Consider the following 122585-nt stretch of genomic DNA (forward strand, 5'->3'; position numbering starts at 1 on the left):
ATCTCTGTACTTTTCTCCATTCATCTTTCCCTCAATCCTGACAAGTCTCCCAGTCCTTGCCACTGAAAAACATCCCCATAGCATGATGCTGCCAATAGCATGCTTCACCTTAGGGAGGGTGCCAGGTTTCCTCCAGATGTGACGCTTGGCATTCAGGCCAAAGAGTTCAATCTTGGTTTCATCAGACCAGAGAATCTTGTTTCTCATAGTCTGAAAGTCTTTAGTTGTCTTTTGGCAAACTCCAAGCGGGATGTCATGTGCATTTTACTGAGGAGTGGCTTCCGTCTGGCCACTCTACCATAAAGGCCTGATTGGTGGAGGCCCTTCTTCCCCGATTGCTGAGTTTGGCCGGGCGGCCAGCTCTAGGAGGAATCTTGGTGGTTCCAAACTTCTTCCATTTAAGAATGATGGAGGCCACTATGTTCTTGGGGACCTTCAATGCTGCAGGTCTTTTGGTACCCTTCCCCAGATCTGTGCCTTGACACAATCCTGTCTCGGAAGTCTGCAGACAATTAATTTGACCTCATGGCTTAGTTTTTGCTCTGACATGCACTGTCAACTGTGGGACATTATATAGACAGGTGTGTGCCTTTCCAAATCATGTCCAATCAATTGAATTTACTACAGATGGACTCCAATCAAGTTGTAGAAACATCTCAAGGATGATCAATGGAAACAGGATGCACCTGAGTCTCATAGCAAAGGTTCTTAATACTTATGTAAATAAAGTATTACTCTTTTCTATATTTAATACATTTCCTAACATTTCTAGAAACCTGTTTTCACTTTGTCATTGTGGGATATTGTGTGTAGATTGAAGAGGATTTTGATTTATTTAATCCATTTTAGAATAAGGCTGTAACGTAACAAAATGTGGGGGGAAAAAGTCAAGGGGTCTGAATACTTTCCGAATGTACTGTATATATTCTACAAGACAAGCACTTTATGACACTGTGGCAGACTTGGCCGAATAACAAACACTAGACTGAGCTACATATATTATCATACATGATATAACAGAGCGAGAGAGGCCTTCGCATGGCTCTTATCAGGCTGAACCCTGACCCTGTTGTTTTAGTTGTCATGTTTGAACAGTGTGCAGCTGGTTACCTACATAGAGGAATAAGCTGAGGGCTATTGGGTTAGCTTTTCAGTACTGTGTCAAGGACATTCATGTGTAGCTCAAGGCTTGAAGTACCCGAAGGGCCGGTTTACCTGTGAATCTCCATTGAAAGTGTTTTTTAATCCGGAACTAGACTCAATCTGTTTTAAACCCTATTCCCCCACTGACTGTTGTCCAGCGTTTATCTGGCCATTTTGATGGTGATGCTATCATCATGAGGTTTCTACTGTACCTCACCAGACGTCAGCCACACTGACCACTATGACATTTAAAGGTCATTTACAATTAAGCCAACATCTGCAGCGTTGACTGAATGAAGTCTCGGAGACCGCAGTAAGATTGCCTTTAAATGTTTCATAGCCGAAAAAGGGGCTATCGGATTGAATAGTTAAGTAAGTAATGAGTCAAGCCCTAACAGATTTGCTCTAGCAGTAAGAGATTTGCTACCTAAGCTGTGATGACTCCATGGGTGTCCAATCTTGCTGCTTCATCCAGACTGTACCCCATTCCTGGGCAGAGCAGGTCTATGATCAGTTTACTTCTCCTAAATCCTTACCTTAATCATTAAGGGAGATAATATATACATTGAGTGTACAAAACCTTAAGAACACCTTCCTAATATTGAGTTGCACCCCCCCTCTTTTGTTCTAGTCAAGCACTATAACACACCTGATTCAACTAACAAGGGCTCAGTGATTATTTGAATCAGGTGAGTTAGTGCTGGGTTTAACAAAATTGTGCACCCCTCTAAAGGTCCAGGAATGTATTGAGAAATGCTGAGCTGTATGGTATATTGTGCATACACCGCTTACCCCTTCAAAGTAGGAGGATACATATTCAAATAAAAGATGACTGGTCATTGGTCAGAATAATTAGATCAGATTGTCATGTCATGATCTGGGCAAAAAAACTCCATCCCACCTGAACAGGCAGAAATTCCAGGCATTTTTTGAAACAGCTGTTACACAAAAATGGCATTATCATAATTTTCACTTTCAGATTGCTATTTCGACCTCGTGGAAATATCTTTAAAAAACTGGGAAATCACATTTTGAACCACTGCCCCTTTAACACTGACAGCTTCTACTGAGATAGCGTTCCTCTTTAACACATCTGATTCATTGGTGATTAGTTCAGTCAGATGTGTTAGTGCTGGGCTAGAACAAGATTTTGCACCCCATAACAGAGAACTAGAGGAGCCTCAGTCTCTTCACTCACTTCTCCTGTTTGATGGATTTGATCCTCTCGATGAGGGTCATTTCTGACTCCATGTCTATATCCGACCGGTTAAGATCATCCATTTGAGGTACGTCCAGCTCTGATGAATGTTTCTCTAAGATCTGCAGATATATAGTATGAGTCAATATACCAGGCAGCAGACAAGACAACTATTTTTGGGAACGTTGGAACCGTATTCCCAAAGTGAAATTCCCAGTGGGAATTGGTATTTGGATCACCAGGTTTACATATTCTCAGATGTATTACACACAAGACTATACCAAACATTAGGATCACCTGCCTAATATTAAGTTGCACCCATCCCCCTTTTGCCATCAGCACAGCCTCAATTCTTCGGGGAATGGACTCTACAAGGTGTCGAAAGTGTTCCACTGGGATGCTGGGCCATGTTGACTCCAATGCTTCCCACAGATGTGTCAAGTTGGCTGGATGTCCATTGGGTGGTGGACCATTCTTGATACACACGTGAAACTGTGATGAAAAACCCTGCAATGTTGCAGTTCTTGACACAACCGGTGCGCCTGACACCTACTATCATACCCTGTTCAAAGGCACTTAAATCTTTTGTATTGCCCATTAACTGTCTGAATGGCACACATACACAATCCATGTCTCAATTGTCTCAAGGCTTAAAAATCCTTCTTTAACCTGTCTCCTCCCCTTCATCAACACTGAATGATGTGGATTTAACAAGTGATATCAATAATGGATCATAGCTTTCACCTGGTCAGTCTATGTCTTGGAAAGAGCAGGTGTTCTTGATGTTTTGTACACTCAGTGTATATACTGAAAACTGACCTTAGATCAGTGTGTAGGAGCAGCTACATAATCATCTCTGAGCTGGCCACTGCTGTGCAATGTGTAATGGGATTTCAGAGAAACCCCTGAGAGAGAAGAGGGAGGTAGAGGGCGAGAGAGAGAGAGAGAGAGAGAGAGGAAGATAGAGAGAGGGGCGAAAGAGAGGGTCCTAGCTTTTACCTGCCTCCCCCAGGCCCCTGGAACCGGATGAGGGCTAGCAGGATTAGGAGTCAGTCAGTCACTCAATCAACAACCGCCTTCTGACTCTATGTCTACATACCAAATACTGCGGCACCCTATTCCCTATATAGTGGACTACTTTTGAGAGCCACAGAGCCATGGGGCTCTGGTCAAAAGTAGTGCATTTCATACACTAGTAGAAAAAAAGGTGCTATCTACACTGTAAAGGGGTTACCGTGAATCTGACAGTAGATACAGGCAGCTCGGTGGTAAACAAAATGCTATAGTTTATATTACAGTACACCTGCTGTAATACAGTATCAAAGCTAGTGCTGTGTAATGACAGTACAATACCGTAAATTGACTGTTTTATGTTGTAAAAAAACAAAATGCTAGTGTAATCTGAATGAATGGATGAATAAATTACCTACCATGGAACCAAAAAGGGTTCTCCTATGGGAACAGCTGAAGAACCCCTTTGGAAAACTTTTGTTAGAGAATAGAGTGCCATTTGGGACACAGACCATGGCTCCATGGCTACTGGTTACATACTGTCAACAATAGCATCATGTGTTTACCGGTCATCTGCTATCCTTCAGTTGTCGTCAATAAGTAAGCCTTGTCCGAGCCAGAGTGGCCCATAGGGGAAGGAGCTTATCTGCTGTTTCATGTACCGTGAGTTGGCTTGATGTACAAGTACACCCCCTGGACAGGAAGCTAGACTGTCAATACTACATCAATACTGCTGAGCTTAGCTCTATGCATGGCCCCGGTCTTAAATTGTTGTTCAAAAGAACCTCAGTAGACCTCACAACATGTATTTGTGTTATAATGTCGCCATTAACTAGACCAGGCATCTATTTGTGTGCTCGTTCTCGCTCTTATTTCCATCAGAAATGATGGGAAAGTATCATGCTTCAATTTCCTTCTTGAACTACACTGTCAAGCAGGCAAAACAAGCCTTACTGTAAACACCCACAATCAGCCACTGCATACTGCTAAATAAATGATATTTTCCTCAATGGAAATTTGGTAACACTTTATTTGAAGTGTACCTACGTGACTTGTATTGCTTATGAATGTGTAATGTAATCGTTATGAATGTATTGTGAAGTGTTATACCCTTAAAATAAACTGTTACTGGAAATGTTGTGAACAAAAGACTGGAACAAAATACCTGAACAGGGTGATTGAAACTAAAACTGCCTAGTGCCATAATGTTATTATAACTCCACATACCTACAGACAGACTATGAGATTATAATTTGTGTCAAGAAGTGCATCACAATCCGTTTGGCTTCCTTACACCTTCTTATAATAAAAGATGTTCCCAGATTAGTGACGTGCTGAAATCGGCTCAATGGCTCAAAGCTGCTGGTCACCTCTCTCTCACCCTTACCCTCACCCCCCTCTCCCTCTTAACCTATCTCCCTCTCTCCCATAGCCTGGGACTTTACTTCATAGTCATTTAGCAGACATTCTTACCCAGACCAATTTACAATAAGTGCATTAACTGAAATAGCTAAGGTAACCACATTCAATACCAATCAACACAAGTCAACACTTTTTTGAAAAGAACTGCTATCAGAAAGCCCAGTGCGAGGCCCCATCCAGTGCCTGTGAGAGACTCACCTCCCACTCCACAGCCTGCGGATGGCACGTTGAACTACATCGTCCATAGTAAGATGGCTATAACATTCACCTCTCTGACCCTCTCATCTCATCACATTTCATGATGTTGAATCAATGTACTATGTGATGGCCTTGCTGACATGGTTTGCATCCCAAATGGCACCCTGTTTCCTAAGGGCCCTGCTCAAAAGTAGTGCACTACGTAGGGAATAGGGTGCCATTTTGGCTGCAAACCACCATGATCTCTCTCTAAGCCGTTGTAGTGTACTGATCCTTGAGGTGATGGTGCCAGTGACTGTTGTTCCTGGTATTCAACTGCAGCGCACTCATTACACATGTTTATTATTCTAGTTACTCTCTCCTCTGCATGATTTGGTATCCGTCCTAGCTGGCACCCTGTTCCCTAGTACACTATTTTTGACCAGAGACTAGTACTTTTGCACTATAGAACCCTATGGGCCCTAGTCAAAAGGGGTGCACTACAGGGGATAGGGTGCCATTTGGGACTCAAACCTGATCTCTGCTCTGTCCTCTGTGATCGGAGGAAGCAGTTGTCTGGAGGTTTACCAGCCATCACGACTGCATCCCAAATGGCACCCCTTTTCCTACATAGTGCACTACTTTTGACATGGGTAATAGGGTGCCATTTGGGACGCATCCCACATCTCCTAGAAAGGAGGGGAATATGGCTGTCTAATACAACAACAAACACTGCAATAATACTAGTGTACAATATTGCCGCAACGGTATGTGAAAGCCAAGAGCTGCATTTCCACAGCTATTGATTAACTATAGCAGATTTATGTCAATTCAACACAATAACAGATTCAGAGCTATAATTGCTCTCGGTGGGGGGGGTGCACATGTGCGTGTGGACCACCCAAAGATATATACTGAAACCCTGGATTGCTGATGCTATGTATTGGCCAATTAGATGCTTTGAAGCCACCGGCCGCCATATTGACACTCAGAAGGAGCAGTCCTCCATAGGAATTAATGCAATTCTACAGTAGTATTTATTTGTTGTATTGAGGACAGTAACATTAGTATGGAAGCCCAAACTAACTTGACATTTTTTGATAGTAGAACATACATACAAGAAATATGTATTTATTTGTAGCAATGTGGCAAATGATTTCAATGTATCCATGTTGCAGAGATCAGCACAGCCCTGCCACTGGCAAATGTGTGGCGAGCTGGCAGTTTTTATTCAGTTGAATAAAAAATATTGACACAAAAGCGTTGAAAAGAGGGTCAAAGTACTGTTGTTTAGACTGATTTGTCTCATGATTGGTCATCTCGTGTACAATTTGTGTTTCAGTCTTATCAGCTGTAGCCTAATAACAATCACAGCTGCAGGTAGTCTAGAGAAGCCTATGAGCTCTGATCCCATCTGGCCAGGGGAAACGAAGCAGTAATAGCCCAAGCTATGTTCCTGTATTTATAGCCGAAAAGAGGCCTATTTATTTGCGTTAAGAGAAAATGTGAATGTCATCAAATTTGTTTTATATTACAACTTCAGGTGGCTAGGCTACTTAGACATTATCAACCCAAAGGATTGACTGGAATGAATCAATTAACACAATAGTGACGACGTACTGTGTGAGTAACTATTTAATTACAGATGCAAAGGCGTACACAATGCAACCCTGCATAAAGCAAGCTGTTAGTTGTATTGTCCAATTGCAGTTGTTGTGTAGTTTTTACAATACGACCAGATTCTAAAAAGTCTTGTCCCATCATAGCCCATAAAATACAGTTTTACAGCTGACCTATTACTATGTCATACTATGCCAAGAGTGTGCAAAGCTGTCGTCGAGGCAAAGGGTGGCTACTTTGAAGAATCTCAAATATGAAATATATTTAGATTGGTTTAACACTTTTTTGGTTACTACATGATTCCTTATGTGTTATTTAATGGTTTTGATGTTTTCACTATTATTCTACAATGTATAAGATAGTGAAAATAAAGAAAAACCCAGGAATGAGTAGGTGTGTCCAAACTTTTGACTGGTACTGTAAGTATTCAGACCCTTTACTCAGTACTTTGTTGATGGACCTTTGGCAGCGATTACAGCCTTGAGTCTTCTTGGGTATGATGCTGCAAGCTTGGCACAACAGTGTTTGGGGAGTTTCTTACATTCTTCTCTGCAGGTCCTCTCAAGCTCTGTCAGTTTGGATGGGGAGCGTCGCTGCACAGGTACCCTTCCCCAGATCTGTGCCTTGACACAATCCTGTCTCGGAGCTCTACGGACAATTCCTTTGCCCTCATGGCTTTGGTTTTTGCTCTGACATGCACTGTCAACTGTGGGACATTATATAGACAGGTGTGTGCCTTTCCAAATCATGTCCAATCAATTGAATTTACTACAGGTGGACTCTAATCAAGTTGTAGAAACATCTCAAGGATGATCAATGGAAACAGGATGCACCTGAGCTCAATTTCAAGTCTCATAGCAAGTTTTAATACTTATGTAAATAAAGTATTTCTGTTTTCTATTTTTAATACATTTGCTAACGTTTCTAAAAAACGTTTTTGTTTGTCATTATGGGGTATTGTTTGTAGATTGATGAGGGGGAAAAAACACTGAATCCATTTTAAAATAAGGCTGTAACGTAACAAAATGTGGGAAAAGTCAAGGGGTCTTATTACTTTTGCGAATGCCCAATTCATTTTTATATGTTGATGTTATCTCAACATTTAGTATCTACAAATGTTGAGATACTACCTCAAGATATTGAGATCCTAACTCAACATTTTGAGATACTAACTTGAAATGTTACCTGGTTAAGTTAGCCCAGTGATTCTCAAGCTTCTCCACGGGGAGCTCCAAACGTTTCACAATTTTGTTTTAGCCCTGAACTAGTTCACTTGATTCACCTAATAATTTAAAAGCATGCATTAAGGTGTCAAAATGCATGCTTAATGAATGTAGTTCCAAAATGGCTGCACAGTGGCTTCAATACAGCATCCCCTGTCAGTCATCTAGGGTTTATAGACATCATTGGTGTGCATGTGTTTGAATTCCTGTAAGATTGAGGGCTATTTTCTCATAATTGATGACAGCAGAGGTTCCTTTTTTTATCCGAAATGTACTGATCCTGCTGGGAAGGCAGGATGCTAACAGGTAGTGAGTTAACACTGGTGGTATTGTCCAGCCAATCCCCTGGCTGCCAGTACAGGAAAACTAATCTAAGTCATCATTCCGCTTGTTGTTATCAGTTATAAGCATCACCCATCAACTTTTCAACACAGGTAGGCTTGTGGTTAGTTATGATTACAGTAAATGAACAATAAGCATCTCCACCCTATCAAAATATGCGTCCCAAATGGGAGCCTATTCCCTATGTAGTGAACTACTTTTGACCAGGGCCCATAGGGCTCTCATCGAAAGTAGTGCACTATATAGGTAATAGGGTGCCATTTTAGATGCAATATAGTCAAATCTATTTTTCTATTATTATCTATTATCTATCTAGAACCCTTATTTTACCAGTTAAGTTGGTTGAGAAGAACACATTGTCCTCTCCACGCCAGCAACGAAGTGTGGGAAAGAGTTGCAGCCAGGGACGAGGAGAGCCAGTATTTGTGGGTCGTTCCACCAGTTTGCTGCCTTTTGAGAAGTGTAACTTGGTCCCAAAAAACATTTTTCATAAAGAGCACGTTTAACTTCATAAAAAACACGTTGTCTCAACTCAAGAGGGATAGGCCTTTGAAAAAGCCTTTTTGTTTCCAGGGAGAAGCATTTTGTGTTCCACATAGAACCATTTTGGGTTCCATGTAGAACCCTCTGTGGAATGGGTTCTACCTGGAACCAAAAATGTTTTTTCAAGGGGTTATCCTATGGAGACAGCAGAAGAACTCTTTAACATTGCCATAGGGAGGATATGGTCTATCTGAGCATAGGGGTTTCAGTGCAGCTGTTTTTCCCATAAAGGCTGCCAAGGACTAACACAGAGAGAAGAGATAACAATGCTGGACAATGTGATGTTTAAACAGGTAGTCTAGTGGTTAGAGCGTTAGGCCAGCAACCTTCGAATCCCCGAGCTGACAAGGTAAAAATTGTTCTGCCGCTGAGCAAGGCAGTTAACCCACTGTTCCCCGGGCATCAACGACGTGGATGTCGATTAAGGCAGAGGGGTTGGGTTAAATGCAGAAGACACATTTCAGTTGAAAGCATTCAGTTGTACAACTGAATAGGTATCCCCCTTTCCAAAGAGAATATTGCAGGTACTGCTTAGGTGTCCTTGAATTGTTGGTCTAGCCTACGAGTTTGTGTCTCAAATGGCACCCTATTCAAGTAGTGCCCTATAAAGGGAATAGGGTGCCGTTTGTAATGCAGACCATGATTAACAGACACACAACCTCTTGTAGCATACTGCCCCCGCCCCTTTCCCACCATGTCTTAAAACTGGATGGGCAGGTTGGTTGGTGTCCGCTGAACATTAAACTAAATAAGAGGGGGAAGAAATTAAAATGTAATCAACAAGTGTTCTAACAAATCATTTTTCCTCCTGACCTAGCTGACTAAACTCTTTATGGTCAAGGAAGTTTCTGATGAACTCCTAGGGAATTCAGCTCCAACTACATCAATTCGCCCCAAGGGCAATACTTTCAATTATTAAACGCTTACTGTGCACTTATATTTGCCCTCTGTAGTTGCATGCCTTTGTTTGTTTGAAATCCATACTTTTTCAATAAATGTTAATCAAATACAACCACCAACTGACAAAGAAAGTCACTCAACTACAGACGACAAACATAGGTACAAGGTAGGCGTTTCATAATTTACATTTGTTTAAGTATTGACCACAAAGCCTGGTCTCTGCTCCACTCCATTGGTGGAGTTCAACAGAAACTTCCTTGACCATGGAGTGGAGTTCAATCAACCTACTCATGACCCTAATTGAAAGTGGACCTTTATTCCAACACATAATTCATTAAGAGTCTATTGACGTCGCGGTGCGTCAATCTAAGTAATTAATAATAATAAAAATCCCCATGAAAATCAGTACATTTAAACTAGAGATATCAGTTTTTTTTTCTTCCATGGGCTGCATCTCAATCTCACTCACCCACCTATTTCGGCCTTCCGCATCTGCGGTGAAAGGTGACCGAAAATCGGTCTTCTTCTAAATATAGGACAGACACTTAAAAATCTTATTCCTTCTGATTATTTTTTTTACTTGATTTTTTGCCATTTATGAATGTGTTATTTAATGCGTTTCTATGGGTTATAGTAGTAAAAATTACCCATGGTATGACCCCCGCTCGTTTGTAGCCTATTCACAGATGCAATGTAGGTTTTTACAGTATCTTTAGTCTAACTGCCTAATCCAATATATTCCAGTCCGTGTTTCCCTTTAGCCCCAGCTGGCTCACTTGCAGGTTTTGTTTACTGGCGGAGGAGAGGCAGAGAAGAGGATTTAACAATCTACCTCTCATGTGGGAGACTAAAATATAAGTTTTCGACTTTATTTTTTGCTGTTGTCGTTGTGCAATAACCATGTGGTCATTTTGAAGGGAGATATCCCTCATGTAAAATCACCGAAACGCGCTTTATTGTGACGAAATAGTGCGAACAACTTGACCAACGGCGAAGTCTGACAGTCAATGTTGTCTTGCGTGGAAGTCTCGTTAATGTCAGTATTGACCGAATCGAGTTTGCGGTTTAATTATTTATTCTCTCCATACAAGGTTCAGATGAGTTTAAGTAAACTACCTAGTAATCGCAATACTTTTGCGTTTATTATTTGGGTATTTTTGTGAACGACACCAGCGGATGAGCGTGAAACCCAGTGACCCGTGGATTTGGTTGAGTACGCCACGCGTGCCATGAACCTGAAGTTGTCATAAGGGAAGCTACAGAATGCGGGACTGCGACACGAGAGAAATTGCTGCACATCACTAGCTGTGTTTTTTTGTTCTTTCAATGCAAGGGAATAAGCAATTTCCGAAGTAGACACGGCGCCATAGCGAGTGTTACCGAAAGCGTAATTCAATTGCGAGTTGGTATCAAATCGCACTACCTTGCGTTGTGGCCTGCTGCACAGCCAGCTAACATTAGCTAGCAGTTAGCTAGCTACTCCCCTTGGCCTGTTCAGACTTTCGAGACTGCGGATTGAATCAAGAACAATTGAAAAGACTCAATGCCATGCAAGTTATTGGCAAGTGAGACTTTAGCTTCGTTTGTCCACAATGAATCACACTGTTGCATTTGTTTGTGGCGATTTTGAATATCCACCAGATCTGTACAGATAACTAGCAGTGGCTAACCAGGTAGCCAGTGAACGAACACGTTGGACTCCAACTTCCCTCCGCCCATTTTTCCGGAATGCATGTTTTTATTTTTGTTTACCTCTGGGTTCTCGTGGCTTAGCGAACAAACCAATTGACAGCTACCACCTGCCAGCTAGTTTTAACCGAGTTGACACGGATTCTAACCCAGTTGCTCTCGACTGTGTCGTCGGTCGGATATTGATTTAAGGAAATATGTGTCCGCGGACTTTCCTTGTGGTTTTTGTGACTGCTGTCTACGTATGGAATTGTCAGCAAACGAATGGAGAAAATACAGAAAGTAAGTAGCTAGTTATAATCTTCTCACCCTACTCATCTGTGTCAGATGTGTTCACTTGTATAATTGTACCTAATTTAAGAGTGTCACTTAACTTGCTTTTGGAAGGCTCTGCTTTGACATCAATATCCGCTATGATGACAGCAAGGCCAGCCTTTTCGTTAGATACGCTAGATTTAAACGGACAAAGGTCTATTTGATTGACTTTTTGGTTAGTAAAACAATTACTTAACCACCTAAACTGATCAAAATGCCTTTGCAACCTGCAATTGTTCATGTCTATCCCATAAATGTGCTTGGTTATCAAATGGGTGCAATGCAAAACGTACAATGTACATCACATTGATTAGGGGTAGGGTGTTAGGGCTCAAAATGAGACACTGGTTCTGGTGTTATACTTTGTATTCCAAATAGTACAGCTTTTCAGGACACAACACTTTATTTCATGAGGGTGTAGAGACTTACCATCGCTGAGATCTTATTTTCACGTGATCAGAAAAGGTACAAAAAAAATAGTGGACAGGACAATGATAATCCCTTGTCAAAAAGGCACCAAATCACCTGCATGGATTCTTAATTTCAACAAGTTTTGTCCAATATCTTAAGATGGAGTGGTCATATTGTTCTGACTTAATATTATGACAATTAGGCACTTAATATGCACATTAGGCAGTACAGAATGCATAATTACAGTGCTTTGAGGCCAATGGTCATATTATTAACAAATATACATGCTTTATGCATAACTGAGAGTTTGTAACAAATTGAAACCATTTTTGAAATTAGAATTTAAAAAATACGGCTTAATGCAAATTAGATGCATAATAATATGCTAAGTAGTCTGTACAGAATAAAACAAATACAGTATGTTAAACCCATTAACTTAAAGTCAGGTGGTCCTATTGTTAACATATATATTGAGATTTTATGCACTCCTGGGAGTCTACACTGAAGAGTAATGTGGCGCCCACACGCTTGAGTGCGCGCACACAAACAAACACACACCGGGGGTGGTAACAGAGTAATTGGGATGACATGATCATGAACAAAAAGTAGGGTAACTATTTACTAGTTAGTAAGTTAGGTTGTCTCACAGTTGTAATCAGTAGCCCCTCTGAATAGGACTAGAGTGCACACACACAAACACTTCTCAGCATCCCTACACTCTCATCCAACACACACACACACACACACACACAGCCTAACGCAGACATACACTTCTCAGCACTTACACATACCAACACACATACGCCACACATTCACTCACTACTAGTCATTATTACAAGACTTGTACATGTATTAGCCATCTACACATCTGAATCTGTGTGATTCACTAGATTGACTGTTGTGTTGCAAATAGCAGTAAATTAGTTAACAAAATTACAGATTAAAAGAGGGTACTTAATGTCAAACCAGACACTTTCTGAAATCACAGCAGGTTTATCAAAGCACTGGATCAAATTGGATGAAACAAATTAGCTTATTTCAAATGAATGGTGAAGGAACCGGATGCACATGTACAACAGTAAGTGAGTAAACAAAGATGGAGATTAAAATAGTTAGTTTGGTCTTAAAGTATTATGTCAAACCAACCACTTTCATTGTAGGTTTTTTACACTGACACTGATTTGAATGAGATTGGATAAACCAAATTAGTTCAAATGAATGGTAAGGATAAAGGATGGACATGGTACAAACAACCTAGCTTCTGTTGTCCTCCCAACAAAGACGGAGATTAAAAGAGGGCAATTTGCACTCACCGGCCAGTTAATTAGTTACACCCATCTAGTACTGGGTCGGGACCCCCTTTGCCTCCAGAACAGCCTGATTTCTTTGGGGCATGTATTTTACAAGTTGGAAACATTCCACAGGGATGTTGGTTCATGCTGACGCGATGGCATCACGCAGTTGCTGCAGATTGGACGGCAGTACACCACCGCCACCATTCTGTACCTTTGACACCAGTCTGGATGGGTCCATGTACTCATGCTGCTTGCAGCAAATCCTGACTCTGCCATCAGCATGACTCAACAGGAACCGGGATTCCTCGGACAAGGCAATGTTTTTCCACTCCTTAATTGTCTAGTGTTGGTAATCGCGTGCCAACTGGAGCCGCTTCTCCTTGTTTTTAGCTGATAGGAGTGGAACCCAGAGTGGTCGTCTGCTGCAATAGCCTGTCTGTGACAAGGATTGACGAGATGCCATTCTGCACACCACTGTTGTGCTGTTATTTGTCTTATTTGTGGCCCCAGTGGGTGAGCCTATGCCCACTCATGGCTGCACCGCTGCCCAGTCATGTGAAATCCATAGATTAGTGCCTAATTTTTTTTATTTCAAATGACTGATTTCCTTATGAACTCTAACTCAGTAAAATCTTTGAAATTGTTGCATGTTGCGTTTTTATATATTTTTTCAGTAAGTTGTTACGTCTTACATGTCCAAGCAGGAATGCACGATTCAAAATATTTTGATATGCAACCTAATCCAGTGATTGTCATGCATTTTAGCTTGACAATTAGGCTATTAAAAAAAAATATTTTACTGTCAAATAGAGCTCCAGAATGTTTTGTTAAATAGAGATTAATTTGCCTTCATCTTTATGTACATTAACATTATATATTTGCTTAATTCAGTTGGTGCTAATTCACCACCCGAGGAAGTAGAAACGCAACACATTAGCTAGATCGCTAACTCTCTAAATATAACACCTACTGCCAGTAGCCATGTAAGTGCAATGAGGCTAGTTCACTTGCGATGGCCGATGCGCAATTCCACACCCTCTGTATTTCAAAGACGTATCAGGTATCTTGATTGTAGAACAGTGCTTTGAGCACAGTAATGATAGTTGAAAAATAGCAATTATACCTACAGTAGAAGGCCGAGACACTCCTCTCTTTTTAATATGGACAACTAGTTGCTTCCAAAGTTGTGTTTTTCCTCCCCTGCAATTGCATTTTGAAATGTTCTACAATCACGAGTGGGGAGAGTGAGTGAGAGGCTCGTTCATTACAGCAGCCTGCCCCAGTGAAACAGGCAGGCACACTGCCAGGGTAGACACTTATTACAGGAATCATGAGGATAATGCACTTTACTGTAGAACAAATTCATGAATTTATCTGCACAAAAATAGGACTTTTTGATTGAGGTGGAATGGGCAGCTCGCACCAGTGCAAGCAATTAAAAATGAAACTCGCACAGCCAAGTTAAAAGGTCGCAAAATCCGACTAAATTGTCACACTCTATAGTCCTGCGTATGGTTTCTATTCACCCCGTCTGCACCTGGTGACCCACTCGTGATCTTTTAACTATTTGAAAAGCTGGTAAGAGTCAGTGTAGTAGAATTCTTGAGACTTTGTGATGAAATAGGCCTATACCTACTCTTGCACCATTAATGTATTTAGGCGTGGGAGTTAACCCTCTTAAACAGCCTTTGTCTAGCAGCATTGCAACAAATCAAACGCTCGACTGACACCTCTGTACTTGTTATGGATGTTAAACGCTGTCGAGTTTGTTTTCAGCCTATGTGACGAGAGAGCGAGTTGGACTGAGAGTTGAGAAAAAAAAACTCATAGTAATGTGAAGCTACCCTTTTCATTAAACTGAAAAGGCGGTGGGTTGAGATTGGGTCATGTCATCAGACCAGTTTGTGAGATTCTGTTGCGCAACTGTGACAATTCATAAACAATTTGTGTATTGCTCGGCTACTGGCTCTGACTGGCCCCCTTCTCGCACCTCTCCGACTTGACAGTGAACCAGTGAGTGAGTGAGAGAAACTTGGGCCTCACTGAAAGTGTTTCATAACATTGACTGACAGTAACTGACCAATGCATTGGCTGAACCAAGCCAGTGTCTGTATGTAACCTATGTTGTGAAGGAATTGTTAATGTTTATTGACCCGATACTTAAGTCAAAATGGACAATTCTGGCTTGGACAAGGCTTACTTAATTAGCTTGTCAAAATGGCTAAATGAAACTAAAATCCTTGGTGGATTTGTTTTGGTTTTATATTTACATTTTTACATTTCCATCACCCCATTTTACATACTGAAGGATTGAGTATAGGCATAGATTAAGAATTGTCCTATCTGTATCCTGTATCCTTTCTATTCTGTTGTCAGATCTGTATGCACATGGTAGAATGTCTCGCGTTCTATTTCTGCCTGCAATGTTTGGTCATCATTACACTCTATTGTGCTACCATCCATCGTACGTTAGGTCACCTCGGGTACCAAGATACAGTAGTTAACCTCAGGTCTCCAATGTAAAGTAGTAGTTCACCTCAGGTACCACCGTCCAGTAGTTCACCTCAGGTCTCCAACGTAGAGTAGTTTACCTCAGGTTGCCAATTAAATAATTTGAAGTGGTCAGGTTGTCAAACCAGACAATATCAATCTATTTTAGAAGTGTGCCTGAGGCTGGTCTAGCGGGTAATGCTGCCGCCTGCAGCACGTACACGTCACCCTTCAGCGTAGTTTGGACACACCTACTCATTCCAGGGTTTTTCTTTATTTTTACTATTTTCTACATTGTAGAATAATAGTGAAGACATCAAAATGATGAAATAACACATGGAAATCATGTAGTAACCAAAAAAGTGTTAAACAAATTAAAATATATTTGAGATTCTTTAAAGTAGCTACCCTTTGCCTTGATGACAGCTTTGCACACTCTTGGCATTTTCTCAACCAGCTTCATGAGGAATGCTTTTCCAACAGTCTTGAAGGAGTTCCCACATATGCTGAGCCTTGTTGGCTGCTTTTCCTTCACTCTGCAGTCTAACTCATTCCAATCCATCTCAAAACAAATGAAAGTCCCACTAAGCACAAACCAGATGGGGTGGCATATCATTGCAGAATGCTGTGGTAGCCATGCTGGTTAAAAGTCTGCCTTGAATTCTAAATAAATCACAGATGGTGTCACTAGCAAAGCACTATCACACCACCAACTACACATGCGGAGATCATCCATTCACCTACTCTGCGTCTCACAAAGACACGGCGGTTGGAACCAATAAATCTCACATTTTGACTCCTCAGTGCAAAATCTGTTCTTTGGTCTAGTCTAATGTCCATTGCTCGTGTTTCTTGACGCAAGCAAGTCTATTATTATTGGTGATCTTTAGTAGTGGTTTCTTTGCAGCAATTTGACCATGAAGGCCTGATTCACGCTGTCTCATCTGAACAGTTGACGTTGAGATGTCTAACTTTAACTCTGAAGAATTTAGGCTGCAATCTGAGGTGCAGTTAACTCTAAAGAACTTATCCTCTGCAGCAGAGGTAATTCTGGGTCTTCCTTTCCTGTAGCGGTCCTCCTGAGAGCCAGTTTCATTACAGCGCCTGATGGTTTTTGCGACTGCAAAAACCCGATTGACTGGCCTTCATGTCTTAAAGTAACGGACTGTCATTTCTCTTTGCAGATTTGAGCTGTTCTTGCCATAATATGGACTTTGTCTTTTACGAAATAGGGCTGTCTTCTGGTTACTATATGATTCCACATGTATTATTTCTTAGTTTTGCTGTCTTCACTATTATTGTACAATGTAGAAAATAATACAAATTAAGCAAAACCCTTGAATGAGTAGGTGTCCTAACTTTTCACTGGTACTGTATGTAAATTAAATGTAATATTTCAGTTATTCATTTTTTATACATTTGCATACATTTCTAAACCTGTTTTTTGCTTTGTTTTTAATGTCTATTGTGTGCAGATTTAGGGAATGCTCTATCCACTAGGCAGGTAGCCACTAACCACCAGGCAGGTAGCATAGTGGTTAGAGCGTTGGGCCAGTAACCGAAAGGTTGCGAGATCGAATACCCAAGCTGACAAGGTAAAAATATGTTGTTCTGTCCCTGTTCCTAGGCTGTCATTGTAAATAAGAATTTGTTCTTAACTGACTTGCCTAGTTAAACAAAGATACAATTAATCCATTTTAGAATAAGGATGTAATGTGGCAAAAAGTCAGGGGGTCTGAATTCTTGCCGAATGCACTGTACATGTATCTATCCTTTGAAGTGCTTAGGAGAGGGACTAGTCTAACCAGAAACCGTATCAATCCATCTCACTCATGAAGCTCAATTTCCGCGCCTCATGTTAAAGACGGACATCCTTCTGTCATAAGTGTCACCCAGTGTGTAACTCTACTAAAGAACTAACTCTTGTTAAATCTCACTGTCGTCAAATGAGATCCGGTTGGTCTGTAATTGTGTAACATAACTAGCTATTGTCTGCATCCCAAATGGTACCCCATTCCCTATGTACACTGAACACAAATATAAATGCAACATGTAAAGAAAGAGTTGGTCCCATGTTTCATGAGATAAAATAAAAGATCCCAGAAATATTGCATACACACTAAAAGCATTTTCTTTTTCAAATTTTGTGCATAAATTTGTTTACATCCCTGTGAGCATCTCTCTTAGGCAATGATAATCCATCTACCTGACAGGTGTGGCATATCAAGAAGCTGATTAAACAGCATGATCATTACACAGGTGTACCTTGTTCTGGGGACAAAAAAAGGCCACTCTAAAATGTGCAGTTTTGTCACACAACACAATGCCACAGATGACTCAAGTTGAGGGAGCGCGCAATTGGCATGCTGACCGCAGGAATGTCCACCAGAGCTGTTGCCAGAGAATTTAATGTTAATTTCTTTACCATAAGATTCCTCTTTGTAAAAGTATTTATTTTCAACTCGCAATCTGTGGATTCGATTAGATAGATTGAAATTGTACGTTAAACATCACAGCATAGTTGAAAGATATATGTTGCGTAGAAATCCGAAGAGGGTGGCCAGCAGAGATGGGTGGGACGGGCTGATGGTTGGGATGTGGAATTGGAGACAAGTGGGAGAGAGAATGATGGTCAAAGATAAAAGTAAAAAATAAAGTCAAGTTAAAACAGAATAAAAAGTATGTTTGAATGACACTGAGGAGCAGTGTTTTTACAGCTGATGCCGGTTTGCCTGGGGCTGATGCCGTGCAGGTGTTTGTACACATGCATGTACACACACTCATTCAAATAAACACATACAAGAACACACACATTCATGTAATAGTGCCAGACATGCACACAAACATATAGTTTGCTTTGCTGTTATGATTTTAGTTGTCCTTGATATTTATTTATTTATACTTTACATTTTTATGCATTGTTTGTTGTTTTCTTCTGTCTTTTTCTCTTTAGTTCATTCTCTTGGTTGTTGGTGCATTCCCCCAATGAACCCCCCGTTCAGGGACCATCAAAAATAGTGTACTATATTAGGAATAGGGTGCCATTTGAGACACCATGAGTGTGTGTGTGTGTGTGTGTGTGTGGTTGACACACAGGAATTGTTTGTCTTTTATTGTTCTCTTTAATCCTGGGTGACATGTTCCAACGTTGTCAAGCTGTGAAACACCTCATTTTCAAGCAACTGAGTAAGAATGCTGATCTTGGATCAGGTCACCTGTCTATAATCTTACTCATTATGATCTAAAAGGCAAACTTGAACCTACATCAACACTCCTACTCTGAGATCCTTGATACATATGGCCCTTGATCTGACAATGCTTTCTTTCTGAGGTGCGTACTCAGTCCGACATGGAGGCCTAACTGACCTTGATCAAGGAAACGTCCTTCTTATTCTGCAGGTAATAATTACCTCAGTGTCAACAATGGCCCTCAACAATGCCCATTCATATTACATGATACCATAAAACAGTTAGGGATCCATTGTAGTGTTGCATGGTAAACCGGTACCAAAACGTTGCCACCATTTTAGAATACCGTTTAATTTGATACTACTGAATTTTTCGACCCTAAAATTCAAAAGAACCCGCTGGCGCCTGTTTATAAAGTCAGTTTTGTTAATAAATTCAGTCAACAACAAAAAAGCAACAGCAACTCTCCTGTATGCGCCCATTCACTAATGTCTATTTCACTTTCATGTGTATATCACATGTAGCAGCTGTAATCAGCCAGCCACATACCCTACCAGCAATCACTCACAGGTTCTCTCCGTCCTCTCTTCCTGCGCATCTATGACATTTGGTTTTAAAATATAATTTAGCCTTGATGTCAAGCAGGGATGCAGACCCCGATGTTCTTCTGCTAAATGTACATTTGATAGATTGGAGCAGTGTGCAGAGCGAGCAAAGTTGAAATGTTGCATAATTTCCTCACCTGGTATAACCAAGAGCACAGGCCTTTCTGAGTAGGCTTTGCAAGTTCGCTGTCACACAGCCTCTGAGTGTCAGAGAGAGAAAATAGAGCACAGTACTTTTACAGCAATGAAAACGTCTCGTCTCTAGGGCACACCATTAACAAAAGATGATGACCCGTATTACCAGAGCGACCTTTTACAAATTCACACGCATTTTATATACTTTTACAAACAGCTGTTTTAAACTGTTCCCGGGTGGCTAATTATTGATTTGATAACAAACAACCTTGTTCAGTCATGTTACCTAACTAGCTAACAACCTGTTAAAGGAAAGATTCACCCATTTTTAAGAATGTTCTATCGTTTTTCTATCTCTGAGCGATGTTCTATCGATTCCCGGGGTCATTTCATGTATATTTGAGCTATTGCCTGTCAAGCAGGCAGAAATACAGCCGGTATGACGAGTTTTGCATCGATACACATGAAAACATGAAATGACTCCAGGAGTCGATAGAATATCGCTCAGATGCAAAAAAAACTATATATAACATTCAAAATGGGTGTTTTACGTTGCGTAATGTGAAAAGGATATGTGAAAGTTAGTGCAGCTGGTGAGTTTGAGGAATGACGGAAGTACAGTGCATTCGGAAAGTATTCAGACCGCTTGACTTCCACATTTTGTTACATTACAGCATTATTCTGGGGTGGCAGGTAGCCTAGTGGTTCGAGCGTTGGGCCATTGAGCATTAACCAAAAGGTTGCTAGATCAAATCCCTGAGCTGACAAGGCAGTTAACCCACTGTTCCTAGGCCTTCAATGTAAATAAGTGTTCTTAACTGACTTGCCTAGTTAAATAAAGGTTAAAACATTTTTTATTTAAATTGTTTTCCACGTGTCAAATACAATTTGATTTAATTTGAGGGGAACAAAGCAAAAATGCAATGGAACTGGCTTCGAGGTCCAGAGTTGAGTTTGAAGGTCCTAGAGGCACAGTTCCCGAAAAGCAATTATTCATCAATCGCCATCTAGTACCTTTAATACATTATAGAGAATTTTTTAGAACATCATAGGCATAGTTGATCTCAGACTATGGTTAATAATGCTAATCCTTGTTAAGAGCCCGCTAGTAATTATTCAAAGTGCCTTTTACTGTTCTGTTGTCTGAAACCTGAAATCTGTCTATTATTGGTAGCGTACTGGTTAGAGCGTTGGGCCAGTAACCGAAAGGTTGCTAGATCGAAACCCCAAGCTGACAAGGTAGAAATCTGTTGTTCTGCCCCCAGAGCAAGGCAGTTAAGCCACTGTTGCCCAGGCGCCAAAGACATGGATGTCGATTTCAGGCAGCTGCACCTCTCTGATTCAGAGGGGTTGGGTTAAATGCGGAAGACACATTTCAGTTGACGGCATTCTTGGTATGGATTACATCACGCGCCGCTGCAGCCAATTGTCTGGTCCGCTGGTGCCTCCCTGATCTTAGCTCCGGCGGCATATGTTGGAAAACAATAAACCAACGAGCCACCTAGTAAAACCTTGAAAAGGGAAGTGTTGCAATAGCTGCTGGGTGTTTGTGTTCTTCCTGAGGCCACACTCGTGTAGGAGTGAGAGGCGTGTGAGGCCCAGGGAGAGGTTTGTGTCCCAAATGGCACACTATTCGTATGTAGTGGATGACTTTGACCTGTAGTGTAGGAGGGAGAGTAGAGGGAGACACGCACTCACACACATCTGGACAGTGCCCTTGCACCCTCCGCCTGTTGTCTACTCTTTCCAGACAAGGGCATCAAATTAACTGTGTGGTCAACCTACCGTTTCATTTTCACTTAACCTTTATTTATACAGGTTAGTCTAATTGAGATTTAAGTATATATTTTTTTACAGTGAGACCTGTACAGTGTTTATGGAACCAGGCATGCAGCCAGTGTGGCCAGTGGATGAAAACCAAATTCACCAGCCACTCAGACTATGTACTGTATGTAACTTCATACCAGCCACATTTTCAGTGCAGGTTTATTTAACTCATACTATCTAAATGCATTCATAGTAGATGTAGGCAAGTATCTACATGCACTACATAAGAGTGCTGATGTAGGAGTTTTCTTTGTGATTAGGTGAGTTGATTAGGTGAGTGTCAGAAGTGAATCAGAAGCTCCATAGCCGCCCTTATGTAGTTGGCTTGTGTGTTTTTTTTGGTCTCTTTTTCCAGGAGGATCATGTCAGGACCACTGTGCAGCTGCAGCTCCCCAGCATATTTTAGGGTTTTCATGTTCCGAAGTGTCATTATATTCTGTAATATTATTTCTATTCTGCAAAACCTTATCAGACAGTTTCGTAATGTCTCTCGACTTCACCTTTAGAAATAGCTTGTTCAATGACAGAGCTTTTTGTCCTCTTTCTAATCACAGACAATTGGAACCTACATTCTCAATTGACTTTAATGATTCTAGAATTGTAGTCCAGGTTCTAGAATGACCTGTATCTCCAGACAGCAGATTGTAATGGACAATGTGGTTTTTTTTCTATTAGTTTTGCTGAAGTTTTATGTGCTATTTCAACAGATCAGTTTGCTCCAGCACCTACAGAGTTAACCTCTCACAGTCTACAGTAGATGACTGTTTAGGAATATACCATTATGTGTTAGTTTCTAATTCACAAAGGTATTATTTCATTACTTGTTATTGCTGTGTTATATGATCCATTGTTGGCAATTCAGTGGTTTGCTCCAGCACCTACAGAGTTAACCTCCCAGCAAGACTGTCCTATGACTCAATCCTGACCTTTGATGTTAACTCTCTGGCTGTTGTTGATCACCCCTGTTATTTCTTCATACACAGGAGAGGTGGTACAAACAACAATTAAAGCCAATTATGTTTTAATTCCTTTTCCTTTGCATGGGGATTCTGCTGTTTTGAGGAATAGAACTACATCATAGTTAGTCCCTTTCTCCAACTCTCCTAATGGCCGTTAGACTCTGTCAGTGGTGGTGTGAGATATTATTGATCAGTGGAAATCTTCAGTCGTGATCCTTTTGTAGATTATACAGTACCTCCGAGGCACAGACTTATCTCCATGTGTCTCTGTGAGTTAGTCCAGCAGCCCCTGTGTCTGTCTGCCTGCCTGTCCGTGTGTGGCTGGTTTCCATGGTAACTCCATCGGTTTGCGTGATGTTCCCAAAACATCTCCTCTTTGTTTTTTCCCCCCAAGTTGATAGGAAGGACTCTTAATAGCTAGGTTGCTCCCCAAATGGCACCCTATTACCTATGGGCCCTGGTCAAAAGTAGTGCACTATATAGGGAATAAGGTGCCATTTGAGCTGAGGCAGCCCTAGACTAGACTACCTGTGGTGTTATGGATGGAATAGGATACCCCTCGACTGTTCATGAACTCTCTTACATCTGTGACGGTTGTCCCTGTTCTCCCTGTTTGTGTTCTACACCGTTGTGACATCGGAGGTATTATTTGTTTGTATCAATGTTCAGTCATAGCAAAAACTCAGTCAGTCATCATAGATTCTGGTACAGGTGAATCATGATTTGTCTCTGGAGAGTAACCAGATTTCTACAGATGGGCATATATGATATATGATGAAAGCCTAACCACCACACTCAGCCACTGCTGTGTGGTAGGGTTGAACATTTTCCTGGTATTCTACAAATGTTCCATCCCGAGAATAAATCACTTTGCGATCTACCTAAACCAACCATGTTTTTAGTGCCGTTAAATTGGATAATTAGTAATGAGGCAAATAGCAGTACTTTGGCTGTTTTTTTAGTTTTAATCTGTTTTCTTTTGTGAAACGCACCAAACAAGCTGTCGACCTAACCCTCAATGGATACAGTGATCCCCGATATCATACACAAGCGATGTCCTGCTTAATCTCTGGCCCTTTGCTGCAAGTCTACACTGCAATGGAATACCACCATCATTACAATCAACCTGTTCCCAAGGATTCTAAACCAAGGAAGGGTGGGAGTAGAGGAGGAATTTGGAATCGGATTAAAAAAACAGCCCTTCAGAACACCTCATCCATCTATTATGCATGGCAATGTAGAAAGCATAAGGAATAAGACTGTTACGGGCTTGTACCCAATACATCTGAGTCCTGACGATCCTGCTTGATCTGTCTGAGACCTGGTCTACGGAACAGGATCCCGACACTGTTGTGGAGCTGCATGGCTTCACAATTGTTAGAATGGTCTGAAACATCAACTCTGGTAATAGAAATGGTGGTGGAGTTTGTGCATTTTTCAATGAGAAGTACTGCAATCCTGCCCGTCTTACAACTAAGCACAAGGTCTGTACGAAAGATATCGAACTCCTTGCTCTTAACCTACGGCCATACAACCTGCCACAGGAAATAAATCGGGTCCGGTTTATTTATTGTTTCCATCGACTTCTCCTCTGACACGCTCATAGCTGCCGACTTGATTCATGACCTTGTATCCCAGGCTGAGACCGAGTCACCTGAAGCAGTAAAGCAAATCATGGGAGACTTTAACGTGTGCAATCTATCTCAACATCATATCAGCAATATGTTACCTACCCGAACTGAAGCCTGTCTGGACCTCTGTTATGGTAACATCCAAGGTGCGTATTTTTCCAAGGCACTACCCAGTCTTGGGGGTTGGGATCATAACGTGGTTCTGCTCATCCCAGTCTACAAAGTGCGTCTGCATCGAGAGAAGGCTAAAAAGGTAGAGATTAAAAGCTGGACTCCTGAAGTGATTGAAGGTTGCTTACTTTTTCTGTGGCTTAACCAACAAGGCTTGTAATTTAGCAATTTTACAGATGGCATACACGTTTCTTATTAAGGCACATGAAAGTTCACATGTTCGAGAAGGCATTTCTGCCACAAAAACACATTTTGATAAACATTTTTTTTTTTACGTTCAAACGGCTCGGCTGTCCTGTGAAGTCGTGACTTGCGACATACGCCTAGTTTCCTGAATCGGGGCACATATTTTCAAGCAGAGTGGTGGCTGCATTATTTTGTGGGTATGCTTGTAATCATTAAACTGGGTAGTTTTCAGAATAAAACATTTATGGAATGGAGCTAAGCACCGGCAAAAAAATTGCTTTCGACCAGACACTGGGAGATGAATTCACCTTTCAGCTGGAGCTCTAACCTAAAACACAAGGTCAAATCTAAACTGGAGTTGCTTACCAAGAAGATGGTGAATGTTCCTAAGTGACCGAGTTAAAGTTTTGTCTTAAATCTGGTTGTCTAGCAATGGTTTTCTGGAAATGATCAACAATTTGAGAGAGCTTGAAGAGTTTTGAATAAGAATAATGGGCAAATGTTGCACAATCAGGGTGTAGAAAGCTCTTTAGCCATGTTCACATTGGCAGTTTGAAGTGACTCAAATCCTATTAATTTGCATATCCTATTCGAATCTGTTCTTTTTCCTGCGGTCTGAACATCCAAAAACCACATGGAATCGGATATTTCGAGCCACATTTCAAACCACCTTCGTAGGTGGTTTGAAGTCGGATACAACTCTGATTCCTGGCCATGAACGGTCAAATCGGATTTATTTGAAAGTCTTCTTACCATTTTATTTTGAACATTCAAAGCAACTGGGAAACATCCATGGCAGGCATTGTCACCTTAGCTTGCTACGTAACTTCTGAGTGATAGGAAGCACGAGCACCACCACCAATCAGCCTACACCACTGCACACAGACCTGGCGTTACTGTGACAACTACTTTAGCCTTGTTTGCAAATGACTGCTACCTGAACAAACACACACATCCTATTTGGTCACATGCAACTTGCTATTTGGACAGTCCGTAGTCCAAAACAGATTTGAAAAACAAAACTCATTTGAGCATTAAGGCCTGCAGTGCCAAGCAGCATTGTAAGGCTGCGTTGTGACACTGACTTGACCCAAGCCCAGCTCAGTTGACCCAAGCCCAGCTCAGTTAATCCCTACCATTGTGACGCTGAGTTGTCATAATGCTTCAGCAAATGTACATTACACCAGGGGCGCTGGTAGACACAATGTAAGTAACCTAATGTATGTCCCTCTAACTGCCCTGAATGCCTCTGCTGATCCTACAGCTATCGCATGCAGCAATCATGTGCCTATGAACCAGATTTATACTGTTAGCACTGAGGCGGTGTGCCCTAGTAGGAAGTCCACTGTGAGCAGCTCACCCTGCACTAACATAAATAACATGAGCATATCTACTTCTGCTATGCTTCCCAGTAAAGCAATGAAAACAAGTAAGCATCCCAGAAGAAAAGTGCTCAAATTAGCCCACGTTAACATATGTAGCTGAAGAAACAAGGTTAATGAAATCAATAATTTGCTAGTACCAGATGACATTCATATTCTGACAATCTCTGAAACTCACTTAGATAATACCTTTGATACAGTGGTAAGCAATACAAGGTTAACACTTTTACAGCAAATATAGAAATGCCAATGGTAGAGGTGTTGCTGTTTATATTCCGAACCACATTCCTGTAAATCTCAGAGGAGGATTACTGTTGAAGTAATATGCTACAGGTTCATGTGCCTCACCTAAAGCCTATTCTTGTGGGAAACTGCAATAGACCACCAAGTGCTAACAGTCCGTATCTGGATAACGTGTGAAATGCTTGATAATGTATGTGATAGCAACAGAGGTATATTTTCTGGGTGATTTTTAAATATTGACTGGCTTTCATCAAGCTGCCCACTCAGGAAAATGCTTCAAACTAACCAGTGCCTGCAACCTGGTTCAGGTTATCAATCAACCTACCAGGGTAGTTCCAAACAGCACAGGAATGAGATCATCAACATGTATTGATCTCATCTTTACCAGTGCTGCAGACATTTGCTTGAAAGTAGTCACCAGATCCATCTGATGTAGTGATCACAATATAGTAGCCATATCTAGAAAAAACAGAGATCCAAAGGCTGGGCCTAATATGGTGAATAAGAGGTCATACAATACGTTTTGTAGTGATTCCTATGTTGTTGATGTAAAGAATATGTGTTAGTCCGTGGTGTGTAATGAGGAGCAAACAGACCGATGCACTTGGCACATTTATGAAATGTCTTATTCCAGTTACTAATAAGCACGCACCCATTAAGAAAATGGCTGTGAAAACGGTTAAATCTCCGCGGATTGACGAGTGTCACGTTCCTGACCTTATATCCTTTGTTTAGTCTTTGTTTAGTTGGTCAGGACGTGAGCTGGGTGGGTGTAGTCTATGTTTTGTGTTTCTATGTTGGGTTTGTTGTTTGGCCTAATATGGTTCTCAATCAGAGGCAAGTGTTTTGCATTGTCTCTGATTGGGAACCATATTAAGGTAGCCTGTTTTCACTGTTTGTTTGTGGGTGATTGTTTTCTGTCTTTGTGTTCTGCACCAGATAGGACTGTTTTCGGTTTTCACATTTATTGTTTTGTAGCTTGTAGTGTTCTCGTTCTTATTCTTTATTAAACATGTTGAACACTAGCCGCGCTGCGTTTTGGTCCTCTCTTTCATCCCAGGAAGGAAGCCGTTACGAGGAATTAAAAAATTGTATGTTTGAGAGGGATGAGGCAAAAGGAATGGCAAATAAGTCTGTCTGCACAACCGATTGGCAAACCTATTGCAAATTGAGAAATCATATGACTTAACTGAATAAAAAGAAGCTACACTGAAACAAAGATGCATGATAATAAGAATGATAGTAAAAAGCTTTGGACCACCTTAAATTACATTTTGGGACAAAAGGCAAACTCCGCTCCATCGTTCACCGACTGATATTGCCAACTACTTTAATTATTTTTTTCATTGGTCAGATTAGCAAATTTAGTCATGACATGCCAGCAACAAACACTGACACTACACATCCAAGTATATCTGACCAAGTTATGAAAGACGAGCATTGTCATTTTGAAATCCGTAAAGTGAGTGTGGAAGAAGTGAAGAATTATTATTTTTTTGTCCATCAACAATGACAAGCCACCGCAGTCTGACAATTTGGATGGAAAATGACTGAGGATAATGGCGGACGATATTGACAATCCTATTTCCCATATTTTCAATTTAAGCATACAAGAAAGTGTGTGCCCTCAGGCTTGGAGGGAAGTAAAAGGCATTCCGCTACCTAAGAATAGTAAAGCCCCTTTTACTGGCTCAAATAGCCGACCAATCAACCTGTTAGCAACCGTTAGTAAACGCTTGGAAAAAATTGTGTTTTGACCAGATACAAGGCTATTTTACAGTAAACAAATTGACAACAGACTTTCAGCATGCTTATAGGGACGGACATCCAACAAGCACAGCACTTACACAAATGACTGATGTTTGGCTGAGAGAAATTGATGATAAAAAGATTGGGGGCTGTTTTGTTATGTTTCAGTGTGGCTTTTGACATTATCGATCATAGTCTGCTGCTCAAATCCATTTTAATCCCACTTTGTAACACAACAAAATGTGGAAAAAGTCAAGGGGTGTGAATACTTTCTGAAGGCACTGTATATAGTGCACAACTTTTGACCGGGGCCCAGGCTGTACTGTTCCAGTTATCAACACTTGTCACTATCACCACAGTGGACTGTATTAGATTCTCAATTAGTAATGCCTGGCTCTGGCTCAATGAGATGTCCATCCCAAATGGCATCCTATCCCCTATGTAGTGTACTATGTTGGGAATAGGGTGCCACTTAGGACACGACCAGCCTGGTCAAACGCATTCAACTATATAGGGTGCATGGGCCCTGGTCAAAGGTAGTGCACTGTAAAGGGAATAGGCTGCCATTTAGGACGCAAACAGTGTGTCCACACTCCACAGCACACTGCTGGGAGCTGTTTGTACTCTGGTTCCCTCGCTGCTCCTTGGGGTCATTTACTGTTCCTCCCTGTGTGTATCTCTGTCGGTTTGGGTCATCTTACTGCCACCCTGTCATCTTACCGCTTCAGTCCATCTGCCTCGCTCTTTCTCTCTCTCTCTCCCTGTCTCTCGCTCTTTTTCTCTCTTGCTCTCATACTCTCTGAGAGGGGCTCTCATGATGGGTGATGATTTGGGGTGTTTGTGTTGGATATCTTAATTGGACACCACGGCCCACTATAGTTGTTAGTAAGACTTGTTCTTATACCTCTACTTTATATCTGTGTAGTAACAATGCAATTACTGTAGTAATAACATTTTAATAACATGTTATTAGTCTTTAGTCATTGCTTAATGGAAGGATTGTTCCTTATTCCAGTTGTGCAATAACAAAACTCCCATTACAATGCATTTACTGAATGAGGCTACTCTGTAACAATGGCATAGTAAAGTTGTTCTTACTGTAGCTAGTAATTACAGTGTTACTACTCGGGTGTAGTCAGAGCAGCAACAGTGATCATGACAGATCAACACGATCCGGAAACGTCTCGTTTGGAAATAGGTGTTGCAATGAATGTTTCAGAGTACGTACAGTATGTTTCAATGTTTTCCCCCACAGACTGTCTCTTTCTCTCGCAATTCAATTAGGCCGTCATTGTAAATAGGAATCTGTTCTTAACTGACTTACCTAGTTAAATAAAGGTCACATTTAAATAAATATCAAGAGCTCTTTCCATGACATAGACTGACCAGGTGAAAAGATACGATCCCTTATTGATGTCACTTGTTACATCCACTTCAATCAGTGTAGATGAAGGGGAGGAGACGGGTTAAGGAAGGATTTTGAAGCCTTGAGACAATTGAGATGTGGATTGTTTCAATTGGGGGGTGCTGCAACTCAATATTAGGAAGGTGTTTTTAATGTTAGTTTTGACTACTTTAATAGTGTATTAGGTCTACTCTATACAAAATTAGCATATCCCCCGAGTCTCTTCCCTGTTTCAAACCTGGTAGTTTAGCTGATGGGACTACCAGCTCTCTGTAACCTAGAGAGCAAAATTTACACTGATGAAAAAATATAAATTCAATTTCAAAGATTTTACTGAGTTAGTTCATATAAGGAAATCAGTCAGTTGAAATACATAAATCAGGCCTTAAACGGGACCTTAAAATAAAAACGTAGGGGCGTGGATCACAACCTGTCAGTGTCTGGTGTGACCACCATTTGCCTCACGCAGCGCAACATATCTCCTTTGCATAGAGTTGATTTAGGCTTTTAATTGTGGGCCATGGAATGTTGTACCACTACTCTTCAATTACACTGCGAAGTTGTTGGAGATTGGCGGGAACTGGAACACGCTGTCGTACACATCGATCCAGAGCATCCCAAACATGCTCAATGGGTGAAATATCTGGTGAGTATGCAGGCCAGAGAAGAACTGGGACATTTTCAGCTTCCAGGAATTGTGTACAGATCCTTGCGACATGGGACCGTGCATTATCATGCTAAAACATGAGGTGATGGCGGTGGATGAATGGCACGACAATGGTCCTCAGGATCTCATCACGGTATCTCTGTGTTCAAATTGGCATCGATTAAAATGCAATTGTGTTCATTGTCCGTAGCTCATGCCTGCCCATGACATAACCCCACCGCCACCATGGGGCACTCTGTTCACAACGTTGAAATCAACAAACAACTCGCCCACACGTCACCATACACGCTGTCTGCCATCTGCCCGGTACAGTTGAAACTGGGATTCATTCGTGAAGAGCACAGTTCTCCAGCGTGCCAGTAGTCATCGAAAGTGAAATTAGCTTCCCAGAGATGGTTTCTGACAGTTTGTGCAGAAATTTTTGGGTTGTGCAAACATCGTTTCATCAGCTGTCCGGGTGGCTGGTCTCCAATGATCCCACAAGTGAAGAACCCAGAGGGCTTGGGCTGGCGCGGTTACACGTGGTCTACAGTTGTTAGGCCGGTTGTACCTACTGCCAAATTCTCTAAAACGGCGTTGTAGGCGGCTTATGGTAGAGAAATTAACATTGAATACTCTGGAAACAGTTCTGTTGGACATTTCTGCAGTCAGCATGCCAACTGCACGCTTCCTGAACTTGAGACATCTATGGCATTGTGTTGTGTGACACAACTGCACATTTTAGTGGCCTTTTACTGTCCCGAGCACAAGTTGCACCTGTGTAATGAACATGCTGTTTAATCAGCTTATTGATATGCCACACCTGTCCGGTGGATGGATTATCTTGGCAAAGGAGTGATGCTCACGAAGATAAAACATTTGCTTGAAAGTAAGCTTTTTGTGCATATGGAACATTTCTGGGATATTTTATTTGAGCGCATGCAACATGGGACCAACACTTTTTACATGTAGCGTTTTATATTTCTGTTCAGTGTAGTTACTTAAATTACAGCCTCCAGCCCCATGCCAAATAAGAGTAGAGTTGTCAGTTGTGATAACAGAGCTTACTTCTAAGCTTACTTACTATTGGAATAAAATGTGGGAAGCAACCAATGACAGCGGCCCCTAGTAGAATAGTGCTTACAGCCAATGACAGTGCTCAATACTAGAATATGGGTAATAACAGCCAATGATGGCGCTCTATATTATAATGTGGGTAACACCCAGATATGTGGTTGCTGAACCAACTGTCTGCAGAGAGGCATGGGTTTCATCAAACCAAGATATTGTAGATGCATAACCACATATTTTGATGTGAAATTGTTTCTTCTCAATCCAGACTATTTTAGTCTATTTTTATTCTAGGCCTTGGTCTCTTTGCCCTAAAACTGGTTTTGCAATGAAGGTTATATTAAATATTACACAATTCACTTACTCTGAACTATGCATAGCGTACTGTACAACCATTTCTTGAAGTAGCTGTTTGATAGATCAAATCTATTGTATTTAACCCTTAATCAATGTTGGTCAGTTAAGAATATTTTCCCATTTGCAGAAATAATGAGCTGGCAAAGATATCATCAAAATTCTTATTAATTAGGCTACATATAGCATCTTAATCAGACTTATGTGGCTATTGCTTGGGTTCACTGTCTACACTCATTTTAATTCACATTCGATACTACACAATAATTGCCCCTGAGGGGGTAAGTACAAAAGTTGTATTGAATTGAAATGAAGATATGCATAAGTGAGTTAGGGCCTATGAAGGTGTTCTTAATTGAACTTAATAGGCTGTAGTAAGCAAAATTAACAATAGCCTACTGCGGTTTATTTCTTGAAATGGTTGAATGTAATTTATAAAAAGCTCAACTCTTGGGGATATGATACAATACAAAGCCGAACTGATCATTACATTTATGTGCTTGAAATAAATAAATAAATCTTCCCAGGAGGTAAAAAATAACATTGCATGAATAGTGTGCATGAGTAATGTGCTCACTCAGATTATTCCTCATAAGTGGTTGGTTGTTGACTCTTCTTTAATGAAGTCCATAGAATTTAGATGGACCACACACCAAAAAATATGCAGACCAATAAATGTCTTGACGGAATATTTTTGATGTGCAATACTATCGTTGCCAGAATCCCATCTCTAATCAGTTTGTCTCCTCTCTTCCATTCCCCTCTCCTTCACCACTGAAGTCTCCCCTGGAATCTGCTCCAGTAAGGACATCCGGAACAACGTGACCAACCTGCGCTCCCTGGAGAACTGCACAGTGATCGAGGGCCACCTGAAAATCATCCTCATGTTCAAGACCAAGCCCGAGGACTTCAGGGGCCTAAGTTACCCCAAACTGACCGTGGTCACAGACTTCCTCCTCCTGTTCAGGGTCTACGGCATGGAGAGCCTCAAAGACCTCTTCCCTAATCTCACTGTGATCCGAGGTAACAACCTGTTCTTCAACTATGCTCTGGTCTTCTTTGAAATGCTGCAGCTCCGGGATATCGGCCTCCATAGCCTGATGAATATCACTAGAGGAGCGGTGAGAATCGAGAAGAACCCAGACCTCTGCTACCTCTCCACCCTGGACTGGTCCAAGATCCTGGACACGGTGGAGGACAACTACATCGTAGCCAATAAGAATGACCGGGAGTGCGGGGACGTGTGTCCTGGGGCGGCCAAGGGGAAGACCACCTGTCAGCAGACCACCATCAACGGCCTCTTCAACGAACGCTGCTGGACGCACAAGCACTGCCAGAGAAGTAAGTCACTGGGTTCTTATTTAGTTCCCCCTTTATTTAATCAGGGCGTACCAATGAGGTCAGAAGACCTCTTTTACAAGGGAGACCTGACTGTCTTTGGTTCTGAGTCATTTCTTTGTACGATGGAAGGAGTGTTTGTATTTAAATGCATGTACAAATTGCACACTAGGATAGATGTTTCCTTGTCTGCGGTTATTCCATGTTTTGGATACTCGCTCTGTTTTTTTCCTGCCATAGCCTCAATTTGGGAGAAGACCCACTGCCGTGCACAGGGCTTGTACTTGTTTTAATGTGTCCGATTATTTATGTTTTAGTGTTTTGCTATTTATAAGTGAAAGTAGATCAGGGATCTTATCTGATTGAGGTGAATCTGGAAGGGGAAAAAGAGGGGGAGCAATCAAGAGTGGGGGAAGTGTGAAAGAGAAATCGAGAGTGGGGAAAGTGTGTGTGAGAGAGAAGGAGCTCTCAGGTTGCAGTGATGTCACTTAACATTCAAAGACCTGGTCTCCAGGGGAGTCAGATTAAGGAGAGGAGTTGTTAGAAAGCGAGAGTGGAGTGTGTGTGTGCGTCAGACGGAGTGTTGTAGTCTTGCCAAGACACTTACTCACTCACTCTTGTCCTTTAGCGTAGAAAGTCCAGCTGCAGAGCCAATAAGTCATATGCTAACTATTAGGGATATAACGGTACCGTTCGGTATGGGGGGCCTCGGTTCGGTCCGCACTGTGAAGCCGAATGAATACATAAAAAAACACGAAGCCTATTGGCTATACCTACGCTGTGTTGTAGGCCTATGCATCTTGAGTAAATATGAGCAGAAAAAACATTTTGAGGCTATTCCGTTAAAACAACTAGAGCCTGTGCGCCCGTTGTACTTCAAATCTTAATTGGCGCATTTCAAACTGTCCTTTTGTGAGGCACAGCCAGGAACTAGTTCTGTGCGATGGTGAGTGGTGGGGTCGATAAACCAGAATTGGAGGATCCTCCATCATCGTTTAAATCTACAGTTTGGAGACATTTTGGCTTCCCAGTAGATTACAACTGCGATGGACAGAGAGTAGTGAATAAAACATTAACAGTATGTCGCTCAATGGCCTTTGCAGCTGCCAACACCTCAAATATGTTGACACATTTAAGCCGACATCACGCCAGTATACCGGAACAAGACAGAAACGCAAAGAAACAACACAACACCGTCCCCCCTCTGCATTTAAGCAGCACTTGGCAGCTGATTCTTACATGACCAAAGAAATTAAAGGAGCGATAGGTAGGGCTGTTTATATTTTTACAGTCTTTGGCTTATAGCCGAGGATATGCGCACGTTTTCGGTGGTCGAGAATAGGCGGTTTCAGCACCTCGTGAAAGTGCTTGGGCCACGTTACAAACTTCCCCTCTTGCACCCGTTTCAGCAAACGGGTAGTACCCGCTCTATATAAGCAGGCCAAAGCCGACGTTTTCAATGAATTGGCCAATGCACTCTGTGTTGAGCTTACTTAACAGTAACAGCCCGTCACATTACCCCAGAGTGGGAGATGTACTGTGCTACAGACACACAACCTTTATGAGAGTCACAAGTGCACATCTGGCACTGAAGGAGTCAGGGTCATGGTGCGATTGTAACTAATGTAGAAGTGGGAATTTACCACATATGGCTGGGAAATATCTACTTGAACAGTTCTCCAAATGGTAATTACTAATGAGAAACTCCACCGGAGCACCCACTTCTCCCACATGGTGACCTACTAAGGAAATGGCCTCTAAAAACAGCATTTTCAGCAGTTAAATGCAACAACAAAACCATTTTTATAAAAAGCAATCTATTTGTGTTTTTTATTTTTTTTTACTATAACTTATTTACAATCATGATGATTGTACTTAATTTATGATTGACGCAGCTTATTAGCCAATCAGCTTTTGCTCAACAAGTACAAATCACATGAATGCATCCAACTGGTATTTACGACTTCACATCTGGTAAATTCCCACCTCACATGGTTACAAATGCAGCATCAGAGTGTAAACTTGAGAGGCCCAACCTAACAATCCTGTCGCAACAGACAATGCTAGGAACACTGTGAATGCTGAACATTGTGAATAGCATTTCATTTGACTGCTGTACTGAAACCGAACCATGACCCCAAAACCGCAATACGTACCGAACCGTGTGTTTGGTGAACCGTTAATAACTATGGCTGAGTAAAGTAGGCTGAGTTCAGGTTGTATGTCAAAACTTTAACTATGCTCCTGAGCCCTGGGTTTGATGCAATGCAGTCTGTGTGATTGTTCTGCTAGACCTGAGAGTGTTGTCTCAGCCCCGTCACACATGACATGTAGAGAGACGCGGGCGCCTCACACACACACACACACACACACACACACTGGCTTGAATCCAAGATGGCGTAGCAGTCGGACGTGTCTTTGTCTTGTCTTGTCCCGTGTAAATAGTCTTCGTATTTTTCGTATACATTTCGTATATATTTTAATTTCACTTTCCATCTAGGAACTGAATATACATTCCTACATTCCGCCTCACCCAATGTGGTACGGACCTGCTATTTTTTATACTTTAGAACCGTAACCCCAATCAGAAGCTAGCCAGATAACTAACTACTAGCTAGTAGTCAGTTAGCCACTGCTGCGGTCTTCACCCTCAACTCGGACACAGCCAGCTTCAATACCGGGCCAATACCTGCCATCTGCAAGCGCGATATCAACCCGCAATATAGGACTGCTTTTTCTCTACCACATCACCGGACCTGACGCAAGCTCTGGACAATACACCGTATCAACAGCTAGCTAGCTGCAACCGAGTGGCTACTACTGGCTAACACCTCTGTCCCGAAGCAAGCACCAGTTAGCCTTGACTAGCCTCGAGCTAGCCCATTGCCGGCTAGCCGAAGAGGTCTACCAGCGAATTCTTGGGCTACAATACCTCTTTGCCAATTGGACTGGACCCTTTTTTTTTTTTTTTTTTTGCCGACACAGAGCCCTGCCAATCCATCACAACTGGTCTAAATCAGCTACAAGCTAATTTAGCCATTTTTTGCCGCTGCTAGTAGCTTTTACCTTCTGCACAGACACCAGCCCTGTTATTAGCCTGGATATTACTCACCAATTTACCAGCATCGGACTGTCTCTCGACAACAACGCCGGATTCCTGCCGTAATCCCTGAGCCACTACTTCTGATCCTCCACAGCTAGCTTGCAGCTAGCGCAGCTAGCCCACGCCACGAAGCTAGCACCGTTAGCAAACACAAATCTACAATCACAACCTCTCTTTCGCCATCCGCTTGGATTCTCTGTCGACACAACCACGTCTGAGCAGACCCCTCCGTCTGAGCAAACCACCCCCCGGCGACTAACTTTAAACGCCGCGTGCTAGCTTAGTGGAGGCCTCCCTGCTCCATCTACGGCTGCCCCCTGGACACTATGATCACTTGGCTACATAGCTGATGCATGCTTGAATGTCCATTAATTCACGGTACTCCATTCTGTTTATTTGTGTTTTATCTGTCGGCTCTGTGCTTTAACTCAGGATCTGTGTGTAGTAATCCACCCTCTCTGCCTAGTCGTCGCCATTTTTACCTGTTGTTGCTGTGTTAGACTACACCCTGTTATTGCTGCTGTTATCTTACCTGTTTTTTAGCTAGCTCTCCCAATCAAGACCTGCAATCACTTTATGCCTTATTTATGTCTCTCTCAATATTCAATATGCCTTGCATACTGTTTTCAGGCTAGTTATCATTATCATTGTTTTGGTTTGCAATGGACCCTGTAGTTCCACTCTCCGTACCTCTGTTACCTCCTTTGTCCCACCCCCCACACATGCGGTGACCTCACCCATTGAGACCAGCATGTCCAGAGATACAACCTCTCTTATCATCACCAGTGCCTGGGCTTGCCCTCGCTGTACCCGCGCCCCACCATACCCCTGTCTGCACATTATGCCCAGAATCTATTCTACCACGCCCATAAATCTGCTCCTTTTATTCTTTGTCCCCAACGCTCTAGAGCGACCAGTTTTGATAGCCTTTAGCCGCACCCTCATCCTACTACTCCTCTGTTCCTCGGGTGATGTGGAGGTAAACCCAGGCCCTGCATGTCCCCAGTCACCCTCATTTGTTGACTTCTGTGATCGAAAAAGCCTTGGCCTCATGCATGTCAACATCAGAAGCCTCCTCCCTAAGTTTGCCTTACTCACCGCTTTAGCACACTCTGCCAACCCTGATGTCCTTGCCGTGTCCGAATCCTGGCTTAGGAAGCCACCAAAAATTCTAGATTTCCATACCCAACTAAAACACTTCCGCCAAAGATAGAACTGCCAAAGGGGGAGGAGTTGCAATCTACTGCAGAGATAGCCTGCAAAGTCTTGTCATACTTTCCAGGTCTATGCCCAAACAGTTCGAACTTCTAATTTAAAAAATGAATCTCTCCAGAAATAAGTCTCTCACTGTTGCCGCCTGCTACCGACCCCCCTCAGCTCCCAGCTGTGCCCTGGACACCATCTGTAATTGATCGCTCCCCATCTAGCTTCAGAGTTTGTTCGTTAGGTGACCTAAACTGGGATATGCTTAACACCCCGCAGTCCTACAATCCAAGCTTGATGCCCTCAATCTCACACAAATCATCGAGGAACCCACCAGGTACAACCCTAAATCCGTAAACATGGGCACCCTAATAGACATTATCCTGACCAACCTGCCCTCCAAATACACCTCTGCTGTCTTCAATCAAGATCTCAGCGATCACTGCCTCATTGCCTGTATCCGCCACGGGTCCGCGGTCAAACGACCACCCCTCATCACTGTCAAACGCTCCCTAAAACACTTCTGCGAGCAGCCTTTCTAATCGACCTGGCCCGGGTACCCTGGAAGGATATTGACCTCATCCCGTCAGTTGAGGATGCCTGGTCATTCTTTAAAAGTTACTTCCTCACCATATTAGACAAGCATGCTCCGTTCAAAAAATGCAGAACCAAGAACAATATAGCCCTTGGTTCACTCCAGACCTGACTGCCCTCGACCAGCACAAAAAACATCCTGTGGCGAACTGCAATAGCATCGAAGAGCCCCGCGATATGCAACTGTTCAGGAAGTCAGGAACCAATACACGCAGTCAGTCAGGAAAGCAAAGGCCAGCTTTTTCAAGCAGAAATTTGCATCCTGTAGCTCTAACTCCAAAAAGTTCTGGATACTGTAAAGTCCATGGAGAACAAGAGCACCTCCCAGCTGCCCACTGCACTGAGGCTAGGTAACACGGTCACCACCGATAAATCCGTGATAATCGAAGACTTCAACAAGCATTTCTCAATGGTGGCCAGCCATGCCTTCCTCCTGGCGACTCCAACCTTGGCCAACAGCCCGCCCCCCCCGCTGCTACTCGCCAAAGCCCCCAGCTTCTCCTTTACCCAAATCCAGATAGCAGATTTCTGAAAGAGCTGGGAAACCTGGACCCATACAAATCAGCTGGGCTTGACAATCTGGACCCCCTATTTCTGAAACTGTCCGCCGCCATTGTCGCACCCCCTATCACCAGCCTGTTCAACCTCTCCTTCGTATCATCTGAGATCCCCAAGGATTGGAAAGCTGCCGCGGTCATCCCCCTCTTCAAAGGGGAGACACCCTGACCCAAACTGTTACAGACCTATATCCATCCTTCCCTGCCTATCTAAGTCTTCGAAAGCCAAGTCAACAAAACAGATCACTGACCATCTCGAATCCCACCGTACCTTCTCCGCTGTGCAATCCGGTTCCGAGCCGGTCACGGGTGCACCTCAGCCACGCTCAAGGTACTAAACGATATCATAACCGCCATCGATAAAAGACATTACTGTGCAGCCGTGTCTCATCGACCTGCCAAGGCTTTCGACTCTGTCAATCACCATATTCTTATCGCAGACTCAGTAGCCTCGGTTTCTTAATGACTGCCTTGCCTGGTTCACCAACTACTTTGCAGACAGAGTTCAGTGTGTCAAATCGGAGGCATGTTGTCCGGTCCTCTGGCAGTCTCTATGGGGTACCACAGGTTCAATTCTCGGGCCGACTCTTTTCTCTGTATACATCATGATGTCTCCTTGCTGCGGCGATTCCCTGATCCACCTCTACGCAGACGACACCATTCTATATACTTCCGGCCCTTCCTTGGACACTTGTCTATCTAACCTCCAAACGAGCTTCAATGCCATACAACACTCCTTCCGTGGCCTCCAACTGCTCTTAAACGCTAGTAAAACCAAATGCATGCTTTTCAACCGTTCGCTGCCTGCACCCGCACGGCCGATAGCATCACCACCCTGGACGGTTCCGACCTAGAATATGTGGACATCTATAAGTACCTAGGTGTCTGGCTAGACTGCAAACTCTCCTTCCAGACTCATATCAAACATCTCCAATCCAAAATCAAATCAAGAATCGGCTTTCTATTCCGCAACAAAACCTCCTTCACTCACGCCGCCAAACTTACCCTAGTAAAACTGACTATCCTACCGATCCTCGACTTCGGCGATGTCATCTACAAAATAGCTTCCAATACTCTACTCAGCAAACTGGATGCAGTTTATCACAGTGCCATTCGTTTTGTTACTAAAGCACCTTATACGACCCACCACTGCGACCTGTATGCCCTAGTCGGCTGGCCCTCGCTACAGTTCGTCGTCAGACCCACTGGCTCCAGGTCATCACAAGGCTATGCTAGGTAAAGTGCCGCCTTATCTCAGTTCACTGGTCACGATGGCTACACCCACCCGCAACACGCGCTCCAGCAGGTGATATCACTGATCATCCCTAAAGCCAAAACCTCATTTGGACGCCTTTCCTTCCAGTTCTCTGCTGCCTGCGACTGGAACGAATTGCAAAATCTCTGAAGTTGGAGACTTTTATCTCCCTCAACAACTTTAAAAATCTGCTATCCGAGCAGCTAACCGATCGCTGCAGCTGTACATAGTCCATCTGTAAACTACCCACCCAATTTACCTACCTCACCCCCCATACTGCTTTTATTTATTTACTTTTCTGCTCTTTTGCACACCAGTATCTCTTCTTGCACATGATCATCTGATGATTTATCACTCCATGTTAATCTGCTAAATTGTAATTATTCGATTTATTGCCTAACTCATGCCTTTGCACACATTGTATATAGATTCTCTTTTTTTTCTACCATGTTATTGACTTGTTTATTGTTACTCCATGTGTAACTCTGTGTTGTCTGTTCACACTGCTATGCTTTATCTTGGCCAGGTCGCAGTTGCAAATGAGAACTTTGTCTCAACTAGCCTACCTGGTTAAATAGATTAAATAAAAAATAAATAAAAAACACACACACACACACACACACACACACACACACACACACAGAGGTGGTATGTTTTACCAACTACTTCTCAGATAGAGTTCAGTGTGTCAAATCGGAGAGCCTGTTGTCCGGACCTCTGGGGTGCCACAGTCAATCCTCAGGCCGACTCTCTTCTCTGTATACATCAATGATGTTGCTCTTGCTGCTGGTGATTCTCTGATACACCTCTACGCAGACGACACCATTCTGTATACTTCTGGCCCCTCTGGACACTGTGTTAACTAACCTCCAGACGAGCTTCAATGCCATCCAACTCTCCTTCCTTGGCCTCCAACTACTCTTAAACGCAAGTAAAACTAAATGCATGCTCTTCAACCGATCGCTGCCCGCACCTGCCCGCCCGTCCAGCATCACTACTCTGGACGGTTCTGACTTAGAATACGTGGACAACTACAAATATCTAGGTGTCTGGTTAGACTGTAAACTCTCCTTTCCAGACTCACACTAAGCCTCTCCAATCCAAAATTAAATCTAGAATTGGCTTCCTATATCGCAACAAAGCATCCTTCACTCATGCTGCCAAACATACCCTCGTAAAACTGACCATCCTACCGATCCTCAACTTTGGTGATGTCATCTACAAAATAGCCTCCAACACTCTACTCAACAAACTGGATGCAGTCATTCACAGTGCCATCCGTTTTGTCACCAAAGCCCCATACACTACCCACCATTGCGACCTGTACGCTCTCGTTGGCTGGCCCTCGCTTCATACTCGTCACCAAACCCACTGGCTACAGGTCATCTACAAGACCCTGCTAGGTAAAGCCCCGCCTTATTTCAGCTCACTGGTCACCATAGCAGCACCCACTCGTAGCACGCGCTCCAGCAGGAATATCTCACTGGTCACTCCCAAAGCCAATTCCTCCTTTGGTCGTCTTTCCTTCCAGTTCTCTGCTGCCAATGACTGGAACGAACTGCAAAAATCTCTGAAGCTGGAAACGCTTATCTCCCTCACTAGCTTTAAGCACCAGCTGTCAGAGCAGTTCACAGATTACTGCACCTGTACATAGTCCATCTATAATTTAGCCCAGACAACTACGTCTTCCCCTACTGTATTTATTTATTTATTTTGCTCCTTTGCACCCCATTATTTCTACTTTGCACATTCTTCCACTGCAAATCTACCATTCCAGTGTTTTACTTGCTATATTGTATTTACTTCGCCACCGGGGCTTTTTTTTGTTGCCTTCACCTCCCTTATCTCACCTCATTTGCTCACATTGTATATAGACTTATTTTTCTATTGTATTATTGACTGTATGTTTTGTTTATTCCATGTGTAACTCTGTGTTGTGTGTCAAATTGCTATGCTTTATCTTGGCCAGGTCGCAGTTGCAAATGAGAACTTGTTCTCAACTAGCCTACCTGGTTAAATAAGGGTGGAATAAAATAAAAATGTCACTACTTCTCTAGCCCTATTCCCTCTACATTTCATTGGGTCCCCTATAAGGGCTCTGGTCAAAAGTAGTATACTATATAGGGAATAGAATGCCATTAGAGGCACACGCTGCCTGCTGCTGAGGCCCGTTCTCCTTCTGAAGTGGGTTTGTGGTGAAACCAGGAGCCCACCCATTCCACATTCACACTGTTCAATCAGCTTTCAGTCTGAGCTCGGAGAAGAATGTAACATATGGGTATTACTGAACCCCCCTCTCTCTGCTCTGCCTGCCTGGACTGCAGCATTACGTAACACACTGTAGAACAAACACACACACATATACAGTAGCAGACAAAAGTTTGGACACACCTACTCCTTCAAGTGTTTTTCATTATTTCTACTGTTTTCTATATTGTAGAATTTATTGAAGACATCAAAATGATTAAATAATACATATAGAATCATGTAGTAACTAAGTGTTAAATGAATCAAAATATATTTTAGATTTGAGATTCTTCAAAGGAGCCACCCTTTGCCTTGATGAGAGCTTTGCACACTCTTGGCATTCTCTCAACCAGCTTCACCTGGAATGCTTTTCCAACAGTCTTGAAGGAGTTCCCACATATGCTGAGCACTTGTTGGATGCTTATCCTTCACTCTGCGGTCCAACTCATCCCAAACCATCTCAATTTGATTTGAGGTCGGGTGATTGTGGAGGCCAGGTCATCTGATGCAGCACTACATCATTCTAATTCTTGGTAAAATAGCCCTTACACCGCCTGGAGGTGTATTGGGTCATTGTCCTGTTGAAAAACAAATGATAGTCCCACTAAGCCCAAACCAGATGGGATGTGTGCCTTGAATTCTAAATAAATCACAGATGGTGTCACCAGCAAAGCACTCCCAAACCATAACACCTCCTCCTCCATGCTTTATGGTGGGAAATACACATGCGGAGATGATCCGTTCACCCAACCGCATCTCACAAAGACACGGCGGTTGGAACCAAAAATCTCCAATTTGGACTCCAGACCAAAGGACAGATTTCTACCAGTCTAATGTCCATTGCTCGTGTTTCTTGGCCCAAGCAAGTCTCTTCTTATTATTGGTGTCCTTTAGTAGGGGTTTCTTTGCAGCAATTTGACCATGAAGGCCTGATTCACTCAGTCTCCTCTGAACAGTTGATGTTGAGATGTGTCTGTTACTTGAACTCTGTGAAGCATTTATTTGGGCTGCAATTTCTGAGGCTGGTAACTCTCATGAAATTATCCTCTGCAGCAGAGGTAACTCTGGGTCTTCCATTGCTGTGGCGGTCCTCATTAGAGCCAGTTTCATCATAGCGCTTGATTATTTTTGCGACTGTATCGACTAACCTTTGAGTCTTAAAGTAATGATGGACTGTCGTTTCGCTTTGCTTATTTTAGCTGTTCTTGACATAATATGGACTAATATAATAATATAGCCATGCATTATCATGCTGAAACATGAGGTGATGGCAGTGAATGAATGGCACGACAATGGGTCTCAGGATCTCGTCATTGTATCTCTGTGCATTCAAATTGCCATCGATAAAATGCAATTGTGTTCGTTGTGCGAAGCTTATGCCTGCCCATAACATAACCCCACCGCCACCATGGGGCACTCTGTTCACAACGTTGACATCAGCAAACTGTTTGCCCTCATGACAACATACACGATGTCTGCCGTCTGCCCGGTACAGTTGGAACCAGGATTCATATGTGAAGAGCAGACTTCTCCAGCGTGCCAGTGGCCATTTGAAGCTGAGCATTTGCCCCCTGAATTCGGTTATGAGGGCGACTAGCAAGCAGATGAGCTTCCCTGAGACGGTTTCTGACAGTTAGTGCAGAAATTCTTTGGTTGTGCAAACCCACAGTTTCATCAGTTGTTCGGTAGGCTGGTCTCAGATGATCCCGCAGATGAAGAAACCGGATGTGGAGGTCCTTGGCTGGCGTGGTTACACGTGGTTTGCGGTTGTGTGGCCGGTTGGACATACTGCCAAAATCTCTCATTGTGTTATGATTGGATTCCAAGAACACAGGATGAGATGTTACTATCCTTTGTGCAAGCACTTCCAAGAGTTCATGAACAGTGAGCCTGGTGAAATTTGGGGAGCGCATCGTCAGTAGTGTACCTTTGGTTCCTAGGGTGTTTCGGCCTTTCACACTATACACCCTCCCCAAAGGCGGTCAGCGACAGGGTGCACATTTTAGTGGCCTTTTATTGTCCCCAGCACAAGGTGCACATGTGTAATGATCATGCTGTTTAATTAGCTTCTTGATATGCCACACCTGTCAGGTGGATGGATTATCTTTGGCAAAGGAGAAATGGATGTCAACAAATTTGTGCACAAAATTTGAGCGAAATTAGCTTTTTGTTTATATGGAACATTTCAAGGATCTTTTATTTCAACTCATGAAAAGTGGGACCAACACTATTTTTGTTCAGTATATTTAGGAAAAGTCCAGCACTGATGGGGCATGACATTAAAAATTGCAGAGTAATTAAACAATTAGTCATGAGCAGTCCAAATGACCGCCTTAGCACTTCTAGTGTTAACTATGTGGTGACTGTTCCATGGGGTTTCTTTCAGAATGTCTTTGTTCTGGTGTAATAATCTCATTGCGGTAGTGACTACTGAGCCATGCTGTGCTGTGGTGTTGCGTGACAGTCTGTCTTTCATAGGGGATTGAGCACCACAGCTTCTGTACAGCAGCCGGCCTTTAATGTACTTTAGTCAAATGGCATCCTATCCCCTATATAGTGCACTACTTTTGACCAGAGCCAAAAGTAGTGCACTACATGGGGAAAAGGGCCACGGCCCAACAATGAGACTCCAGCTAAATGAGTGTGAGCTGAATGAGCCAGAGGTTCCCAGGAGACTGGTATTTGACACGCATTATAAAATTATCTCTATTATCTTCCCCTCAGAGAAGATTACACACACACACACACACACACACACACACACACACACACAGCTGTCAGGGAGGGAGGAAAAGATAGTGGGTGAGGGGGAGAGAAAGAGACCAAGAAAGAGAGGGAGGAGAACATATACGGAGAGAGTAGCAGTAGCAGCCTGTGTTCCAGTGTTATGGTTGTTGTTCCAGTGTTATGGTTGTTGTTCCAGTGTTATGGTTGTTGTTCCAGTGTTATGGTTGTTGTTCCAGTGTTATGGTTGGTGTTCCAGTGTTACGGTTGGTGTTACGGTTGGAGTTCCAGTGTTACGGTTGGTGTTCCAGTGTTACGGTTGTTGTTCCAGTGTTACGGTTGGTGTTCCAGTGTTACGGTTGGTGTTCCAGTGTTATGGTTGGTGTTCCAGTGTTACGGTTGGTGTTCCAGTGTTACGGTTGGTGTTCCAGTGTTACGGTTGGAGTTCCAGTGTTACGGTTGGTGTTCCAGTGTTACGGTTGGTGTTCCAGTGTTATAAATGTGGTCCAGTGTTATAAATGTGGTCCATATTTGATTAACTCGAACAGCAGGGTGCTTTACAGAATGACTTCTCTCTCGCTCGCACGGACCCTAAGAGCTGTTGCAATGTTGGCTGGGTGTTATGTTACAGTCTTGATGTGTTGGTGAGTCCAGAAAGAGTTAGGTGAGGTCAATGGTGGTCATAAATATAGGCCTATGGATGGTCCAAATTTACCCTAACGGACGTCGCATACACTTGCCTCCACCAATCAGAGGCCTGTAGGCTGGTCAGGGATGGTCTGGGACACTACGAATTTCCTGACTGCTAACACGCACACACACAGCATAAATCACCCAACGTGTGTTTGACTGAAGACGTCCATTGTTTTTTCTAGCTTCTAGATAACAGCAGAGTAGCACAGTGATGTAAGGGTGGATGTGTACACACCACTGCCCCCCCCCCTCCCCCCCAGTGGTAGGCTGTGTGTAAGTGCACTGATGTATGTATCTCTGTGTGCATGTGTATGTTTTTGTCTATATGTCTGTGTCCACGTGTGTGACACCTCTCTCCCCTGTGGCCGGCGGTGGTCTCCACACATCCCAGTCAAGTCTGTCTGGCACAAAGTCCATTTCCTCCTGGAACAATAGCAGTCCAAGTTCACAGAGTGTTCTATGCACGATTGTTTCCTGTCTTTGTGAGGCCAGTTCCTGTCCAAGGTTATGGATGGCCCCGTGGGGCCGAGCGAGGGCCATATCTCTCTCTGCATTGATGTTGCCGTGCTGACGGACTCTTTTACAACCAAAACACTGCCGCCACGTGACCTTGTGTCTTGTCCCTTGAAAAGCACTGTATCTTCCTTTTGAAAAAAATGATTTGGAGGGAATCAAGGGATTGTTAGCCTAATTATTGGGTTTTTAACCTATAGTAGCTCCATGGCTTAAGGAAGGCCTTGTCTCTTTGATTTGTTTCTGACATGTGGAGCTCTGGTGAGAGGTGAGCCAATTTCAACAGCTCTGCCAGGCAAGAGGGAATGTGTGTGTGTTCATTAACCTGCCTACCGTAGTGTTGCCGACTCATCCTCCTAAAACAGGATATGTGTTTGAAAGCCAAGCCAGCCCTGTCCAAGTCAAATCAAATCAAACTTTATTTGTCACACGCGCCGTGAAACAAGTGTAGACTTTACCGTGAAATGCTTACTTACAAGCCCTTAACCAACAGTGCAGTTAAAGAAGAAGAAAATATACTATAATAAAAAGTAACACAATAAGAATAACATTATGAGGCTATATACTGGGGGCACCGGTACCGAGTCAGTGTGTGGGGGTACAGGCTAGTTGAGGTAATCTGTACATGTAGGTGGGGGCGAAGTGACTATGCATAGGTAACAAACAACCAGCGAGTAGCAGCGATGTACAAAAGGGAGGGGGGGTCGATGTAAATTGTCCGGTGGCGATTTTATGAATTGTTCAGCAGTCTTATGGCTTGTAGGTAGAAGCTGTTGTGGAGCCTTTTGTTCCGAGACTTGGCGCTCCATGCCACGATGTGAATCACTCTCTCCATTTTCTTGAACTCTTGTAGAACTCAAACTAACTCTTCAAAGAATCTTTCTAAACCTTTTGAAAACTGCCTGCGGAATAAGAAGGCTTCCATGTGATTTTGATTGACGGGGTTAATCCGTTGTAATTGTTTGTGGCAAACAACTTCGGCTGCTCAGATCTGCGGAAAGAAAAACATGTCAGGCTGGAGTGGATAGATGCACTGCTAGGAACAACAGGATTGATACAGAGCCAGGTAACAAGCTGAATGACTGGATGCTGCATTAGATACGCCCTGATGAAGGTTGACTGAGATCCAAAAGTTGGTTAAAAGGATCCATTAAATTGTTGGAAGCATCAATATTACCTATGTGCAAGTGCATGCACCTGGTAGCATGTTATGGTGTGTGAGTTTACTTTCTTGTGTTAGAAACACCACCAGGTAGCCTACAAGCCGACTGACTGGTGCATTGGATACACCACCAGCAGTTAACAAGCCAGGGTCATGACTCTCTCCTTGGTGAGGATCAAAGGTGCCAGATCAGCTTGGCACATGGCGGACAGGTAGCCCAAAGGTGAGAAGAGAGGGAAGTTGGGACAGTTTTTATGACTTAAACTGATCGTTGCACAAACTCTCCCTTTGTTTTTTTAGTATGAGAAGGGAAAGAAATCCCTGCATTACAGAGAGAGTCTTACCCAAAACAATGAACACTGGCAAAATATATTTCAACATCTGAATGTTGGGAATGATGAGAGATGGAAAATGATTATCTATTTTGTGATGTCATTAAAAGTGATAGAAAGATGTCGTAACGGGAACATTGTAACTTGAAGAGCTTGTACACGGTGTATATCAGGTTTACATCTTGTTAATACAATATGAAGAACAATTCAACTATTTTTGAAAATATAAAAATGTCATTTTAGCCTTCCAAATGAGAAATTGTATTTCACGCAAACTTGTGTCCAGTCAGTAGCCACGCCCAAGTGAGCTCAGAGTTCGTGTCAGCATGACGGAACGACCGCCAAGGCCAGAGTCCTCAAAAGGACTCGCTAACGAAGTTTACATTAGACCAAAACATGCCGGGTTGCTGCCGGCATGTAAAGTGGTCCTAGCTGTACCCTGAATAATTAACCATTGAGACCAGAAAACGTGAGGCCGTGGTCCACAAGTTGAAATGGTAGGACACTTTGTAAACCAGACCAAAACATGCACCGTCTGCAGCTGTGCATGTAAAGTAATCTAGGACATTTGACCAAAGACGAGAGGGAAGATCAGATCCCTCTGAACTCTGTGTGGTACATCTGAAGTATATCCTAACGAACACTCCAGAACAAAAGAAGCCTACAACTAAGAATTACATCTAACCACTTCCCATAGAACCATCGAGTTCAATAGGGAGAAGACGGACATCTTCGCATAAATATATACATTGCATTCATTTTCCGAGTGAGCAGTCATTCATGTGCAAAGTATTCATATTCCCGTGAGTGTAGCTTCCAAATTTATGTACGATAAGTTGACTCTCTTTGTCTCTCCCTCTCCTTGCATAACCCTCACTTTCCATTGTGTAACCGAACAGTCATGCTTTTGTTAGTCCACTATGGATCTGTTTTCATTGTATTATGTACATTTGAAGTCGGAAGTTTACATACACTTAGGTTGGAGTCATTAAAACTCGTTTTTCAACCACTTCACAAATTTCTTGTTAAAGCTTGGTCGCAAATTGGTCTTCCAAATGGACAATGACCCCAAGCATACTTCCAAAGTTGTGGCAAAATGGCTTAAGGACAACAAAGTCAAGGTATCGGAGTGGCCATCACAAAGCCCTGACTTCAATCCTATAGAAAATTTGTCGGCAGAACTAAAAAAGCATGTGGGAGCAAGAAGGCCTACAAACCTGACTCAGTTACACCCGTGCTGTCAGGAGGAATGGGCCAAAATTCATCCAACTTATCGTAGGAAGCTTGTGGAAGGCTACCTGAAACATTTGACCCAAGTTAAATAATTTAAAGGCACTGCTACCAAATACTAATTGAGTGTATCTAAACTTCTGACCCACTGGGAATGTGATGAAAGAAATAAAATCTGAAATAAATCATTCTCTCTACTATTATTCTGACATTTCACAACTGGTGATGCTAACTGACCTAAAACAGGGAATTTTTACTGTGATTAAATGTCAGGAATTGTGAAAAACTGAGTTTAAATGTATTTGGCTAAGGTGTATGTAAGCTTCCGACTTCAACTGTATGTCATCAAAAACCTTTATTTGCTGATTTAGTTAGTTCGTAAATAAATAATTAAGCCAATTTGTGTATCGCTGATTCATCACTTAGGGTTAGGGGTCGTGCAGATATCCAAGAATTGTGCGACTTTCATAATGAGACTGATGAGTTAATAATTGACTGCAATCGAAGTAAGAGATATTTTTAGAGTTTAAGTCAGGAGATGGTAACTCGTTAAATAACTTTTCCTGTGGTGCCCCAAATTCCTAATGAGTTAATTGTTCACTGATTAATGAACCGTTGTAGGTAATTATTCGATAAATAGCAGTCATCACTTTATTGATAGTCACGACACCAGAAACATGAAACAACTGTTGTTCCCCAGTAGTCCTAGAAAGAGGAGCACCAATTAGGGCTCCCGAGCTGCGCAGCAGTCTAAGGCACTGCATCTCAGTGCTTGAGGCATCACTACAGACCCTGGTTCGATCCTGGGCTGTATCATAACCGGCTGTAATTTGGGAGTCCCATAGGGCGGTGCTCATTTGGCCCAGCATCGTCCGTGTTAGGGTTTGGCCGGGGTAGGCCGTCATTGTAAATTAGAATTTGTTCTTACCCAAGTTTTGGAAACTTTAGAGTGTTTTTTATCCAAATCTACCAGTTATATGCATATCATATCTTCTGGGCCCGAGAAGCAGGCAGTTTAATTTGGGCATGCTTTTCATCCAAAATTCCGAATGCTGCCCCCTACCCTAGAGAAGTTAACTGACTTGCCTAGTTAAATACATTTATTTTAGTAATGTGCCTTCATGGTTCACTACACTGTGTAGGAGGTCATATCCAAACGGCTGTCTCCTCTCCTTTCGGGAATCAAGCGGATTTGTCGAGCTCTGGCGCGTTTTCCCCCTTAGTTGGTGTGAACACTACCCGAACTCGGGAGCGCAATAAACAACGCGCTGTGGTTCCCTCAAAAAGGGTGGTCTCGGTCCAATTCCATTTGTACCTTATTGCGGTTCGCTGCAGGTGAAAACGCAGTCCAGACCAAAGAGGCAAGCAGTATTATTGGTTGTTTGACTGCAAGCATTTAATGAAATGCAAGTAGTACCATAACTTGATTACTCTGAAACATTCTGTGAGTAGTAGTGCATTTATGAGTGCATCTGGTGCAGATTAGGGGAGACGGAGGCTATATTTATTTATTTATATAACCTTTATTTAACCAGGAAGGGCTCATTGAGATTTAAAATCTCCTTTTCAAGAGCGTCCTGGCCAAGATAGGCAGCACCAAGTTGTCTGACAGACAGACAACATGGGAAAAACTACAAGTAATCTAGTAAAAACCATAGAATTCACAAGAGTATAACAAAAATCAAAAACAGCAAATTAAAAACATTGACAGGTCAGGGAATCAGTCTCAAGATCATTCATCAGTGATTTAGAAATACCAATCGGGACAAGTTCTTCCAGTTTAAAAGTATTTTGTAAGGCGTTCCAAGACGATGGCGCAGAGTACATAAAAGCCCTTTTACCAAATTCAGTTTGGACATTTTGGAACAGTTAACAGGATAAAGTCCAGTGAACGAAGAGAGTACCCACCACATTTCTGAACAATAAAAATGGCCAAATAAAAAGGTAGTAAACCCAAAATGGCTTTATAAATAAAAGTATACCAGTGACTGAGCCTACGAGTGACTAGAGAAGGCCAGAACAGCCCTGGTATACAAAGTGCAGTGGTGTGTAAGGGTTTTGCAGTTTAAAATAAATCTCAAAGTGCCATGGTAGTAAAGGGTGTCAATTGATCTCAAACACTGAGCGGAAGCATTCATATATAAAATATCCCCATAGTCTAATAAAGGCATAAATGTAGCTGATACTAGCCTCCTTCTGGCTTCAAAAGAAAAACAGGCCTTATTCCTAAAATAAAATCCCAATTTCAGCTTAAAGTTTTTTGTAAGTTGTTGAATATGCAATTTAAAAGAGAGGCCGTCATCAATTAAAATTCCAAGATATTTATATGAGGTTACAACCTCAATCTCCTTGCCCTGACAGGTAGTAATAGGTGAAAGGTTCAGAGGTCTATTTCTTGCTTTAGAAAACTAAACTAATGGTGTTTTGTCAGTATTGAGGATAAGCTTCAATTGACACAAGGTATGTTGAACAGTATAAAAAACAGTTTGCAAGTTCTGGAAAGCTTTTGTAGGAGACGAGGCACAACCGTAAATAACAGTATCATCAGCATAAAAATGAAGTTGCGCATTTTGGACATTTTTGTCTAAATCATTTATATAAATAGTGAATAAGAGAGGACCAAGTACACACCATTAAAGACAGACAATTTAACAGACATAAGCCGATCAAATTGAGTGCACTGAGTTCTATCAGTTAGCAAACCATGCAACTGCATGCTCTGAAAGGCCTACACTCGACAATCTCTGCCTTAGTTTATAGCAAGATCAACTGTATCAAAAGCCTTTGAGAGATCAATAAAAAGTGAGACACAGTGCTGTTTTTTGTCAAGGGCTTCAGTGATATCATTTAAAACCTTCATGGCTGCTGTAATTGTGCTATGCTTCTTCCTGAAGTCAGATTGGTACATTGATACTGTGGATATTTTATTATTATTTTTATTTCACCTTTATTTAACCAGGTAGGCAAGTTGAGAACAAGTTCTGGCCAAGATAAAGCAAAGCAGTTTGACACATACAACAACATAGAGTTACACATGGAGTAAAACAAACATACAGTCAATAATAAAGTAGAAAAATAAGTCTATATACAATGTGAGCAAATGAGGTGAGATAAGGGAGGTAAAGGCAAAAAAAGGCCATGGTGGCGAAGTAAATACAATATAGCAAGTAAAACACTGGAATGGTTGATTTGCAGTGGAAGAATGCGCAAAGTAGAGATAGACAAAATGGGGTGCAAAGGAGCAAAATAAATAAATAAATATATACTGTAGGGGGAGAGGTAGTTATTTGGGCTAAATTATAGATGGGCTATGTACAGGTGCAGTAATATGTGAGCTGCTCTGACAGCTGGTGCTTAAAGCTAGTGAGCGAGAAGTGTTTCTAGTTTCAGAGATTTTTGTAGTTCGTTCCAGTCATTGGCAGCAGAGAACTGGAAGGAGAGGCGGCCAAAGGAAGAGTTGGTTTTGGGGATGACCAGAGAGATATACCTGCTGGAGCGCGTGCTACAGGTGGGTGCTGCTATGGTGACCAGTGAGCTGAGATAAGGGGGGACCTAGCAGGGTCTTGTAGGTGACCTGGAGCCAGTGGGTTTGGCGACGAGTATGACGTGAGGGCCAGCCAACGAGAGCGTACAGGTCGCAGTGGTGGGTAGTATATGGGGCTTTTGTGACAAAACGGATGGCACTGTGATAGACTGCATCCAATTTATTGAGTAGAGTGTTGGAGGCTATTTTGTAAACGACATCGCCGAAGTCGAGGATCGGTAGGATGGTCAGTTTTACGAGGGTATGTTTGGCAGCATGAGTGAAGGATGCAATGTTGCGAAATAGGAAGCCAATTCTAGATTTAATTTTGGATTGGAGATGTTTGATGTGAGTCTGGAAGGAGAGTTTACAGTCTAATATAGGCTACTAAATATAGCCTTTTCATGTCACAGTTATAGCAGCTCTTGCACTTTTTCATCCCGCATGTTGAAAGACCAAAGTGAAATTCATATGAATCATAGGTAGATTTAACGTGAGTACTTTTCTCCTTTAAACAAATGACATGAACGTGGTTTTGTTTATGCATTTTGTTCGTTTAACATTTGGAAATGTGAAACCAACCGGAACAAATATAATGTAACAAATAATCCAACTTTGATTCGAACTATACCTCAGAACTGTGTGAAAATGCCTTAAGCCCTCTGTTCACACTGGTTGCTGCGCTACTGTACTCCTTCGCAGTTCACCTCAATCTGGTGGTGGTGTTGTGCTGTAACGACCAGACACACAGGTCAGTCAGTCTAGTGCCGCTTTGTGCTGCTCTGAGCCAGTTCACTGTGTGTCTGCTCGGCTGTAAAACCCTCGCTCAAGCTCAGCTCCTGGAATCTCTGGCATTTGAGGCATGTGTTAAAGCTGGGCAGACAAGTGTTTCTTCGCTACTCAGACAATCACACACTGCTCAGACACGCTCGTAGGCAGCACAGACATAAACACTCCGGCAGCACTAGTGTGTCGGGCTGTGTACCGTACCCAGAGTAGGATTTTCAAACCGTTGAAAGTGTCTTTGAAGTTTATTAAATGTAAATATTTATTGGGGCTTTTTTCGTAAATACCTACAGTCAACTTGCGCACTAGGTTACGAGATAAAGCAGATTGGGTTCTTTATTTCACCTATTAGGCCTACATTATTTTCAATTATGAAGCATACGGATAGTTCCCCTAAAAAGCCGAGCCAGTCACGTGTTCTGTTGACAGGCGCACAACGAGATCAAACCGGAGCCTCATTGTGAGCCACTGTTGGGCAGCACACTCGAGATGATTACACTTGAGTTCACTACAACCTTTTTCCAAGTTAGATATCTTATAACTATTAAGTTAACTGTCTAAAATGTGCTAAATTACTCTCCAGTTGTGTATCTGGTTTGCTAGTAATCGGAGTGGCTAACTTGCATGGTCAAGCGTCTCTTTAACACAGCAGACAATACCCTCCTGGATCAAGATCCCTGCTGTTTTAATACTTTTTTTTGTGCGTGCAGCACACGGTGACTAACCTTTCCAGGTACTTGTATAACTTTATGAGCTTGGTTATCTGTCCTTGCAATGAGTTTATATTTGCTTGCACGCGTTAGCACTTAGCTAGCATCCACTATGGTCATTTGCATGTACGTTCTGATTAGACACTCATATTAGCGCCGGTAATACCACATTGTGTGCACTGCCGATTCTACTGTATGGCACAAGGACGGTATGAAAATGTGGATACCACCAAACCCTAGGCAAAAGACTGTGCAATAACTGCAGACCTCATCTCTCAGGCCCCACCTCATCTCTCAGGCCCCTCAGACTCGTGAGATGGGCCTGACACATGAGATGGAAGCGTAATAATTTTTTTCTGTTGACCAAAGAGAAGATGGTGTCCAAACGACTGACAACACACTTTAGGTCTAAACAAATACGCAATGAACATATGAACAGCTGTTCTGTTAACGTTGCATTTGCTATCCAACGCGTCAACAGATTACACATAAGCAAAAACATGGCACATTACAGTAATTATACCACAATGATGGCATAGCATAAAATAAAGTCTTAATAGTTTAATTTCCCTTTTGACCCACATTTTAATCGCATAGAGGCTATTAATAGAACTACTGGCAAAATGTCCTGCCGTGGATTCCGGTGCAATGAATCAGAAAGCATGATTAAGTGCTGAGAGTGGGAATAAGGTTGGGATGACAATCGTATGACATCCCAAAGAGGATGAGCTGACTTTATTGTAGCCTACTAAATAGTCACATGAGCCCTATGAGTCACTCACACACTGCTTCCACCGGTGTGCCTGCCAGCAGTTTCCCCCAGGTAGCGTTTATATAGCCTTAATTGCAGTTCATAATATAGGCTCTTTTGGACTTGAGAAACTGGGCCCAGTCGGATAGATCGAGCAAATGACCTTACACATGTGTATGCATAGCTATGTTATGATTATGATCATAACAGAAAATCATATCAAATTACATACGGATTTCAGATCTTCATTTGACCTGTTTCGTTGCAGGAGGAGAATAATTCTGCAGCAGGAGGATTTGAATGTCTGAAGAAATATTTAGAATCGGTGCCAAGGGGCAGCTGGAAGCGGTGTTTTTATACAATGCAGTACCATACCTACATTGTACCTCATAGACAATCAGGGGAAATCCAGAATATCAAAAGTGTCACCTATACACAAGCATGAGATGAGAGGGGCCAGAGCGATGAGGGGAAGGAGCCTGACGGATGAGGTGAGGACTGAGAGATGCCTGCAGCACAGAGGCATTCAGACTGCCTTTGCTGGTGTACAGACGAACTGCCGAGGAAAGTTTTGCTTTTGGTATCCATGGCATGTGGCATGTGTTACTAAGTGGACTGTCCAGGTTAAAATACCTGTAGTATAAGCCTAGTAGGTACTCTGATGCTCCAGCCACCAACACAACCTATAATTGCTTGACAACTGAGAACTCTGTGACAGACTCAACAGCCTCCCGTATTAATTTGGCGCAGGTTCATGTCACAGTATTGATAGCTCTTGTAATTAAATAAACTAATTGGATAAATATATATTTAAAAAAAAATCTAAATACTGTACCTCTCCCACTTACTCCCCCATCTGCTCTCTTTCTCCCTTCCTTAATTTCTCCCTCTCTCTGTCCTGTTCATCTGTATTCTTGTCACATTGGGACATCCTGTCATTAGACCGCAGCGTTGGGTGATATTAAACAGAGTGCACCTCTCCTCCATGTTGTCTTTGCATCCCAAATGGTACTCTATTCCCTATATAGTGCACTATTATTGACCAGGGCATATAGGCTCTGGTCAAATGTAGTGCACTATATAGGGAATAGGGTGCCATTTGGGACTTAGCCTGTGTGTTCTATTACTGAAGGCTGGCATAACAGACTAGCTAATGAAATTGTTTACAGTTCTTGTTGCTGACAAACCCTGTTGCTATGACTCAGACCTGACTACCAACTGAGAAACAGGTTACCAGGAAATGAGAGAAATGACTTAGGTTATTGTTATTGTCCTACCTTTTATTTAAAATGACGCTTTAATTCAAAAGGGACGGATTAAAGGTTTGACCCTTTATTTCCTCTGACATGCTGTTCTCACCGTTTCCATCCTTTTCATCAGCTCTCGCTCACTCGCGCTCTCGTTCACTAGCCCTCCCGCTCTCCCTTACTCGCTCTCCCTCTTTCGCTCACTCGCCCTCCCACTCACTTGCGCTCTCGCTCACCCTCCCGCACTCGCTCACTCGCCCTCCCGCTCACTCGCCCTCCCGCTCACTCGCCCTCCCGCTCACTCGCCCTCCCGCTCACCCGCCCTGGCTCACTCGCCCTCGCTCACCCGCCCTCGCTCACTCGACCTCCCACTCACTCGCCGTTCCGCTCACTCGCCCCCCCGCCCTGGCTCACTCGCCCTCCCGCCCTCGCCCTCCCTCTGTCGCTCCCTTGCCCTCCCGCTCTCGCTCACTCGCCCTCCCTCTGCCGCTCCCTTGCCCTCCCACTCTCTTACTATCGCTCACTCGCCCTCCCGCTCTCCTACTGTCGCCCACTCGCCCTCCTACTCTCGCTCACTCGTCCCTCCCATTCTCCTACTTGATCTCTCGCTCTTAATTTAACCATCAATTTGATTGAGTCGTGTGCATGCATGCGTTTGCTGGTCTTTTCCTTATTAATACTGCGTATGGTATGAGGTGAGGCTGGTATATCTAGACCTTTAGAGTGACAGACTCACACCGTGTCAATGTAAACTGGGTTGGTATTATGTTTCTGTGCTAGTGTGGATCAGCAAATCATAGTACCCTATTCCCTACATAGTGCAGTACTATGGGATTTGGACCTGGTCAAAAGTAGGTAACTATATGGATTATTCCACGAAAAGAGTGCCCTTTTGATATGTTAAATAGATATTTGCACCAATATTTAATTTAAAAGCCTGTTATATTAAATAAAGTGCCCTTTTTAATATAGACCACATGGAGAATTCAATACATCTGATTTTTAATATTTTTTTTATATGAAAAGGCTTGCTAATGTGCCAAAACTAAGCATTTTTGCATGTCCCTCTGTCAACCCTGTCACTCTAGGAAGATTTTAACCCACTTAATCCCAAACTGTCACCATCATTGTAAAGCCCTAGTTAATTGTTGCTTTGACCGTAATTTCTGAAGATTTATTTACATCTGTCTGTCATTTTAAGTCAACCCACTGGGCACAGACATCAATTCAATGTCTATTCCACTTTGTTTCAACGTCATAATGGAAAGGACGTGAAAAGAACGTTGATTAAACCCGTATGTGCCCAGTGGGAACCCTGTTATGTTAACTGAACTCTCGTTTTAATATGGTTCAACTATTCCTTTCAACAGAAACATTGAGCATCTAATAGTCAAATCAGAGTGAACTGGTAATCTTTGGCCATTTTCTGATGTTTTGTGGTGGGAAACTGAGCGGAATGAGCATAACGTCAACCCTGTTACCCATAGACTTGCATTGAATTACCACTCCCAGTTGCACACACTATGCTTCCATTCCCCCTGTCACAAGAAACCGTCAACCTTGTTACTTCATTTGAGGCACTTACGGCAGTCTTTTTTTATTTAACCTCTTGGTGGTAAAACATGTTTGAAGTTTAACATGTGCCCTTTTTATGACAATGTTAAAATGAGGTTACAAGTTACATTTATCAAAAGGCATTGAATTGGTGGAACTACCCATATAGGATACCATTTGTGACTCAGTCACAGGCCTTTTTTGTTGTTGTCATTTAGCAGACTTTTCCGGAGCGACTTAGTTACTGCATTAATATTAAGATAGCTAAGTGGGACAAGCACATATCACAGGCATAGAAAGTCGATTTTTCCTCAATGTAGCTATCAGTCGAGTCAGAGCTAGAAGGAGGGGTCAAGTGCACGTTTCAGTGTTTGAAGAGGTAGGGTTTGTGTTTTTCGGAAGATGGGCAAGAACTCTGCTGTCCTAGCTTCAGGGGGAAGCTGGTTCCACCATTGGGGTGCCAGGACAGAGCGAAGCTAGGACACTGGGCTTAGCGGGAGCTGCCCTTCCGTAGAGAGCATAGCCTGAAGGTAGGGAGGGTCAGTTCCTCTTGCTGTTTCGTCGGTAAGCACCATGGTCTTGTTGTGGATGCGAGCTTCCACTGGAAGCCAGTGGAGTGTGCCTAGGAGCGGGGTAACTCCTGCAACGTTCTGGATAAGATGCAGGGGTCTAATCCAGGACCAAGTGCCTGGATTAGGACCTGCGCTGCTTCCTGTGTTGAGGTAGGGTCGTACTCTACGGATGTTGTAGAGCATGAACCTGCTGGACCGGGTCACTGCTTTGATGTTTGCAGAGAACGACAGGGAGTTGTCCAGGGTCACGCTAAGGTTCTTTGCACTCTAGGAGGGTGACACTGTGGAATCGTCAACCACAATGGAGAAGTCTGAGTGGGCAGGTCTTCCCCGGGAGGAAGAGCTGTTCCGTCTTGTTGAGCTTGAGGTGGTGGGCCGACATCTAAGTTGAGATCTGCCAGGCACGCAGAGACGCGTGTCGCCACCTGGGTGTCAGAAGGGGGGAAGGAAAAAAGTATTTGTATCATCCGCATAGAAATGATAGGAGAGACCATGTGAGGATATGACGGAGCTGAATGACTTGGTGTATAGAGAGAAGAGGAGAGGGCCTATAACCGAGCCCTGTGGGACACCAGTAGTGAGAGTACATGGTGAAGACACAGATCCTCTCCATGTCACCTGGTAGGAGCGATCTTCCAGGTAGGATGCAATCCAAGAGTGTGCAGAGCCTGAGACGCCCAGCCTTCACGGTGTTGCAGGCAGCGGATAGATCTAGGAGGATGGGAACAGAGGAGAGAGAGAGTCCGCTTTGGCATTGCGGAGAGCCTCCGTGACACAGAGAAGAAAAGTCTCGGTTGAGTGACCCCTCTTGAAGCCTGACTGGTTAGGGTCAAGAAGATCGTTCTGAGAGAGAGATAACGAGAAAATTGATCAGAGACTGCACACTCAAGTGTTTTGGAAATAAATTAAAGGGATACAGGTCTATAGTTTGACGTCAGATGAGTTGAGTGTTGGTTTCTTGAGGAGGGGAGCAACTCGGGCCATTTTGAAGTCAGAGGGGATGTGGCCAGGGATGAGTTGATCGGGGAAGGGAGAAATCTGAGTTGGTTGGGGATGGGGTCGAGCAGGCAGGTTGTTGAGAGACCAGACCTCACTAGTCGCAGGATGTCGTCTGGAGAGAAAGAGGTCAAGGGGTAGGGTAGTTTTGTGTGAGTGAGACCCGTGGACTCAATAAGCTGAGTGAATGAGGAGCGGATGTCGTCAACCTTTTTTTCAAAATGGTTGACAAAATAGTCCTCAGAGGGAGAGGGGTGGAGGATTAAGGAGGGAGGAGAAGGTGGAAAAGAGTTTCCTAGGGTTGGAGGCAGAAGCTTGAAATTTAGAGTGGTAGAAAGTGGCTTTAGCAGCAGATACAGAGGAAGAGAAGGTAGAGCGGAGGGAGTGAAAGGATGATAGGTCCTCTGGAAATGTTGTTTCTCCATTTTCGCTCAGCTGCCCGCAGCTCGCAATGAGTCATGCAATGAGGGCACCTGTTGGGCGAAAGATGCAATGTTAAGCTTGAGTGGACAAGTGACAGTGACAGCATGGAATTCAAATGAGGAGATGGACAGAGGAGAAATGAGTAGACCTGTACCACCACCGTGATGACCAGATGCTTATTGGACTATGAGAGAAAACGTAGTCAGATATGAATAAAGAGCAGCTGGTGTAGCGGTGTTCTCTGGGGTGATCCATGTCTCCGTCAGGGCCAAAACGTCAATGGACTGAAGGACAGCATAGGCTGAGGTGAATTCTTGCCCGCTGTTTGGCAGTTCCAAATACTGCCAGAAACACGGAGTTCCACATGGATTGTGCGTGCAGGGTACACTAAATTAGAATAGTTGTAGCCAAGGGACGGGGAGCATCTGTAAAGCCTACAGGGAGAGGTGCGAACAGGTATAGAGAACACACACATAGTTGACAAAGCTACATTAGTTGTAAATAATTAGGTAAGATACTCAAGTGAGAGAGTGGTGTGGAGTCTTTCTCTCTGTCCTTCCTGGAACAACTCTGCAGAACCGTCATTGTTTCGGCGACCTTCTTAGTTATGCGACCGAACCGAACACTAATAGCTAATTGCCTAGCATAGGTGAAACCACTCCCCCTCCAATACAGACACTGATGACTAAAACAAGTCACAAATTGACCTGCCTCTTGATCCTGGTTGATGTGTCAACAACTATCTGTAAGTTATGAGCAGGCAGCAGTTCCCACAAGCAAGTAGGCCTCTGGGAAGACAGGCAGCAGTTCACACAACAAGCAGACCACTGGGAAGACAGGTAGCACTTCAAGTAGATGGCCCTAGCTAGCAAAAGAACTGTACTAGACCACAACAGATGAAGACAATAAAATTATACTTATCACTCCTTATCACAGCCCTGATTCATTGGGCTGGCCTTTGTTTGGATCAGCAGAGGGTGTGACTGCAACAATATCAACAGAGTTACACTGTTCAGAATAGAGGTCGACCGATTAATCGGAATGTCCGATTAATTAGGGCTGATTTCAAGTCTTCATAACAATCGGAAATGGGTATTTCTGGACACCGATTTGGCCGATTTTTAATTTATTTCATAAATTTTTTAAACCTTTATTTATCCTTTATTTAACTAGGCAAGTCAGTTAAGAACACATTCTTAATTTCAATGGTGGCCTAGGAACGGTGGGTTAACTGCCTTGTTCAGGGGCAGAACGACAGATTTTTACCTTGTCAGCTCGGGGATTAAATCTTGCAACCTTACAGTTAACTAGTCCAACGCTCTAACCACCTGATTACATTGCACTCCACGAGGAGACTGGTAAGGTAAGTTGCTAGCTATCATTAAACTTATCTTATAAAAAAACAATCAATCCATCATAATCACTAGTTAACTACACATGATTGATGATATTACTAGTTCATCTAGCGTGTCCTGCGTTGCATATAATCGATGCGGTGCGTATTCGTGAAAAAGGACTGTCGTTGCTCCAATGTGTACCTAACCATAAACATCAATGCCTTTCTTAAAATCAATACTCAAGTATATATTTTTAAACCTGCATATTTAGTTAATATTGCCTGCTAACATGACTCGTTGCGAACTGTGAAGACTATTTCTTCCTAACAAAGACAGCCAACTTTGCAAAACGGGGGATGATTTAACAAAAGCACATTTGCGAAAAAAGCACAATCGTTGCACGACTGTACCTAACCATAAACATCAATGCATTTCTTAAAATCAATACACAGAAGTATATATTTTTAAACCTGCATATTTAGCTAAAAGAAATCCAGGTTAGCAGGCAATATTAACCAGGTGAAATTGTGTCACTTCTCTTGCGTTCATTGCACACAGAGTCAGTGTATATGCAACAGTTTGGGCCGCCTAATTTGCCAGAATTTTTCATAATTATGACATAACATTGAAGGTTGTGCAATGTAACAGGAATATTTAGACTTAGGGATGCCACCCGTTAGATAAAATACGGAACGGTTCCGTATTTCACTGAAAGAATAAACGTCTTGTTTTCGAGATGATAATTTCCGGATTCGACCATATTAATGACCTAAGGCTCATATTTCTGTGTGTTATTATGTTATAATTAAGTCTATGATTTGATAGAGCAGTCTGACTGAGCGGTGGTAGGCACCAGCAGGCTCGTAAGCATTCATTCAAACAGCACTTTCGTGCGTTTTGCCAGCAGCTCTTCGCTGTGCTTCAAGCATTGAGCTGTTTATGACTTCAAGCCTATCAACCCCCGAGATTAGGCTGGTGTAACCGATGTGAAATGGCTAGCTAGTTAGCGGGGTGCGCACTAATAGCGTTTCAAACTTCACTCGCTCTGAGACTTGGAGTGGTTGTTCCCCTTGCTCTGCATGGGTAACGCTGCTTCGAGGGTGGCTGTTGTCGATGTGTTCCTGGTTCGAGCCCAGGTAGGGGCGAGGAGAGGGACGGAAGCTATACTGTTACACTGGTAATAATAAAGTGCCTATAGGAACATCCAATAGTCAAATGTATATGAAATACAAATCGTATAGAGAGAATTAGTCCTATAATTCCTATAACTACAACAACCTAAAACTTCTTACCTGGGAATATTGAAGACTCATGTTAAAAGGAACCACCAGCTTTCATATGTTCTCATGTTCTGAGCAAGGAACTGAAACGTTAGCTTTTTTACATGGCACATATTGCACTTTTACTTTCTTCTCCAACACTTTGTTTTTCCATTATTTAAACCAAATTGAACATGTTTCATTATTTGAGGCTAAATTGATTTTATTGATGTATTATATTAAGTTAAAATAAGTGTCCATTCAGTATTGTTGTAATTGTTATTATAACAAATACATTTATTTTTTTTACATCGGCCGATTAATCGGTATCGGCTTTTTTGGTCCTCCAATAATCGGTATCGGCGTTGAAAAATCATAATTGGTCGACCTCTAGTTCAGAATAGGTGACTAGGCTCCGTATCCATCGATCTTTTATTTTCCTTGTCAATCAATCTCTCTTTTCTCAGTCTGCGTTATTCATACTACATGGTATGCGGTCACTTTTGACAGAGTCACTGTTCAGAACAGGTGAATGTTGATCTATCCACCTCTCTCTGTCTCAATCAATCTCTCTTTCTCATCAATCTCTCCTTTCTGTCTGCAGGCTGGTAAAACAGGACAGCATCTTTATTCTTCTCTAACCTTTATTCTGGTAATGTTATTCTGGCTGAATAAAATTGCTCATTGTTTGCTGTCCCATGAATCTTTATCTGAGGCTTTGTCTCTGTTGTTTGGGATTGGGGAGTAAGTGTGTGTGTGCGTGCGTGCGTGCGTCACCGACTGACCTATGTGCTTGACACGCGCTAGTCATCAACCAGACCACATTACTCTCTCCTTCTTCGGGGGGAAAAAAACAGATTTGATTTTCAAATCTCAATCTTTTTCAGTCGATCGGAAGATCACCATTTTAGGCTGTCAGACTCTCCTCGTCTCATCTTTTCTCTATCTGATGCTTCTGCAATCATTTAGCAGCTAAATACCCACCGTGTCATGGTAGTGGAGTGTTAATGACCAAGCGACCAGTACACCACCACCACATTCCCTAGGTCTACATTTCAAATGGCAGGCTATTCTCCTTATAGTGCGCTACTTTTGACCCTACATGGTGTACTTTTTTTGACCAGGGCCCCTAGAGCACTGATCAAAAGTAGTGCACTATATAGGGAATGGGGTGCCATTTGGAGGACAAAGCACATTGACTTATGTGTTCTTAATTGATGCAGTAAGCCTGAATGGGGCTTACTGCTCTGGTCAAAAGTAGTGCACTATATAGGAAATAGGGTGCCATTTAGGACGGACCCCGTATGTGGCTTATATTGTCCTGCTATGTTAAGCTAACAAGCAAGATAACAATTCTTACTAAATTACTATATTTAACTACGTTAGGGATTAATATCACTTCCAGATACCACAGAGCACTCCTTTTCTCTCTCTCTCTTTCTCTATCTCTTTCTCTCTTCCCCCACCCCCAGTGAAATTATTTTGTGGTCATAGTGTGATTTCCTGATTACCCAATGTTGTCGTAAGAACAGCTGGGTAATAGTGCTGATAGGATTGTCCCTGTTTGTTGTTGTTTTGTTTTACATTTTGAGGGAATTAGGGTGTGTGTGTGATCCCCCTAATGACATAAAGAGAGCCAGGCATTGCTTCAGCATTCCTCCCAGCCTGCATCATGTGATCAGATCCACAACACTCAGTAACATGAACCTGTGTGTGTGTCTGGTTGCAGGCTCTCTTCAGGCAGATTTTCCCTTCAGCCCTGGGATTCAAACCGTCAACCCTCTGGTTACTCTCGAACCGCAAGGCTAGCGCTGCCTGTCCGCCTGTTCTCTCCATATGCCCATTGATAAGCTGTAACTGTTGTTGTGATTTCACACAGCGGCCCTGTGGCTTGAGTCGGGACCCCATTCACAGGTGCGTCTGAAATGGTATCCTATTCACTATATAGTACACACTACTTTTGACCAGGGCCCATAAGGTTATGGTAAAGAGTTGTGCACTGTATAGGGTGCCATTTCGGACGCAGCCACACACAGCATTACTAAAGGACCCAGAAACAGAGAGAACTAAAGTCAGACTGGCAGCTCTTTTCACTGCTCCATAGTGGGCAGGGCTAAGCAGAGGAACCCCATACCCTCTTCACAGTACTCAGTCAAAACAAGTTGAGCTGTACTTTATTGGCCTGATTACGCTTAAATATTGCGACAAGGCATGTGGTAAAAAAACGGTTAATTACTGTTTGCAAAACAATGTCCATACATGCTAGAACACTACATTGCAAGAAGATATGTGATAATATGCTAACCATAATGCAAAAAAAATCTGATTTCACATCTGATTGCCACCTAAACTCTCAAGTTTCGGGGGAACTGACTGTGTGTGTGAGTAGGGCTCCGACGGGCCGACCGCTTCTTGCCTCGTGAATGACCACATTACTGGTTAAAGGGACGTTTCTAAAAGTTTCATTTAGGCTTGTGGCGGTCACGAAATTTCATCAGCCGGTGATTGTAAAGCAAATAACTGTCGGTCTCACGGTAATTGACCGGTAATTAACATGAACACATTTAGCATCTCCTGGCTTCCACACACAGCCTAAAAGCCACTGATGCAGACCTTTGGAACATCTACATTTTAGAAAAGTATAATAAATCCATGTAATATAGCCTGCAATCCATTATTTATTTTAGACAGGTCTAAAGAAACATGAAATGAAGAATATGTAGTCTATTTCAGAAGAACAGAATAGCATATTCTGAATTGTCCTTATGTTAGGCCCTGATCTGGCTATGCCATATGGCTCTGGGCTACACTAGCAGACAAGATTTGCTTAGAAGTCCGTGTCATTATTTTATAGTATGAAGAATACAATTGAACAAAGCTGAATAATTTAGAAAGGATATTTCCTCAAAATGATTTGAAGGAGTCCGCACATGGGGCTATTCTGTGTTGAGCGGTTAACAAAGAAATAGGTACTCCTATATGCTTAATTTAGATTTATTAATGTAACTTTTGTTGTTCTACAAACATTGGGCTATATGTTTTGATTTTTAATACATTGGGGAAGGGGGATACCTTGTCAGTTGTACAACCGAATGTGTCTTCCGCATTTAACCCAACCCCTATGAATCGGAGAGGTACGGGGGACTGCCTTGTAAGGCTGCATGTTGCGACTCTAATGATGATTTGAAAAAAGTAATGAGCCCTGCACGCAGGCTGTACACACTTCATCAGTCTCTCATTCGATAAGCTTTTGAGAACACATTCTCATTTACAGCAACAACCTGGGGAGAGAAGGAAAACTGAGGATGATTAAGTGACCGTGATGGTATGAGGGACAGATTGGGAATTTAGCCAGGATACCGGGGTTAACACCCCTACTCTTACGATAAGTTCCAGGGGATCATTAGTGACCACAGAGAGTCCGGACACCCGTTTAACATCCCATCCGAAAGACGTTACCCTACACAGGGCATTGGGATATATTTTTTTTAGACCGGAGGAAGGGGTGCCTCCTACTGGCCCTCCAACAGCATCTGGTCTCCCATCCAGGGACCGACCAGGACCAACCCTGCTTCGCTTCAGAAGCAAGCCAGCAGTGGGGTGCAGGGTGGCATGCTGCTGGCATACCACCCTGCACTTGATAATGCCTCGAATTTCCCATCCCCTGTGTGGCCGTAATGCACCCTACAAAAAATCTGTGCCTTTTGCGGTCCTTGGCCGTTGTTCTCTTCTCCCTGAGTGCTTCGTGCACCAAAGCACCTCTCACTCACATGGTTCTCCATCACGTGATCATCATGTGATCTCACAGGCTACAAGTGAAGACAGACACTTCGGGGACGCAACTGTGCGCGTCCTTATCCAATTCCGAGGTACATATTGAAGATATTTGGAGGAACTGTCCACATTTACTTTTCATCAGTCTACAAGATGAGTAGGCCTAATGAACAGCAAAAGCACTAGCCTATGTCAATCTACTATCCCCGATTTGTACAAAAGTTGGCCTATTCTGTGTGAGAAATAAATATTCCAAACATAGTCTGGGACAGTTGTGGGATGCGATAGATCCCAAATTAATACAACCACTCCCACCAAAAAAACTTTTACACAATGAGGCTGATGCAACAGATCAGAACGTTTAGCTTAAAATGTAAAAAACTATTAGGCTATTTCTTCACATTATAAGCGCAGCAATGCGCACACTGCAGTAGGCTATAAGCGTGGATGTTCCATTAGTGGGAAAATACCATTATCAAACGTGACCACAAATGCCATTATGCATGTAATGCTTTTATTGTAAAGGTCCGTTTTTATGGTAAATTATCTTCCCCGAACTTGAAACTCACGTGCTGCTTATGTATGCCAGTTAGGAAATATACCCGTTGTAAAGCGGATTAATGTGCTTCATTTTAAGAAGTTATTTGGCCACTTTAGTTGTCATGCAAACCTTATCAAAACATATAGAACTATGGGCTAGGCTACGTACACATATATGACTATGATTAGAAAAAGTAGCCCAAAAAAATGAGTTTCTTGCCTTACGCTGGGCATCATTCACAAGTGATAATATATAATTCACAAGTGATAGGCTAATATTGTCACCCATCAGACTATTCTTGATTTGATCTCGTCTTTACATATACTAAATAATATATGTGTGAAATTTGTTTTGATTTTAGAATGGACCATTATCATGCACATGTCTCGAAGAAGGGGGAAAATACATGTAATCTATGCACTTAAATAGCGAATGAAGGATGCTTTTCCCCTGGTTCATTTTCATGCCAGCCAGGTAAGGTAAAGATAAGCAATGTGCTTAATATTAGGGAAGTTGAGAAATAAATATAGAAGGCCTGGCCTATAGAAAGCTGATGGGATCCTCCTGTTTTTTTAAGAGGCCATCACTCTGTTTTCTCCAGCAGTTGCATAGCCTATAGAAATGTTTGCACAACATTTACATTGATGTCAGAGTGATTAGAGGACGTGTTGTGAGTTCGAATAATATACAAACGTGTTGTGAGTTAGAATACTTGGATAATCGTTATGATTGGAGGATAGCTGTGGGTTATCGAATCAGGATCCACTCCTCTGTTCTCCTCAAGGTCATTAATGATAAATGTTCATATTTGTAGATGGCAGAAAGGCCAGTCTCTTTGACAATGACAAGGAGTGGAATGTTAGCAAAAGAGACTGGTACTCAGGCTAGAATGTCTCTGCTCTAACCGAGAAGTTTAGTCTTGACATCTAGCCACTTAGCTAGCAAGTTAGCAAACCAAATAGCATTTCTCATTTGCTAAGAATAATCCATCCAGCCGACCGGTGTGGCTTATCAAGAAGCTGATTAAACGGCATGATCATTACACAGGTGCACCTTGTGCTGGGGAAAATAAAAGGCCACCTTTAAAATGGGCAGTTGTCACACAACACAACGCCACAAATTTCTAAAGTTTTGAGGGAGCGTGCAATTGGCATGCTGACTTCAGGAAAGTCCACCAGAGCTGTTGCCAGAGATTTGAATGTTAATTTCTCTACCATAAGCCGCCTCAAATGTCATTTTAGAGAATTTGGCAGTATGTCCATCCCGCCTCACAACCTCAGACCATGTGTATGGCTTTGTGGGGCGAGCGGTTTGCTGATGTCAACGTTGAGAACAGAGTGCCACATAGTGGTGGTGGGTTTAGGGTATGGGCAGGCATAAGCTACAGACAACAAACACAATTTGCATTTTAGGGATGGCAATTTGAATGCACAGAGATACCATGACAAGACTCAGAGGCCCATTGTCATTCCATTAATCCACCGCCATCACCTCATGTTTCAGCATGATAATGCACGGCCCCATGTCGCAAGGATCTGTACACAATTACTGAAAGCTGAAAATATCCCAGTTCTTCCATGGCCTTCATCCTCACTAGACATGTCACTCATTGAGCATGTTTGGGATGCTCTGACGTGTATGACAGCGTGTTCCAGTTTCCAACAATATCCAGCAACTTTGCACAGCCATTGAAGTGGAGTGGGACAACATTCCACGGGCCACAATCAACAGCCTGAACAACTCTATGACTATCTGTGACCGGGTATCTGTGACCAAGGTATCTATGACCAACAGACGCATATCTGCATTCCCAGACATGTGAAATCCTTATATTAGGGCTTCATTCATTTATTTACTCAGTAAAATCTTGGAAACTGTTGCATTTATATTTTGGTTCAGGATAATTTATTTGCCACATCTTCGATTTCGTAGCAATCCCAGTGGCTTGTCCGAAATGGCATCCTATTCACTATATAGTGCACTATTGACCAGGGCCCATAGGGCTCTGGCCAAAAGTATTGCACTATACAGGGAATAGGGTGTCATTTTGGACACAGCCAGTGTCTCTCCTCATGACAATTCCTCGCTGCCACACTGACAAGAAATGGAGTGGGTCAGTTTTTGTATGTGTGTGCGTGAGTGTGCGCGCATCAAAGTGAAGTGTCTGTCTGTTACTATGTGGCTCAGATTTCCTTTTCATGCATGCTGCCGCTGTGTGAGTGGCTGAGAGCAGTAGCAGTGTCTCCAGCACTTAAACGGTTAACTCTCAGCAGCTCCTCTTCTGAGTGGGGAGAGGTCATTTGAATGGCTAGCTTCCCCAACCAGACAACACATTGGTTAAAGCTGAGGGTGGATCTGCGGCTGCCGCTGTACTACAGAGTGGAGTCTGCTCCCTTCACTGGATCAGGAGTCTGTTTGCTGTGTTTAGGCCTGCAGTCTGTTAGAGGGAGCGGCAGTGTGTATGTGTATTTTTATTCTGGGGCGGGGGGGGGGGGGGGGTCGTCTGTGTTGCAGCTGAGTTGAGAGACTGGAGAGGAAAGGGGGAGGCAGAGGGAACACCCAAAATTCAGAGAAAATACGTCAAGATGATTTTATTGTCGATGTAACCTTCTCATTCAGAAATGTGTGTATCTAAACCCCTCTGTCTAGGATTTGAACAGAGGTAGGGAAACATTTGATGCAGTTCTATTATCTGTCATTACCCTACTTTTACACAGATAAAGCATAGCACTTGTGCTGGTAAAGGAGTTTATCACTCAGTAAGTGATGTCAGTCACTTATTTTTCTCATTTCTGTTTTGCTCTGCATTTTCGTAGAGCTATATATATATCTGTAAGTGTGTGTGTGCGCAGTTTGCTTGTTCAGTCTGTTGTTAATGCACACAGACTCCAACAGTCCTTGTGGCCTGACCTGAGCCCCTCGTTAGGCTGCAGGTCAATCTTAATCTGTCTCGATAGGACTATATGGGATGAGCTAATCTGGTGGACAGGCAAGTCAGCAAGGTGTTTACTTCTCTCTGACACACACACTGCCAGTGCCAACTGGCTCTGCACCTCAGCGATGGCACTGAACTTTACTGTGTGTGTGTGTGTGAGCACTCAACCAGTTTATTCTTGGCAGCTTGGCACTAGATGAAGAGTGCGCCTGCGTGTGTGCGTGTGTGTAGCTAGGTCACATTGTTAGAAAGAGGCCAAGGCATCAGTAGCATTCAGTGTCCTCACAGCAAACCTGGGTCAAACACATACACTGAGTGTATAAAACATTTGGAACAACTTCTTCATGTTGAGTTGCACCCCCTTTTGTCCTCAGAACAGCCTCAATTCGTCGAGGCATGGACTCTACAAGGTGTCGAAAGTGTTCCTCAGGGATGCTCTCCCATGTTGACTCCAATGCTTCCCATAGTTGTGTCAAGTTGGCTTGATGTACTCTGGGTGGTGGACCATTCCTGTTAGGACTCGAATGGCACTAGAAACTGGAAACTTGAGCGTGAAAAAACGGTGACACACTCAAACCGGTGCACCCTGGCACCTACTACCATACTCTGTTCAAAGGCACTTCAATCTTTTTTCTTGCCCATTCACCCTCTGAATGGCACACATACACAATCCATGTCTCAATTGTCTCAAGGCTTAAAAATCCTTAACCTGTCTCCTCCCCTTCATCTACACTGATTGGAGTGGGTTTAACAAGTGACATCAATGAGGGATCATAGCTTTCATCTGGTCAGTCTGTCATGGAAAGAGCATGTTTTGTACACTCATATATATCAAATTCTGAGTGAGAAAGTTAGACGCGCAAATATCATACCGCCCAAAATGTTAACCTCCTCTGTATTGTAATAATGAGAGGGGGGTATGATATTTGTGCATTTGTAACTTTCTCATTCATCATTATTCATGACGAATTCAGGATTATCTGAATTCATGGTAGCATCCACTTTAATGTAGAAGTGTTTAGAAACATATTCTTATTTACAATAAAAGTGACTCCAAAATGACACACTACATTATTTACCATTCATTTCTATTGGGCACAAAATGATCTGAAACACAACCAAAACAAACAGCAAAATGCATCCAACAAATTTGTAGAGTCACAAGCTAGATGTAGTGATTGCGTGCTATGAATATGGGACTAAATGCTTAACTTTTTACTACTTTAATACACATACAAGTGAATTTGTCCTAATACTTTTGGTCCCCTAAAATGGAGGGACTATGTTTAAATTTAAAAAAAGGGATGTAATTTCTAAACAGTTCACCCGATATGGATGAAGATATCCTCAAATTAAACCTGAGTCTGCACTTTAACCTCATAGTCATTGTATCATTTCAAGTCCAAAGTGCTGGAGGACAGAGCCAAAACAACAACAACAAAATTCACTGTCCCAATACTTTTGCAGTTCACTGTAGGTGAACATCCCCTTTCAAAACGTTTCCTAGGTGGAAACGTTTTGAAACCGAGTGAAACGTGCAGATATTACCTGAACGCTTTCTCTCTATGTAAATCTCTATGTAAATCCTGTCACTAACCCCCCCCCCCCCTTCTGCGCTCCCACAGTGTGCCCCCCCAGCTGTAAGCACCGGGCCTGCACCAAGGACAACCAGTGTTGCCATGAGTCATGTCTGGGGGGCTGCTCTGAGCCCCAGAACAGCAGCAGCTGTGTAGCCTGCAAGAACCTCCAGCACCAGGTACAGTATGGAGGAGTTCAACACACTTTTCTCAGAATCGATTACTTGAATGTTGATGTGGATGCTTCTATGTACTACGCAAAGAGAAATACATTGTAACATTTGTTGCATGGCAATGAAGTTTTCATTCGTCAAGAATTCAAATTCTTGTATTTTATTAACCTGTAGATTTATTAACCTGAGTTTTCCCTGTGAAATATAGTTGGGTGCGTGCGTGCATACTAGACACAAGCTTACTTATCTATTGCTGGAGGGGGGGAAGCTGAATCAAAACAGAATCGTGTTTGTTTAAACTTTATTTAAAGATATGTCTGTCCAGCAATGGAAAATAGCACTTAAATGTGTTATACTGAATTTAATTGATGTGGATGCTGTCCGTCAACTAAACAACGAATTCAACTCATCCCTATTCCCTAATACCAGGAGGCCTGTGTGGACCGCTGTCCCCAGGGATACTACACCTACAGGGGCTGGCGCTGCGTCCCCTTCTCCTTCTGCCAGGACCTCCACAACAAGTGTAAGCAGAGCAAGAGCAGCGACTGCCATGAGTATGTTATCCACAATGGAGCCTGTATACCAGAGTGCCCCTCCGGATATACTACTGTCAACTCCACCACGTAAGTCTACCTACTGTATATTCAACTCTACACCACGGTCAACTCCACTATGTAGGTCTATAACACAGTACTATACACCACCATCAACTCTAGAACGTAAGCCTAAGTACTATGTTTGTATGCTGTGTGAATTATATTGTCAACTCAACAATGAAGGGCAAGTCTACTCCATACACCATTTAAAATATCCACTACCTAATGTTAATACTAAAGTGAAAACCATAACATTTGCATTTGCACAAGATGGGGTATGGGAAAGGAGCTTGTACATGTGCAGTCGTCTCAATACGTACGCGTCTGCAGTCGTCTCGATACGTACTCGTCTGCAGTCGTCTCAATACGTACTCGTCTGCAGTCGTCTCAATAGGTACGTGTCTGCAGTCGTCTCAATAGGTACGTGTCTGCAGTCGTCTCAATAGGTACGTGTCTGCAGTCGTCTCGATACGTACGCGTCTGCAGTCGTCTCGATACGTACGCGTCTGCAGTCGTCTCGATACGTACGCGTCTGCAGTCGTCTCGATACGACAGCAGCCACCATCGAAGCAGCGTTACCCATGCAGAGCAAGGGGAACAACTACTAGAAGGCTCAGAGCGAGTGACGTTTGAAACGCTATTAGCGCGCGCTAACTAGCTAGCCATTTCACTTCGGTTACACCAGCCTCATCTCGGGAGTTGATAGGCTTGAAGTCATAAACAGCGCAATGCTTGACGCACAACGAAGTGCTGCTGGCAAAACGCACGAAAGTGCTGTTTGAATGAATGTTTACGCGCCTGCTTCTGCCTACCACCGCTCAGTCAGAAACTTAGATACTTGTATGCTTGTATGCTCAGTCAGATTATATGCAACGCAGGACACGCTAGATAATATCTAGTAATATCATCAACCATGTGTAGTTAACTAGTGGTTATGATTGATTGTTTTATATAAGATAAGTTTAATGCTAGCTAGCAACTTAACTTGGCTTACTGCATTCGCGTAACAGGCAGTCTCCTTGTGGAGTGCAACGAGAGAGTCAGGTCGTTATTGCGTTGGACTAGTTAACTGTAAGGTTGCAAGATTGGATCCCCCGAGCTGACAAGGTGAAAATCTGTCGTTCTGCCCCTGAACAAGGCAGTTAACCCACCGTTCCTAGGCCGTCATTGAAAATAAGAATGTGTTCTTAACTGACTTGCCTAGTTAAATAAAGGTATATAAAAAAATTAAAAAAATTAGATCGGCAAATCGGCGCCCAAAAATACAATACGTACGTGTCTGCAGTCGTCTCAATATGTACGTGTCTGCAGCCGTCTCAATACGTACGTGTCTGCAGTCGTCTCAATACGTACGTGTCTGCAGTCGTCTCAATATGTACGTGTCTGCAGTCGTCTCAATACGTACGTGTCTGCAGCGTCTCAATAGCGTAACGTGTCTGCAGTCGTCTCAATACGTACGTGTCCTTGACGTGTCTCAATATGTACGTGTCTGCAGTCGTCTCAATACGTACGTGTCTGCAGTCGTCTCAATACGTACGTGTCTGCAGTCGTCTCAATACGTACGTGTCTGCAGTCGTCTCAATACGTACTGTCTGCAGTCGTCTCAATATCGTACGTGTCTGCAGTCGTCTCACATACGTACGTGTCTGCAGTCGTCTCAATAGTACGTGTCTGCAGTCGTCTCAATACGTACGTGTCTGCAGTCGTCTAATATGTACGTGTCTGCAGTCGTCTCAATACGTACGTGTCTGCAGTCGTCTCAATACGTACGTGTCTGCGTCGTCTAATACGTACGTGTCTGCAGTCGTCTCAATAAGTACGCGTCTGCAGTCGTTCAATGTACGTGTTTGCATCGTCTCAATATGTACGTGTCTGCAGGCGTCTCAATATGTACGTGTCTGCAGGCGTCTCAATACGTACGTGTCTGCAGTCGTCTCACATATGTACGTGTCTGCAGTCGTCTCATACGTGTCAGTGTATCAATAGTATGTGTCTGCAGTCGTCTCAATATACGTGTCTGCAGTCGTCTCAATACGTACGTGTCTGCAGTCGTCTCAATACGTACGTGTCTGCAGTCGTCTCAATAAGTACGGTCTGCAGTGTTCTCAATATGTACGTGTTGCAGTCGTCTCAATATGTACGTGTCTGCAGGCGTCCAATACTGTACGTGTCTGCAGGCGTCTCAATCGTACGTGTCTGCAGGCGTCTCAATACGTACGCGTCTGCGGCGTCTCAATACGTACGCGTCTGCAGTCGTCTCAATACGTACGCGTCTGCAGTCGTCTCAATACGTACGTGTCTGCAGGCGTCTCAATACGTACGTGTCTGCAGGCGTCTCAATATGTACGTGTCTGCAGTCGTCTCAATACGTACTCGTCTGCAGGCGTCTCAGTGTGGTTTCAGAGGGTGTTCTGCCAGTTAGATCGAAATGCTGCAAAATCTCTTTGCATTACGCACTGCTAATTTCTGCTGTACAGTACAGCATGACAGTGCAGCACTGCAAGGCTCCCCTGTTGTACAACGACTGTGTGTGTCTGTGCACATGTGCGTGTGCTGCAGTGGGAGTGTGGCGGCGTTGGTTGGCACAGTGTATTCGCTATGCAGACAGTTCAGCAAGTTCAGTGCAGCTAGCGAAGCAGGCAGGGAAAACAGGGCAGTGGTGTGTGCAGTGTTTTGTGTTGGGCTACAGAATAAATTCCTCATAGCATTTCATTTCTGTTTGCTATTGTTGTCTCCACTCCATAGCTGAGTAGCTGAGCCAGTCTGAACTAAGCCAGCTGAGACAGTCACTCATGCAGGGCTAGGCTACAGTGCTCATTGATTTACCAATAACAATGTTTAAGGTCGTGTGTGTGTGTGCTTGTGTGCTTGTGTGCATTCTAATCCTGGCTTGCCACTAGAGAGAAGGATCTGGGTGTGTTTGTCACAGTGACCTTCATCTACTCCCTTGTGTGTGTGCATGCGTGCGTGCGTGCGAGACAGACTCCAGACACACTAATCATTAGTTGGACAGAGATGGGTCTGGCCTCTTCAGGCCTTGGTGTCTTTTGTTACAGCGTGGCTTGCAGGGTGAAAGCTGGGTAGGAGCTGGCTGGGTAAAGACTGGGCTGGCTGTGTGGTTGGGTAAGGGCAGGCTGGAGGGTGGGCCAGGGTTGGTGGCTGGGTAGCTGGAGTCTGATGGCCCCACAGGTTATGGCTTGCATTTCACCACCCATTGTCCTGTCCTCAAATCTCTCCTTCTGTTCTCTATTTCTCCTCTCTCTCTCTCTCTCCTCTCACATCTTTTTCTACTCTCATCCTCTCCCTCCACTATCCCCACTTTTTCCTCGCTCTCTCTCTCGCTCTCACTATACATAATAAGTAGTGTTGTAAGCCATCCCGCCTGCCTATCATTATTGAATGCGTCCCAAATGGCACCCATTTCCCTATTTAGTGTACTACTTTTGACCAGGGCCCCCATAGTGACTATAGTGCACTATATACTGGGGTAATTTGCTGGTTCTACAACAGTGTTGCTCTATCCAACACCACATACCGCCACTCCTCACGTATTAGTTTTAGCAAATCACACACGGACACATGAAAATATGCTACCATAGCTGCAGGAAGAAAGTAGGCCTGACCCCATTTAGTTGACTGTACGATTGTTTGGTCGATAGGCTGTTGATCGACCAATATATAAAAATAAAAAAACAGAAATACCTTATTTACATAAGAATTCAGAATGTTTGCTAATGAGACTCGAAATTGAGCTCAGGTGCATCCTGTTTCCATTGATCATCCTTGAGATATTTCTACAACTTGGAGTCCAACTGTGGTAAATTCAATTGATTGGACATGATTTTGAAAGGCACACACCTGTCTATATAAGGTTTCACAGTTGACAGTGCATGTCTGAGCAAAAACAAGCCATGAGGTCAAAGAATTGTCCGTAGAGATCCAAGACAGGATTTTGTCGAGGCACAGATCTGGGGAAGGGTACCAAAACATTTCTGCAGCATTAAAGGTCCCTAAGATAACAGTGGCCTCCATCATTCTTAAATGGAAAAATATTGGAACCACAAAGACTCTTCCTAGAGCTGGATGCCCTACCAATCGGGGGAGAAGGGCCTTGTTCAGGAAGGTGATCAAGAACCCGATGGTCACTCTGACAGAGTTCCTCTGTGGAGATGGAATAACCTTCCATCAGGACAACCCTCTCTGCAACTCTCCACCAATCAGGTCTTTATGGTAGAGTGGGCAGACGGAAGCCACTAATCAGTAAAAGGCAAATGACAACCCACTTGGAGTTTGCCAAAAGGCACCTTAAGTGTCTCAGACAACGAGAACAAGATTCTCTGATCTGATGAAACCAAGATTGAACTCTTTGGCCTGAATGCCAAGTGTCATGTTTGGAGGAAACCTGGCACCATCCCTACAGTGAAGCATGGTGGTGGCAGCATCATGCTGTGGGGATGTTTTTCAGCAGCAGGGACTGAGAGACTAGTCAGGATTGAGGGAAAGTTCCCCTTCCAACAGGACACCGACCCTAAGCACACAGACAAGACAACGCAGGAGTGGCTTCGAGACAAGTCTCTGAATGTCCTTGAGTGGCCTGGACTTGAACCCGATCGAACATCTCTGGAGAAACCTGAAAATAGCTGTGTAGCGACACTCCCCATCCAACCTGACAGAGGATCTGCAGAGAAGAATGGGAGAAACTCCCCAAATGTGCCAAGCTTGTAGCGTCATACCCAGGAAGACTCAAGGCTGTAATCACTGCCAAAGGCGCTTCAACAAAGTACTGAATAAAGGATCTGGATATTTATGTAAATGTGATATTTCAGTAGATTTTTTAAATAAATTTGCAAACATTTCTTAAAACCTGTTTTTGCTTTGTCATTATGGGGTATTTTGTGTAGATTGAGAGAGAGATAGAGAGACGTTTTATTTTAGTCGGACACAGCCCTAGGAGGAAACACACACTGAACCCAACAACAAAGGTTGGAAGACAAATGTCCTCTTCCTCGATGGAGCTGCCAGAGTGCGCGCGCGCGTGTGGATAACATAGTGAGTGTGCGCGCGCTTGTGTACTCACTAGACCAGGTCATTCTCTCACCTCTCAAACCAGTCAGCATAAAAACTACCTTGACACATCGTGAATGGTTTGGCTCTGTGTTTGAAGGTTGAAGGGCTCGATCAGGGCGTACGACATTGTATACTTCTCTCTTATGAAAGATTGTACTTATCTCCATTGTTAGGTTATAGAGTAGTCCTCTCTCTCATCCTCTCCCTCGCGCTGGGAAGGTTGAGGGGTAGATGAGGGCACCGTAGCTCTTATGAAAGGATTATTGCCTACTTCCTTTCATCGCGAGGTGACTATAAGGTTATTTGCCCGTGTGTGTGTGCGTGCGTGCGTGCTTGCACCGCCGAGTGAGAGTCTGGTTATGTCTGTGAAGTGGTTCCCACCTCCTGTGAGTCGAACTCGGTGACTGTGTGAACTCTCTGTCTGACTGTGTTAGTCTGTGTGTGTTTTCTGACTTGTGTTTGTACCGTATGACCTTAGGGCTGGGAATTGCCAGGGACCTCACGGTACGATATTATCGCGATACTTAGGTGCTGATACGATGTGTATTGTGGTTCTATGTGTGTCACGACTCTATATGTACTGTGATTTTATTGTGATCGGATTTTCCAAACATATTGCTCACTATATGTCTGCTGCTGAGGAACAAGAGAGAGCCATGCGAAAACGAGTTTTGGAGATAAGTGTTAACATGTCGGCCCACCATTTCAAACATTTGAAAACAATCTGGAGTTTTGGCGCAGGTACAACCGATTTAGGGCTAGCTAACGTTAACTACCAAAAATAAAATTGCGATACTCTACTGTATGGATTTTTCCCCCTCATCCCTATCTGACGTGTGTGCTCTCTCCATCTCCTCCTGCAGGTTAATCTGTGCTCCATGTGCTGGGCTGTGTCCTAAGGTGTGTATGGGCCAGAAGATGGTGGACTCTGTGACAGCAGCACAGGCTCTGAGAGGATGCACCGTGCTCAACGGCAGCATGGAAATCAACCTCAGAGGAGGAAGTGAGTATTGTGAGCCCTTGTCTAATTTACTACAGTGTGTGTGTGTGTCATTATGTCACCCCTGCTTGTAACCAAAGTTCCTTCTGAGTTAATAAGGGTTTGATTGTGTGGTGTGTAGATAACATAGCAGCAGAGCTGGAGGCTAACCTTGGTCAGTTGGAGGAGATAACAGGGTATCTGACTGTCCGGCGCTCCTACGCCCTCGTCTCTCTCTCCTTCCTCCGCAAACTACAGGTCATCAGAGGGGACACGCTGATAGACGGGTAAGTTGGCTTTCCTTCTCGTCCTCTTCCTCCGACTTCCAAGCCCTGCAGTTCGCTTCTTTCTCTTTCTGCTCCTCTTACTCCTCCTCCTCCTCCTCTCATATTCTAAACTATATCTGTCAACTTAAAATACACTTAAAAATACATCAGTATAATGTGTCTGTCGGGGTTGGGGACAATTCCAGTAAATTCAGAAAGTACACAGGAATTCCAATTATATTTAATGAATTGGAATTTGGTTTACTTTCTGAATTGACTTGAATTGAAATGGAATTGACCCCAACCCTGGTGTCTGTGTCTTCCCCAGGGGTTACTCGTTCTATGCGTTAGACAACCAGAACCTGCGTCAGCTGTGGGACTGGAACAAACACAACCTGACCATCCTCCAGGGGCGCATGTTCTTTCAACTCAACATTAAGCTCTGCATGTCAGAGATCCGCAAGATGGAGGAGGTGACAGGCACCAAAGACAGACAGCACAAGAACGACATCGTATCCAAGACCAATGGAGACCAGGCCTCCTGTAAGGACCGTACAGTCTTGAGTACACACACGCTTCACGCTTGACCGCCAACATACAAATTTGCAGACATGAACACACTTTATATATATATATATATATATATATATATATATATATATATATATATATATATATTTTTTTTTTTATACATTTGAGTCAATTAGCAGACGTTCTTATCCAGATCAACTTACAGGAGCAGTTAGGGTTAAGTCTCTTGCTCAAGGGCACATCGGCAGATTTTCACCTAGTCGGCTCGGGGATTCGAACCAGCGACCTTTTTGATCACTGGCCCAACGCTCTAGCTGCTAGGCTACCTGCCGCCCCAAACACATGCTTGTGCACACACACGTACGTACGTCTGTGGTGTGTCACAGACCTAGGACAGTGTAATACTGACCATATCCTGTGATAGTAACCGTGCGTCTGTGTGTGTGTGTGTGTGACTCTCTCAGGTGAGAACCAGGAGTTAAGGTTCACTCAGGTGCGTGCCACACATGATAAGATCGTGATCAGGTGGGAACCGTTCTGGCCTCCTGACTTCAGAGACCTGCTGGGCTTCATGCTCTTCTACAAGGAAGCGTAAGTACACACGTTTGTGTGTGTGTGTGTGTGTTGGACATGACTGTGCCATCTGAAATAATCAAGTTACTTTTGGGAATGAGCAGTTTCCAGAGAAGTGGGGTTTTAATTGTGTCAGTACACTATGGGCCACAAACAGTCGTCCCTAGGAACTTAATACCACTTAACCACTTCCTTTCTGAAGAACTTTGCGGAATATTCAATGTAGTCGGGAGCCTAGTACAATTCCTCCTCTCTAAGGACCTTTTTGGAGCCATATGTGTGTCTCCTTATTTCTTATCTATGGTCTTCTGTGTCTCTCCCCTCTCCCAGGCCCTACCGCAACGTGACAGAGTTTGACGGACAGGACGCGTGTGGTTCTAACTGGGTAATAGTTGACCTGGATCCTCCAGCCCGGGCTACAGAGGGAAACCCACAGGTGGAGCCAGGTAACGTTTCATTCTCTTCTGTCTTGCAACTGTATTGGAAAGGATAGCTGCCTGTACACTGTCCAAATCTAGGGGGAAATCCAAAATGCAGGTTTGGAAGCTGAAATATTATGTTTATTAAGACATGATGCCCCAAAATGTGAATAAAGTGCATGAATAAAAGTGGACAAAACAATAGTTTCGGTTGATTTAAAGGTAGACTCAGCAATATGACGTCGCTGCAGAAATTATAGAGTATCAGTGGGTCAATTTCCACAACAACTAAGAGGCTCAACTTCTCCTATGTTTTGGTGCCCTGGCTACCATGCTGTACCAGCATGAACTCTTGCACGTACGAAGATACTGTGTGGGGCTGTGTGAGAGCGAAGTCTTTCATTTCGCTAATCTCAATATATGCGGTGCTGCTCATGGCGACATCATTTCGCTGAGTCTACCTTTAATCCATCATGAGTGTCACCTGTCTGTCAATCTGTCTAACAACTATACAGAATGGACAGACGGTTAAATTATTCTAGCTGCTTAGCCGTTCATATTTGACAACTTTCAGCATACAGTACAGGTACATACTGGTCACTGTAGGAAGGAACAACCAGTGTTCCACTCAATAGTGTCCGTGCTGCAACACGTATCAATACTATTGTTCCTTCCAGGTACCCTGATCTTGTCTTTGAAGCCCTGGACGCAGTACGCCATCATGGTCAAGACCCAGCTCTCTGCCTCTGATGAACACCAGGTCCTCGGGGCCAAGAGCAAGATCATCTACGTCAGGACCAACGCCACCAGTAAGAGCCCTTAGTGAGATATTGGCTACCTCTCAAATGGCACCCTATTTCTTATATAGTGCACTACTTCTGACCACTATGGACGCTGGTCGAAAGTAGTACACCATATAAGGAATAGGGTGCCATTGGTGACATTTGTGACGCAACCATACAGTTCTTCATTCAATTCTGTGAGTAAGTCTCTGGTGATCTCAAGCCCTCATTCCCCTCCCCCAACCCCTTAATCAGAACAACAGGTGAGTGGACTATTCAATATATGACTTAGCTAGCAGGTTCTCCAGAGTCAAAGGTGGGATTTGACCGCCCCTGGTTAGGATAAGTAGTTTAAGGGCTACAGTAGCTGGTAGATTGGCTGTTGTCCTCTGCCTCACCTCGACTGTTAGCTGAGGTGTGTCATAGCTAATGGCACGAGAACAAGGAAGAGGAAGGAAATGATGATGAGACAGGATTGCTACCTGTACCTCCCAGTCTCGTTGTGTCTCTGCTTTGTGCCCTCTATGTCTGTAGTCACACAAGCTGAGGTCATGAATCCTATGTCACCCTTTGTTTGTGTGTGTGTGTCACCCTGCGTGCATTTAGATCTCCCTGTGTGTGTGTGTCACTGTGTGTGTCTCCAGAGGACAGGCTGTGGTTTAGGGTTGAACACAGGCAGGTGTCTAAGTTAGTCTGACTGGCTTCCTTTGTACTTGTTGTGCGTTGTCTCCTTCCTTCCTTCCTTCCTGTTAAACCACATTACAGTGCAGCCGCGTGGCATGCCGCCTCCTCGCACCACACAGGCTGTTGTGAGGCCACAGTTGGCACACAACCATCGGAGGCGTGCAGGCATGTCAAAGGTGTTCTAGGTGCAGTTTTAACGGTGTTCTACTGTAATTACAGTTTCACCGTTCTCGTCTCTAGCCTGGTCCCCGATCTGTTTCCGCTTCATTGTTACGCTATGTTTGGCTGGCATCCAGGCTACCTCTGTCTCTCTGTCTATGTGGCGGTTGAACCGAACCTGGGTTCACCCCGTCTTGTGTCGTGACTCCATCAACCCCACATACCTCCAGGAGAAGCTTTCATTAAACATGATCTTTGTTCTCTGAAATCATAGCGGCTGGCACAGCACCATCGACAAGCTGGCTGGAGGGCGGCGTGCATTCTCCAGGGTGTTCTCGTTTTTCTAGTTTCACCCACCTCGCCTGTCAGGCACCTGTCCCGTGTCACGACTCCGTCGCCCCCACAAACGCTCACATACACACACACATGCCTCGAGAGGAGAATCTGTCGTTAGACTTCATGTTCATTGTTCTCGAACAGAGTCTGACAATGTGGTCTGACCTGTACCCTGTAGGTGTCACCGTCATCATCATCACTCACAGACCGAATGTAATCACACACCGGTACAGACAGTGATGCCTGGTACTCTCTGTCCTGTCTGCCAGTCAGTCACTCACCCTCGGGGGTTTTTACCCCTCCCCCTTCCACTGCTGATACATACACTGTAGTTACCTTTTGCTCGTTATCGTATTGTTATTTGACTAAATAAAGGGGAGTTCATGTCCGGGCATTGACTTACGCAGGACTGCTGGTGCTCATTTCTCCCCGGTAGTTAGTTGATTGGTTATTTGGCCCGAGAGTACACTCACAGTCTAAAATGATTCAATGGTTAGCAAGGAAGAATGAATACATAGCAGCAGTGTACAGACCTCAAGGCCACGATTTGAATAACCCTGCACTAACTGAATTGAGTTGGTTTATATCATAGACCAGGGATATTCAAATCTGATTCTGGACCTTTTTTTACCTGATAGTTAATTGCACTCACCTGATGTGCCAAGTTTGAGTCCGTCTCAGATTCGAAGGCAGGTATGAAAACCAGTACTGGGACTGGACGTCAGGTCCAGATTAGAATTTCTCTGTCATAGACATTAGTAACCCGTATATGGTATGTATCTGTGTTCTCCCCCAGAACCGTCCGTGCCCCTGGACCCCATCTCATCATCTAACTCGTCCTCTCAGATCATCCTGAAGTGGAAGCCCCCAACGGACCCCAACGGGAACATCACTCACTACCTGGTGTACTGTCAACAGCAGCCTGAGGCCAGCGAGCTCTACAAGTTTGACTACTGTCAGAAAGGTGTGTTTTAGAGAGCCTATTCTAGAAATGTAACTTCAGTCAGAAAGGCGGTTCATAGGCATCATATATACTGAACAAAAATATGAAACGCAACATGCAACAATTTCATTGATTTTTGCTGAGTTACAATTCATATGAGAAAATCAGTCAATTGAAATAAATTCATTAGGCCCTAATCTATGGATTTCACATGACAGGTAATACAGATATGCATCTGTTGGTCACAGATACCTTAAAAATGGGCCAATGGGCCTCAGGATCTCGTCACGTTATCGATAAAATGCCATTGTGTTCATTGTCCGTAGCTTATGCCTGCCCAAACCATAACCCCACCGTCACCATTGGTGACCACTCTGTTCACAACGTTGACATCAGCAAACCGCTCGCCCACACGACGCCATACACGTGGTCTCCGGTTGTGAGACCGGTTGGACGTACCAAATTCTCTAAAACGACGTTGGAGGTGGCTTATGGTAGAGAAATGAACGTTTTATTCTCTGGCAACAGCTCTGGTTGACATTCCTGCGGTCAGCATGCCAATTGCGCGCTCTCTCAAACCTTATGACATCTCTGGCATTGTGTTCTGTGACAAAACTGCACATTTTTAGTGGCCGTTTATTGTGCACCTGTGTAATGGTCATGCTGTTTAATATGCCGCACCTGTCAGGTGGATGGATTATCTTGGCAAAGGAGAACTGCTCACCAACAGGGATGTAAACAAATTTGTGCACCCCTAAAAAATGTGTGCGTACGGAACATTTCTGGGATCTTTTATTTCAGCTCATGAAACATGGGACCAACACTATACATGTTGCGTTTATATTTTTGTTCAGTACATTTATGCGACTATCATTAGTTTGACAACTTCCAGAAAGGTGAGTGTGAGTGTCTTCTTCGGTGGAATATTCTACTCTATTGGACTACTGCCAGAAAGGCAGTGTTTAAATAGCCGATAACAGATTACTTATAAGCCGGCGACTTTTTCCACATCATAAATGAACTAGGTTTCTTTTAGTTTAAAACGTTCAAATCGCCTGTCAGAAGAGTCTGTATAGGCTTCTCCCGAACGATATGCATAATCTAGTGATCAATTGGTAGGACAGGTGCCTGTCAGTCACAAAGTGAGCGATGACAGGGTTTGTCAGTCTGCTGTCTGTCCCGCCTCTCGATACCTGTATTTATTATTGTACACTGTGGTTGGCTGCGGTCAAATGTATTTTCATGGAGGAGGGAGACCATGATGTTTCTTCATTGTCTCCTGTGAGTGAATTTACACTTGCCATGTAATGTAAGTGTTAACGATGAGTTGAAATCCACTTAATTATTGTTATAATGTCCATGGCGTAGCATCGGAACAAGTAAACCAAAGAGCTTGTTTGTATTTTCCTAGGATTCGAAACCCGTGAAGACTTGTCAGTGACTCGTCAGTGTAGCCTAGTGATGAGTTGTTCTGTTTGATCGGATTTGTTAGGGGCACGGAACCAGATCGCATCGGTTTGAGGGACGTTCACTTGGCTCCCTAATTTGCGTAATGGTAGGCTACTACTGCTTTTTGGCGATTATCTGCAGATAAATTATGAAAATATTCAATGATTATGTTGAACACTCACTGCAGGAACAATTGGTAGTGGAGAGAGCCTCTTTCTGGTCCGAAATATGATAAAAGAAAACGGATTGAAGGTTATAAAAGCTAATGTCACGATACATATATGGTATTATTAAAGATATTGAAATGGCCTACTGATTTGATTAAAGCGTTGACAATGAAGTAGTCAACTGCTGCTTTCTGTGTATTAGAGCTCATGTTTAACACCTGCTTCATCCTTCAGTCATACCTGTAGGTCAATTTTTTTATTTTATTAAACAATTTCGTGGTATCCAATTGGTAGTAGTTACAGTCTCATCGCTGCAACTCCCATTCGGACTTGGGAGTGGCGAAGGTCGAGAGCCATGCGTCCTCCGAAACCCAACCAAAAAGGCGACCCGGCTGCAATTTCCCCGCGACCCCGACTTTGAACACCACTGGCCTACAATTTCCAAAACAACTAACACGCTGAATTCATACATTTTCAGTCATTTTAATTGTTAAGTCTCGTCTTTTTTCTCTCAATAAAACACCTAATTTTACCAATCTGGGAGGTAAAGTCCTTAAAGTATTCAATGATTTAGTTGTGTATTTCTTTTTTTTGAAAACTCTGTTTATTAAGTTTTACACACACACACACAGACAAGACAAAGCAATATAAATAATATACTCAACTAGAAAAAATACAAATAATACATTAAAAAAAAATAGCTTTAAAGATACCATACTTTAGACAAGTTAAACACACCAGGCAGAAGGCTACAAAGGTTAAAGGGCAATCTATAGTATAGGGACAGAGCAAACACCTCACCATTGTTCCTGTAAACAGTCAAGGGATGGGGTGGAGAAATGCAACCACTCACAGACAGTCAAGGCCACAGACCAACCATCCACTGGACCAAAAATGAAAAGTTTATAATGCTTTAAAATAGAAAATGAATAATAATAATTTTATGTAGGCGTGAACAAAATTTTAAAATAAAAATAACTGGGAAAAACAAGCTCACACCTTAGTCTCTGCCCGGGCAAGATGAACAAGGCATCCGCAGATCACAATCAATAAGCACATCAACCTTAATGCCCCCCCACCCCAGAAAAAACACAGAGAAATGCTCATCCAACCCCTAAGTAAGTCACAGGGGGGTCAAATACAGACTTATTTTGGTTTTAATAGGAATGCCATCAGAGGATGGACTGTTTAAAGTAACACCGGAATGGAGCCCAAGCCTCATTAAACAGTTTGGGGTTCCCACGTGAATTTAATTACATTTTTTCTAGTTTCAGAGAGCACAACACATCTCACCCAATATTTATAAGATGGGGGAGCTGCCATCTTCCAGTTCTGTAGTATTAGCCGTCTAGCTAAAAGAGTTGTATAAGCAACAGTGTCCGACTGGATTCTTGACAGGGGGGTACCTATGGGCAGTACTCCAAAAAGGGCTGTAAGGGGAGAGGGATCTATAACCGTGTCATATATATCAGAGAAACATTTAAATATTAATTCCCAGAAACCTGACAGTTTATGACAGCCCCAGAACATATGCAACAGTGTGGCTGGTTCAATTTTACATCTGACACAGGTAGGATCAAAATCAGAGAATATTCTTCCAAGTCTGGCCCCAGACCAGTGGATACGGTGAACCACCTTGAATTGAATGAGGCTGTGTCTAGTGCTAAAAGAGGACGAATGCACCCTGCGCAGCACAGATTCCCAGGTGTCTTCCCCAAGTTCCTCCCCCAAATCCTTTYCCCATCGAGTCTTTAAAGGCACCACAGAAGGGTTCTGTAAGTCATGAATGATTGCATATACATCTGAAATTGCGCCCCTAGGAAGCTTGTTCAGCTCCAAGATGCTCTCTATAGCTGTATTCGCAGGCCTATGGGGAAATTCAGGTGTGTTAGCTCTGACAAAGTTCCTAGTCTGGAGATAGCGGAAAAAGTGGGATTGGGGGAGGTTGAACCTTTCCTGTAGCTGAGCMAAAGAGGCAAATGTATCATCAAAGAATAATTGGGCTAGTGAGGAGAGGCCTAGTGAGTGCCAGATGCCAAAAGCCCCATCATTCAAAGATGGAGGAAATAAAATGTTCTGATTGATTGGGCCTGATAGAGAAAAGCCTCGGAGGCCAAAGGTTAAACGGAACTGATTCCAAATTTTAAGAGACTGCTTTACAATTGGGTTGACACACCTTTTGCCTAGGGACACTGGGAGAGACGAGCACAACACAGAAGAAAGTGCAGCAGGTTTACACGATTCAGACTCCATCTGGACCCAGAGTGGTCYAGGGMCAGTAGGATCAGTTTGCAGCCAGTACAGAAGGGCTCTGAAATTTGCAGCCCAATAGTATGTCTGAAAATTTGGTAGAGCTAAACCCCCCAATGACTTAGGCTTCTGTAAATKWTTTTTACCAATCCGTGGTACCTTGCCATCCCAAATGAAATGCATGAATGTTTGATCCAGTGAAATAAAAAAAGATTTTGGAATAAAAATGGGTAAACATTGAAATAAATATAGAAATTTGGGCAACACACTCATTTTAATGACATTAATCCTTCCGATAAGAGAAAGGGGAAGCGACTTCCAAAAAGTAAAAGATTGTTTCAAACTGTCTGCTAGAGCAACCAAGTTTTCCTGAAACAGATTTGAATATTTCCTTGTCACTTTAACTCCCAAGTAGGTGAATTGATCCCGGACAATCCTAAACTGAGAACTTGTAAAAGAGCACTTTAAAGCAGCCTTGTTTACAGGAAAAAGCTCACTCTTGCCTAGATTCAGCTTGTACCCTGAGATTGATCCAAACCTTTTAAGAACAGATAAGGCGCGTGGCAATGAGGTATCAGGGTTAGAGATAAACAAAAGGAGGTCATCCGCATATAGCGAGACTTTCTGCTCTGAGCCCGTCCTGATTATTCCTTGAATGGCATCATTAGAGCGTAGTGCAATGGCGAGAGGTTCGATTGCCAAAGCAAACAACAAGGGGGAGAGTGGACAGCCCTGTCTGAATTTGGGACCAAAGCCAAATCTATAAAGGGTAGCTGTTAGGTTATCCCACTCAACGCGGTCAAACGCTTTTTCTGCATCAAGTGAGACCACCACCTCTGGGTCCTCCGACGCTGGGGAGTACAGTATATTCATAAGGCGCCTAATATTGAAAAACAAATGCCTATTTCTCACAAAGCCAGTCTGGTCAGAGTGTATTACTTGGTGCAGCGAGCCTTCCATACGGATGGCTAAAAGCTTGGCTAGAATTTTGTAATCACAGTTTAAAAGCGAGATTGGGCGATAGGATCCACATTCCAGGGGGTCTTTGTTTTTCTTTAATAGTAATGAAATTGAAGCCTGATAAAGAGTAGGCGGTAGCTTTGAGGTATTAAGGCACTCTGCAAATAGTCGAGACAAGAATGGGCAAAGCAGACCAGAAAACGTCCTGTAAAATTCGGTTGGAAAACCATCCGGACCCGGTGATTTACCACTTTTCATTGCGGACACTGCTGTTGCAATCTCCTCAGGTGTAAATTCTTCTTCTAGACAGTCATGGGTGTCTGTATCAATTGAAGGCATATTCAGGCCATTAAAGAAGGAATCAATCAGCAAAGGGTCTTGAGGGGATTCAGAGGTGTGTAGCGCAGAGTAAAAATGTTTGAATTGATCATTGATCTCTTTATGTATAACTGTGGTGGCACCAGACGGGGTCCTTATTTGTGGGATTAAACGTGAGGCCTCAGATTTACGGATCTGATGTGCAAGGAGTTTACTGGCCTTGTCGCCTTGTTCATACACTCTGTACCGAGCTCGCAAGAGTAACTGTTCAGCTTGCCTGGTAGAAAGCTCATCAAATTCAGATTGGAGTAGTTGGCGCTCTTTATGCAGATCAGAGGAAGGAACCGTAGCATACTTCTCATCCAATGTGGCTATGGATTCGCTCAGGTCCCGAAGTCGCTGAGAGCGAACTCTGTTTTGGTTGGCTGTATAAGAAATAATTTGGCCACGTAGGTATGCTTTGAGAGACTCCCATATGGTAGAGCAGGACATACCTGGTGTTGAATTAGTTTCTAGGAATAAGGTGATTTCAGAAGAAATGAAATTGACAAACTCCTTATCTGAGAGTAAAATGGGGTCATTGATAACACATAGGAGGTCGCTGGGGAAACTCTAGTTCAAGCACTAATGGTGAATGGTCAGAAATAACAATACTCTTGTAAGTACACTGCCGAAGGTTAGGCAGAAGTTTTTTGTCCAAAAAGAAGTAATCAATCCGGGAGTATGTTTGATGAACATGAGAATAAAAGGAATACTGTCTATCTGTAGGATGTAGGAAACGCCAGGCCTCAAACATGGCATATTTCTGAAGAAAGGCTTGAATAAGTAGGGCACATTTAGATGGGCCTGTAGTTGTTCGTGAGGACTTGTCAAGAACTGGGGACATTTTGCAGTTGAAATCCCCCCCTAAAATCAACAAATGAGAATCTAAATTGGGTATAGCAGACAAAAAGGAAGAAATGAAACTTGTGTCATCCCAATTGGGAGCATAAACGCTAGCCAAAACAAGAGAGGTAGAAAACAGTTTACCGGTTACTATGACGTATCGTCCCTTAGGATCAGCGATAACCTCAGAAGCTACAAAGGGAGTAGCTTTATCAACCAAAATGGCAGCCCCTCTTGATTTACTATGAAAGTTAGAGTGGAACACTTGACCAACCCAGTCCCTACGCATCCTAAAGTGCTCACCAGTCCTCAAGTGAGTCTCTTGTAGAAATGCAACATTTGCATTCAAACCCTTTAAGTGTGTCAACACCCTCTTACGCTTCACTGGGTTATTAACCCCTTTGATGTTCCACGAAATGTACTTGATCGCATTGTTTCGGCCCCTCTGGGCATTCCCGTTATACAACCCTGTCATTAGAGCATAGAATGGAAAAGCAATGAGCGCCCAAAAACCCCAGAATAACTTGTCTCAGAGTAATAATGTACGGTGGTAGATGTTTGGAAAAAGTACAGAAAAAACCCCGAAAAAGACAGAATGACAACATTAGAACTGAACAATTCAACCCCTCCCCCCACCACCTCCCCCCATCCCAGACAATACCTCCCCAAACGAGGTACAAGCATAAATAGAACATGTTCTCTTCGCACAGTATGTCTGTGAGAGTGCGGTCTTAAACCTAAACCCACAGTCCCGCTCTTTAAAGTCGCGTTTTGTTAGTGGATCAAACAGCAGAAAGAGATAATCATTTATAAAAAAATATATATAAAAAAAGTGAATCCCTTGTGCAAACGAAATTACAAAAGCACCACTTGTAGATGTATGTAATTATATTCCCAGTCTTATAACAGGCATTTGAGAGAGAAAATTAAAAAAAAATGTATAAAGGCTCTCAGCCAAAGACCTAATTGAAGTAAGGAAATCGTAGTAAGACAATCAAAAATAATAATAATTATKATTATTATAATAGTTGTCTAGTTGAATGCTGAGACAGCTTACAACCAAGACCAAAAAACTACGTGTGCGCAACGTTGAACGCTTGCTGGGCATAAATGACGCTCAGAACTTTTAAAATTTAAGTGAGGACCCCAAAAAACGTGTCGCCTCGGGAAAAATTTACTGTTTACTGGGTCAATGCAAACGGATGCAGTAAACAAATAACCAAGAATATTTTGAGTCACTGAGACACTATGTAAACAAACTGAATAGGTGAGCAAGACAGCCTAGAAACACAGGAGTAAAGTAAAACCTCAATACAATGAAATTAAAATGACTGAATGCTTGTAAGGCAAGCACACTTAGATGATCAAAACATTTGATCACATCAAATAAGCCTGAATGGGTTCGCCAACTCCCCAACTATACAAAATTAGCATGTTGTAGCTAAACATAATTGTACCACAGGTGGGTTACTTACTATCCACAGTTCGCAAGCAACAGTTGCTGAACTGTGAGCAAGTTCAAGACTTCTTGATGTGACGTTGAATGTGAGAGAGAGCCTCATCCGGAGATTCAAATGTGTAGTCTTTACCATCATGAGAGAGCCATAAACGGGCCGGGAATCGCAGTCTGTACTTCACACCTGGATGGTCCCGTAGTAGTCGTTTGGCCTGTCCGAAAGCTGCGCGCTGCCTGGAAACAGTGGGGGAGTAGTCCTGGTAGATGGAGAAGCTCTGTCCTTGAAAGCTCAGAGTGGTATTGCGGGCTCGTCGGAGAATCTCCATCTTCTCATGGAAAAAGTGCACTCGAAGAATTATGTCACGGGGCCTCTCCCCATCCCGGGGCTTTGGGCGCAGCGACCGGTGGGCACGATCAATCAGGGGCTTTTCATCTAAGGCAAGAACATCCTTCAGCAGCCCAGAAACGAAATCCGTGGCGCGAGGCATTTCCGCTGACTCTGGGACTGATACAAGTCTCAGGTTATTGCGGCGAGAGAATCCCTCTAAACTTACACAGCTCTCCTTCACCTTTTTCAAATCCTCAGCGAGGCGTTTCACGTCAGCCTCCAGGGATGTAGTTAAGTCGGAGACATTTGTAACGGAGGTCTCCAGTGCTGCAATCGTTGTAGTGTGCGACGCCATTGTTGTTTTGAGTGATGTGATTGCTGGCACCGTCTCGTTCCGCAGGATGGTTAGATCTGCTTTTAAAGTATCAGAAACCTCCTTTATTCGGGCCTCAATCGTAGCAACCACCTCCGGTTTCATTTCAACTATCTCAGAGCGTAGTAATTTGATGGCCTCGAATGTTCATTTCAGCGCCGCCAGGCCAAGCCGCCCCCCCGGGTAAAGTGTCAGTCCCCGGGCCGTCAGGCTCAGGAGAGGGCGGTGATGAGAGTGTGTCTTGTAGGCCGGGTTTTCTCAAAGTCATGCCACCCTGCCCCTGCCCCTCGTCCTTATGTTTCGTCGACATGCTGACATTTGGAAGTAAAGTAGTCTTGGTTTTTACGGGAAGGGATCACCAAAATAATATATGAAAATAAATACGGTTCTGCTGCAAAATTCACATAAACTTTAAAAATACCACGGGAGCAAACGGAAAACACGTCAGTCGCACATGGCGTCCCTCCAATCCCCCCTTTTAGTTGTGTATTTCGAATAGAATCAAGGCATTAGAATGTAGTAGAGACCACCAAAATAGAACTCGTTCTACGAAAGAAATTCACCGCAGTCCGGAACAACCTGGCTGGCTACGCTTTCTATGTGCTACCCCATGTACTTGGAAAACACCGCTGAAAGGTCAGGGTGTGAGAGACTGTGAAGTTCTGTGATTGAGGTGGATGGAATGGTTCTTTACCTGATTTGGCCTTCTAACAAGTGTCAGCCACTCACTCTGTGGCACACACACATGTTCTACTTTAACTTCTTCTTCTTTACTCCCACTCACTCGCCCAAACAGTCAGGAGTCTAGACAACACTAGTCTGTAGGGGAATCATGTCAGAGTAGGTGTATATCAACCAGCAAAGATATTGCTGACAATTAATGACAGGCTCCCCCGGCTCTGTGTGCCTGTCTCTGTCTCCATCTTTGTCTGTCTCTGACTCTGTCTCTCCTCCTGTCTCCATCTTTGTATGTCTATTTCTCTCTCTGCCTCTCTATGTCGCTGTGTCTCTGTCCGTCTTTGCCTCTGACTCTGTCTCTCCCTGCCTCCCTCCAGGTATGAAGCTGCCGTCGCGGGTGCCCACCCAAGTGGACAGTGATGAGGAGGCCAAGTGGAACCAGACTGAGGACGAGGGGCAGGGTGGCCGCTGCTGTGCTTGTCCCAAAACAGACAAACAGCTGAAGAAGGAGGCCGAGGACTCAGAGTACCGTAAGACCTTCGAGAACTACATCCACAACGAGGTCTTCGAGCCCAAGTACGTATGACATCTACCTCAGTCAATCAGTCAATCAATCAAGGACAAATGTCTCTATTTCTCCTTCTACCGCACCTGCTGTCGTGATCTGAATGCTCGGCTATGAAAAGCCAACTGACATTTACTCCTGAGGTGCTGCCCTGCTGCACCCTCTGTAACTACTGTGATTATTATTTGACCCTGCTGGTCATCTATGAACGTTTGAACATCTTGAAGAACGATCTGGCTTTAATAGCCATATACTTTTCTAATCTCCACCCGGCACAGCCAGAAGAGGACTGGCCACCCTCGGTGACTGGTTCCTCTCTAGGTTTCTTCCTAGGTTCCTGCCTTTCTAGAGGAGTTTTTCCTAGCCACCGTGCTTCTATATCTGCATTGCTTGCTCTTAGAGGTTTTAGGCTGGGTGTCTGTATAAGCCCTTTGTGACAACTGCTGATGTAAAAAGGGCTTTATATATTATAATAATATAATCCATTTGATTGATATCGATTGATTGATAAATCAATCAGTCAAAGTCGTCATTGTATGAATTAGAATTGGTTAATTGTGTAATCAGGGTACAAAAGAACCAGCATACATAACACACCATGTACACACACTAGAGGTCAACCGAGCGGCATGGCCGATAAATTAGGGCCGACTTCAAGTTTTCATAACAATCGGTAATCTGCCTTTTTGGATGCCGATTATGGCCAATCCGATTGCACTCCACGAGTCGACTGCGTGGCAGGCTGACTACCTGTTATGCGAGTGCAGCAAGGAGCCAATGTAAGTTGCTAGCTAGCATTAAACTTATCTTATCAAAAACAATCTATCCTCACATAATCACAAGTTAAGTACTCATGGTTGATGATATTGCTAGGTTAACTAGCTTGTTCTGCGTTGATTATAATCAATGCGGTGCCTGTTAATTTATCATCGAATCCGTATTTCACTGAAAGAATAAATGTTTTGTTTTCGAAATGATAGTTTCCGGATTTGACCATATTAATGACCTAAGGCTCGTATTTCTGTGTTTATTATATTATAATTAAGTCTATGATTTGACATTTGATAGAGCAGTCTCGTAAGCATTCATTCAAACTTTACTGCGTTTGCCAGCAGCTCTTAGCAATAAATGAAGCACAGCGCTGTTTATGACTTCAAACCTATCAACTTCCGAGATTAGGCTGGCAATACTAAAGTGCCTATTAGAACATCCAATAGTCAAAGGTATATGAAATACAAATGGTATAGAGAGAAATAGTCGACGCGTTATAATTCCTATAACTACAACCTAAAACTTCTTAACTGGGAATATTGAAGAACTGGGAATATTGAACCACCAGCTTTCATATGTTCTGAGCAAGGAACTTAAACGTTAGCTTTTTTACATGGCACATATTGCGCTTTTACGTTCTTCTCCAACACTGTGTTTTTGCATTGTTTAAACCAAATTGAGCATGTTTCATTATTTATTTGAGACTAAATAGATTTTATATATTTATTATATTAAGTTAAAATGAAAGTGTTCATTATTCATTCAGTATTGTTGTAATTGTCATTATTACAAATATATATATATATATATATATATATATATATAAAAATCGTCCGATTAATCGATATCGGACATTTTTGGTCCTCCAATAATCGGTATCGGCGTTGAAAATTCATAATCGGTCGACCTCTAACACACACACATTCACAATGTGTTTTAGGTAAGCTGTCGTCATTCATCATTTGTACTGCCATCCCTTCCCTTCCTCTTGTCAGACAAGCTGAGCGATCTTTACCTGCATTCTGTTTCCCCAGCAACACACATCATCCAACTCTGACAACACAGGGCTAGGTTGCGTCCCAATAATCTCTCCTTTCTCCCGAAGTGTTCATGGATTTGAAACGAAATTACTGACATGGAAACGCTTTCTAGCCCATGTCTACACCGGGGGGCATGCTTTGAAATGTATGGGGAGTAGTGAACAAGTGCACACTTCAGGAGGAAGGAGAGTCTGTCGGGACGCAACAGTTTTTTTTCTCCTTCAAGGCTAATTGAATTTCGTTTGGTGCCTTATGAATAGGACTCAGCAATCTACCCAGTAGCAATAGACTCAAGATAATGGTGTGATCTATTTAGCAAATAGTTGTTATAATAAAATAAATGATTGATTTGATTAATTAATTGATTATCCCTCATTCCCTCCAAGACCAAGACAGCGCCGCTCCACCATGGGCGTAGCCAATCAGACGCAGCCGTCATTCGCGACGATGCCCACCACCCTGTCCGAAGGTTTCATCACCCGCGGCCCAGACAGTGACGATGGAAAGGGTGTGGAGAGCACTAAAATCCAGCTGACAGTGTTTGCCAAGGAGTCTACGGTCATCTCCGGCCTCCGACACTTTACCTCGTACCAGATCGATGTGCTGGCCTGCAACCACCCCACAGACCCCTCACGCTGCAGTATGGCAGCCTTCGTCTCAGCTCGCACCATGCCTGAGGGTGAGGCTATCTACATACTAGTACACTACACATACACGCACACCCACTACTTAAAGCGATACTTTGGTAATGAGGCCTTTTATCTACTTTACCAGAGTTAGATGAACTCATGGATACCATTTTGATGTCTCTGTGTCCAGTATGAAGAAAGTTGGACGTAGTTTCGCAAGCCAATGCTAACTAGCGTTAGCGCAATGACTGGAAGTCCATGGTATCTGCTAGCATAAAAAGTGAATCTGACTCTGGGGAGGTAGAAAAAGGCCCTCATTACCAAAATCCCAAAGTATCCCTTTAAGAAACCACTGTAAGAAGTAATAAACCAAAGTATCCCTTTAAGAAACCACTGTAAGAAGTAATAAACCAAACGTATCCCTTTAAGAGACCACTGTAAGAAGTAATAAGCCAGTTTAACATGATGATTTCTTGTCTACTTTTGCACAGTATTTCTAGACCAATGGTGTTTGTAGCAGTAGGATAGAGTAATGAGGCCATTTTAACACCTTGTGTATCCTGTCTACAGACAAAGCAGATGACATAGTGGGGCCCATCAGCTACGACGTGACTGAGTACACAGTTCATATTAAGTGGCTTGAGCCTAATGCCCCCAACGGCATGATCATCCTGTATGAAGTCAACTATAAGAGACTGGGAGACACAGAGGTGAGAGCTCTCATACATGTCACACAGACACACACACACACGTATGCAAACACACACAGGCACGCAAACATAAACACACACACAAACAGACAAATACTGAACACCGGATGTGCCCCATAGTCTCATTTAATATAATACATTGAACAGTACCACAGTCTCTCTGCTCTCATTTAGTGAATAGGACCGTTAATGGAAAAGTAATAATAGCCCGATGTTGCATCAGCCCTGTGTTTTAGTTACCATGGAAACGGTGCAACGGCCATAGTCATCGCTGATGTTGAAAACAACATAATCACTCCGGTGGTTCTCGAATAATAGTTATTGCACAAACATGTTTTTCTCAAATCAGGTCATTAGTTTTATTATTGGCTTTATATGCAATGATTTCAAAACACATCTGATTCACATAGACATTATATTCTGTTTGCTGTGTGTTGTTTCCAATCTTAAGTCTATTACGCATGTCCTGTTTTTCAATCAATACTTCAACAAAAAATATATATCTTAAGTGGCTTATTCAGCCCTTCTCCTGTCCCCTGTAATTCCTCTCCTCTTACAACGCAGATAAATAAATGAAAATAAAGTGTGTTTATTTGTTCCAGGAGCTGCACCACTGTGTGTCCAGGAAGATGTACCAGCAGTCGGAGGGCTGCAAGCTGAGAGTGGTGCATCCTGGGAATTATACCGTGAGGATCCGAGCCACCTCGCTGGCAGGAAACGGCTCCTGGACTGACCCCACACACTTCTACGTAGAAGACCTGCGTAAGAGACGTACACACACACACCACAGACCGCTTGACCAATCAGTGAATCAATCAAATATAAGTTGTATATGCAGCTTTTACATTAGCAGTACCAGAAACGTGGCCTAAATCTCCTAAACATTAGAGCACACCGAGGCACAGTAAAATTAAGAAAATAATTGTATGTGACCATAACTGACTTTCTCCATGGCGATGTGTTTTTAGGGGTGGATCCATCCAACATGTTGAAGATTGTCATTGGTTCAGTCATTTTTATTGTTTTGCTGATACTGATGACAGCGGGAGGATTCGTCATGTTCAAGAAGAAGTAAGTATTATGCTTTCTACACGTCTGTCTTTCTACAGCCAACCCAACTATCTATGAAAGAATCGGCCTGGTGTGTAGTCTGTTGTTCAAGAAAAGGTACGTAGTGTTACAAAGCTTCTCTCCTGACTAGTAGGATTACACCAGTAGTATTTATAGGCTTTTGTTACAGCCCAGCACTAACACATGACTCAACTAATAGTGGTCTAAATTTCCATTTGATTTCATTCAAGTTGGCTGGATGTCCTTTGGGTGGGGGACCGACCATTCTTCAAATAAAATTTTATTTGCCACATGCGCCGAATACAACAAGTGTAGACTTTACCGTGAAATGCTTACTTACAAGCCTTGATACACACTGGAAACGGTTGAGCGAGAAAAACCCAGCAGCGTTGCAGTTCTTGAAACACTCAAACCGGTGCACCCTGGCACCTACTACCATACCCCGTTCAAAGACACTTCAATCTTTTGTCTTGCCCATTCATCCTCTGAATGGCACACATACACAATCCATGTCTCAATTGTCTCGAGGTTTAACCTGTCTCCTCCCCTTCATATACACTGATGGACGTGGATTTAACAAGTGACATCAATAATGGATCATAGCTTTCATCTGGTCAGTCTCATGTTTTGTGCACTCAGTGTATAATCATGATATATTATTTACCCCTACCTCCTTGTGTTCCCTCAAGGCAAACCCAGGGCCCCTCTGGACCCCTCTACACATCCTCCAACCCAGAGTACCTTAGTGCTGCTGACAGTAAGGACACATTATAATAATATTCTTTATTCTCAGCTGACCTTTGTGAATACACCTGTTTAAAAGCATAGCTGACTGGATTTTGATGTTCAAACTAGTATACCATGTAAATAGACAACTGACACATACTAGCTGTCACAACATTAGCACTATGGTGGATGTCTATGCGAATCAGAGATGTAGAATGTACAAGACTTGATTGTTGCTGTCTAGTAGTGTCCAGCCATTGACTGTGTGTGTGTGTGTGTTGTGATCTGCAGTGTACGAGCCCGACGACTGGGAGGTGGGCAGAGATAAGATCAACATCCTGCGTGAACTGGGTCAGGGCTCATTCGGCATGGTCTACGAGGGCATCGCCAAGGACATCGTGAAGGGCGAGCCGGAGACAAGCGTGGCGGTGAAGACGGTCAACGAGTCGGCCAGTCTGAGAGAGAGAATAGAGTTCCTCAACGAGGCCTCTGTCATGAAGGGCTTCACCTGCCACCATGTGGTGAGAGACCTACAGAGGCTATAGAAGGGGATGCCACCTTACGTTTACATTTTTGTCATTTAGCCGCTTGTAATAAGGATCAATCAATCAATCAAATGTATTTGTAAAGCCCTTTTTACATCAGCCGATGTCACAAAGTACTATACAGAAACTCAGCCTAAAACCCCAAACATTAAGCAATGCAGGTGTAGAAGCACGGTGGCTAGGAAAAACTCCCTAGAAAGGCAGAAACCTATAGAGGAACCAGGCTCTGAGGAGTGGCCAGTCCTCTTCTGGCTGTGCCGGGTGGAGATTATAACAGTACATGGCCAAGATGTTCAAACGTTCATAGATGACCAGCAGGGTCAAATAATAATAATCACAGTGGTTGTAGAGGGTGCAACAGGTCAGCATCTCAGGAGTAAATGTCAAAATCAAATCAAATCAAATCAAATTTTATTAGTCACATACACATGGTTAGCAGATGTTAATGCGAGGGTAGAAATCTTTGTGCTTCTAGTTCCGACAATGCAGTAATAACCAACAGTAATCTAACCTAACATTCCACACTACTACCTTACACACACACACAAGTGTAAAGGGATAAAGAATATGTACATAAAGATATATGAATGAGTGGTGTACAGAACGGCATGGCAGATGCAGTAGATGGTATAGAGTACGGATATACATATGAGATGAGTACTGTAGGGTATGTAAACATAAAGTGGCATAGTTTAAAGTGGCTTTGGTACATGTATTGCATAAAGATGGCAAGATGCAGTAGATGATATAGAGTACAGTATATATACATATGAGATGGGTAATGTAGGGTATGTAAACATTGTATTAAGTGGCATTGCTTAAAGTGGCTAGTGGTACATTTTTACATAATTTCCATCAATTCCCATTTTTTAAGTGGCTGGAGTTGAGTCAGTATGTTGGCAGCGGCCGCTAAATGTTAGTGGTGGCTGTTTAACAGTCTGATGGCCTTGAGATAGAAGCTGTTTTTCAGTCTCTCGGTCCCTGCTTTGATGCACCTGTACTGACCTCGCCTTCTGGATGATAGCGGGGTGAACAGGCAGTGGCTTGGGTGGTTGTTGTCCTTGATGATCTTTATGGCCTTCCTGTGACATCGGGTGGTGTAGGTGTCCTGGAGGGCAGGTAGTTTGCCCCTGGTGATGCGTTCTGCAACCTCACTACCCTCTGGAGAGCCTTACGGTTGTGGGCGGAGCAGTTGCCGTACCAGGCGGTGATACAGCCGACAGGATGCTCTCGATTGTGCATCTGTAGAAGTTTGTGGGTGCTTTTGGTGACAAGCCGAATTTCTTCAGCCTCCTGAGGTTGAAGAGGCGCTCTGCGCCTTCTTCACAACGCTGTCTGTGTGGGTGGACCAGTTCAGTTTGTCCGTGATGTGTACACCGAGGAACTTAAAACTTTCCACCTTCTCCACTACTGACCCGTCGATGTGGATAGGGGGTGCTCCCTCTGCTGTTTCCTGAAGTCCACAATCATCTCCTTTGTTTTGTTGACGTTGAGTATGAGGTTATTTTCCTGACACCACACTCCGAGGGCCCTCACCTCCTCCCTGTAGGCCGTCTCGTCGTTGTTGGTGATCAAGCCTACCACTGTAGTGTCATCCGCAAACTTGATGATTGAGTTGGAGGCGTGCATGGCCACGCAGTCGTGGGTGAACAGGGAGTACAGGAGAGGGCTCAGAACGCACCCTTGTGGGGCCCCAGTGTTGAGGATCAGCGGGGTGGAGATGTTGTTACCTACCCTCACCACCTGGGGGCGGCCCGTCAGGAAGTCCAGGACCCAGTTGCACAGGGCGGGGTCGAGACCCAGGGTCTCGAGCTTGATGACGAGTTTGGAGGGTACTATGGTGTTAAATGCTGAGCTGTAATCGATGAACAGCATTCTCACATGGGTATTCCTCTTGTCCAGATGGGTTAAGGGCAGTGTGCAGTGTGGTTGCGATTGCGTCGTCTGTGGACCTATTGGGTCGGTAAGCAAATTGGAGTGGGTCTAGGGTGTCCGGTGGTGGAGGTGATATGTCCTTGACTAGTCTCTCAAAGCACTTCATGATGACGGAAGTGAGTGCTACGGCGGTAGTCGTTTAGCTCAGTTACCTTAGCTTTCTTGGGAACAGGAACAATGGTGGCCCTTTGAAGCATGTGGAACAGCAGACTGGGATAAGGATTGATTGAATATGTCCGTAAACACACCAGCCAGCTGGTCTGCGCATGCTCTGAGGACGCGGCTGGAATGCCGTCTGGGCCTGCAGCCTTGCGAGGGTTAACACGTTTAAATGTTTTACTCACCTCGGCTGCAGTGAAGGAGAGCCCGCAGGTTTTGGTAGGGGCCGTGTCAGTGGCACTGTATTGTCCTCAAAGCGGGCAAAAAAGTGTTTAGCCTGTCTGGGAGCAAGACATCCTGGTCCTCGACGGGGCTGGTTTTCTTTTTGTAATCCGTGATTGACTGTAGACCTGCCACATACCTCTTGTGTGTCTGAGCTGTTGAATTTCGACTCGATTTTGTCTCTGTACTGAGACTTAGCCTGTTTGATTGCCTTGCGGAGAGAATAGCTACACTGTTTGTATATCGGTCATGCTTCCGGTTCACCTTGCCCTGGTTAAAAGCAGTGGTTCGCGCTTTCAGTTTCACGCGAATGCTGCCGTCAATCCACGGTTTCTGGTTTGGGAATGTTTTTATCGTTGCTGTGGGTACGACATCGTCAATGCACTTCCTAATGAACTCGCTCACCGAATCAGCATATTCGTCAATATTGTTGTTGGACGCGATGCGGAACATATTCCAATCCGCGTGATCAGTTGGCTTTTCATAGCCGAGCATTCAGAGTTAGAGACAGCAGGTGCGGTAGAGAGAGAGAGTCGGTCAGGGACAAGGTAGCACGTCCAGTGAACAAGTCAGGGTTCATAGCCGCAAGCAGAACAGTTGAAACTGGAGCATCAGCATGACCAGGTGGACTGGGGACAGCAAGGAGTCATCAGGCCAGGTAGTCCTGAGGCATGGTCCCAGGGTTCAGGTCCTCTGGGAGGAGAGGGAGAGAGAGAGAATTAGAGGGAGCATACTTAAATTCACACAGGACACTGGATGAGACAGGATAAATACTCCAGACATAACAGACTGACGCTAGCCTCCCGACACAAACTATTGGTGAGGAAGGTGTGACCACCACATACCATGATCATGAATAGGAGAATTGTCTTCAAAAAGTAGGTGTTGGTAGCTGCCACAGTTCAAGAATCAAAGCAAGTAAGGTAAACAAAATATTCCCTCAGGTGCGTCTGATGGGTGTGGTCTCTAAGGGCCAGCCCACTCTWGTTGTCATGGAGCTGATGACACACGGTGATTTGAAGAGCTACCTGCGCTGCCTCCGCCCTGACTCTGAGGTACATACACACACACTCTACTGCCCCCTTGTGTCTTGTTGGAAACCAGACTAGTCTTGCACTGTCTCTGGCTGGCTGGCTGACTAACTCTGCTGGCCAGAGCGAGACTAAATTGCACCCGATTCCCTATATAGTGCCCTACTTTTGACCTGAGCTCTATAGGCCCTGGTCAAAAGTAGTGCACTATATACGGAATTGGGTGCCATTTGGGATGCAGCCTAGAATTATTGTGACCCTCGTGTTTTGTAAATTAGCCCTAGTATTAATAAATGTATTATTGTTTATATTTTACAGAATAACCCTACAGGGCGCCCGCCCCCCACTCTGAAGGAGATGATTCAGATGGCAGCAGAGATAGCAGATGGCATGGCCTACCTCAACGCCAAGAAGTTTGTCCACAGAGACCTGGCTGCTAGGAACTGCATGGTGGCGCAGGACTTCACTGTTAAGATAGGAGGTAGAGTACACATATATACACACGAGCTGGGATGATAACCCGAAAATGATCAACATGATCTTATTTTGCTTATGACAGTCATTTTTTGTGATTTTGCTACACAACGTTCCTGTAGATTGTTCTAAAACCATTATGTGGTCAACAGTAATAGCCTATGCATTATGTTTGTTCCTGTTATGAAAGTATCTGCCTGTTTCGCTTTTGGCTGCTGTGTGAGCGAGCCACTCTCATTCCCTCTCCCGACTGCGCACGAAGGAGGGAGAGATGCATTCTGAGAATATGACCGTTGCTCAAAATACAATTGCGGGGAAAATACAGTTTTTAAAGCAGCTCCTGTTGTTCTAGTTACAGAGAGGAGAGTCACAGCTTTCTGTGAGTATATTATTGATATATGTTGAGTTCATGGCACCACTTTACAACCGGAGTAGGGTATTTAGTATGGGTTTTGTTGTGGAGCCCTCCACTTGCGGTGAATAGGCCTACATCAAGTAGCCTAGGCCTAGTGCTGGAAAGTTTTTGTACCACATTACATTTACTAATAGATTAATCAATTAGACTACATGGCTATCCAGCAAAAAAAATCATATTTAGAGTTCGCAATCTAGATAAGTGTTTTTTGAGTTCCCACTTTCTCAGACGGTGAATAATATAGCCTAGGCCACAAAGATGTCGGCAAATTCCTCTGAAGCACCCAAAAATAAATATGATAATTCTGGATCCTATTTTGACCGGTTGCACCTAAAAATATAAATCATGCATTCCATGGATATGTTAGATGAAATAGCTTTTTTTAATCATAGGCTACCATCTGTTGTCTTACTTGGCACTGGGAAAAATATGTATAGAGCCCTGCCGCTAATGTAAAGTAACTGTCTATTAAAAACAAAATGTATTGTTGTATTTATCGTTATCGAGCAAAATAGTAAAATTTTTGGACTTTTTGATATGGACTTTTTGTCCATATCGCCCAGCTCCAATATATACACACACAAATGGCCGACAGTACTTGACTGTCAAGATAGGAGGTATGGCAACTCACCACCTTACTTTTCAGTTGTACTGTTTCTACGGACTATACATTAATCAGTTAAATACACCCTTATTAAGCGTTTAATATGTTAATATAGTTAAAACCAAGTCAAAGAATATCATTTGAATGTTTTTGATAGGGTCATAACAGATCTGTGGGTTGTGTTCTAATTGTCCCCCACTCCTTCAGACTTTGGTATGACCAGAGACATCTATGAGACGGACTACTACCGTAAGGGAGGGAAGGGTCTGCTTCCTGTCCGCTGGATGGCTCCTGAGTCTCTGAAGGATGGAGTGTTCACTGCAAACTCAGACTGCTGGTGAGGACACTTGACTGTGTTTGTCTGTCTTTCTCTGTGTGAATGCTTGCCGACTGTCGAAAGCAGGGATTGTCAACTGCAGTCCTCACGGGCCGAAGTGGTGTCCCTGTTTTTCACCATTCAAATGTTATTTGTCACATGCTTTGTAAACAACCGGTCTGTTTTTCCCAACATATCACGACTCAGGATACGACCAGATGCAGACACAGGAGGAGGATAGTACAGTTCTCATAATATTTATTATACAAGGGGACAGGCCAGGGCAGGTCGAGGGCAGGCAGAGGTCAGTAATCCAGGGTAAGTCAGAGGTACAGAACGGCAGGCAGGCTCAGGGCAGGCAGAATGGTCCGAAATCCAGGGCAGCAATAAACAGGTACAGAACATCAGGCAGGCTCAGGGCAGGCAGAATGGTCAGAACCGGGGAAACTAGAAAACAGAAACTAGGAAGACTGGAAAATGGGAAAACACGCTGGTAAGACTTGACAGGACAAGACAAACTGGTAACAGACAAACAGAAAACACTGGTATAAAAAAACAGGAGATAATGGGGACAAATGGGAGACACCTGGTGGGGGGTAGAGACAAGCAAAAGACAGGTGAAAAAGATCAGGGTGTGACACAACAATGCAGAGGGAAATTTATATACAGTACCAGTCAAACGTTTGAACACACCTACTCATTCAAGGGTTTTTATTTATTTTTACTATTTTCTACATTGTAGAATAATAGTGAATGCATCATAACTATGAAATAACACATATGTAGTAACCAAAAAAGTGTTAAACAAATAGAAATATATTTTATATTCTTCAAAGTAGCTTTGCCCTTTGCCTTGATGACAGTTTTGCACACTGTCGGCATTCTCTCAACCAGCTTCATGAGGTAGTCACCTGGAATGCATTTCAATTAACAGGTGTGCCTTGTTAAAAGTTAATTTTTTAATTTCTTTCCTTCTTAATGCGTTTGAGACAATCAGTTGTGTAGTGACCCAGACAATATTATTGGCACCTTCTAGAAGGGGTGGTATACAGAAGATAGTCCTATTTGATTAAAGACCAAGTCCATATTATGGCAAGAACAGCTCAAATAAGAAAAGATAAACGACAGTCCATCATTAGTCAATCCGGAAAATGTCAAGAACTTTGAAAGTTTCTTCAAGTGCAGTCGCGAAAACCATCAGGTGCTATGATGAAACTGGCTCTCGTGAAGACCGCCACAGAAAGGGAAGACCCAGAGTTACCTCTGCAGCAGAGGATAAGTTTGAGTTACCAGCCTTAGAGTTCAAGTAACAGACACATCTCAACATCAACTGTTCAGAGGAGACTCCGTGAATCAGGCCTTTATGGTCAAATTGCTGCAAAGAAACCACTACTAAAGGACACCAATAAGTAGAGACTTTCTTGGGCCAAGAAACACGAGCAAAAGACATTAGACCAGTAGAAATCTGTCTTTTGGTTTGAGTCCAAATTTAAGATTTTTGGTTCCAACTGCTGTGTCTTTGTGAGGCGCAGAGTAGGTGAACGGATTATCTCCGCATGTATGGTTCTCACCGCGAAGCATGGAGGAGGAGGAGGTGTGATGGTGTGGGAGTGCTGACATTGTCTGTGATTTATTTAGAATTCAAGGCACACTTAACCAGCATGGCCAACACAGCATTCTGCAGCGATACGCCATCCCATCTGTTTTGCGCTTAGTGAGACTATCATTTGTTTTTCAACATGACAATGACCCAACACACCTCCAGGCTGTGTAAAGGCTATTTGACCAAGAAGGAGAGTGATGGAGAGCTGCATCAGATGACCTTGCCTCCACAATCACCTGACCTCAACCCAATTGAGATGGTTTGGCATGAGTTGGACCGCAGAGTGAAGGAAAAGCAGCCAGCAAGTGCTCAACATATATGTGGGAATTCCTTCAAGACTGTTGGAAAATCCAGGTGAAGCTGGTTGAGAGAATGCCAAGAGTGTGCAAAGCTGTCATCAAGGCAAAGGGTGGCTACTTTGAAGAATCTCAAATATAAAATATGTTTTGATTTGTTCAACGCTTTTTTGGTTACTACATGATTCCTTATGTGTCATTTCGTAGTCTTGATGTGTTCACTATTATTTTACAATGTAGTAAAAATAAAGAAAAACTCTTGAACGAGTAGGTGTGTCCAAACTTTTGACTGGGACTGTATATTAAAACACGAGGAATAAATACACAATGAGTAACGATAACTTGGCTATATACAATCATGGCCAAATTATTAGCACCCTTGCACTATTCTCGAACAATGCACCATTTCTTCCAGGAAACTGTTGAAATTAAAACATATTTTGTTATCCATATATTTATGTCTTCGGTGTGCAGTTGAACAAAACAAAAAATTCACTAAATCTTAGTTAATTCCACAAAGCATTCCTACAATGGGGTGGTAGGTAGCCTAGTGGTTAGACCGTTGGGCCAGTAACCAAAAGGTTGCTGGATCAAATCCCCGAGCTGTCAAGGTAAAAATCTGTTGTTCTGCCCCCGAGCAAGGCAGTGAACCCACTGTTCCCCGGGCGCCAACGACGTGGATGTCAATTAAGGCAGCCCCCCGCACCTTTCTGATTCAGAGGGGTCGGGTTAAATGCGGAAGAGACATTTCAGTTGTACAACTGACTAGGTATCCCCCTTTCCCCCAAATGAGCCAGACAATATTACTGGCACCTTCTAGAAGCAGGTGATTCTCATTTACTTTGGAATTGAACTCACCTGTGGTGAGTTGAAGGTGCCTGCAGTATAAACATCACATAGTCAACCAGTTTGAATAGAGAAGAGGACTCATTCTCCTGTTTTGTGTCACTGTGTACCGCAATGAGCATGGACAAAAGAAAGAAAACAAACACAAGATTGTAGCCAAGCATGGACAATCTCAAGGCTACAAGTCCATCTCCAGAGACCTTGATGTTCCTGTTTTCACCGTACGTAATGTTATCAAAAAGTTTAAGGCCCATGCCACTGTAGCCAACCTCACTGGACGTGGCCCCAAGATAATTTGATGGAAGTTTGCAGCGAAGGACTGTTTGAATGTTGGAGAAAGCACCTCGGTCAACTGCCACACAGATTCAAGCTGACCTTCAGACACAAGGTACGACAGTTTCAACTCGCACCATCCGTCGCCAACTCAATGAAAGGGTGTTATATGGTAGGAGACCCAGGAGGACCCCTCTGCTGAGAGAAAGACATAAGAAAGCCTGACTGCAATTTCCCAAAACACACCTAACATGCCAAAATCCTTCTGGGAGAATGTTCTGTGGACAGATGAGACCAAATTATAGCTTTTTGGTAAAGTACAGAAAACTAAATTAAGCTTTCAAAGAAAAGAACACCCCTACAGTCAAACATGGAGGAGGTTGAGTGATGTTTTGGGGTTGCTTTGCTGTCTCTGGCACTGGGCGCTTTGAACGTGTGCATGGCATCATGAAATCAGGATGATACCAAGGTATTTTGGAGCGCAATGTCGGACCGTGTCAGAAAGCTCGGTCTCCGTCGAAGGTCATGGGTCTTCCAGCAGGACCCCAAACACACTTCAAAAATCACCCAGGAATGGTTCAAGACAAAACGCTGGACTGTTCTGAAGTGGCCAGCAATGAGTCCAGATCTAAATCTCATTGAAAACGTGGAGAGATCTGAAAACAGCAGTTAGGAGAATGCACCCTTCTAATCTGGGATAACTGCTGCAGCAGTTTGCACAAGAGGAGTGGGCCAAACTGCCAGTACAGTGCAGGAAGCTCATTGATGGTTATAGGAAGCGCTTGATTGCAGTTATTTTGACCAAAGGCTGTGCTACCAAATATTAAGTCTAGGGTGTGAATTATTTTGTCAATGCCATTTCTGATTTAAATGGATATATTAAGTTCTGAATCAAAAACAAAGGTTCTGTAATATTAATTAACAGTGAAATAAATAATTGTGGAGACCAAATACTTTGTTCAATTTCAACTTATTTTTAGTTACTTTAAAAAAGTGCAAGGGTGCCAATATTTTTGTCCACGACTGTATACGGGGTACCGATTCGATATGCAGGGGTACGAGACAATTTAGGTAAATATGTACATATAGGTAGGGGTAAAGTGACTCTGCAACAGGATAGATAATAAACGGTAGCAGCAGCGTATGTAATGAGTCAAAAGAGAGTGCAAAAAGAGTCCATGCAGATAGTCCGGGCAGCTATTTGGTTAACTATTTAGCAGTCGTAAAGGTCCTGCATTGTCAATCCGGAATCTGCATTGGCTGTGCAGCATTTGCGGTGATATGGCCTCTGCAGACATCAGGGCATTCATACAAGTCGCGCTTTACGGAGCAGCGCAGAGCCGTTGAGCGTAGTTGTTGTGAGGGAAGGTGTCAAGGAAGTGAGTTTGTGTTTATGCAGGACCTCCCGCCCCACCTACCGTCAACCAATCAGGTCACTGCGGAGCTATACGGAGCCCTCTGCATCGTTACAAAATTTGGGAGGCGCACAGTGATGCGGTACAGATCTCCATTTTGCCTCTGCATGCCTCCATTTTTGGATCAAGCATAAATTGGCTTTTGTGGTTTGGGAGTAAAAGCTGTTCAGGGTCCTGATCAGTAGAGGCTGGTTGGAGGAGCTAAAGGAGGACGGGCTCATTGTAATGCCTGGAATGGAATAAATTGAACGGTATCAAACATATTAAACATATGGAAATCACATGTTTGACTTTGTTCCATTAATTCCATTCCAGCCATTACAATGTGCCTATCCTCCTATAGCTCATCCCACCAGCCTCTACTGGTCCTGTTGGTTACAGACTTGGTGCATTAATACCGCTTGCCATGCAGTAGCAGAGAGAACAGTCTAGGGTGGCTGGAGTCTGACAATTTTTAGGGCCTTCCCCTGACACCGCCTGCTAGAAAGGTCCTGGATGGCAGAGAGCTCGGATGGGATGTAGCTCCTTGCCAAGTAGATGCCAAGTAGTTGCTATAGCAAGTTGTGATGCAGCCAGTCAAGATGCTGTCAATGGTGCAGCTTTATAACTTTTTGAGGATCTCAGGGCCCATGACAAATCTTTTCAGCCTCCTGAGGGGGAAGAGGCGTTGTCACACCTTCTTCACAACTGTGTTGGTGTGTGGACCATGTTAATTCCTTAATGAGGTGGACACCAATGAACTTGACACTCTCGACCCGCTCCAGTACAGCCCTGTCGACGTGGATGGGGGGTGCTCGGCCCTCCGTTTCCTGTTGTCCACAATCAGCTCCTTTGTCTTGCTGATAGAGCTGAGCGATTAACTGAAATGTCGGTTATTTTTCCGTTTTAAACCTGTTAGTGATCCCTTCGCGCGCCAATCCCTTTAGTGGGATCGATTTGACAACATCCACTGAAATTGCAGAGCGCCAAATTCAAACTACAGAAATATCAATATTCACGAAAATATAAGTGTAATACATCAAAATAAAGCTTAACTTCTCGTTAATCCAGCCGCAGTGTCAGATTTCAAAGAGGCTTTACGGCGAAAGTAGACCATGCGATTATCTGAGGATAGCACCCCGCATACAAACACATGAAAATAATTTTCAACCAGGCAGGTGGCGACACAAAAGTCAGAAATAACGATATAATAAATGCCTTAAATTTGAAGATCTTCTTCTATTTGCAATCCCAAATGAATGGTCGTTTTGTTCAATAAATTCCTTCTTTATATCCCCAAAATGTCAATTTATTTGGCGCGTTTGATTCAAAAATACACCGGTTCCAACTCGCCCAACATGACTACAAAGTATCTAATAAATTACCTGTAAACTTGGTCCAAACATTTCAAACAACGTTCCTAATCCAACCTCGGGTATCCTAAAACCTAAATAACCGATAAAATTTAAGACGGGATAAACTGTTAACAATACTGGATAAAAACAACATGAAGCGCGTTCCAGTTCACGCGCACCAAACATTAGGGTCCACCTGGAATACCCACTCCACCTGGAGTGACACTTACAAAGAACAGCCATACTTCTTCATTTCTCAAAAGAAAAACATTGAACGATTTCTAAAGACTGTTTACATCTAGTGGAAGCCATAGGAACTGCAACCAGGTTCCTATTAAATAGGGCTTCCCATAGAAAACAATTGGGAAATACTATGAAATGAAATACTATCCTCGGGGTTTCGCCTGCCAAATCAGTTCTGTTATACTCACAGACATTATTTTAACAGTTTTAGAAACTTTCGAGTGTTTTCTATCCAAATCTACCAATTATATGCATATCCTAGCTTCTGGGCCTGAGTAACAGGCAGTTTACTTTGGGCACACTTTTAATCCGGACGTGAAAATACTTCCCCCTATGCCTAAGAAGTTTTAAACAACTAATTGACCGACATCTGTTCAATTATTTGAATTCCATTTTGTTCATTTTTTCCCGGGACCGAGTTTGGGAAACCCTGATCTACAGTGGCTTGCGAAAGTATTCACCCCCTTGGCATTTTTCCTTAAAAAAAAGGGAAACAAACAAGAAATAAGACAAATAAAACAGAACTTGAGCGTGCGTGCATAACTATCCCCCACCAATACTTAGAGCCACCTTTTGAAGCAATTACAGCTGCAAGTCTCTTGGGGTATGTCTCTCTAAGCTTGGCACATCTAGCCACTGGGATTTTTGCCCATTCTTCAAGACAAAACTGCTCCAGCTCCTACAAGTTGGATGGGTTCTGCTGGTGTACAGCAATCTTTAAGTCATACCACAGATTCTCAATTGGATTGAGGTCTGGGCTTTGACTAGGCCATTCCAAGACATTTAAATGTTTCCCCTTAAACCCATCGAGTGTTGCTTTAGCAGTATGCTTTGGGTCATTGTCCTGCTGGTAGGTGAACCTCCATCCCAGTCTCAAATCTCTGGAAGACTGAAACAGGTTTCCCCCAAGAATTTCCCTGTATTTAGCGCCTTCCATCATTCCTTCAATTCTGACCAGTTTCCCAGTCCCTGACGATGAAAATCATCCCCACAGCATGGGGTTGGTGTTCTCGGGGTGATGAGAGGTGTTGGGTTTGCGCCAGACATAGCATTTTCCTTGATGGCCAAAAAGCTCAATTTGAGTCTCATCTGACCAGAGTACCTTCTTCCATATGTTTGGGGAGTCTCCAACATGCCTTTTGGCGAACACCAAACGTGTTTGCTTATTTATTTCTCTAAGCAATGACTTTTTTCTGGACACTCTTCTGTAAAACCCAGCTCTGTGGAGTGTATGGCTTAAAGTGGTCCTATGGACAGATACTCCAATCTCCGCTGTGGAGCTTTGCAGCTCCTTCAGGGTTATCTTTGGTCTCTTTGTTGCCTCTCTGATTAATGCCCCCCTTGCCTGGTCTGTTAGTTTTAGTGGGCGACCCTCTCTTGGCAGGTTTGTTGTTGTGCCAAATTCTTTCAAATTTTTAATAATGGATTTAATGGTGCTCCATGGGATGTTCAAAGTTTCTGATATTTTTTATAACACAACCCTTTACTTTTCCACAACTTTGTCCATGACCTGTTTGGAGAGCTCCTTGGTCTTCATGGTGCCACATGCTTGGTGGTGCACCTTGCTTAGAGGTGTTGCAGACTCTGGGGCCTTTCAGAACAGGTGTACAGTTGAAGTCGGAAGTTTAGGTTGGAGTCATTAAAACTCGTTTTTCAACCACTCCACAAATTTCTTGTTAACATACTATAGTTTTGGCAAGTCGGTTAGGACGTCTACTTTGTGCATGACACAAGTCATTTTTCCAATTTTCCAACAATTGTTTACTGACAGATTATTTCACTTAGAATTCACTGTATTACAATTCCAGTGGGTCAGAAGTTTACATACACTAAGTTGATTGTGCCTTTAAATAGCTTGGAAAATTCCAGAAAATGTCATGGCTTTAGGAGATTCTGATAGGCTAATTGACATCATTTGAGTCAATTGGAGGTGTACCTGTGGATGTATTTCAAGACCTACCTAATCAAAATAAATAAGCCAAGACCTCAGAAAAAAAATTGTAGGCCTCCACAAGCAATTTCCAAACGCCTGAAGGTACCATGTTCATCTGTACAAACAATAACATTCAAGTATAAACACCATGGGACCACGCAGCCGTCATACCGCTCAGGAAGGAGACGCGTTCTGTCTCCTAGAGATGAACGTACTTTGGTGCGAAAAGTGCAAATCAATCCCAGAACAACAGCAAAGGACCTTGTGAAGATGCTGGAGGACACAGGTACAAAAGTATCTATATCTACAGTAAAGCGAGTCCTATATCGACATAACCTGAAAGGCCGCTCAGCAAGGAAGAAGCCACTGCTCCAAAACCTGATGAAACAAAAATAGAACTGTTTGGCCATACTGACCATCATTATGTTTGGAGAAAAAAGGAGGAGGCTTGCAAGCCAAAGAACACCATGCCAACCGTGAAGCATGAGGGTGGCAGCATCATGTTGTGGGGATGCTTTGCTGCAGGAGGGACTGGTGCACTTCACAAAATAGATGGCATCATGAGGCAGGAAGATTATGTGGATATATTGAAGCAACATCTCAAGACATCAGTCAGGAAGTTACAGCTTGGTTGCAAATGAGTCTTTCAAATGGACAATGACCCCCAAGCATACTTCCAAAGTTGTGGCAAAATGGTTTAAGGACAACAAAGTTAAGGTATTGGAGTGGCCATTACAAAGCCCTGGCCTCAATCCTATAGAAAATTTGTGGGCAGAACTGAAAAAGTGTGTGTGAGGAAGGAGGCCTACAAACCTGACTCAGTTACACCAGCTCTGTCAGGAGGAATGGGCCAAAATTCACCCAACTTATTGTGGGAAGCTTGTGGAAGGCTACCCCAAACGTTTGACCTACGTTAAACTATTTCAAGGTAATGCTACCAAATACTAATTGAGTGTATGTAAACTTCTGACCCACTGGGTATGTGATGAAAGAAATAAAAGCTGAAATAAATCATTCTCGCTACTATTATTCTGACATTTCACATTCTTAAAATAAAGTGGTGATCCTAACTGACCTAAAACAGGGAATTTTTACTAGGATTACATGTCAGGAATTGTGAAAAACTGAGTTTAAATGTATTTGGCTAAGGTATATGTAAACTTCTGACTTCAACTGTATATGTACTGAGATCATGTGACAGATCATGTGACACTTAGATTGCACACAGGTGGACTTTATTTAACTAATTATGTGACTTCTGAAGGTAATTGGTTGCACCAGATCTTATTCAGGTGCTTCATAGCAAAGGGGGTGATACATATGCACGCACCACTTTTCCGCAAATTTGTTTTTTGAATTTTTTGAAACTAGTCATTTTTTTCCATTTCACTTCACCAATTTGGACTATTTTGTGTGTGTCCATTTCACAATCAATTTAAATTGCAGGTTGTAATGCAACAAAATAGGAAAAACGCCAAGGGGGATGAATACTTTTGCAAGACACTGTAAGTGATTGAAAGTTGGTATTCAGCTCATAAAATAATGCCTTATTTATTACTCTGAAGAACTACTAAAATAGTGATTTTGTCAGACAGCATAGGCAGCAGCTCTATACTGTATGAGTTGACTTGGAATTAAATAATAGTAATCAAATAAAACAAATATTGTATTAAAGTAATGTTAATAAGTGATAAGCAGTAATAGTCACGACTGTGGGACTTTTATTGTTTTATTCTGTGTTACAGCATTCAACCCACATGTATCGAAACCTAAATGGAAAACCGTGATTATTTTTGTAATAACCAAACCGAAACCGAACTGACCTCAAAGAGCAATAAATTGCTTAACACTACTTGCTGACGTTGTGTGAGAGGTTGTTGTCCTGGCACCACACTGCCAGGTCAATGACCTCCTCCCTATAGGCTGTCTCATTGTCGTCAGTGATCAGGCCTACCACCATCGTGTCCCTAGTAAACACAGCTGATTAAACGAATTGCATTCTAAACTGAATATCATGATTATTTGATTATTGGAGTCAGGTGTGTTAGCTGGGGCTGGGGCAAAAGTGTGCAACCAATTAGGCCCCCGAGGACTGGAGTTGCCCATCCCTGGTCCAGATGGACAGAATCTGGATCCTCAAGATTTTCTCCCTCCCTACCTATCCACCTATGGAGTTTTTCCTTGCCACTGATTTTTTTCTCTCTCCTATGTTTTTGTGTGTCTCTCCCAGGTCATTTGGTGTGGTGCTGTGGGAGGTCAGTACCCTAGCGGAGCAGCCGTACCAGGGCCTGTCCAACGAGCAGGTCCTGAAGTTCGTCATGGACGGAGGATTTCTGGACCGACCAGACAACTGTGCTGACCGGCTGTAAGTCTCACCTCCATACTGTACATATCTATGTCCAGCTGTGACTGGTCATAGCAAGATTAATCATTATTGAAGGGAACTGTATGGAACATGGATTACACTTTTGTGTGTGATATTGAGGAAATCATGTTTTAACGACAACGAACATCAGCTCTTAACTATATGATGTAACAGCAGCTCCTCTCTCCTGCTATTCAGACACGACCTGATGTCGATGTGCTGGCAGTATAACCCCAAGCTGCGTCCCAGCTTCCAGGAGATCATCGAAATGCTCCACGAGGACCTTCACCGGTCCTTCCAGGAGGTCTCCTTCTACTACAGTCAGGAAAACAAGCCTCAGGAGCAGGAGGACTTTGACCTAGACATGGACAACATGGAAAGCATTCCCCTGGACCCGTCCTCCTACTCCCAGAGAGGGGACCACAGTTCCTCGTACTCTCAGAGGGGAGACCACAGCTCGGAGAGGGACGAAGCGGGTTCGTCACTGGGGTTGAGACAAAACAGCTACGAGGAACACGTCCCGTACACACACATGAACGGGGGAAAGACGAACGGACGGATACTAGCTCTGCCTCGGTCTAGTCCCTCCTAACAGAACACTATATGGATATCGTATCCCTATCTCCCCTTAAGCCCAACCTTTTCCCTCACACAGATGCATATATATGAATATATTTTTGTTTGTTTTTTCATTTTATATAGATAAACACTTTTATCACTCAGAGGCCCTCTCGAAGTGTACATATCTCAGGACGTTAATGCTCTCTTGTAAAGATGCCACATCAAATAGACTACGGTATGTATGTTAATGTTCACACAGGAAACACACACACAACCACACAGACACTTTTTGTATTTAAGAAAGAACCCCCCCGTGCTTCTTTCTAGTCTTTGATCCTTAAAAAATATATTTCCAATCTTCCACAAATGGGTGGCGGTTTGGGGGAATCAACTGTGAATCTAACTTTGGGACAACCAGAAGGCTGCTAACCCGAGGACTCTCCAGACTGTCCCTTGCCCAGGCCGAGGCGCTCTCCCTTGGCAGGTCAGCCCTCACTGGGTCCCTGGGTCTCCCTGGGCCATGGAGGTCCACCTGGGTCGCTCAATGTAAAAGTGCCCTTCTCTTCTATCTCTGGCTGTAGCCTGCATCTTATGTCATGGAGCTGTGTCTCTGTATCTTTGTACTCTCAAGTCGTCAACGAACGACACACTTGAGAACTAACTTTTGGATGGATGAATGTTTCAAATCCATTTTTAAATCTTCAAACAAACTTTATCGATCCACTGGAGAAGCTTGTTGTCAATTTTCTCCTCACACTCTGCAGTATTCCAGCATCACACAGAAATAATTAACAGATTTTTGGGGTTATATATTTTTAATTTATTTACGTTTCATTTTCTCTTTGAGTTTTCACATTTACAACTGAAGGATATTTAAAAAACTGTTTCAGAAAGACATTTTGACGAAAGAAACGAGTTCCTCAGAAGACATAGCTGCTTCTTTTTATATATTTTAGTGGGTATAGAAAATATAAATATATTATTAATATTTTTTTTTGTACATAGTGGTTGACATACATTGTCTTTCATGAGGTATTTCCAGTCTGTAGAAAAAAAGGTTTTACATGTTTGTCTCTTATGTTTATTTTTTTCTAATCCAGAATTCATACTAATAATCATTTGGACTTGTGATAAACCAGCAGCATTTGGTATTTTCTCTTGGCTTGGCCCGTTGATATCAGATCAAATCGAACTGTCTGCTCTTCATAAATAAAGCAGCACGGTGCAACATGACCACGCTCTTTTTCTGTCCACATGCTTCTCTTACTGTTTACTTTGTTGTTGTTTACTATGTCATGGTGTCATGTGTACAAATCATCTAATAGGTCGGTCTTTGCTGAAATAAAAGATCCCAGAAATGTTCCATACGCACAAAAATCTTATTTCTCTTCAATTTTGTGCACATATTTGTTTACATCCCTGTTAGTGAGCATATCTCCTTTGCCAGGATATGTCACACCTGTAAGGTGGATGGATTATCAAGAAGCAGATTAAACAGTATGGTCATTACACAGGTGCACCTTGTACTGGGGGACAATAAAAGGCCACTTTAACATGTGGCACAACACAAAATGTTTTGTCGCGCAACACAATGCCACATGTCTCATGTTTTGAGCAAGTGTACAATTGGCATGCTGAATGCAGGAATGTCCAACAGCTGTTGCCAGAGAATTGAATGTTAATTTCTCTTCCATAAGCCACCACCAATGTTATTTTAGAAAATTTGGCAGTTGTCCAACCGGCCTCACAACCGCAGACCATGGTATGCCAGGCATAAGCTACGGACAACAAACACAAATGCATTTTATCAATGGCAATTTGAATGCACAGATGCGGTGACGAGATCTTGAGGCACCTTGTCGTGCAATTCATCCACCACCATCACCTCATGTTTCAGCATGATAATGCATGGCTCCATGTCACAAGGATCTGTACACAATTCCTGGAAGCTGAAAGTGTCCCAGTTCTTCCATGGTCTGCATACTCACCAGACATGTCACCCATTGAGCATGTTTGGGATGCTCTTGATCGACGCGTACACAGCGTTTTCCAGTTCCCAATATCCAGCAACTTTGCAAAGCCATTGAAGAGGAGTGGGACATTCCACAGGCCACAATCAACAGCCTGAACAACTCTATGCGAAGGAGATGTGTCGCGCTGCATGAGGCAAATGGTGGTCACACCAGATACTGACTGGTTTTCTGATCCAAGCCACTACCTTTTTTTTAAGGTATCTGTGACCAACCGATGCATATCTGTATTCCCATTCATGTGAAATCCATAGATTAGGGCCTCATTTATTTATTTAAATTGACTGATTTGCTTAGATGAACTAACTCAGCAAAAATCTTTGAAATTGTTGCATGTTGCGTTTATATTTTTGTTCTGTATAAATCAAATCCAATTGTATTGGTCACATGCACATTTTTAGTAGAGGTTATTGCAGTTATAGCGAAATACTAGCTCCAACAGTGCAGTAGTATCTAACAATTGACTACAATACAAACAAATCTAAAGGTAAAAGAATGGAATTAAGAAATATATAAATATTAGGACGAGTAATGTCAGAGTGGCATTGACTAAAATACGGTATATACATATGAAATGAGTAAAGAAGCATGTAAACATTACTAAAGTCACCAGTGATTCTATGTCTATGTATATAGGGCAGCAGCCTCTAAGGTGCAGGGTTGAGTAACTGGGTGGTAGCCGGCTAGTGATGGCTATTTAACAGTCTGATGGCCTTGAGATAGAAGCTGTTTTTCAGTCTCTGTCCCAGCTTTGATGCACCTGTACTGACCTCGCCTTCTGGATGGTAGCGGGGTGTACAGGCTGTGGCTCAGCTGGTTGATGTCCTTGATGACTTTTTTGGACGTCCTGTGACATTGGGTGCTGTAGGTGTCCTGGAGGGCAGGCAGTGTGCCCCTGGTGATGCATTTGGTAGTACGCATCACCCTCAGGGCTCTCCAGTGGTTGGTGGCGGTGCAGTTGCCGTGCCAGGCAGTGATACAGGATGCTTTCAATTGTGCATCTGAAAAGGTTTGTGAGGTTCTTAGGGGCTAAGTCGAATTTCTTCAGTCTCCTTAGGTTGAAGAGGCGCTGTTACGCCTTCTTCACCACACTTGTCTCTGTGGGTGGACCATTTATTAAGCTTTTATCTTCTCCACTGCGGTCCCGTCGATGTGGATAGGGGGGTGCTGTTTCCTGAAGTCCACGATCAGCTCCTTCGTTTTGTTGACGTTGAAGGAGAGGTTATTATCGCCTCCTCCCTTTAGGCTGTCTCGTCATTGTTGGTAATCAGGCCTACTACTGTTGAGTCGTCTGCAAACTTGATGATTGAGTTGAAGGCGTGTGTGGCCACGCAGTCATGGTTGAACAGGGAGTACAGGAGGGGGCTGAGCACGCACCCTTGTAGGACCCCTGTGTTGTGGATCAGCGAAGTGGAGGTGTTGTTTCCTACCTTCACCACTTGGGGGCGGCCCATCAGGAAGACCAGGACCCAGTTACACAGGGCGGGGTTCAGATCCAGGGCCCCAAGCTTAATGATGAGCTTGGAGGGTACTATGGTGTTGAAGGCTGAGTTACAGTCAATGAACAACATTCTTACATAGGTATTCCTCTTGTCCAGATGGGATAGGGCAGTGCGATGGCGATTGCATCGTCTGTGGATCTATTGGGGCGGTATGCAAATTGAAGTGGGTCTAGGGTGTCAGGTAAGGTAGAGGGTTATATGATCCTTAACTAGCCTCTGAAAGCACTTCATGATGACAGAAGTGAGTGCTATGGGGCGATAGTCATTTAGTTCAGTTAACATTGCTTTCTTGGGTACAGGAACAATGGTGGACATGTTGGTATTTTCTTAAAATTGCATTGTTGGTTAAGGGCTTGTAAGTAAGCATTTCACTGGTAAGGTCTACTACACCTGTTGTATTCGGCACATGTGACAAATACAATTTGATTTGATATGTCCGTAAACACTCCAACCAGCTGGTCTGCGCATGCTCTGAGGATGCGGCCAGGGATGCCGGCTGGGTCGGCAGCCTTGTAAGGGTTAACACACTTAAATGTCTTACTCACATCGGCCACGGAGAACGAGAGCCCACAGTCCTTGGAGGCGGGCAGCATCGGTGGCACTGTGTTATCCTCAAAGCGGGTGAAAAAGGTGTTTAGCTTGTCCAGAAGCAAGACGTCGGTGTCCCCGACGTGGCTGGTTTCCCCTTTGTAATCTGTGATTGTCTGTAGACCCTGCCACATACAGTAGTAGTCAAAAGTTTGGACACCTACTCATTCCAGTATTTCTTTATTTGTACTATTTTCTACGTTGTAGAATAATAGTGAAGACATCAAAACTATGACAAAACACATATGGAATCATGTACTAACCAAAAAAGTGTTAAACAAATCAAAATATATTTTATATTTCAGATTCTTAAAATTAGCCACCCTTTGCCTTGATGACAGCTTTGCACACTTCGCATTCTCTCAACCAGCTTCACCTGGAATACTTTTCCAACTGTCTTAAAGGAGTTCCCACATATACTGAGCACTTGCTGGCTGCTTTTCCTTCACTCTGCGGTCCAACTCATCCCAAACCATCTCAAATGGGTTGAGGTCAGGTGATTGTGGAGTCCAGGTCATCTGATGTAGCACTCCATCACTCTCCTTCTTGGTCAAATAGCCCTTACACAGCTTGGAGGTGTGTTGGGTCATTGTCCTGTTGAAAAACAAATGATAGTCTCACTAAGCGCAAACCAGATGGGATGGCGTATGGCTGCAGAAGGCTGGTTAAGTGTGCCTTGAATTCTAAATAAGTCACAGTGTCACCAGCAATGCACCACGACACAATCACACCTCCTCCTCCATGCTTCACGGTGGGAACTACACATGTAGAGATCATCCGTTCACCTACTCTGCGTCTCACAAAGACAAGGCGGTTGGAACCAAAAATCTGAAATTTGGACTCATCAGACCAAAAGGACAGATTTCCACTGGTCTAATATCCATTGCTTGTGCTTTTTGGCCCATGCAAGTCTCTTCTTCTTATTGGTGTCCTTTAGTAGTGGTTTCTTTTCTGAAAATCGACCATGAAGACCTGATTCACGCAATCTCCTCTGAACAGTTGAGATGTCTTTTACTTGAACTTTGGAGCATTTATTTGGGCTGAAATTTCTGAGGCTGGTAAATCTAATGAACTTATCCTCTGCAGCAGAGGTAACTCTGGGTCTTCCTTTCCTGTGGCAGTCCTCATGAGAGCCAGTTTCCTCATAGCGCTTGATTGTTTTTGCGACTGCACTTGAAAAAACATTCAAAGTTCTTGAAATGTTCTGGATTGACTGACCACCACGTCTTAAAGTAATGATGGACTGTCGTTTCTCTTTGCTTATTTGAGCTGTTCTTGCCATAATATTGACTTGGTCTTTTACCAAATAGGGACATCTGAATACCACCCCTACCTTGTCACAACACAACTGATTGGCTCAAACGCATTAAGGAAAGAAATTCCACAAATTAACTTTCAACCAAGAATACATTTGAATTTAAATGCATTCCATGAAGCTGGTTGAGGGAATGCCAAACTGAGCAATTGGTGACCAAGAACCCGATAGTCACTCTGACAGAGCTCCAGAGTTCCTCTGTGGAGATGGGAGAACCTTCCAGAAGGACAACCATCTCTGCAGCACTCCACAAACCAGGCCTTTATGGTAGAGTGGCCAGATGGAAGCCACTCCTCAGTAAAAGGCACATGACAGCCCACTTGAAGTTTGCCAAAAGGCACCTAAAGGACTCTCAAACCATGAGAAACAAGATTCTCTGCCTGATGTAACCAAGATTGAACTCTTTGGACTGAATGCCAAGCGTCATGAAGGAAACCAGTCACCATTCATCACCTGGCCAATACCATCACTAGCTGGCTACCACCCGGTTACTCAACCCTGCACCTTAGAGGCTGCTGCCCTATATACATAGACATGGAATCACTGGCCACTTTAATAATGGAACACTAATCACATTAATAATGTTTACATACTGCTTTACTCATCTCATATGTATATACTGTATTCTATTCTACTGTATTTTAGACTATGCCACTCTGACCTTGCTCGTCCTAATATTTATATATTTCTTAATTCCATTCTTTTACTTTTAGATTTGTGTATGGTTGTGAATTGTTAGATGCTACTGCACTGTTGGAGCTAGGAACACAAGCATTTCACAACACCCGCAATAACATCTGCTAAATATGTGTATGTGACTAATACAATTTGATTTGATCCCTATGGTGAATCATGGTGGTGGCAGCATCATGCTGGGGGATGTTTTACAGCGTCAGGGACTGGGAGACTAGTCAGGATCGAGGGAAAGATGAACGGAGCAAAGTACAGAGAGATCCTTGATGAAAACCTGCTCCAGAGCGCTCAGGACTTCATACTGGGGCAAAGGTTCACCTTCCAACAGGACAACGATCCTAAGCACACAGCCAAGACAACGTGGGAGTGGCTTCGGGACAAGTCTCCGAATGTCCTTGAGTGGCCCAGCCAGAGCCTGTAACAAAAAGTGGCAAAAGTCAAGGGCTCTGAATACTTTCTGAATGCACTGTACATATTGTATGTGTTACTGTAATTCAGCGTTTATCATCCATAGTACACTTGAAACGAAATAAACCATTATCATCATTGAATCTTGGAGAGCTCTTTGCCATCTGCGCTTGATACCAGTTGGGGTCCTTTGTGACTCACTGGACATAGCTAGCTAGCTAAGATTAGCTAGCGTGGCTAACTGACTGTTAGCTAGCTACAGTAACTATGTTAACCGGGTGCTTTCTTGTCTAGTCTTAGCTAGACTACCAGTTTTACAAACAAAAACACTAGCTACAGTTGAAGTCGGAAGTTTACATACACTTAGGTTGGAGTCATTAAAAATTGTTTTTCAACCACTCCACAAATTTCTTAACAAACTATGGTTTTGGCAAGTCAGTTAGGACATCTACTTTGTGCATGACACAAGTCATTTTTCCAACAATTGTTTACTGACAGATTATTTCACTTATAATTTACTGTATCACAATTCCAGTGGGTCAGAAGTTTACATACACTAAGTCATTTTTACTAGGATTGAATGTCAGGAATTGTGAAAAACTGAGTTTAAATGTATTTGGCTAAGGTGTATGTAAAGTTCTGACTTCAACTGTAGCTCAATTAACGACCTAATATCACACAGGATATACCCTAAATGTATTGACTTAGCTAGCTACCTCTGCTCTAACAGTTGGCTAAGATAGATAGCTAACATTAACGTTAGCTGACGTTAACGGATAAACTTTGAAAACAACCATGACCATTCAAGAATCTAAGCAAACCACAACGTCCAAACTAATTAGTGACTGCGACGAAATAGACTACTACAAATACAAAAGCTACAATTACGTATTTGTAACTTTTTGTTATATTCTCCGGCTGGCCTCGACTGTTAACCAACGGAGTGACTCAAACAACGACCGTTGGAAAGACAGGCGCCGAGTCGGGCTCGAGCTGCAAAGCAGACCGCTCGAGCCGCTGCTGAATCATGTGTTTTTGTTTTTGCAAGCTGCCTATTAAGGATACTTAAGCACGCATTGATGTTGGCAATTGATGATACATGTATGATGTTCAGTGGCAACCCATCATTCAGGGTCCCAAACCGTCATTTGAGACCCATATGTTTAGCCCAAAAAAGTTGCATGTTTTGCATGTTATTTTGGCATTAATATGTGTCACATATCAGTTTGCAAACAATGTAAAAAAAAAAATAAAAAAAAAAAATTAAGTGTTAATAAAGCTGCATACAAACATTTGTCTCTTTTTTGCTCTTGAGAAGGCAGCTCCAAAATGCAGGTTTCAGCCTAGCTCAGTGCTTTCTGTGATGGTGGGGCAGCCAGCGGAAAATACACAGTGTAGGGGTTGGTAATGTTCTCCAGTTGCACCGTGATTGGCTCAGTGTTCTGTCACGCATGGGGACACTACTTCACTGAACTCCAAAATTCAAGCCCCTTGGGTGTTGCCATAGATTTACATTAGAAGTGCCCATCCAAGAAGGCTCAAGGTAATTGGTAAATGACATCAAATCACGTTATATCTACCGTAGCTTTGATTGGACTGATCATGTCAACATCATACTTTCAAAATCTTAGCTAACAAGCTAGTCAAGCAGTCATCATCATCAATCAAGTTGACAATCTACTGGCAAACCCTTTTCAAACCTTGTCATATAAAGAGAAATTAGAGATAAAACGTATTGGTGCTCATCGGCCATTAGATATAAACATTACACAACAAGTTGGAAATCGCAAATTCAACAATGAGTGGTTTGGATGAAATTAGTGGCTAACTGCAAGCGTTGCAGAGGAATCACTAGTTTGCTATCCCTGCCTGCTATTCAGTGGAGAGGGTGTGTGGTCCAAGTCTGGGTTTAAGGGTCTCTTTTCCAAATCTTAAATGGATAAGCATTCACACGCAACACCATCGGCCAGAAAAGGTTTAATACATTGGCCATGCTGTCAATCCAGCATGACTTCTGCCGCGTTCAAAACAACTGGAAACTCGGAACTGGGAAATCTCAGACTTCATTAAATCCAAGACAACTGGGAACTTGGAAAAAAACGAGCTCAGACTGGGAAAATACGTTTTGAAAGTCATCCAAATCGGGAATTGCAAGTCAGGAACTCTGGCCTCTTTCTAGAGCTCTGACCTGAAGATCAGTGATGTCATGATTTTACCTTGTTTTTATCTGAGTTCCCAGTTGTCTTGAAAGCACCATAAATCCAGCGAATGCCAGACTTTGCCCACAAGACGGACCCCCACGCCACCTTCCTGTTCAAGTGAGCAGAGCACAACAGTGAATCTAAAAATGTCTTGTATGTGTAACAGTATAACTTTACGTCCGTCCCCTCGCGAACCAGGGACCCTCTGCACACATCAACAACTGACACCCATGAAGCGTCGTTACCCATCGCTCCACAAAAGCCGCGGCCCTTGCAGAGCAAGGGGCAACACTACTTCTAGGTTTCAGAGCAAGTGACGTAACTGATTGAAACGCTAGTAGCGCGTACCCGCTAACTAGCTAGCCATTTCACATCCGTTACATATGCTGCTGCATAAATGATGTCATGCCAGGGAGATATGTATACTGTAACTAAGAAAGTAATACTGTATGTTGTGTTGTAGCTGTTAGTAGCCCATGTGCCTCACCCTAATAATTTGGTCCCTTTTTCCCCTCATAACTTAGCCCACTGTTCTGACTTGGTGGTGCACATGTAGCCTCTAGCCTGTTTTAGAGAAAAGTAATCATTGAATATTATAAGAGCTTTCATTGTCTGCTTATATGCCTCCTTTATTTATCTTACGGTTCTGACTTGGTGTACAGGGAGAATACTGTAAGAACGGCCCATGTTCTGAATTCTGTCACTGTACATTTCAAAGGTGCTGAACAAATTGTTATTGACTACGTCCATCTTAGCTAGCTCATTAATGTCTTGTTTGAAATTACGGATTGCATCTTATCCGCTCATTGTTACCATATGCCATAGTTTGTACATCTCAATTGTCAGTAAAAAACACATTTGTTTTTAAGCAAGTCAGCCATTTTTTTTTTAAATGCCGTAAATGAGTCTGAAATCACTGTTTTGCTACCAGAGAAGGCTCTGTTGATAGCCAGGTGTAGCGGTGGTATGGATTCACTCCATGGTGATGAAAAGAAAGCTCTGCTGTTGGGACAGCTTTATGTAGGTCCTAGCAGTTTGTGGGCACCGTTTGTCACCGTTATAGTGCAATGAATGTATTGTTTAGTGTTGTGTGTAGTGGCTTTGCTGGCATGCATTAAAAAAATAT

General features: G+C 43.2%; 1 protein-coding gene and 1 long non-coding RNA gene across 2 annotated transcripts; one reads left to right on the forward strand and one right to left on the reverse strand.

Annotated features, from left to right (window-relative positions):
• Window positions 1-11075: 11075 nt before the first annotated feature.
• On the forward strand, window positions 11076-113382 carry insra (insulin receptor a). Its single transcript, XM_024010235.2, has 23 exons — window positions 11076-11550; window positions 32113-32673; window positions 70317-70447; window positions 70871-71064; window positions 76968-77107; window positions 77226-77370; window positions 77678-77892; window positions 78345-78471; window positions 78784-78899; window positions 79550-79681; window positions 81630-81797; window positions 91018-91216; window positions 93403-93695; window positions 94216-94355; window positions 94958-95117; window positions 95324-95426; window positions 96116-96183; window positions 96444-96673; window positions 99958-100068; window positions 100363-100525; window positions 101745-101874; window positions 112027-112161; window positions 112360-113382. Exons 1-23 carry the CDS (start codon window positions 11466-11468, stop codon window positions 112751-112753), a joined length of 4140 nt encoding a protein of 1379 aa, XP_023866003.1. The 5' UTR covers window positions 11076-11465; the 3' UTR covers window positions 112754-113382.
• A 3417-nt stretch (window positions 113383-116799) lies between these two features.
• On the reverse strand, window positions 116800-120630 carry LOC139029266 (uncharacterized). The gene is made up of 3 exons (XR_011481560.1): window positions 120550-120630; window positions 119169-119265; window positions 116800-116967 (listed from the first exon to the last, which is right to left on the reverse strand). It is a non-coding gene; the product is annotated as an uncharacterized lncRNA (long non-coding RNA).
• Between the last annotated feature and the right edge of the window lie 1955 nt (window positions 120631-122585).

Source organism: Salvelinus sp. IW2-2015, linkage group LG19 (genome assembly GCF_002910315.2).
Source record: "Salvelinus sp. IW2-2015 linkage group LG19, ASM291031v2, whole genome shotgun sequence".
In the NCBI taxonomy this organism is placed as follows: domain Eukaryota; kingdom Metazoa; phylum Chordata; class Actinopteri; order Salmoniformes; family Salmonidae; genus Salvelinus; species Salvelinus sp. IW2-2015.